This window comes from Cupressus sempervirens, chromosome 1 (genome assembly GCF_028749045.1).
Source record: "Cupressus sempervirens isolate cs-2001-9-10 chromosome 1, ASM2874904v1, whole genome shotgun sequence".
NCBI lineage: Eukaryota > Viridiplantae > Streptophyta > Pinopsida > Cupressales > Cupressaceae > Cupressus > Cupressus sempervirens.
In genome coordinates, this window is record NC_143118.1 from 822,897,723 (window position 1) to 823,041,901 (window position 144,179).

Below are 144,179 nucleotides of genomic sequence, written 5' to 3' on the forward strand. Positions count from 1 at the left end.
TGTGTTTGCAATATGTAAGTACTAAGGAGTATACACAAAGGGGGAGTAATATTGTATTGTAAGGGGGAGAGTACTTATGTATAAATGTCAAGGAGTGATAAGGGATGTAATGATCCATCAAAACATGAATAAAATTGTTATCTTTTGAAGGCAATTGTATATAGTTACTTTTATTTGTTTTTGTATTGTATGACATCATTTTGGGACTTAGCTAATTTTTTCAAATGTTCCCATCAATTCCAAAGGGGGTGATTGTTAGCAATTTGGTCAGATATATGTCTTGATGATTGTCATTTATGGACACATACATTCAAGATTTCATTTATGCATTTAGAATTATAAAATTTCCTAAGTATTAGACAATTTATAATAGCATAGAGAACAAATTTTAAGTGTACAAATGACTCATTGAGAGTTAGCTCATACACAATTAAGGGATGCTTCATGATAGTGTCATGATGAAATGTGTTAATGTGAAGATGTGTATGGATAGTACAACATGAATTATGATCAAAATACTAGTGCAAGTATTTAACAATACAGAGAAAAGCATAGCAAAGAATTGGATTGTATGGTTTAAGAAAGCATTTTGGTTAAAAAATAATTACTAAGTTATGATGAGACAGTTATGTGGATATTACTCCAAAAGTTATTTTTTGTTATGTGAAGTGTGTGAACACATGACGACTAACTGAGTAGAGTTTTGTAAATGTGCAAGATATAAGTAGAAATCTTATATTGTGCACCAATTGGAGATGTGACATGATATGCAAACTATTGTGTGAATGATCTAAAAAATATGTGATGTAATTTCTAATATATGATTAGAACAAGTGTGAAGTACAATAGACAATTGTATATGAGTAATGTTAGTATGCTAATAGAAACCAAATTTAAATAAAGCTTCTACAAACTAAAAAAAATTCATAAACTTCAAGATAGACTAAGATGAGCTCTAAATTGAGAATATGAGCCATTAATGGACTCTCTCAATAAGAAGCTCTCTTGTTGAGTGGCTTTGTCTAAATAGATAGGATGTATGCTCAAGCTTATGCTTCAAAAAGGGCTTCAAATGGAGTTGGAATTTGGGTGTGAGTGTATGGTTTTGATGTAAAATGGCTTCTTAAAATGGCATTATGACTTTACTTCATGGATTGTGTTATTTTGCAAAGGGGAAGGATCCAATTTATAGGCAAGAGGCTTGAGGGATTGAGGGCTAAGATGCAAGGATGGGAAAAAGCTCATGGAGGGCTCAGATTGCATGAGAAGAGAGCACATGGATTGTGCTTCCTTACAACCAATCAGGGAGTGACACATGTCACAGGGTGAGAGGATGGAGGAAAGTGGAAGGATGAGTCAACAAAGGAGGCTCAAGGGATAAAATCTTCATAAAGACCCTCATAATGTCTTGTAAGAGGAATAAAAGGGCTTGGAAGAGTCATTTATGGCCTAGTGGGCTTCATAAAGTTTTATGGTTGGGGATATTTTGAGGGAGATGAGAGCAATTTCGACTTGGGCTTGATTAGGAGGGTTTTAAACTTGCTTAGGATTGTGCAAATGATTAGAGGATGGATTAGGATGGTTTAGGATTAGCTTAGGGATAGGCAAGTGGATGGCATTTAATGAGGGTGGGTGAAGGAGGAGATATTTGTTAACTTTGGCTTGGGTTAGTAAGTTTTAACCCATGTTTAGGGAATGTGACAAGGTTAGGAGGGGATTAGGATTAGGTTTAAAGACATCTTCTAGAAGAGTCTAGACTTTGGATGAGGATAAAGACTTTCTAGAATAGTCTAGAACTTCTTAGGATGAGGATGAAGACTTTCTAGAAGAGTCTAGAACTTCTTAGGATGAGGATAAATTAGATTTTTAGGAAATAAATAAAGTTTTATTTATTTCAAGGGTTTGGGTTGAGGAGATATTTATTAAAAAAAATTTAATAAACATGAGGATTAATATTTAATCTTAATTAAATATTTTGAGTTGGGATTAGGGTTAGGAAATGATGGGATTAGCCTTTAATCAAAATTAAAGAAGGATTAGAAAATTTTGGAAGAGGTTATTGATCTTAAAGAAATTGGCCAAGTTTTGGGCAAAAAATAAATTTTTTATTTATTTTAGGATTTTTGGTCAATTTATTAATTAAATAATTAATAAATAAGGAAGTAATGTTTAAATAAGATTTAAACATTTTTGGGAGGGATTCCTTAATTAAATATTTTTAATTAAGATAAAGGGATTTAATGGCATAAAAATTAATTAATTAATTAATTAATTAATGATGATGTCATCAGGGATTTTTTCAAAAAATAAAAAGGCTCTATTTTCTAAAAGATTTTTGGGTGTCTACATTTCGCCCCTCTTTGATGTGATGCCGCGAGTGGCATGGCATCAAAGATAAGAAAATAAGATGCCCAAGGCTAGAGCAGAAGAGGAGAGAATGGACTGTGAGATGCCCCCTCAAGAAGGCAACGGGGAGAGAAAGCGAGGCTCGATGGCTTCTTGAAAAATACAAGAATCTGGAATGAGCAAGGAGACTCAGATTGGTTTAAGAGAAGAGGTTTAGTTAGCTCAAACTCTCACTATGGGAGAATGATAAAGGGAGAATCAAAGGCACAAGAGGAAGCGAGCTTAAGATCTCAGGGATTGCAGAGGATGAAGGGGCGGAACACTATAAAAGGAATCCAGGATGGGGAGATGGATGAGGGGATTAAAAAGCTAATGCAACAGGATTTCAAAGAGTCAAATTGGCAAAAGATGGGTTTCAGAGATCCCTAGGACTAGGATTGTGGATCTCAAAAGATGAGGCTTGGTGGATTGATTTGGATTGGTGGATCCCTAAGACTAGGATTGTGGATCCCTAAAGCTAAAGGTGAGGAGTGATTCAAAGAGATACTGATGCATAAGCTAGGGTAGGAGAGACGGATGCTGGATATGGATGGGGGATAATGTAGATGAAGGAAAACCATTGAAGCTTTTTGAGTGGGGGATACTTCAAAGAGAAGTACCACCATGCAGTTGAGCACTAAATTTGCTATAGGACTATTGGTTAATTGCCAAGGTTACCAAGAACATCAAGGCCTTTTCACCAACTGTCCAGAGGACTGACGGACTGACTCAAAACAAACATGCAAGGATTGCCCCAACATCACACATGAGTCCAAGAGGAAGCAGTGTGGAACCAACACTGGGTAACCCACAAGTAGAAAAGAAAAACAAACAAAAGACTTGATCAAGACCTTATGCTCAGATTGCCCCATTCACAGTATACCATGATATGGAAGATTGTGGCAACCTTGAGGAGGGAAAAAAAGGATTGCTTGGAAGAGATACTTCAAGACCCAAAGGGAAGATTCCAAATCAAAAGAAAGTGAAAATCCAAAAGAGAACTATTTGCCAATGATATGGGTAGGACAAGGTACTAATGGACCAAGATCAAACATGAGGAAAGCTATATCCTACAAGGATCTATCGGAGAGCACCTAAGATGATGGATCTAGATGAGTGATGTGTCTAGCAAGCTAAACTAAGAAGGATAACACTTTGGTGATAGGAGATCTAGCTAAAGGATGCATTGGAATAGATAACCAAGGGTTGTGTGATGTGTGCAAGATGCTAATCAAGGAGGAACGAACACGAAAGTTGGATAGATACAACAGTACTAAGCTAAAGAGGATGTACAAGCTGATAGACCAAGATATTTACAAGTGGGCTAATCAAGATATGGTACAAGCTAATAGACCAATGATATGTATGATATAGATGGATAAAAGCTCAGGATGAGAGGATAGTGGGATAGCTCAATTTTGTGTAAGATGCAAAAGCTAAGGATGAGGTGATAGCGTAAGATATGGATTTGGAAGGATGCATCCAATGATGATGATAGATGTGCGACCAAGGATGGGGATAATGCTAAGGTTGGTGGTAACTGAGCTGATAGACAGTGCTAGAGTGAATGGCTAATGAGAGGATGACATTGGATTTGCATGAGAATAGCCTAGAGCCAGGTACCAATGACAAGGGAGGATGGACAAGACAAGATCTCTAAGGGATATAGTGCCCCCAGTTAGAAGATGACATGAAAAGGAGGTCTTACGATGGATGTGATAGGATTGAAGCTAGGATGGAAAAGCTGAAGGTGCTAGGGAGATGGATGATAGCTAGGATGATGGGGTGAGGTTGTAGAAGATAAGTGGATAGTGATAGATAAAAGCTAGAGGATGAAAGATAGGTGGATAGATTGGAAGATTGAGCTGGATGGCAAGATGTGACCAAAAGCATGAGGAGGATAGGCTAAGCTGGGGATGGCTAGATTAGACATGACGCTGGTTTGCCAAGTTTTCATCATGGTACTTGTCCAAGGCACTTGAATTGCCAAGTTTTCACCAGTGGACGCTTTATTTTTCTTTATTTTTTTTGACTTTTTGACTTTGGACTTAGCTGGAATGATTTTGGCTTTCTTCAGCTATTTTGGTATTTTTGGGATTTTTCACTAGCTGTTGGAATGTTCAATTTTGTTGCTAGTTGTTGGTACACCAGATGTGTGATTTATGCAATAGATTGGATTAGATGGGATTGATGGTAGGAGATGGAGGGATGAAAAGGTCGGAAAGGAGCATGATATGGGGATGCTTGCAAGAGCAACATTGGCACATGTTGGGATAGGTGTGAAAAGAACATATGGGGGATAGATTCTAGATGCGGGCATGATGGAGGATTTGTGGAAGCGTGCTTGGGGATATAGCCACCCAAGATGGAGTTAAGAGATGGGGGACATGAGTCACTAGATGGGGGATTAGCAGTGGTGGATGCCATTATGCATTGGGTTTCAAATTTTTTCTTGGGGATCCACATGGTTTTGGATTTTCTTTTCATAGGCTTTTGCATTGTTTTGCATTCTTTGATTGGATTTTGCCTTTTTGGAGTATGTCTTTTAGAATAGACATATGATTGCCTAGGATGTGGATTTTTAGCTTTATGCATTTTGAAGTTGGCATGCACATTGCTGTGGTAAGCTTTGGGAAGATGGTTAGGAGAAGCTTTGTGAGATGGAGAGGACATGAAAGAGCATGTAGGGGGATAATGATGGATGATGTGCCCTGATATGTGCCTTTGTTGATCTTGCATAGGAATGGATGGAATAGGATTTTTATGATGGCTGATAGGAGGATGGAGGATGGTAGATTTTGGGACATAGGGACCCAAAATGGATTTAGCGGATGAAGGGGGGATATGGTAGGTTGTTTTGGGTTGCAAAGATGGTGGAGGGGGGATGACATAAGATTTCTTGAAGGAATGATGGGAGGCTGGCATGGTGGGCTTGGAGATAGGATTGGTTTGGGGGTGTGGTGTACCAACACCTTTAGATGGTGAGCCTTTGGATACATATCCAAGACCATGAAATCCTATATTTTTTTGTGCAATAATAGGATTTCCGATTCCTTGCTCTTGTGGTCCTAAACCTTGACCTTGATAATGCCATCGATTGAGAATTTGAACAAGCTGAGGAAAATTTTTGCTTGCAAAAAATGGTAGAAGTGATTTATTAGGTGTATTGCAATGGGGAGATATTGTTCTTAATTCTTCTACTGAGAGAGGGCCACCGTGGATGAATGTAAGTGAACCAAGAGGGTAGATTATAGATGGTGGAATAGCTTGGATAGGTGGTAAGATGGAACCATGGAGTGGGGGAGATGGAAGGATAGGATCTTGATGTAGCTGGTGGGATGACAAGATATCTCGTAGTGGAGGAGATATGGCTTGAGGTTTTGGAGATGGAGGAGATGGTGACTACACTATGGATGGAAGACATGGTACGATGATATCTTCATTTATGCTTTGGGGGATGTCAACATGCTTTTGGGCAGGATCTTGATAGGATTGGTTTGGAGTGGATGGTGCGATAGGAGGTGAAGGGATGGATTCTTCAAGGGTAGCGGATGGATAGATGGGAGATTCAGTAGTGGAGATGGGTGAGTAGAAGATGGATGCATAAGGGTCATTATGAGATATTTGGGAAATGCTTGGAGGCGATGTGGATAGGATTTGGAGGGATTTGATAGGTGGTGGGATTTTGATGCTTGCAGGAAGTGGAAGGATTTTAAGCAATTTGATGGATGGTATGGGGATGATAGCTATGGGAGATGGAGGTGATATTATAGATGGGGAAGCTTCATCACTGACTACTTCACATGGTTGGATTAGATGACATGGCTTATCGACTGTTGGAGGCAACTTTTCTTGTATTTCCTCTAGGAGATTCCTTGGAGACTCGTGTATCGAAGGTGGAGGTGGATTGATAGGAATAGCTAGTGTGATGGGGGTTGAAGATTGGAAGCTTGGTTGATGGGGTGATGGAGGGGAAGCTAGAATATCAGATGGAATGACTAGATAGTTTGGAATAACTCTTGAATTTTGGGGGATGCTTGGGGGAATGTTTCTAAGGCTTTCAATATACCCGTCATAGTCAACAAGATTTTCATCATCATTGGAATAGGAGGTGGCGGGAGCAAGGACAATGCGACCAAAAACATCATGATAGGATTGGTACTTCATGCTTTGATGATGAGTTTGATGGGGATGGGGTCTTGCGTATGGATGAACACGGAAGCTCATGGTTGGATTTGGATTAAGCAAAAATTCTGGATTGGCTGATGAAAGATTTCCTAGGGAGAGTCAAAGATGCATGACAGACCTAAGGAGGATTGGTTGGAGATTTTTGGCTTTCCTGTAGATGGAAGACTTCAAGGGCATGTTGTCAAAAGGTGAGAGTTTTTCTTTCTTATGCACTGGATATGGTGGTGGTTGTGTCAACTTGAGGATAGACTAATGATCCTATGGGCATGACACGAGATTGACCACTTGTGGATCCCAACCTTTAGCTCAAGGTGATGAGGGATGCAAGTGACAAAGCTAGATTACCCTAGACAATGCTCTGTCAGAGGGATAATTTTGGCAAAGTGACAACAACTCTTTAAAGGCTTGGGTGATTTTGAATTGGGTTGCTAGCTAGCTGGGGGGATGATTTGGATGGACTTTGGATTTGGGATTGTTCTAAAGCAAGGAACTAGATAGATTCGGTTGCAGCAGGGGAGCTTGGATGATTTTTTGATGAGGCAGTGACTACGCTAAGTATGCCATGAGCTGGGAGATTTCTGCTTTTTTGGGATTTTGACCAAAGTTGGCAAGCATTCATTCAAAAGCTATGAACAATCAAGCAGACAAAAGTTTGGAGCAAGCACGTCAAACACACCAACATCCTAAGAAGCTTTCTACAAGGATGAAATTTGGTTTAGCTAGGGATTCCTCGATATACGCAAGGTATGTGAGGCCCAAATCCATAGATGAAACCAAAAAGATGTCACACAGCCAAGAGGAGCGGTAACCCACTTCTCCTCTTTCACTTCTCAAGGGTATAAAGTTCCTTGAGGTTTAGCCTGAGTGACAAAATATTGATTCCAAGAGAGGTGTCTTTGGATTCACCTCCAAATTTTTATACTCCGTCAGAATGTTGGAGTTGAGGTCGTCTCAAGGGGTGATGAAATCCCCAAGCAAGCCTCCCAAAAAGTGTAAAACAAGACCACATACATGATCTTAGGCTTTAAAAGACACACGTTTATTCCAATTGATGATTTAGATTTTGTAAGCTATGATTGAAGACACTTGTGATTATGGCATACAATGTTCATTCCAATTTGACAGCATCATCAGCATAATGAAAGTCGAGAGATCGTCAACATAAGAAATGTGAGCGTCATTGAAACTACGTCCAAACCATGCAATGTTCATTGATTGTTAGGCATTCAAGATTGAGTGTGAGTTTGTTTTAAGCCCAAAACAAAGATGTGTGAAACTCAATTTTGAAGCACGCACCCGGAGGCCCTCCACGTCAAGATTTGTCCAACTTTTATGCCCAAATGAACTATGAGCGAGATTAATGCGCATTCAAAGAATTCTCTAACTTAGAAAAAGCACTAAAGACCCATGTGAGTGGAGTTTGACCTTTGTGGAGCACTTAACACCCTCTTAGGTAGACCCATCACCATATATGGTGCTGAGATTGCAACCAATGGTTAAATTGATGGGTGATTAAAGAGGGTGAGTCCAACTACAAACTTACTCAAAGCATCTTTATTTGTTTTTATAACTTAGAAGATTTCAAAAATGTGGATTCTTTTTATGCTCCAAAAGATGATTATTTGATCTATGGCATTCAAGATTGGATTTGTTTTTTTAATCATGCATTCATAAAAAAAAAAACTTGATTTTAATCCATGGCACTCAAGAGTGATTTTAGTAACATGCATTCAAAGACAAGTGATTAAACATTCAAGTTTTTTTCATTCAGCATTCAAGATTGAGATTTTGTGTGTTGTTTTAAGAACTTTGAAGTGCTTTGTTTTAACCTTAGATCATTCAAGATTGTTTTGGACTCAAAAGTGAAAATGACTCTTTGGACTTTGGTTTTCATTCAAGATTTTGTGTTATAGTTTGCATATTTTAAGCCCAAAATTGATATTCCTAGGTTGTTTTGATGCATGAAAAACCTAAGCAACATTCAATATTTTGCAACAAGACATTTGTTTGGAACAAATAACAAAGCTTTTAGGACAATTTTTGGCAACCATTTAGGACTCTTAGTTTTCATGAGATTTTTAAAAGAACTTTAAAATATGTGCAAATGAGGTTCATTTTATCCTTGATTGATGCTTTGAGTTTGATTTAGATTTTAGTGTGCACTTAGTGTTGATTTTGAACCTTTTGAAATGGAAACTTGAAGTTCTTTTTAAATTCCCAAAAATGAACTGTTCCTAACTTTGCATGAATGCATCTAAAACCTTGATGTTGCAAGGATGCAAATGATTGGATTGGTTTAGTTTCACTTGTTAAAAGATTTTTTCTTTTTTGCAAATTTTTAATTTTTTAATGGATTTAAGTATGATTTGGGGGTTCATTTTAAGCACTAAAAAGAAGTGTGTATGATTTTTCTTCCTTAAAAAAAAAATGGCCAAGATCTCCCACAAGAAGAAGAAGAAGAAGTAGATAGAATAAGAAGAATATAGACAGGAAGAGGAAGAAGAATTCCAAGTTCTTTTGTCCACCTATAACCTTGAAAAATCTGCAAACACTATGAGATAGACTATGAGTTCCTTTGTCTTCTTCATGCTCATGTGGACCTACAAAACCAATTTATACAATCCTACCAATCACAAAAATAAGCAAAATTAGCCAAAATTAGCAAATGACATACAAAACTTGACTAAAAAAGCTAATGAAGATGACCCATGCGGGGTCCCACCGGACGGGCCAAAATGTATATGAGCAATGTTAGTATGCTAATAGAAACCAAATTTAAATAAAGCTTCTACAAACTAAAAAAAAATCATAAACTTCAAGATAGACTAAGATGAGCTCTCAATTGAGAATATGAGCCATTAATGGGCTCTCTCAATGAGAAGCTCTCTTGTTGAGTGGCTTTGTCTAAATAGATAGGATGTATGCTCAAGCTTATGCTTCAAAAAGGGCTTCAAATGGAGTTGGAATTTGGGTGTGAGTGTATGGTTTTGATGTAAAATGGCTTCTTAAAATGGCATTATGACTTTACTTCATGGATTGTGTTATTTTTCAAAGGGGAAGGATCCAATTTATAGGCAAGAGGCTTGAGGGATTGAGGGCTAAGATGCAAGGATGGGAAAAAGCTCATGGAGGGCTCAGATTGCATGAGAAGAGAGCACATGGATTGTGCTTCCTTACAACCAATCAGGGAGTGACACATGTCACAGGGTGAGAGGATGGAGGAAAGGGGAAGGATGAGTCAACAAAGGAGGCTCAAGGGATAAAATCTTCATAAAGACCCTCATAATGTCTTGTAAGAGCAATAAAAGGGCTTGGAAGAGTCATTTATGGCCTAGTGGGCTTCATAAATTTTTATGGTTGGGGATATTTTGAGGGAGATGAGAGCAATTTCGACTTGAGCTTGATTAGGCGGGTTATAAACTATCTTAGGATTGTGCAAATGATTAGAGGATAGATTAGGATGGTTTAGGATTAGCTTAGGGATAGGCAAGTGGATGGCATTTAATGAGGGTGGGTGAAGGAGGAGATATTTGTTAATTTTGGCTTGGGTTAGTAAGTTTTAACCCATGTTTAGGGAATTTGACAAGATTAGGAGGGGATTAGGATTAGGTTTAAAGACATCTTCTAGAAGAGTCTAGACTTTGGATGAGGATAAAGACTTTCTAGAATACTCTAGAACTTCCTAGGATGAGGATGAAGACTTTCTAGAAGAGTCTAGAACTTCTTAGGATGAGGATAAATTAGATTTTTAGGAAATAAATAAAGTTTTATTTATTTCAAGGGTTTGGGTTGAGGAGATATTTATTAAAACTTTTTTAATAAACTTGAGGATTAATATTTAATCTTAATTAAATATTTTGAGTTGGGATTAGGGTTAGGAAATGATGGGATTAGCCTTTAATCAAAATTAAAGAAAGATTAGAAAATTTTGGAAGAGGTTATTGGTCTTAAGGAAATTGGCCAAGTTTTGGGCAAAAAAAATTTTTTTAATTTATTTTAGGATTTTTGGTCAATTTATTAATTAAATAATTAATAAATAAGGAAATAATGTTTAAATAAGATTTAAACATTTTTGGGAGGGATTCTTTAATTAAATATTTTTAATTAAGATAAAGGGATTCAATGGCATAAAAATTAATTGATTAATTAATTAAATAATTAATTAATAAATGATGATGTCATCAAGGATTTTTTCAAAAAATAAAAATACTTTATTTTCTAAAGGATTTTTAGGTGTCTACAACAATAAGTATTGTATGTATATCTATTCTTGTGAAGAACTGAATTGTATAATTGCATGTTAGGGAAGTGGGCTCTTCTTTCATATAATTTATTTGTTCTACCAACTCCTAATAAGGTTGAAGCAAGTCCTAAAAGGGTGGAGACTTCTAACAAGGCCTAATCTCCTAATAGGGTCAATATCCTTAATAGGGTCCTATTGTTTAGTCAATCATCTAGTGGATAGCATCCCCATTGGGGTTTTCCCTTGGCTAGGGTTTCCCCAGTTAACAAATAATAGTCTTATGAGTTCTCTTTCTACATGGTTATATTTATTGTTCAACATTGTTGGTTTACTTTCATATCTAAGTTATAAAGTAACTAACAATATTTAGTTGTGGGGAAAAGTTTGTAGAATACTGATTCACTCCCCTTCTTTTAGTATTATATATTTCTAACACATCCATCATCTACAGAAAAAGCCACTGATAGCCCTTTATTTTAGTGTGCCAAAATTTTGAAAATTTATTTTGAAAATACCTTAAATCGTGTTGTATTATTAGGGTTTTCTCTATGTTATTGTTAATTTTCTCAGTAAAATACTTAGTAAAATTTCTCCCTAGGACAATTTGAAATCTTTCTATCGAAGGATATTTTGATGTCCTTAGGATTATGTGTTTACCCTTTCATGGAGAATTTTCTTAAATCTATGATCAATTTTAACCCTTACCCTAGGTTTTATGTTCAAGCAGGAGATCATATGTTATTTTCATATTTTCCATCTTGTGTTATGATTTTATTGTTAGAAGCATGAATGTTGATGATATTCCTATGGGGGAGTATTGTAGAATCATGATTAGATAATTGTCATGATGATATATTACATTCATGACTATGTTTGTCATTGATTTCAACATAGTAGTTTTCCATGGCATCTAACAAGTAAACAATGGAAAGATCAAGGTTGCACAGATAGATCATTGAGTACATTCAGTAGTGAGGTTAAAGGGAGATTATACTAAGTGTCTAGTATATGTAGCTAACCTTGAAAGAACAATATATTAAGTCTGCAAGAAGTTATCGCAGTTTTGGTGAAGATTGTTCTGGGCTAGAGTTTTTAGAGGCATGTTCTAGTAAATTTGTTCTATCTATTAGCAGAGTTGTTATCCAAAGTTAAAGATGTAAATAAACATGTTGGTGATGACATGGCTAAGCTCACTCATCATAATGTTATGTGTATCAAAATATATTCAAGTTGCAAGATAGAAGATTAATGTTATCACTAAGTGTCACGTGTTCTTAATGTGGTCCTATAATAATTAATCAAGAAAGTCTAATAGCTGACTAAGGGAATTATTTTATGGATTTGATTTAAAGGAAGAATATTTTACTTTATCATGAAGAACATATGTATGAGGAATATTTTAGATGCAAAAATGATTATAAGCAACATAAAGAGTGGAATGTGAAGTTAAGTAGAGTAGAGAAAAGGTGATGGAAACTTTGTTACTGAGGTTTTATTGTGTGATCTGAAGTTGGATGCTTGGATCCAAGGTTTGTGACCTAGTCTATAAGGTTTGACAGTGGTTGTTCTAGTTGATAGGATAGAGGAAAGAAGATCTTAATAGTAAATTACTTTTTTGAGTAGTGAGCTCTTCTTTTAATTTAAATTGCATGTTTGGGTAGTGATCTCTTCTTGCATACATTGTATTATAACTCCTAACATGGTTAAAATCTCCTAATAGGAAAAGATGAAGACACATATATTGTATATGGGTCTAGGATATTGCATTTTGACAAAATTAGAAAAGATAGTCATTGTTGAATGTGATTTGGAAACTTGTACTAAGGAAGAAAGAGATCTTTTCAGGTGTGACATGAGAGCTAGAGAAGCACTATTGTCTATACTTCCTCAAATTGAATACAATCAGGTAAAGTTACTTGTTACTTCTCATTTGATTTGGAAAGCTTTGGAAAATATTTTTGAAGGTGATGAAAATTCTAGGAAATTGAGGTAACAAAGTTGGATTTATGCATTTCTAAAATGATGGAAGATGAATCTATAAGGACATACGTAGGTAGAATATCAAAAATTACTACAGGTATTAGATCTCAAGGAGAAACTAAAGAAGATGATGAGGTTATATGGAAGATATTGAAGAGCTTAAGACCACCATTTAACTCAGCAATTTAAATGATATAGCTATTGATCTCTTGTACCAAATATTTCACAAAGGATACATTGCTTGGAAGACTTGAAGAAGTTGAGAATGAGCTTAGATTGTCTAGAGAATTGACTAGAATAGAAATAGTTTTTAGTTCCTTGAATATTCAACCTTATTTATCAAGGAGCACAAGTGCTAGAGGAGACTTTGCTAGCAGTAGTAGAACTGATGAGGAAAAAAAAATTGAAGAAGGAGTAGTCCTTCTGGTAAGAAGAGAAAAATATGGTAAGAAAATCTTTAAATGTTGGACTTGTAATCAATTTGGTCATTATGCATCTAAGTTTGCTAAAAGAGAGAAAAAGTATAGAGGAAATTTTTAACCTAGAAGAGATAGGGAGTGTCTATGTGCAAATGAAGAAGATGATTATGATGAACAAGTAGTATGTGCTAGTGATGATGAAATAGGATTTATAGCAATTAAAGAAGAAAGTCTAAAGAAAATAGATTTGATATCAAAGGTTGAAAAAAAATCTCATTAGATAAATGACAGTACTATTTCACATCATATGACTGGTGATATGAACAAGTTTTTTCACCTCAAAAGTCAAGATTGAGGCATTGTCAGAGTTGGAAACAATGTAGCATGTCAAGTTAAAGCTATTCGATATAAAACTCTTGATGGTAAGACTAACACCAAGGATGTATATTTTGTTAATGGTTTGAAGTAGAATATTTTAAGTGTTGGACAACCATTGGATAAAGGTTACCAGTTGTAGTTTATAGGGAAGACATGCATGATCAAAGACAAGGAAGGAAATGTAATTGAAATAGGAACTAGATCTAGAGGTAATGTATTTTAGTTGAATGCTAGTGAAATGACATGTTTGGTTGCAAGGTAGATGACAGTTGGTTATGGCATAAGAGTTTTTTTCATATAAACTTTGACAATATTGTGAAGACTAGTAGTATGTTTGTAGTTAGATATTTTCCTAAGGTTGTAAAGCCCACTAACACAATTTTAAAAAAAATGTTTTTTGGTGAAGAATAACAAAATTTCTTTTCCCAGCAAGAATTTTGTTAATATAGAAAAATTTGAGATTTTAAATATAGATCTCAGTGGTGCTATGAAGGCTAAAGGATTCAATGGGGAAATTTATTTCATGATTTTAGTTGATGACTTTTCTAGAATGATGGGGCTTGCATTTCTTAAAGAAAAATCTTAGGCATTTGATAAGTTCAAGATATTCAAGAATAGAGTTGAGAATGAAGTAGGTATGAAGATTAAATGCTTAGGATTAGATAGGGGATGATAATTTAATTCAAATGAGTTTAACATCTTTTTTGAAGCTAATGGAATCAAAAGATAGTTATCAGCTCTAAGAACCCCTAAATATAATTGTATACCAGAAAGAAGAAACATGTTAGTAATAGAAGCAAGAAGAGCTATGTTAGCTAAAAATGATGTATCCAAGATATTTTGGATAGAAGCTATGAATACAATAGTCTACAATATGAAAAAATTATAGGTCAAGAAAGATACAAACAAGACCACTTATGAACTATGGTTTGGTCACTCACCTACAATTAAGTATTTTAGAATTTTTAGTAGTAAGTTTGATTCTAGAAGTGATAAAGGTATGTTTCTTGGTTATTCATTGAAAATAAATTTCTATATATGTTATAATCTAAGAACTAAGACCATTATGGAAAGTGCAAATGTAAGAGTTGATGAGAAATTTAGGATATAAGAAAGAATAGTTGATTACAATTGAAATGATGATGTTGTTACTAAACCAAGGAATGATGAAGTATTCCTTAAGACTAATAATGATTTTCATAATGAAGGAGAGCTAAGGTAGGATTAAAGGTTAGAACCATCCACAGAGCCAAGAGTTGAGATAGCAACTCTTACTTTGGGTAAGAGTATGACAAAGAATCATCCATCTGAGTAGATCATCAGAAGTAGAGATAAAGGTCTGATGATATTAAGTAGAATCAATGAAGAACTATGTTTTATATCTTAAGTTGAGCCTAAGAATGTAGATGAAGCATGTAAAGATGACCATTGAAAGTGGAATTGGATTAGCTAGTAAAGAATGAGACATTGGAATTGGTCCCCAAACCAGTTGACAAGAATGTGAGAGGAACTAAATGGGTATTCAAGAACAAGATAAATGAATAAGGTGAAGTTGTAAGGAACAAAGAAATATTGGTATGTGAAGGTTAATCATAGAAAGAAGAAATAGTGGCTAAAATAGAAGTAGCAAGTTTATTCTTAACATATGCAGCATATAAGAAATTCAAAGTGTATTAGATGGATGTCAAATCGGCATTTATGAATGGAGAACATTAAGAAGAGGTATACATAAAGTAGCTTGAAGGTAGTCCTTTATAATATGACAAGAACATAGTATGCATACTAAAGAAAGCATTGTATGGCTTAAAGCAAGCACCCAAAACCTGGTATGCAAGGTTGGACAAGCATTTGACAAAGCTTGGATATAGCAAAGGTATGGAAAATAGTAGACTCTATTGGAAAGAAATTGATGATAGATTTAGAATCACTTGATGATAGTAGAATCACTTATTGAAAGAGATGATGATATTGGTAAGTTTGATGCTAGAACTGATAAGAAGATAGTATGACAAGAACATAGTATGAAAGGTATGGGAAATAGTAGACTCTATTGGAAAGAAATTGATGATAGATTTAGAAATTGATAATGATAGTAGACTCACTTATTGAAAGAGATGATGATATTGGTAAGTTTGATGCTAGAAGAGGTATACATAAAGTAGCTTGAAGGTTGTCCTTTATAATATGACAAGAACATAGTATGCATACTAAAGAAAGCATTGTATGGCTTAAAGCAAGCACCCAAAACCTTGTATGCAAGGTTGGACAAGCATTTGACAAAGCTTGGATATAGCAAAGGTATGGAAAATAGTAGACTCTATTGGAAAGAAATTGATGATAGATTTAGAATCACTTGATGATAGTAGACTCACTTATTGAAAGAGATGATGATATTGGTAAGTTTGATGCTAGAACTGATAAGAACATAGTATGACAAGAACATAGTATGAAAGGTATGGGAAATAGTAGACTCTATTGGAAAGAAATTGATGATAGATTTAGAAATTGATAATGATAGTAGACTCACTTATTGAAAGAGATGATGATATTGGTAAGTTTGATGCTAGAAGAGGTATACATAAAGTAGCTTGAAGGTTGTCCTTTATAATATGACAAGAACATAGTATGCATACTAAAGAAAGCATTGTATGGCTTAAAGCAAGCACCCAAAACCTTGTATGCAAGGTTGGACAAGCATTTGACAAAGCTTGGATATAGCAAAGGTATGGAAAATAGTAGACTCTATTGGAAAGAAATTGATGATAGATTTAGAATCACTTGATGATAGTAGACTCACTTATTGAAAGAGATGATGATATTGGTAAGTTTGATGCTAGAACTGATAAGAACATAGTATGATAAGAACATAGTATGACAAGAACATAGTATGAAAGGTATGGGAAATAGTAGACTCTATTGGAAAGAAATTGATGATAGATTTAGAAATTGGTGATGATAGTAGACTCACTTATTGAAAGAGATGATGATATTGGTAAGTTTGATGCTAGAAGAGGTATACATAAAGTAGCTTGAAGGTTGTCCTTTATAATATGACAAGAACATAGTATGCATACTAAAGAAAGCATTGTATGGCTTAAAACAAGCACCCAAAACCTGGTATGCAAGGTTGGACAAGCATTTGACAAAGCTTGGATATAGCAAAGGTATGGAAAATAGTAGACTCTATTGGAAAGAAATTGATGATAGATTGATGACTTTGGTAATATTTGTTGATGATATCATATTTGGATGAAATGATGATGAAACTCAAAATTTTGTAGAAGAAATGAAGAAGGAATTTGAAATGAGCATGATAGGAGAGATGAAATATTTTCTAGGATTACAAATTGTGTAGGACAAAGAAGGAATATTTATTTCACAGACTAAGTATTTGAAAGATTTATTAAAAATATTTTATTTGGAAACATGAAAACCTATTGAAACACCTATGGTAATTAGACACAAGTTATCTACAAAGGATGAGACACCTATTGTTGAGTAGAAGAAGTAAAAAACTACAATAAGAGGATTGTAATATTTGACTCACACAAGGCTAGATGTAGTAAATGTTGTTGGAATTTTTTAAAGATTCCAAGATGATCCCAGAGAAGCACATTATGCAATAGTTAAAAGGATATTTAGATACCTAAAATGAACACCAAAGTATTTGTAAGGTATGTTAGGGGTTATGCCCCTTCCTATATTAGAGTAAATGACACAAGAGTGCATCAGTCTAGTGTAACAAAAAACTATTTTTTTTTTGGACTAAATGTTGACACTTCCTAAATGAGGGAGTATTTGTGATGGAAAACACCATCTAGGACTCTTGTTGGATGTTGTTTTTAAACAGTGTCTTTGGACACTTGAGTTAGTCAAAGACAGTTGTTGCAAAGATTGTTGGTTGCTGAAACCTTTAACATTGATGTCAATGGGGGAGAAGTTTAGCATGAAAAATAGGTAGAAGAAGTACAACATGGAAAATTGGTTTGATGTAAAGAAAATTGAGGTATATAAATGGGAGAGAATGATTGATGAGGAGGATTTGAAAAGAAATATTAATAGTCTTTTGTAGTTGTTATTTTTAAAACTAGATGTTTTCCATCTATGTTGCCATCAATGCCAAAGTGAGGATTGATGGAAGCATGAATGCTGATGATATTCATTTGTGGGAGTATTATAGAAACATGACTAGATAATTATCATGATGAAATGTTATATTCATGACTGTGTTTTTCATTGATGTCAACATAGCAATTTTCTATAATATCTAATAGAAGAATAGTAGAAAGATCAAGTTGCCATAGATAGATCATTGAGTACATTAAGTAGTGAGGTTAAAGGGAGATTATAATAAGTGTCTAGTATATGTAGCTAACCTTGGAAGCACAATATATTAAGTCTAGAAGAATTTATTCTATTTTTGGTGAACATTGTTCTAAGATATAGTTTACAGAGGCATGTTCTAGTAAACTTGTTATATCTCTTAACAGATTTGTTATTCTAAGAAGTTGAAGTTAAAGATGTGAAGAAGACATGTTGGTGATGATGTGGCTAATCTCATTCATCATAATGTTACGTATATAGTAAAATATTAAAGTTGCAAGGCAAAAGGTTAATGTTATCACTAAGTGTAATGTGTTCTTAATGTGGTTCTATAATAATTAATTGAAAAGGTGTAATAATCAACTGAGACAATTGTTTTATGGATTTAATATAAAGGAAGGAAATTTTCCTTTATCATGAAGAATGAATTTATGAGGAACATGTGATATGTATGAATGATTATAAACAACACAAAGAGAAGAATATAAAGCTGAGAATAGTGGAGCAAAGGTGAATGGAACTTCATTGTTGAGGTTTTATTGTGTGATCCAAAGTTTGATACTTGGATCCAATATTCCTAACTTGGTCTACAAGGTCTAATAGTGGTTGGTCCATCTGATAGGATAGAGGAAATAAGATCTTAACAATAAATTACTTTTTTGAGTAGTGAACTCTTCTTGTAATTGAAATTGCATGTTTGGGCAGTGAGTTCTTCTTGCATGTACATTGTACTAAAACTCCTAACAGGGATTCAAAGTCTCCTAAAAGGGACTCATATGTACTAAAAGTTGTAATAGAATCATAATTGTTGGTCTTAGATTGGTTTTGATATTTGAGTGAGAACACACTTAAAAAAACCCTCAAATTAGTATCAAGTATAATATTGAGTATAATATAGAAGCCGAGCTACAATATATGCTAAGCCAAAAAATTCAATAGGTGCTGAGTGAACTTCAAGTGCTAAGCAATCTTTAGGTGTCGAGTAAAGTTCAAGTGCCAAGAAAAGTATAGGTGTCGAGTCACTATAGATCTTGAGCGAAAAATAATTGCTATAGGAGCTGAGTGGGTCAATTTTTCTATATGTGTCGAGCATTAGCAACTAGTATGTGCTGAGTAACATAGAAATCAACATATGAGTTTGTGCCTCCACATAATCATATGTAAACCATTTTTGGAGCCAACATAGGATGAATCTCGAAGGATCTTGAAAATAAGATTGAATCTTTCACATTACCTATGCAATCAACATGTAGCCAATAAGAAAAATGTAAAAGGCATGCAACCAATAGAAAAATTGCAAGGAATGAGTGGAAAATGAAGATTTAATATTGATCATAGATTCATACCTAATCCTAAGTATTCAAAATATTTAAAAGGAGGATGAAACCCCATTGAATGTGTGGAAGAGAGAAGTATATGGGTGAACTATAGTGAAATTCAGAAGGGTAAGAGACTTAATGAAAAATAGAGCAACATTGTAGAGTCTAGTTGATGAAGAACAAATTATCAAAATTATGTAGAGTAACATATCAAATCAAGCAAGGATCATATTAGCAAGAGCAGAACAAGGATCTAGAATTAGCAATTGAAGATGGCAAAGCAATCAAGTCAAAGATTTTCTAATACTCTCTAGCAATTGTATTAGATATGGAAATCTTATGGACTTAAGATGGCCTAGTAGCCATTTATAAATCTTTTAATAGGGTGGAATTCCAAGTGAATGTATAGAAGTCCTTTAACCAGGCCTACTTTTAGCGAGGTAGTGAAATCCTTTAACCAGGTCACTTTTAACAAAGTGTAAAGTCTTTAATAGGACAAGGCTTTCACAGGGAAGACCATTGGAAGTGGTCAAACATTGTAACCTTGAGTAGTTACACATTACTATAGTGATATTTTGTAGGTGTCATCTCCACCCTAGTTTTACCTTCTCATTTTGGAGGGTTTTTGGGTTACCAAATTTGTGTGTTGACTATTTTCATGCATATTTTTACTTTCAATTTCATTAGATAGATTGGATGCATGTGAATGGTTTTAGTTAAAATAATTTAAAAAGGATAAAGTTAGTTACTTCTGATTCACCCACCCCCCTTCTCTCAGAAGTAAATCTTCCCAATTGTTATTTCCAACAATTGGTATCAGAGCTAATTTCTCCCAAGAAGGAGCCTTACAGCTTGGAGAAAAAAATAAGAGAGTCTACATTGACTCATGTAATGCAAAACCTTACTAAAGGTTGAGAAAATTTTCACCCAAATACAAAGCCTTCTGTATTTTGCAAAATTAAATTGAAAATGTTGTCTAGAAATCTAGATAGATGTGGAAATTTATATATGGTTTGACAATAATAAAGGAAGGATAGGAAGACCTGTTTGAGGGCAGAAATGATGAAGAGGAAGAATAGAATTAGAAAGAGGGAGAAAGAGAGAAAGAAAAGGATGAAGGAGAAAAAGGAACAAAAAAAGAGACAGTGGAAGAGACACATGGTGAAAGGGTAACATGTGAAGAGCAATAGGTAGAACAGAGTGTCCAAGACACCCAACTACCACCACCAAGTCCTCCACACATAATACCTGCAAATACAGTAACTATATAGGATGTTCCTAACACTTCAACTTAGAACATCAATCCTTTAACTATAGAGGATCTCAAGAAGATCCTTCACCAATCAACATTACAAGCACAACTTTGCACAAATCTAGTATTGCTGAGTGTTGATGAACTGTAGAAAGTTGTAGCAAAAATAACCAAGAAGAAGTAAAGTACACAAGAACAATCCTTACAACCTCCCATAGCTATAGAAGATCAACCCAAAGTGAAAGAAGAACAAGAAAAAATTGCTAAGGTTGATTTTACAATAAAGGAAACAACTACAGCCAAGGAGCAAACAAAGGAAGAAATAGGACAAAATGTTCCTGCAGCACAAACCCAAGGTGCACCTTCACAAATTGTCATCATTGATCAAGGCAATAGAGGAGAGGAGAAAGAAGTAGAGAAAATACCTAAGGAGCAAGAGACAACATAAACATCAATAAACTTGCCTACCTTAGGGACTCATCATAAGAAGTTGAGCACTAATGCAGTACCATTGCAAATTTTAGCACTAGGCTTGAGCACTACCAAGGTTGCAAGGGTACTTCAATATGGAGACCCTACACTTGATGAAGAAATAGTCATACCAAGCTATGACTCAATAACCATGAACTTATAGTAGATAAATGAAGTGCAAGAGGCACTAGAAAGGAGAAAGAGACAAGAGATACTAAAAAATGAGTATAGATAGAAGCAAGAACTAGTGGAGATAAATAAAATAAAATTTCTTGATGCATTTAGCTTGCAAGTACTTGATGAAACTCAGCCCATCATGGAGAAACTATCTAATATTGTGGACCAAGCATAGAATGAGGACCTTGAAACTAATGTCAAATTATTGGAATGGTCAAAAAAGAAATTTTAGATGAAAGTAAATGAGAAGATATCAAGTGAAATAGAACTTTCACAGATTGAATTGGCAAAGAAGATTGAAAAAGTGAAAAAGGTACTTGAGAATGTATTCTCATTGTACACCATGTTGTGTGATTCATCTTATTCCACATAAGAAACCAGCCAAAGAATAATGAGCTTGGAGCAAAATCTAAATATTTTCAGCACTCAACTACCAAAAGATCTAGCTCAGAGTGAGAAGAATTTTTTAGCTACGCTTCACACACAAAAAGAATTAGTTGTGTTGACAATAGAGGAGGCCAATATTAATAAAAAATTGATGTAGATTCAATCCTCCATAACTCCACATCTAGAAGTACTTCATAAGGAGCAGACCTATGTAAAAAATGTACTAAAGAAAGATCCTAATCTTTCAACTTTAGAAGGCCTTGTTCATCTTGCAGTAGAGATAGCCATCCAGCACGAGTAATTGGAGATAGCTTTAGACAACTAGGATGCTTCTCTCAAGATGATTATGGAAGTAAATAATTTTTTTTTAGAAAAGTATTCTATTCATCCTTAGGACCCTTTGACATAAATGTGAAAGAAGGGGGAGAGATAATAAGGGGGAGAATGAGAATATTCATTCATTATTTATTGCATCTAATAAAAGGGGGAGATTAATGTTTTGAATAAGAATGGCTACATAATACATTCTTTGACAAAAGAAATAAAGACTATCAAAAGGGGGAGATGTTCCAAAAAGATGTAAAATTGCAAGAAGATGTGACAAGGTACAGATACAAAGTACAGGATTCAAAAATAGGGTACACAAATATAGTAAAGGTAGATAACACAAAGAGTATTAGATATATCTGCATGAGATACATTTAACACAAAAATTTTGTTATAGGAATGGAAATGGCACATCAACTTAGGGGAGGTTACAAGATTTTGAGGTATAGAAAATTTTGAATAAGTTCTTGAAGTCTTGTACATATGCCGAATAGAATATGTAGTATACTCATAGAAATCAGATTCATAATGTTTAGTTAAGTGTTTTTGCCACTCATGTCAAAGGGGGAGATTATTGGTCTGAGATTGGTTTTGACATTTGAGTGACAATACACTTAACCAAATTCTCAAGTTAATGCCCAAGTATAATATAGAAGTTGAGCTACAGTTTATGTCAAGCTAGAAAATTCAATAGGTTCCAAATGAATTTCAGGTGCTGAGAAATCTTCATGTGCCAAGTAAGGTTCAAGTGCCAAGCAAAGTATAGGTATTAAGTCACTATAGATGTCGAGTGAAGCCAAATTTCTATAGGAGCTGAGTGAGTTAGTTTTTCTACATGTGTCAAGCATCAACAACTAGTATGTGTCGAGTAACACATAAATTAGCATATGAGTTTGTGAAATCACAAACTCAAATGTAAAGCATTTTTGGAGCCAACATAGGATGAATCTTGAAGGATCTTGAAGATAAGATCGAATCTTTCACATTACCTATGCAATCATTATGCAGCCAATAAGAAAACTGTAGAAGGCATGCAAACAATAGGAAAATTGCAATGAATGAGTGGGAAATGAAGATTTACTATTTATTGTAGATTCATACCTAATCCTAAGTCTTTGAAATCTTTAAAAGGAGGAAAAAAAAGCATAGAATATGTGGAAGAGAGAAGTGTATGGGTGAAATATAGAAAAATTTAGAAGGGTAAGAGACTTAGGGAAGAACAAAGTAGCATTGTAGAATCCAATTAATGAAGAAAAAAATATTAGAATTATGCAAAGTGACATAATAGATCAAGCAAGGATCACATTAACAAGAGCAAAACAAGGATATGGAATCAAAAGTTGCAGATTGCAAAGCTATTAGGTTAAAGATTTTGTAATACTCTCTAGAAATTGTATTAGATATGGAAATCCTATGGACCTACATTGGCCCAGTAGCCATTTGTAAATCCTTTAACAGGGTGGCATTCCAAGTGAATGTACATAATTCCTTTAACGAGGCCTACTTTTAGTAGGGTAGTGAAATCCTTTAACTAGGTCACTTTTAACAGAGTGCAAAGTCTTTAATAGGATAGGCCTTTCATAGGGCAAACCATTGGAAGTGGTCAAACATTGTAACCTTGAACAATTACACATTGTTGTAATGATATTTTGTGGGTGTCATCCCCACCCCAGTTTTACTTTCTCATCTTGGGGGGTTTCTAGGTTACCAAATTTGTGTGTTGTCTATTTTCATTAATGTCTTTACTTTCAAGTTCATTGGATAGATTGGATGCATGTGAATGGTTTTAGTTAAAAGAAATTGAAAAGCTTAAAGTTAGTTACTTCTAATTCACTACCCCCCCCACCCCCAAGAAGTAAATCTTCCCAATTGTTAATTTCAACCAAATGTGTGTGTTGTCTATTTTCATGCATGTCTTTACTTTCAAGTTCATTAGATAGATTGGATGCATGTGAATGGTTTTAGTTAAAATAATTTGAATAGGTTAAAGTTAGTTACTTCTTATTCACACACCCCCCCCCCCAAAAAAAAAAAAAAGTAAATCTTCCCAATTGTTAATTCCAACAATAATAGGGTCCATCCTTTAACAAGGAATATTTATATTAGTACATCATCTTGTGGGCATCATTGCCATTGGGATTTTCCCTCTGAGAAAGGGTTTCCCTAGTTAACATATCTGGTTTAATTGTCTATGTCCATCTTGTTATGGTTGTTGTTTACTTTGTTTGAATGTATACAATTGTTTAGGGTTGATAAATGTTTTAAGTGTTGGATAACTAATTTACCCCCCTAGTTATCTTGGTGGACTATTATTTTTATTACTTACGATTAGGTTTTTTACATCTAGTTGTAAGCCTAAATTTTCCTTCTTCTGATATTATGAAGTAAAGATAGCAAAGGATTGTAAAGGTAAAGTGATGGGTCTCTCGATGTTATGACATCTTTTGTAATTGTAGCATCACAAGTGTATGTTTTAAAATGTTCAATCTTATGATATTCCTATTAGCATGAATGCTAATGATATTACATTAGGGGAGTATCCCAAGCATTGGAGTATTTTTTGGTCTGATTTTTCACCTTCTTTGCCTAATATATTCACTAGTGAAAAATCCCTAATTTTGTGCTTTAAAATTTTGAAAATTAGGTCAAACCCTAGGTTAGACCCATGAAGAAGCCCTAGTGCCTTATACATCTTCACCCTAGCTTTCGAAAACCTTTAAAAACCCTTTTTCTAAAAAGAATTAAGGCATACCATTTACCCTAAGGGTCAGTTGACGTAATAAACACTTTATTAAAATCTAGTTTAAGCCTTTGTTAATAATGTTTTTCCCACATTTTGGCATAATTACTTTTTTGAAATATACTATGAAAAAACAAATTTGCGTGACCATTGATCTTGTTCAAATTAATGGGCATCACATTCTCACAAAATTGAGATACAAGGCTTTTACTTAGTGTAGGTAAGCAAGAAGAGGACACGTAGTAGGGTGGGACCAAGACTGCAGGTTGTATACTATGATGTGCTATGCTGTAAAGAAAAGATGATGTATCTACCACTTGTACACATGTGATTTTTGTTTGATGGATGAAATTGAGGCATTTTCAGCCGTAGATCTTCCCATGATCAAGGGCTACTGCAAACCCACATTAAAGAACTGATCATGGATTAGGAAATGTGGGAAAGTGGAATTAAGACACATGTCATAGTGGGGCTAGAATCCTTAGAAGATGATAAGTCATGCCACGTTGTATGCAAAACATGCTTAGATGGAAGTACTTATGCTAAAAGCATAGAAACTCTAGTAGTTAATGTAGTGATCAGACGTGGTAGAGTATACGAGGTAAGAGGAGATTTCTCATTGGTCCATGTGCATGACATGATGATAAAAAGATAAAGTCACTCAGACTATTAATCTTGATCAAATCAATGAAGGGCACTTGCCTGCATTATGAAGTTGTAAGAAGTTTAAGTAAAGTGGGGATGCGCAAGCTTGACACGTGGAAAAGGTGACATTAATCACCGACTTTCCTAGAGAATGATATGGGGCCCACTTACGTGGAGGTTTGATAGAAAGTATTCACATGGCAAGATTTTATTGGTCAAAAAAACTAAATCAACTAAATCAAAGAATAATGTTTCATGTTCATTGATTCAATTCAAATCTAGGGTTAGAGCATACCTACAATTCAAAGATGCAAGAAGTTTAAGAAATGCAGGAATGCAATTGTGTGACATGTCCAATATGGGTCTAGTTGTTAGTAAGGCATGACAAGATGGAGTATTAAATAAGGTAGCTATTTTTCACTTTTCATTTGCTACCATAAAAGGGTGAAATTTCACATGATTGTTGATCTAGAGAAAGATCAACGACTAGTGCATCCTTGCAATATTGAGATGTATGAAATATAAGTAAGGTGAGCATGCACCTAATTGATGCGTTGTAGAGCTTTAAGGTAGTAAATCAAATCTTCTTTTTTGAATAAGGACTATCTAATTTGAGGAAACCAATGGATGATATTCAAATTTATATCCAATATGCAAATAACAGCCAGGGGAATTAATTCTATGCAGGGATTATTCATGTGGCCTTAGTACATGAAATAAAACTCACAATTTTTTCATTATTGAATTACCAAAGCATAGAAAGAGTATCAGGGCAAAAATAATTCTCAGAACCACAGCACAAAAGTTTTATTTAGTGATTTAGTGAATTGCTGAGAGAATTCTATAGAGAAGAAGTGTGGATTTCAGTGGGTAAGTACTCAGTGAACTCTCAAAATCAAGTGTCTAATGTTATACAATTTCTAGGGTTTATTTTAAAATGCCTCCCCGAAAAGAATTCATGAGACAAACGGATTACTTGAATCGTTCTGTTCATGATGATTTTCTAGAGAAATTCCCTTTGTCTATGCATGAAATAACTAAAATGAGGGAGCCCATTCCAAAAAACCCTAGGGAAATTGTAGCAGAGTGTTTCTATGACAAAGTTAATTGGGTAAGGGGTGCCCAAGTATCTGTTAGAGGCCTAGAATTATTGAAAAAATGGTTCTCAGAAAGAAATTTACGTACCCCTATGAGTAATTTCTAGGAATTTGACATTGGAAAATTAATTGTTCCTACAATTTTCTTTGATAGTGATCTATTGATTGACCTAGCTAAAATGTATGATCCTATCACAAACTGGGTTAAGAACAATTTTGGGTAAATCTTTTTAAAGTTTGCCTCAAATTAATCAAAGAGGTTTTCAATTTAAACCCTAACCATGTTATACATGAGAAAATTGACATAGGTGACCTCTAGGCAAAATATGATGCTCAAATGACATATTTAAGAATAAGGCCCTTGCAAGAGCATGCCACTAAGGTTGGAACACTATCTGTATTTACTGCCAACACTCCTAAGCCATTATTGAGAAAACATTTTAACACTAGGGCTCAAGCATTATATTTTTCTCTCTGCAAGGTCTATAGAATGGACGAGGTTGAGCAAATCCAAGGTTTTATTGTTTTCATTATAGCTCAAACTCTTTAATATGGAATCAGCACAATCCTTGATTTTTGTACTTCCTAGCACAAGAAATTCACAATGGTTTAGTAGGGGTAGACTGGGGGAAAGTAGATAAACCATTCTATTGGTATTCATTACTCATGTATATATGCTTGTATAAGGGATATACTTTCTTCTCCAAATGCATGGAATTGGAAATAACTAGGGAGGGAGAAAGGAATCCAATTCAATTATGGAGTGTGGATATGACCTCAAACACCAAAGATGCCAGTTATGTGAGTTTTAATAGATATTTTGCATCAAAACTCAGAATACTCTAGAGAGGAGACAACCCCAAGATTTCACAAGCATTGTTAGAAATGGTCAGATATAAGGACCATGCAACAGGCCTATTGGTTAGTCATAATTGGGGGGATATAATCCCTTATAATGTCTCAATAGTAATCAAAGTCTATGGTTTTTTGGGAAAGCCACATGTGTTTCCATTTCATGTGCACTTGAAGATAGGAATAGTTGAATTTTTATGGAAAATAGGCGCTATAGATGAGAGGGTGTTCCCTAAGAAGTGTACCTTTTTTCCAATTGTTATTGTGGAGCATGATTTTATCTTTGTAAGGAAGGGATCAAAGCACCTAAATTTGTTCCTAAATGGATATAACATGGCAGAATTTCATACTAGATTTATCGATCCTAAAGGATTCTATGACCTCTTAAGAAAGAGCATGAAAGCTTCTTGCATGGTGCAACAAGTTTACTATCTGAAGGATGTGATAATTTTTTTTTTTACTTTGCAAGAGCAAGAATTGAGAAAGGAGAAGTGGATAGTATTCAACAAGACCCTAGAATTCATTAACACTTTTCAACCCCATTATGACACATTGAAAGATTAAAAAAAAATATTGGAAAGCCAAGATACAAGCATTAATGAATAATTTTGTTGTGATTATCCAAACTATGAATGAGAAGAAGGCCATATATGTCGAGACATATCTAGACAGGGCTGAAGAGGTGCAAAGGAGAATTGACAGTAGAAATGTAGTGGCCCCTAGTCAATATACCTTGCAGAAAAGGGTAGGATATATAATGATTCAAAATGTGCAATAGGCTCCTCTTTAGTAGAGACCAAGCCTAGGAAGTCCATCTACAACCAGTGCTCCAAAAAGAAAAAACTAAAAACAAGGGTCTTCTTCCCAAGTGGAGCAATATTCCCCAAGCCAATCCCCAATTAGAATTGATGATGAAACATCTCTCAGGGAGCAACTTAGACAAATTTGTGGAGAGGGAGATGTGCTTGTTACTTCCACAAATTTGGAGATTGGAGAGCCTCAAGAACCACTTGCACCTTCCCTGGATCTTAGTGTGGTTGATTATCAAGGTAAGGAGATTTATCCCATAGTTGCCCAAGCCTTAGAGAAATTCATTAATGATGATAATTTTGTAAAATCTAGATCTTTCACACAATTTCTATGGAGGTTAAACATAGGAAATTTTCAGAAAACTTGTGAAAAAATAAAGGCAGAATAGCTAGACAAACCTGATACTATCATTAAGGAAGAGGTAAAATCTAAAATTTTAAATTAGTTTTCCCAATGTACACCTGAGGGTGGAAGGTAGATAGTGAAGCAATGAAGAGTCCTACTCTTGCCAGAATGGGATATAGTGAATTCCATGGTTTTTGACTTAGTGAGGAAACAAAAAGATGTTCATTTTAAAACTGAGGAAGAAGTGTTATAGGCTCATAAAGGAGTCAAATTTAGTGATGATCACAAGCCCTAGTTATGTGGTCTATTGAGAAAAGGGATAAGACTAGAATACAAGAAATTTCTATTGCAAAATACACTAGTGCATTGACTGTGTACAAGGTTGGGGAGATTGGTAGCAAGAAAGTAATTGGAATGGTTGCAAAAATGTTAAAGTTTTGTAATATGTTGTTTGGTCAAGAAGAAGATAAATTTGCATAGCTCAATGCCAGATTTGAGGAAGTTCTAAAAGCATATAAGGATAAAGGCATGTAAATACAATCACTAGAAAATCTAATAACCCAAATGGAAAAGGTGCTGGGGAAAAGGAAAGTTGGGAGATCTAGCAGATCCAAAATTGCATACCCCCCAAGGCCACCTATTGAACCTTTCAAGTCGACCCCAATCATTGAAATACTAGATACCCCAAAGAGGCCTCAATTTTACACTATAGAGGACTTTGAAGAAGAGAAGAGTAAACTATATGCACTACATATTGAACTAAATAATCAATATGAAGAAAATTTGAGGCAAGGTATCATGTATCTAGTGGACAAAATTGATTGGCCTTTAATTTTTTATTTGTTGGAAAAGATTGTAGCTATTAGGGATGAGCTGAAGGAAAATGAAGTTATATTCAAACCCCTTATGCATAAGTGGACAAAAAGAAATAAAGATATCACTAATATGTGTATATCTGTCATTCAGCTATCTTGTCATCAAATATAAAATCTTTGATTTGTTAAATAAATTGAAAGGTTTTGATGATCAGCAAGATTCCTTTCAAAAAAGGGGTAGCCATTTATTTTTCAAAGTATTTTGTAGGGAAATTTGATTTATTTCCTTGTGCTTTAATAAGTGTTGATAGGGTGAAGAATAAGGAAGAGTGGAAGAGGGAGTTGGATGATATTTTCTATGAAAAGCTAAATAAAGTTGTTAATGAAATTGGTTAAAAGGTTAACCTCATTGAACCCTAGGCTAAGGATAGCTGATGGATTGTATGATAAGGGTAATTGGGTTCAAGATACTCAGACTTCTCAAATTGGTTTGAGTCTGTTCAAAAAATGGTTCGCAGAAAGTAAATTATATGCCCCTCATGCTAATATATGGAATTTTGATCTTGGAAAGCTTTTTGTTTCCACTGTGTTTATGGATTATGACCTACTTGAAACTATAGCAAAAAGCTATGATCCAGCCACTAAGCTAGTAAGAAGAATGGATGGTGAGGTTTTAATCACCATCAGTCTAGAAGAAATTAGGAAGGTTTTCAGTCTGGGACCTCTCACCATGTATCATGTGCCCATTAATTTGATAGAGTTAGAAAAAGAATATATGTCCAAAAGGGATGTAGTTAGACAAGGTGCACTGAAAGCCCACATAGGCAGAATTTGAAACCTACCAGCAATAACATCATCTTCTAAAGAACCTTTCAAGAAATCATGCTTTAATGCCAGAGCAGTAGAGATATACAGGACCCTGTGTAGAGTCTTCGAAGAGGGTGAAGAAGACTTTATTCCAGTGAGCTTCATGTATATGATAACCCAAATCTCTTCTTTTGGTGTAGAAATAATTTTTGATTTTGCATCTTACCTGGCTAATGAGATTCATAATGGATTGGTGGGGATTGCAAAGGGCAAGGTGGAAAACGTTTGGGGTCAGTACTCCCTATTGATGCATATGTTTCTTTTTAAAGGGGTTACATATTTTGGTAAAGAAATGGTTTTAAATAGGGAACAAGAGGGGGAGGCACTACCAGTTCAATTATGGAGTGCAGACATGACTGGGGAAGCAAAAAATGCTATTTTTGTTAGATTTGATAGGCATTTTGCTTCTAAACTAAGATGCCTCATGTTGAGTGACAATCTCAAAATTCCTAAGGCACTAATGCATCTTGTTAGGCCTATGGATAGACCCCATAGTTTAAAAGTTTCACATAATTGGGGAGATATCATCCCATATCCAATCTCAACTGTCATTAGGGTCTATGGTTTCAAAGGGACAGCCCATGTATTACCCTATCAGGTACCTTTAAAGGTAGGGGTAGCTGAATTTTTATGGTAGTTGGGAGGAGTAGAGGAGACCTTTTTGCACAAAAGGGGAATAGGATCAATTTTTCCTACTTGCACTGTAGCTCACCAGTTTGTAATAACTAAAGAAGGGTGGATCTTCCTCTACAAATTTTTGGATCGGTATAAGATGGCAGTATCTCATGCTCGTTTTTGTGACACAGAAGATTTCTTTAATTCTGCTCTTAGACATAGGATCAAGCTTCGTCCAAGTCAGCATGAATTCTATTTCCCTGAGGATATAATAAGGAATGAATATTCTCTCCAAGAACAAGAAATAAAGAAAGAAAAATGGAGAGTCTATTCAAAAGTTTTGGAATTTATTAATTGTTTTGACAAAGGTTACAATCCTCTTAGTAATGCTGCAACTAATGCAGATAGGATAAATAAGCTCATGAGCACATTCTTAGAAATAATGGAGGTAATGAATGAAAAGAAACAACATTTTATTAATTCTTTTCCAGATAAAGCCAGAGAAGTTATGAGAAAATTGGGTTTTACCCCTAACATAGGAGTAGGTCCACTGGTTGTGCAAAAGAGGACAGGATATATTGTTATTCGAGATCAGATGCCCGTTGTAAACAAAGAAAAATAGGTAATTGAATCTACTAATATTGTCCTTGAAGAAAGACCCCCTGAACCTTCTCCCAAAAGAAGAAAAATAATAAGGGAAGAGGAATCCCATGATGAAGGTTACTCACCTTCCCAAACTCCAATGAGAATTGAGGAAGAGTAGCTCACCGATGAGAAAATTGAACAAATGGTGTCGCAAGGAGGAGTCTTTGTTACTCAAGCAGAAATTGATGAAGGGAACCCCCAGGAGCCTCCTGTGCCAAGTTTTGAATTAACTATAGCAGATTTCAGAGGAAGGGAATCAGACCCTATTTTGGAACAAGCCAGTCAACAATTTTTGTCTAATAACAGTTTTGTAAAATCTAGGGCTTTCCATCAGTTTGCATGGAGGGAAAACATGCACATTTTTGAACAAAGGTGTAGGAATATGAAAGCAGAGCATCCAGAAATGGATGAAGCCTCCATTCAGAACCAAATAAAGGAACAAATGATACAAGAATTCTAGAATATAACCCCTGACAAGGGTAGATAGATGTTGAAGAATGCAAATATTTTATTATTGCCCAATTGGGATATTGCTGATGCCTTGATTTTTAATTCTGTGTCAAATAATTTCGGATTACATGATCCAGATAAAAAGGAATTCTTGGGAACAACAGTTAGTAATGATCAAGCTGCCCTTGTTATGTGGTCACTAAGAAGAGAATCCAAGACTACTCCTTTACAGCCTGATGATTCAGGACTAACAGGGAGTATCATTGTGAGGAGGGTCGTTGATACTTCAAATGTACAGGTAGCCTACATGAATCTGGATTATTCTGGATTTTCCTTGGCCACTGCAGAAAGAGAAGAAAAGGAAATGATTGATTTGTAGGGTAAGTATGAAATAGTGGTGGATGCATACAATCAAGAAGTAAAAAAGAGAGTGGAGCTGGAAAATAGGGTATCTCAATTGGAGAAGATACTTGGGAAAAGAAAGGTGGAAGAATCCAATACACTTAGAATTGCGTACCCTTCACAGTCATTTGTTGGATCAACCCCTATCATTGAAATACCTGACACCCCAGAAAGGCCACAATTCTATTTTGCAGAGGAATTTGAAGAAGAAAGAATAAAATTGCATGAGTTGCAGATAAAATTGAGAAATCAATATGAAGAAAAGTTAAAATAGGGTGTAATATAGTTAAGGGATAAAATACAATGGTCAACTTTTTATGATCAGTTGACAAGAATTATAACCCATATGGATGAGTTGAATAAAGAAAAGGATAGATTGACTTCTCTTGCGCAGAAATGGAGGGAGAGAAATAATGATATTACAATCATATGTATATCTACAGTCCAAATGCCTTATCATCAAGTTGAGAAGATTTTTGATTTGTTAAATAAGCTAGAGAATTTTGGTGATGAAAGAGATTCTTTACAGAGAAGATCAACACTCTGTTTTTCCAAATATATTGCTGAAAAATTCACCCTATTTTCTTGTGCTTTAGAATTTGTTGATACATTAAAGGAAAAGGAAAAATGGAAAAGGGAGATGGACAAGCTATTCAATGAAAGAATAATAAACATCATGAGTGAGGCTGGCCACTGGTTCTGGGCAAATACAAATGAAGAGCTAGTAAAAATACAGTTGTTTTATACTGCTATGAAGAAAGAATTTGATGATCTAGAAGAAAGTGCAAATTCTTTAATAAAGATACAAAGAGAAGCTCTAAGTTTAGATTGGCCAGATGATGATGTTTTTAATAAATGGAAAAATCAGTTTATGGAACAGATGTCAGGAGACAGTGAGGAGGAAGATGCGAAAGTAACAGTTACCTTTGTAATTAATAATGAAGACATGGAAGATCCCCAGATTAAAGTGAGTTTGCAGGTAACTAAAGATGATACATCACTTTCAGACCTCATGGCTATGTACTCCGAAGATGAAGAATGATTGTAAGATCAGATCATATTTTCTTGTCTGAAAAAATGAGAAGCACAACAGAAAGGGACCCACCAAGAAATGTTTGTTGTAATTAGCCTTTCTGTTATTTTGTTCTTGTCTTTAGAAGGACACCTGTCATTTTTTTTAGCCTAAAGCTTGTTGCATCTCACATTATTTAAGTGAGATCTCAAGGCTAAAGAGGGGGTCCAAATTCTTTTTCTTCTAAGTATTGTGCTTAGTCTAGTTTTTGGTCCCAATTTTGAAGGCAAGTTTGTAATGTATTTTTCTGTCAAATTTTCTGAAAATACATTGAAGATAGAATCATTTGTGTTTCTTTCTGAAGGCTTTTCTGAGTTTATTGTAAAAGATATACAATTTTCAAAGGAAATGAATACAAACTATGAACTGTCCCCATATTAGTTCTTTCTAAATTTTGTCTCCTTCTCCAATACTTAGCTACCTTGATGTTGTATGAGTAAAGGCTTGTACTATTGAATGCAATCTAGTTAGGTTGTATATCCATCTATCATTGTTGTTAATTCAATGGATTAAATAAAAGCTTTGATGAATGTGATAAGATTCCTTAAGTATTGAAAAGGATTTTGAATGATAAATTCTGACAAGAATTGCTGATAAAATTTGTTGTAAGGCAACAAATCAGATCTTAGATTTTGCTATAGACTCTGAACCCCAATGGATTAGGCACTGATCAAGTTATTTCAGCTGAAGGAGAAATATATTACAAATAGTTTTTCAAATGCATCATCAAATTGAATTCTACTTTTATTCCCTGTAGATCTTCAAAGTTGGCCAGCACTTGTCTGCATAGAATGTTTTAGCTTCAGTTAGTCATTGTTGTTAAAAACATCTGCGGATCTATAGAAGATTTCTTGGCCATATCTGTTTATGGGATGTATTTATCAAGTTAATAAAAATTATTTATACGTTCAATGATCTTGAAATAAGAATCAGAATAAAACTAAGAATAATCTTCATACATTTGTTTCAGTTTTGAACCATCCCTGGTTATACCCACCCTGGTTTTGCAGAGCCAAAAGAGTAGAAAACCATCTGTGGTTTTGTTGAAGTTGGATCCTAGTAATTTACATAGACAATTGTTAATGAGAATTGGCTAATCTTTAGGTTGTGTATGTACTATTATCCAGGTATTAAGCCTTTTGTCGCTTAGTAGTTTTAGTACCTTTTAAAAATCCAACAAAATGGCGACTCTACTAGGGAGCTGTCTAACACATCTGTGAAAAGTACTGCAGTTTTCTTTGGTCCTACTATGAACGTGTGTGTCATGTGATAGATATTTTTCCCATGGTTATAAGGGAATCTTTCAGTGTCAATCCTTGAGAATTTAAAGAAGATAGAGCCCAAGTACCATTGCTACACACTGACTTATCCAGCCTATCCAAGTGTCTTATCTAACAAGCAAGAGTTGCAGTCTTACGATGTCAGTGGTTGGTCTTTCTGTGCCATTTTATTTTTTTTCCTACTTGTGTATTATTTTCTTTCAGTCAGTAAAGTGTTATTATACATTTTCCCGAAATAGGGTGGCGACTCAGTCAAGGTTTTGAAGCTAGTGCTTATTGTAACAAAAGGTGAACATGGCTGACAAGAGAAAAAACACAAGAGCTTACATGAGAGCCAATCCCGATGTATCAATGTACACTGATTTACCCCAAGGTGGTAGGAAGAACCAAAATAAGAAAAAGACAGATCCAAATCCCACTTGGAAACCCAGAGGTAATGCATCCATCAATTCCCATTATCAACCAGTAATAGGAAGAGAATCTTCTTCGCTTAGCTCTGAATCTGAAACTACAAGACTCTTAGGAGGCATCTTCAGTACCCCATTACCAGATGAGAGAATTTTTCAAGAAAAGGATGTGTCTACTATGGGAATTGCTTCATTAAGACCAGATCCTATAGCCGATGTAAATTGTAGGCTAGGATTTAGGAGTTCATCTGACAATCCTTTTAATCCTAGAGCAGCCCCATATGTAGAACCAAACCTAATAGATCTGGATGACCCTGTTGATTCCCACACAACTTCTGCAGATCCTAAAGAAGTGCACTCTGAGATAGAATTTTTGAAAAAAAGGATTGCTGAGGAAGAAGCTAAACACATTCATTTTGAAAAGGAAAAGGAGCAGGCCACCTTAGATGCCATAATAGAAAGAGATACTCTGTTAAGAAGGATGGCTGCTTTGAAAGAGCAAAATAAAAAATTAGAAGAGAATACCACAACTCTCCATAAGGATGTTTTTGGAGATGTTGATAATCTGAGAGCTAGAGTGCAAGAACAGGAGAAACACCTAAATCGAAGGCAAGAACCAGTTATTGCTCAAGTTCAAGCCTATAAACCTGTTCAAGTTCATCTTGTAGAGCCCACTAAAAAAGCTCCAGATAAAGGGAAAGACAAGTCTATAGGAATCCAAATAAATGAGCCTCAAGCTATACCAAGCAAACCTATACAACCCTCCATGTCGAAGTTAGATCTAGATCTTGAGAAGGCACAAAAAGAGAGGGAAGATCTTGCTAAAGAGCTTGAGAAGGTTGAGAATGAAGCTCAAGCTGCAGAAACTAGAAGAAAAATCCAATTCATAAAGTCTAATTCTGCATTGGCTTCATGGCCCAATTTGTCTATCCCACCTATAAATATTGTACTAGTTAGTGCTCCCACAATTTCAACTCAGGGAATACCCCAATCTGCCCCTACTTCATCCTCAAATATTGGCACCCAAGTCCCATTTGTCCCACCACAACAGTCCCAAGCCGCTCCACTGAGTCAAGCTAATATAGCTAGTACCTCAAATGTTCCTGGTTTCTAGAAGAAACCTATATACCTAGAAAAATATAGACAGATATTATTTGCTGGTATTCCCGGTGCCCCCCATCCCATATCTTTTGATTTAAGGGATAAAGTGGTTAAGTTTTCTGGAAATAATGCTGTTACTGGTGAAGAGCATTTGAGGATTTTCATTGACATGTTGAATGATTATGAAGTTGAACACGAAGACATGGTAATGAAATTGTTTGTGCATTCACTAACAGAGGATGCAAGGGATTGGTTTAGGAGGTTGCCTAATGATAGTATTACCTCATGGAGTGATCTGGAGAAGTTGTTCAAAGAGCAGTATGGGGACAATACCAATGCAGGATTCATGTTGAACGAGTTTAACAATATCAAGAAGAATCCAAATGAGTCCACATTTGATTTCAATGTGAGATTCCAAAAGGGTATGTAAAAAATTTTTCAATTCATGAGGTTAAATGAAGACGTCTATCTCACAACCTATTTCAATGCTTTTGATAGCAAAATGGCTTATCGATTGAGGGATAAAGATCCTAAAACTTTGAGAGATGCCTATAGAGTTGCAGTAAATATAGAGAATAATAGAAATGAATCTAGAAAACTAGGTAGGAGGGATGATCCTAAGCTTTTTAATGCGAAAAAAAATAATAAAAGGGAGGGTGACAAAACTCCTATAGGAAAAAATCCTGAAGAACCTACTATAGGCCAGGTTTTAGAAATACTCAAGAAGATGAATCCCACTAGTTTCAATAAGCCAAATGTTGCTGAAAGACCCCCTGTGAATAACAACAACTTCAATAGATAGCCTAGGATGCAGAATTACCCTTATACCACTCAGTAGAAAGATGGTAAACCAATTCCCAACCAGACCCAAAATGTGAAGGATAAGGGTAATCTAGACCCCCTGCAAAGGAACACTGTAAATATGAATGATGATGTACCATGGTGCATTACATGCCAATCACCTCATTCTACTGATTATTGTGTTGTTGCTCAGTCATTTGTCCAAGCCCAAGGAGTGCAAGCTGAAGAAGAAACTGAAGAGAAAAGCCATGATGATGTAAGCTGCAATATGGTGAGCATGTGTGATGATTTGATAGATTCTAATTTAGAAGAGCCTGAAAATGATGTTACTAGCAAAAGAATTGCTTACCAGCTATATCATCAGCAAGTACTCTCGGATGATGAAGGGTATGATGCAGATAAGGTATGCAGTACATTTTCTGATATAGGTCTCACAAGTCTAAGAATGCCCTCCAAGGAGGAAATTGACAGAATTACATCCGAAATGATTTTACAAGTCCATAGCAATTATAATTTGAGAAATAGAGAAATGAAAAATGATGCAGGAAATCCAGCTAGTGTCTTCATCAAGGACATCACTCATAAGATAAATGATCAAGACAAGAAAGTCCATGAAAATGTGCCTAAAATCAAGGAGAACAAGGGTAAGAAATGGGAACCAAAGAAGAAGGTTCAATTTCAGATAAGTGAAGCAACAAAACCAGTTGTGCAACCAAAGAAGTTAGAACCGGATGTTGTCAAGAAAAATGTGGTGCCTACTGCTCAAAAAACTCTGACTCCAGGTACTATTGTAAAACCTACTATGGTTGAACCTGTTGATATGATATCCATGTTATCTCAAATTACTGTAAAAGTGCCCCTGTCTGAACTTTTTAGAATTGAAGAACATAAGAATAAGGGTTTGTCATGGTTGGGTGGAATAGCAAATAATATTATTATTGACCAAACTATGCCCCAACAGACCCCATTAGTAATAGAGGACAGTGGTATCATATCCCAGATTCCTCAAATGTTTCTAGATGATTCCTCAATGGCATTCATAGAAGATATTGATCCTTTTTTCGTCAGTCTAATCATAAAAGGGAAGACTTTAAAAAATTGCATGATAGACTCAGGAGCTTCCAACACTATAATGCCTTTCAAGGTAATGGAAGCCTTAGGATTGAAGGTGGATACCAAGCAAGGCAGATACAGAGGGATGGATGCTAGAGAAGTCCCAGTCATAGGTACTATAAATGCCCTACCATTCAAATTGGTTGCATATCTTGAAGTAGAATTGACCATGTCTGTCCTTGTGGTAGATATACCTCCACACTACGGGATGTTACTCTCCAAAAAATGGAGTGCTGCCATGGGGGGAAGCCTACAATGTGATCTTACTTATGCCACTTTTCATATAGGGGACAAGGCTGTCAGGGCAAATAGGGAACCAAGGGTTAACCACATCTTAGGCGAAGAAATTGACAAAGATACCACTTGTTTCCTAGATACTAGGATTAATGCTTTCAGGGCTGAATTAATTATTCAGGAAGTTGAAAATTTACCTGCTATCATCAAAAATGAAGTTGAATGTTGCATGAATTTACCAAAATTATGGACAATGTTCTTTGATGGAGCCAGTTCTAAAGAGGGTCCAGGGGCAGGTGTAGTCTTTGTATCCCCTGAGAATAACACTTTTAGGTATTCATTCACCTTGAAGTTTGCCTGCACTAATAATATTGTAGAGTATGAAGCATTGCTGCTAGGACTCAAAGTTGCCATACATCATAAAATCAAGAAATTATGTGTCATAGGGGATTCTGAACTAATTATCTCTCAGATCAAAGGAACCTATTCATCAAAAAATAGGAGATTGAAACAATATAGAAATGCAGTCTGGGATCAGATAGAATTCTTTGATGCATTTGGGATCACATGGAGAGATAAGACACAAAATAAGATGGCTGGTCTGTTAGCTAATGTAGCCATCAAGCCAAAAGAAATATCATTTGCAGGAATCTCCCAGATTGAGGTGCAAAATAGGCCTTCCATACCTGACAACATTGAAAATTGGCAGGTTTTTGAAGATGATAAGGATATTACAAATTTTTTGTTAAATGAAGACAAGTATCACAGTCAAGAGATGGATTGTAGTGGACTGATTGAAACCATAAATGGGAAGGAAACCATTTTGGTCAAGAAATAATGCAATTGAAAACAAATAAGATGTAAAAGGGGTTAGTAGTCTTGGAAAATATTTTTGATAATCAAGACAGAGTAAAATCTAGAGTAAATGACCCCAAACCCCAGGAGATAGAAGAAATAAACTTGGGTACTGATGAAGTTCCTAAAAGGGTTTATATTGGCCAACATTTGCTTGTTGAAATTAGGAAAACATTGATTGACCTACTTAGAAAATACAAACATGTTTTTGCTTGGTCATATGATGACCTTAAGGCTTACAGGGAGGATCTTTTCCAGCATGTCATACCATTGAAGGAAAATGTAAGACCTTTTAGGCAAAAAAAGAGACCAATCAATCCTACCCTTGCCCCAAAAATGCAAGAAGAACTGACAAAACTGAGAGATGGTGGAATAATCAAACCAATCAGGCATTCCACCTAAGTTTCAAACTTGGTTCCTGTTAGGAAGAAGAATGGAGATATTAGGCTTTGTGTTGATTTTAGGAATTTAAACATTGCATCTCTAAAAGACAATTATGGCTTACCTAATATGGAAGCCATGTTACAACAAGTGACTGGCTCTGAATTGATGTCAATGATGGATGGCTTTTCTGGATATAATCAAGTTCTAGTAAAAGAAAGTGAACAGTTCAAGACAGTCTTCACAACCCCTTGGGGAACATATGTGTATGTGAGGATGCCTTTTGGCTTGATTAATGCAGGAGCTACCTTCCGAAGAGCCATGGATGTAGCATTTCATGAGTATATTGACAAATATATGGTTGTGTACCAAGATGATCTTATAGTGTATTCTAACAAGGCTGAAGATCACTGCAAAGACTTGGAAAAAATCTTTATAAAAGCCCTGGAATATGGGGTATCTTTAAACCCAAAGAAATGCACATTCGGGCTCACAGAAGGAAAGTTATTAGGACACATAGTGTCTAAGGATGGGGTAAAAATAGATCCTGAAAGGGTAATAGCTATTGATAAAGTCCCCAAACCAAAAAATGTGAAAGGAATTCAATCCTTTTTTGGCCAGGTCAACTTTCTGAGGAGATTTGTTACTAATTTTTCTGAAATCAGTAGACCCATCTCAAAGATGCTCAAGAAAGGAGTCGTTATAGATTGGACTGGTGAACCCTCACAAGCATTCCAAGATCTAAAAACTACAATAAAGAATGCTCCAGTATTAAGGACCCTAGATTATGCAAAACCCATGCATATTTTCTCTTTTGCATTATTCCATACTGTAGCTGCAGTCTTATTACAGAAAAATCAAGAAGGATATGAACAGCCTATTGCCTTTTTCAGCAAGTCACTATAGCATGCTGAGTTGAAGTATGAAATAAATGAAAAGCAAGCATATGCTTTGGTAAAGGCTGTAAAAGCTTTCAGAAGTTACTTGGTAGGTGCTACTATTATCGCTTTTGTACTTAGTGCTGCAATCAAGGATATATTCTCTCAACAGGAATTGTCAGGCAGGAGGTGTAGATGGATCAATAGAATCCAAGAATTTAACATTGACATACAAATAAAAATGTTAGTAAGAGGTCAAGGTTTGGCCAAACTCATGGCCGAAACTAATCTAGAAGCTAATCAGATAAATCCGATAAATGATGATCTCAGAGCTGACTTATGTGACATGGACCAATGTGACTGGTACACCAATGTCATATATTACTTGTGACATATGGAAGTTCCTCCCCATCTTCCTGACAATGAAAAGAGGAATACTAAATTACAAGCCATCAGGTATATAATTGTCCAAAATAATTTATGGTGGAGAGACTTTGAGGGAGTTATGTTGAAGTGTGTTGATAAAGAAAGGGAAAAAGTGGTTTTGAAAGAAATGCATGCTGGAGTATGTGGAGGACATTACATGGCCAAAACTACTGCACATAAGATAATGAGGGCTAGATTCTAGTGGCCTTCTCTATTCAAAGATGCTCAAGTTATGGTTAGAAAATGTGATCCTTGTTAGAGGTTTGCTGGAAAGCTGAAATTCTCAAGAAATACTCCATTGAAGCTAGTTGAGACTCAAGCACCTTTTCAACAATGGGGTCTGGACTTAATAGGAGAAATTTTCTCCAAGTCTAGCACTGGCTATTCTTGGATTTTGGTTGCTACTGACTACTTTACAAAGTGGGTAGAGGCTATCCCTACAAGAAATGTGACAAGTAAGGTGGTAAATAATTTTTTGTTGAATAATATTATTTCTAGATTTGGATGTCCACATAGAATTGTCACAGATAATGCTATGTGTTTTAGATCTGAGGAGTTCATCAAATTTTGTGATAAATATGGAATGACAAGATCATCATCTACTCCATATCATCCACAAGGGAATGGACAAGCTGAGTCCACAAATAAGAGCCTATTGAAGGTCATTAAGAGAATGTTGGATGATAATAAAAAGGCATGAGATTCCAAGTTACAGTTGGCAATATGGGCTAATAGATTAATTGTAAAGAAAGCAATTGGTGTAGCTCAATTTGATTTAGTGTATAGAATTCAAGCCAGAATGGCTCAGAACAACTTGATGGGACTATACAATTACATCCAGTTATATGATGAAGATACTACAGGAAATGCAAGAAAGAATGGATGAATTGGTAGGATTGACTGAAACCAAAAGAGAAGCATCTTTGAGGAACCAAAAGTTGCAATTGCAAGTCAAAACACTCTATGATAAAAGAATTATAAGTAGAAAATTTGAAAATGGAGACCTAGTCTTTATGTGGAATGCCAAAATTGAAGATAAAGAAAAACATGGCAAATTTGATCCTATTTGGTTAGGCCCATATCTCATTGAGAATACTTGGGGTGAAGATTCTTATATAATCAAAGATATATCTGACAATATTCTTGAATTGCTAGTTCATGGACAGTTCTTGAAGAGGTATTTTTCTTGAAAAATACTTATTTTCTTCCATGAATAGTAGTTTTAGGGTTTCCTGTCATTTTGTTTTTCTATAAATCCTTGTAAATATCCTTGTGCGGTCTGGTTCTTTGTTTTTGTGTGTTGCTTTGTGCTCTCTGAAGAAGTTGTCATCTTACCAAATGTGTGGTCTGCTCTCCCATAGATTCTAAATTCTTACATAGACTCAAGTAGTCTATCATCCCCAGACAGAGCCACTGTTGGTCTGACTTTTTGTGTAATAGAAGTTTTTTGTTCAATTGTAGAAAAGTCAAATTTTCAATTCCTAAATGAAGCATAGGGTTATGGATAATCCATCCATTGAAAAACTCATGAAAACCCTATTTTCTCTATATTCATAAATTGTTGGGTGCAAAATTTTGAACTTTTCAAATGAGATGAATATTCTGTCACTTTTTATTTTCTTTTTTCCCGAGTTACCTTTATTCTTATTGTCCCAGCCGTCAGATCCGAGTAGATCTACCATTGTCGTTACCTCGCTATGCAAAATTGCATGCTTTTTAAGTATGGCAAGGTAGCAAATGCTGAGTATTTTACGAGGTGGGACTGTAAAGTGAAGATACGGTGGTCGGAGCTTTGTTTAATGAATGATTTATTGTGCAAGTACACATTGCAAATTACCATCCAAACAGGAAAGAGACCCAGTAGAATATCTGACATCAGAGCCAGAATGATGGCTTTTTTGATGCTTTGCCACCTTTCTATCAAAAAAATCAGACACTTCACTGTTAGCGAAGTAGCGAGGCCACGAAAAATTTGAAGGGGCGGTGACGTTGCATTTTGTCGGTACTATGATTACACCAGGTGGTGTGACCAGTCATAAATGTCATTGTCAGAAGCAGTTTTAATAACAAAAATAATTATCTACTACCCCTTTCATTTTTTGGTATGGAATTCATTAAAGTTCTGGAGCTCGCTACCTCACTATCAGAAAAATCAGATACTTCACCGTTAGCGAAGTAGCAAGGCCCCGTAAAATTTCAAGATCAGTAGGACCTTTGGTGACGTAGAATGATAAGTAGGACTACAGTAATTTTTGACAGGCACCAACTATGCAAAGATCCATTTTTCATTAATGCCTTTCTGATCGAATGCACAAAGAGATCCTGAATGTTAGCTTGGAACGGAATCAACGGTCCTCACTACCTCGCTATGCAAAATTGCATGCTCTTTAAGCCATGCGACATAGTGAATATGAAATCAGAAAACCCTGTGCATTTTTCTCACCCTTGATTGAGTATGTGATCAACGGCTATCATCTTCTCGCTATGAAGAGTTGCGAGGGAGATAATTATAGTGACATAGCAAATAGGGCCCACCGCCTTCTTTCTAAGCAAACCTAGTAACATATCATTTGATTGATTCTGGATCAGATCGACGATTTTCGCTGCTTTGCTATGGCAAGATGCTCGTTCTTTATGCATAACGAAGTAGCGACATGCTAACACGTGTCCTCAGATTTCAATGGGTCTAGATACAAGTGCCATCAAGGAAAGAATTATATACGTGGTAAGTTCTCATTGGGTAAATTGACTAACATGTCAAATGCAACTCCTAGTTGTTCTCTCCATATCACATGATCGTAGGATCTTTGAAAATCAACTGCGCAGTTTTAAATGTAAAATGTAGTGCCACTCTCTGTATTAATTAGACATGAAAGCATCACTCATGAGAAAAAAAGAGTATAATACAGAGAGATTTCATTAGTTTCATCTTACGTGAGCAAAGATTTGGAGCCATTCTTGTGCAGAAGCAATTACTGAAGGAAATTGTCCTGAAGCCTAGTAGAAATTGTGAAGTTGTCTGTTTGCATAAAGTTGGTAGAAATACAGAGAAAGACTAAGACATAATTCAAGTAAGTAGTACTACCATAATCCTCATAAGGTTTGTTCAGTTTTGTAAAAAAAAATATAAGTCCAAGATGCCTTCGAAGAAGGGATTTTCAAGTGCAGTAAATTATTTGGATAGGAATGTGCATGATGATTTGCTTGAGTTGCTTCCTGAGTCTACTGTAGAGATAGTACAAGTTAAAAGGTTAACCTCATTGAACCCTAGTCTAAGGATAGCTAATGGATTGTATGATAAGTGTAATTGGGTTCAAGATGCTCAGACTTCTCAAACTGGTTTGAGTCTATTCAAAAAATGGTTTGCAGAAAGGAAATTATATGCCCCTCATGCTAATATATGAAATTTTGATCTTGGAAAGCTTGTTGTTCCCAGTGTGTTTATGGATTATGACCTGCTTGAAATTGTAGCGGAAAGCTATGATCTAGCCACTAAGGTAGTAAGAAGAATGGATGGTGAGGTTTTAATCACCATCAATCTAGAAGAAATTAGGAAGGTTTTCTGTCTGGGACCTCTCACCATGTATCATGCGCCCATTAATTTGATAGAGTTAGAAAAAGAATATATGTCCAAAATGGATGTAGTAAGACAAGGTGCACTGAAAGCCTGCATAGGCAGAATTGGAAACCTACCAGCAATAACATCATCTTCTAAAGAACCTTTCAAGAAATCATGCTTTAATGCCAGAGCAGTAGAGATATATAGGACCCTGTGTAGAGTCTTCGGAGAGGGTAAGAAGACTTTATTCCGGTGAGCTTCATGTATATGATGACCCAAATCTCTTCTTTCAGTGTAGAAATAATTTTTGATTTTGCATCTTACCTGGCTAATGAGATTCACAATGGATTGGTGGGGATTGCAAAGGGCAAGGTGGAAAATGTTTGGGGTCAGTAATCCCTATTGATGCATATGTTTCTTTTTAAAGGGGTTACATATTTTGGTAAAGAAATGGTTTTAAATAGGGAACAAGAGGGGGAGGCACTACCAGTTCAATTATGGAGTGCAGACATGACTGAGGAAGCAGAAAATGCTAGTTTTTTTAGATTTGATAGGCATTTTGCTTCTAAACTAAGATGCCTCATGTTGAGTGACAATCCAAAAATTCTTAAGGCACTAATGCATCTTGTTAGGCCTATGGACAGACCCCATAGTTTACAAGTTTCACATAATTGGGGAGATATCATCCCACATCCAGTCTCAACTGTCATTAGGGTCTATGGTTTCAAAGGGACAGCCCATGTATTACCCTATTAGGTACCTTTAAAGGTAGGGGTAGCTGAATTTTTATGGAAGTTGGGAGGAGTAGAGGAGACCTTTTTGCACAAAAGGGGAACAAGATCAATTTTTCCTACTTGCACTGTAGCTCACCAATTTGTAATAACTAAAGAAGGGTGGATCTTCCTCTCCAAATTTTTGGATCGGTATAAGATGGTAGTATCTCATGTTCATTTTTGTGACACAAAAGATTTCTTTAATTCTGCTCTTAGACATAGGATCAAGCTTCATCCAAGTCAGCATGAATTCTATTTCCCTGAAGATATAATAAGGAATGAATATTCTCTCCAAGAACAAGAAACAAAGAAAGAAAAATGGAGAGTCTATTCAAAAGTTTTGGAATTTATTAATTGTTTTTACAAAGGTTACAATCCTCTTAGTAATGCTGCAACTAATGCAGATAGGATAAATAAGCTCATGAGCACATTCTGAGAAATAATGGAGGTAATGAATGAAAAGAAACAACATTTTATTGATTCTTTTCCAGATAAAGCCAGAGAAGTTATGAGAAAATTGGGTTTCACCCCTAACATAGGATTAGGTCCACTGGTTGTGCGAAAGAGTATAGGATATATTGTTATTCGGGATCGGATGCCCATTGTAAACAAAGAAAAATAGGTAATTGAATCTACTAGTACTGTCCTTGAAGAAAGACCCCCTAAACTTTCTCCCAAAAGAAGAAAAATAATATGGGACGAGGAATCCCATGATGAAGGTTACTCACCTTCCCAAACTCCAATGAGAATTGAGGAAGAGCAACTCACCAATGAGGAAATTGAACAAGTGGGGTCGCAAGGAGGAGTTTTTGTTACTCAAGCAGAAACTGATGAAGGGAACCCCCAGGAGCCTCCTGTGCCAAGTTTTGAATTAACTATAGTAGATTTTAGAGGAAGGGAATTAGACCCTATTTTGGAACAAGCCAGTCAACAATTTTTGTCTGATAACAATTTTGTAAAATCTAAGGCTTTCCATCAATTTTCATGGAGGGCAAACATGCACATTTCTGAACAAAGGTGTAGGAATATGAAAGCAGAGCATCCAGAAATGGATGAAGCCTCCATTTAGAACCAAATAAAGGAACAAATGATACAAAAAGTCCAGAATATAACCCCTGACAAGGGTAGATAGATGGTGAAGAATGCAAATATTTTATTATTCCCCAATTGGGATATTGCTGATGCCTTGATTTTTAATTCTGTGTCAAATAATTTAGGATTATAGATCCAGATAAAAAGGAATTCTTGGGAACAAAATTTAGTAATGATCAAGCTTTCCTTGTTATGTGGTCACTAAGAAGAGAATCCAGGACTACTCCTTTATAGCCTGATGATTCAGGACTAACAGGGAGTATCATTGTGAGGAGGATCGCTGATACTTCAAATGTACAGGAAGCCTACATGAATGTGGATTATTCTAGATTTTCCTTGGCCACTATAGAAAGAGAAGAAAAGGAAATGATTGATTTGTAGGATAAGTATGAAATAGTGGTGGATGCCTACAATCAAGAAGTAAAAAAGAGAGTGGAGCTGGAAAATAGTGTATCTCAATTGGAGAAGATACTTGGGAAAAGAAAGGTGGGAGAATCGAGTACACTTAGAATTGTGTACCCTTCACAGTCATTTGTTGGATCAACCCCTATCATTGAAATACCTAACACCCCTGAAAGGCCACAATTCTATACTGCAGAGGAATTTGAAGAAGAAAGAATAAAATTGCATGAGTTGCAGATAAAATTGAGAAATCAATATGAAGAAAAGTTAAAACAGTGTGTAATATATTTGGGGGATAAAATACAATGGTCAACTTCTTATGATTAGTTGATAAGAATTATAACCCATATGGATGAGTTGAATAAAGAAAAGGATAGAGTGACTTCTCTTGCGCAGAAATGGAGGGAGAGAAATAATGATATTACAATCATATGTATATCTTCAGTCCAAATGCCTTATCATCAAGTTGAGAAGATTTTTGATTTGTTAAATAAGCTAGAGAATTTTGGTGATGAGAGAGATTCTTTACAAAGAAGATCAACACTCTGTTTTTCCAAATATATTGCTGAAAAATTCACCCTATTTTCTTGTGCTTTAGAATTTGTTGATACATTAAAGGAAAAGGAAAAATGGAAAAGGGAGATGGATGAGCTATTCAATGAAAGAATAATAAACATCATGAGTGAGGCTGGCCATTGGTTCTGAGCAAATACAAATGAAGAGCTAGTAAAAATATAGTTGTTTTATACTACTATGAAGAAAGAATTTGATGATCTAGAAGAAAATGAAAATTATTTAATAAAGATACAAAGAGAAGCTCTAAGTTTTGATTGGCCAGATGATGATGTTTTTAATAAATGGAAAAATCAATTTATGGAACAGATGTTAGGAGACAGTGAGGAGGAAGATGCGAAAGTAACTGTTACCTTTGTAATTAATAATGAAGACATAGAAGATCCCCAGATTAAAGTGAGTTTGTAGGTAACTGAAGATGATACATCACTTTCCAACCTCATGGGTATGTACTCCGAAGATGAAGAATGATTGTAAGATCATATCATATTTTCTTGTCTGAATAAATGAGAAGCACAACAGAAAGTGACCCACCAAGAAATGATTGTTGTAATTAGCCTTTATTTTATTTTGTTCTTGTCTTTAGAAGGACACCTTTAATTTTGTTAGCCTGAAGCTTGTTGCATCTCACATTATTTAAGTGAGATCTCAAGGCTGAAGAGGGGGTCCAAATTCTTTTTCTTCTAAGTATTGTGCTTAGTCTAGTTTTTGGTCCAAATTTTGAAGGCAAGTTTGTAATGTATTTTTCTGTCAAATTTTCTGAGAATACATTGAAGATAGAATGATTTGTGTTTCTTTCTGAAGGCTTTTCTGAGTTTATTGTAAAAGATATGCAATTTTCAAAGGAAATGAATACAAACTATGAACTGTCCCCATATTAGTTCTTTCTGAATTTTGTCTCCTTCTCCAATACTTAGCTACCTTGATGTTGTATGAGTAAAGGCTTGTACTATTGAATGCAATCTAGTTAGGTTGTATATCCATCTATCATTTCTGTTAATTCAATGGATTAAATAAAAGCTTTGATGAATGTGATAAGATTCCTTACGTATTGAAAAGGATTTTGAATGATAAATTTTGACAAGAATTGCTGATAAATTTTTTTGTAAGGCAACAAATCAGATTTTAGATTTTGCTATAGACTCTGAAACCCAATGGATTAGGCATTGATCAAGTTATTTCAGCTAAAGGAGAAATGTATTACAAATAGTTTTTCAAATGCATCATCAAATTGAATTCTACTTTTATTCCCTGTAGATCTTCAAAGTTGGCCAACACTTGTCTGCATAGAATGTTTTAGCTTCAGTTAGCCATTGTTGTTAAAAACATTTGCGGATCTATAGAATATTTCTTGGCCATATCTGTTTATGGGATGTATTTATCAAGTTAATAAAAATTATGTATATCTGCAATGATCTTGAAATAAGAATCAGAATAAAACTGAGAATAATCTTCATACATTTGTTTCAGTTTTGAACCATCCCTGGGAATACCCACCCTGGTTTTGCAGAGCCAAAAGAGTAGAAAACCATCTGTGGTTTTGTTGAAGTTGGATCCTAGTAATTTACATAGACAATTGTTAATGAGAATTGGCTAATATTTAGGTTGTATATGTACTGTTATCCAGGTATTAAGCCTTTTTTCACTTAGTAGTTCTAGTACCTTTTAAAACTCTAACATTTCTATCTCCATTTCATGAGTTTATTTGTTTTGAGATCACTTGAATAAGGTTTAAGTGGTTGAATATAGTTCTGATGGGTTGTGTATTGATTTTATTGTTGCTCTTAATTCAATGAATTATATAAATGCTTCAATGAGTCAGTAGAATTCATGAATTTATGAAAAGGATAGTTTATAAGAATGGAAATGGGTGATTATTGTTAATGGATTCATTCACAAGTTGTTTGAATTAGATCTCCTACTAGTAGTTGAAGTTTTTCCCAATGGATAAAGCACTGTCATATGAATCAGAAATGGTTGAGAATAAATCTTAGTTCTACATGCCAAATAAATTTTAAATTCAAAATCCTTTTTCAGTAAAGGTTATATTGCTGGTTAGCACTCATCTATACAATATTTGTTAGTCATAGGTAGCTACTATTAGTGAGAATATTAGTAGACTCAAGGAGAATTGTGACCATAATCTGCTTAAGAGAGATATTTGCGAATTAGAGAATACCAAAAAATGGATTAATTGCACATGAGATAGAGATAGAGGATGAGAATCATAATGAAACTAAATTAAGTTTCATATAGCAATATCCTAGTGAATTATCCCTTAGGTATACTTACCTTGGTTTAGAAGAGCCTAACGAGTAGAAAACCACCCTTGGTTTTGTTGATTTTGGGTCAAAGTGGTATGTTCATATAATTTTTACTAAGAATTAACTAATCCTTAGATTGTGTTAGCAATTTCACTATGATATTGGGCATTTTCTTTTCTAGTAGTTTCAAGTACCAATAGTATTGATATGTTGTATTCATGACTACATTTGTCATTGATGTCAACATAGCAATAATTCTGTTAAGACTGGAAGAATATTAGTCACTAATCTTAGTATGCATAAAGATGAGAAATTTTTAGATGATTCATAGTGGAGGACATGTTTCTAAGGTTGTCTTGATGATGTGGTTTAAAGGACTCAGTCTAATTCGATGTTGCATGAAAGTTACACTTGTTTTACTAGAAGTAGTGCAAAAATAGATCATTGGATAACAAATTTTTGATTATCTATCACTATCTTTCATCTAAAATGTAATGAAGGTAATTTGCAAATAATACTGATAGAAGATGATCATGTGGTGACATTAGTATATGTGCAATACATGGTTTCACATGTGTAAAGTTTTGTAGGGACTTTGAGCTAACAGGGTTGTTGTAATTGTAAATTAATTATCTTATTTTAATTAATTGGGAAAGCATTAAGGCTGACTCAAGGAATTATTTTGAGGATATGGGATAAAGGAAAGTTTTCTTTCTGGAAGAAGAAGATCTAGTGGATGCATAGTACAAGAAGGAACAAAATGCTTACTAAACATGTGTAAGTGATCCAACTGATCATTAGATGCATAGTATGAGATCTAGTTACAAGATCTGAAGGAGCAGAATTCTGGTTGACAAGATAGAGATAGAGGAAGAAGTACATTTCAATTATATTATTCTACAAGGAATAATACAGAGATCATTTGGAAAATGGGTTCTTTGATCTAAACCTTGAAGTTGTTTGGGCAGTGGGTCCAACTATCTTCCACAACTCCTAACAAGGTTGGATTCTCCTAATAGAGATTCAAAGTCTCCTAACAGGGACTCATATGTACTAAATGTTGAGGATAGATTCCTAATAGGGTCTATCCTCTAACAAGGAATATTTATATTAGTACATCATCTTGTGGGTACCATCCCTACCAGGTTTTTCCCTCTAATCAAGTGTTTCCCTAGTTAACATATCTAGTGTTAGTTGTGTATGAGTATCTTATTGTGGTTTTAGTTTATATTGATCACCTGGTTAATTTTTCTTAAAGTTAATATTTATGATAATAGTTGTATAATTGATTCAAACCCCCCACCCAATTATATCAATGGATTATATAGTCTAACAATTGGTAGCAGAGTATTAGGTCCTTGAAGATAAGGCTTAACAACTTTGGGAGATCAATGGTGAATATGCTCAAGAAAGATAGTATGAGATTTGGTAAGGAAAACAATGATAGTTGGAAGGAAAAGATACAGACTCATCTGTTGTACATGGGTCTAGGTTATTGGATTTTGACAAAGAGTGAGAAGATAATGGTGGAAGAAAGAAATATTGAAGAATTTAGTGAAACACAAAGAGATCTATTCATGTGTAACATGAGAGTTGGAGAAGCCCTACTATCAGCTCTTCTAGAGAATGAATACATTTAGGTAAATACATTCAAAACTTATCATGAAATTTAGAAAGCATTGCAAGTTACTTTTGAAGGTGATGAAAATGCAAAAAGGATGAAAATACAAAGGTGGATTTGTGCATTTCAAGATGCTAAGATGATAGAAGATGAATACATCAAAAATTAGGTAGGAAGAATTTTAGAAATTGTTGTAGATATTCGATCTCTTGGTGGAAATAAACAATATGATGAGGTCATATGGAAGATCTTAAAAATTTTATCACCACCATTTAAGAAAATAGCTCAGATGATTCAACTAGTAATGCCCTACACCAAAGATTTCACAAAAGAATGTTTGGTTGGAAGATTGGAATATGTAGAAATAGAAATGAGATAGTCTACAAAATTTACTAGAGTTGAGACATACTTCAGTGGTATGGGCATTCGACCTAATTTATCAAGAAGTAAAAGCACAAGAGGATATTTTTCTAGTAGTAGTAGATATAAAGAAGGTAAGAAGATTGAAGAAGGAATAGCCCTTCTAGTAAGAAGGGAGAAAGATGGTAAGAAAATATTTAAATGTCGGACTTGTGATGAATATGGTCATCATGCATCTAAATGTCCTAAAAGAGAGAAAATATTTTGAGGAAAATTTAAGCCTAGAAGAAATAAGGATAGAAACTATTTATATGCTAATGAGGATGAAGAATCTGATGAAAATAATCAGATTGAAAGTGATGATTAATTAGGATTTTTGGCCATTAAGGAAGATAGCCTTGATAGATAAATTAGAGAAGAGAGAGCTCTAGTTACCCAAGTTGAGAAGAAATCAGATTGGATAATTGATAGTGGATGTTCACATCACATGATTGGTGATATAAACTAATTTTTTAAGCTCAAAAACCATGATGGTGGTATTGTTAGAGTTCATAACAATGCAACCTATCATATTACAAGGATTGGATCTATTATTCTTGATGGTAAAACTAACACTAATGATGTTTACTTTATTGATGGATTGAAAAATTATTTGTTAAGTGTTTGAAAGTTGGTAGGCAAAGGCTATCTATTGTAATTCATAGAGAAGAGTTGCATTATTAAAGACAAAGATGGTAAGTTGATTGGTACTAGAACTAGATCCAGAGATAATGTGTTTCAGTTGAATCCCACTAAAATAACATGTTTGGTTGCAAAGGTTAACAAAATTTAGTTATGGAATATAAGGTTTTATCATATAAACTTTGGTAATATTGTGAAAGTTAGTAGTACATTTGCAGTAAGAGATAATTCACCTAAGATTATTAAGCTTGCTAATATTGTCTACAAGGAATGTATTTTGGCTAAGTAGAGGAAAGTGTCTTTTCCTAGAAAGAAGTTCTCTACTATAGAGAAACTAGAAATTGTTCACATAGATCTAAGTGGTCTTGCAAGAACCAGAGGATTCTATGGTGAAAGGTACTTTACTATTTTTTTTTTATGATTTCACAAGGATGATGTGGGTAGCATTTCTTAAAGAGAATTTTGAAGCTTTTGAGAAATTTAAGATATTCAAGAATAGAGTTGGAAATAATTTGGTGTTAAGATTGAGTGTTTAAGATTAGATAGAGGAGGAGAGTTCACCTCTAGAGAATTCAACATGTTTTATGAAGGGAATGGAATCAAAAGATGGTTATGTTCACCTAGAAAACTTGAACATAATGGGATTGTTGAAAGAAGGAACAAGTTATTAGTAGAAGAAACAAGAGAAATTTTATTTGAAAGTGATGTCTCAAAGACATTTTGGAGAGAAGCAATTAACACTATTGTACATACTCTAAATAGAGTACAAATTAGAAAAGGTATGAGCAAGACACCTTATGAGTTATGGTTTGGTCATTCACCATCAGCCAAGTATTTCAAAATATTTGGAAGTAACTATTACATAAAGAGAGACAATGATATAGGTAAGTTTAATCCTAGAAGTGATGAATAATAAAGTATATGTTGAGCATAGAGAAGAACAAATATCTGAACCTAGGGAAGAGATTAGAGTTGAGATGTCAACTCCCACTTCCAGTAGAAACATGACAAAGAATCACCCTCCAAAATATATAATTGGAAGAAAGGATAAAGGTGTGATGAGAAGGAATAGAGTAAATGAGGAATTATGTATAATTTCTCAAGTGCACCCTAAGAGAACATATAAGGTATGTAAGGATGATCATTGGATGCAAGCTATGAAAGAAGAACTAGATTAGATTGTGAAGAATGAGACATGGGAATAGTTCCTAGACCTAAAGACAAGAATCTGAAAGGAACCAAATGAGTATTTAGAAATAAGATGAATGAGCAAGAAGAAGTCATGAGAAACAAGGCCAAGCTTGGGTACTCATAGCAAGAAGGAATAGATTATGAAGAAACCTATGCACCCATGGCAAGAATGGAAGCAATAAGGATGCTCTTGGCTTATGCAACAAGAAATATTTTTAAGGTTTATCAAATGGATGTCAAGATTTTTAAGATTTTTAAGGTTTATCAAATGGATTTCAAGTTTATCAAATGGAGAACTTGAAGAAGAAGTCTACATTAAGAAACTTGATGGATTCCCTCTAATAGAAGATAAAGATTTTGTATGTAGATTAAAGAAAGAACTCTATGGTATAAAGTGAGCAACTAAAACCTTGTATACAAGGTTGGATAGGTATTTATCAAAGCCTAAATTTATCAAAGGTACATTAGAAGTTAGCTTGTATTTGAGAAAAATTGATGATGGTCTATTTATCATTGTAATATTTGTGGATGATATGATATTTGGATCAAATGATGAAGAAAGTGACAAGTTTGTTGAAGATATGGAAAATGAATTTAAAATGAGCATGATAGGAGAAATGAAGTTTTTCCTAGGATTACAGATTGAGCAAAACAAAGATGGGATATTTATTTCACAAACTAAATATCTAAAAGATTTGTTGAAAATATTTGGTTTGGAAAATTGAAAACCTATTGGTACACCCATGATAATTGGTCACAAGTTATCTAGTAAAGATGAAACACCTACAATTGAGTAGAAGAAGTACAAATCTATGATTGGAGGATTGTAATATCTAACTTGTACTAGACTAGATATATCAAATGTAGTTGAGATTGTAACATAATTTCAAGCTGATCCTAAAGTGTATCATTATTTAGCATTAAAAAGGATATTCAGATATTTGAAGGGTACATATTGTATATGAGCAATGTTAGTATGCTAATAGAAACCAAATTTAAATAAAGCTTCTACAAACTAAACAAAATTCATAAACTTCAAGATAAACTAAGATGAGCTCTCAATTGAGAATATGAGCCATTAATGGGTTCTCTCAATAAGAAGCTCTCTTGTTGAGTAGCTTTGTCTAAATAGATAGGATGTATGCTCAAGCTTATGCTTCAAAAAGGGCTTCAAATGGAGTTGGAATTTGGGTCTGAGTGTATGGTTTTAATGTAAAATGGCATTATGACTTTACTTCATGGATTGTGTTATTTTTCAAAGGGGAAGGATCCAATTTATAGGCAAGAGGCTTGAGGGATTGAGAGCTAAGATGCAAGGATGGGAAAAAGCTCATGGAGGGCTCAGATTGCATGAGAAGAGAGCACATGGATTGTGCTTCCTTACAGCCAATCAAGGAGTGACACATGTCACATGGTGAGAGGATGGAGGAAAGGGGATGGATGAGTCAACAAAGGAGGCTCAAGGGATAAAATCTTCATAAAGACCCTCATAATGACTTGTAAGAGAAATAAAAGGGCTTGGAAGAGTCATTTATGGTCTAGTGGGCTTCATAAAGTTTTATGGTTGAGATATTTTGAGGGAGATGAGAGCAATTTTGACTTGGACTTGATTAGGAGGGTTTTAAGCTTGCTTAGGCTTGTGCAAATTATTAGAGGATGGATTAGGATGGTTTAGGATTAGCTTAGGGATAGGCAAGTGGATGGAATTTAATGAGGGTGGGTGAAGGAGGAGATATTTGTTAACTTTGGCTTGGGTTAGTAATTCTTAACCCATGTTTAGGGAATGTGACAAGGTTAGGAGGGGATTAGGATTAGGTTTAAAGACATATTCTAGAAGATTCTAGACTTTGGATGAGGATAAAGACTTTCTAGAATAGTCTAGAATATCCTAGGATGAGGATGAAGACTTTCTAGAAGAGTCTAGAACTTCTTAGGATGAGGATAAATTAGATTTTTAGGAAATAAATAAAGTTTTATTTATTTCAAGGGTTTGGGTTGAGGAAATATTTATTAAAACTTTTTTAATAAACATGAGGATTAATATTTAATCTTAATTAAATATTTTGAGTTGGGATTAGGGGTAGGAAATGATGGGATTAGCCTTTAATCAAAATTAAAGAAGGATTAGAAGATTTTGGAAGAGGTTAGTGGTCTTAAGGAAATTGGCTAAGTTTTGGGCAAAAAATAAATTTTTTAATTTATTTTGGATTTTTTGGTCAATTTATTAATTAAATAATTAATAAATAAGGAAATAATGTTTAAATAAGATTTGAACATTTTTGGGAGGGATTCTTTAATTAAATATTTTTAATTAAGATAAAGGGATTTAATGGCATAAAAATAAATAAATTAATTAAATAATTAATTAATTAATAAATGATGATGTCATCAGGACTTTTTTAGAAAATAAAAATACTTTATTTTCTAAAGATTTTTAGGTGTCTACATTTTGCCCCTCTTTGATGTGATGCCGCAAGTGGCATGGCATCAAAGATAAGAAAATAAGATGCCCAAGGCTAGAGCAGAAGAGGAAAGAATGGGCTGTGAGATGCCCCCTCAAGAAGGCAGTGGGGAGAGAAAGCGAAGCTCGATGGCTTCTTGAAAAGTACAAGAATCTGAGATGAGAAAGAAGACTCAGATTGGCTTAAGAGAAGAGGTTTAGTTAGGTCAAACTCTCACTATGGGAGAATGATAAAGGAGAATCAGATGCACAAGAGGAAGCAAGCTTAAGACTTTAGGGAAGGAGAAGGATGAAGGAGCAGAGTGCTATAAAAAGGAATCTAGGATAAGGAGATGGATGAGGGGATTATAAAGCTGATGCAATAGGATTTCAAAGAATCAGATTGGGGGAAGATGGGTTTTGGAGATCCCTAGGACTAGGATTGTGGATCTCGAAAGATGAGGCTTGGTGGATTGATTTGGATTGGTGGAGATTGTGTCAACTTAAGGATAGACTAATGATCCTGTGGGCATGACACAAGATTGACCACTTATGGATCCCAACCTTTAGCTCAAGGTGATGAGGGATGACAAGTGACAAAGCTAGATTACCCTAGACAAAGCTCTGTCAAAGGGATAACCTTGGTGAGGCTGGTGGATTGGTCGGATTGATTGGATAGCAAACTCTGGCAGAGTAACAACAATTCCTTAAAGGCTTGGGTGATTTTGGATTGGGTTGCTAGCTAGCTGGGGGGATAATTTGGATGGACTTTGGATTTGGGATTGTTCTAAAGCAAGGAACTAGATAGATTGAGTTGCAGCGGGGGAGCTTGGATGATTTTCTGATGAGGCAGTGACTACGCTAAGTATGCCTTGAGTTGGGAGATTTTTGCTTTTTTGGGATTTTGACCAAAGTTGGCAAACATTCATTCAAAAGCTATGAACAAACAAGCAGACAAAATTTTGACACCAACATCCTAGGAAGCTTTCTACAAGGATGAAATTTTTTATAGCTAGGGATTCCTCGATATACGCAAGGTATGTGAGGCCCAAATCCATAGATGAAACCAAAAAGATGTCACACAGCCAAGAGGAACGGTAACCCACTTCTCCTCTTTCACTTCTCAAGGGTATAAAGTTCCTTGAGGCTTAGCCTGAGTAACAAAATCTTGATTCCAAGAGAGGTGTCTTTGGATTCACCTCCCAATTTTTATACTCCGCCGAAACGTTGGAGTTGAGGTCATCCCAAGGGGTGATGAAATCCCCAAGCAGGCCTCCTAAAAAGTGTAAAACAAGACCACATACATGATCTTGGGCTTTAAAAGACACACATTTATTCCAATTGATGATTTAGAATTTGTAAGCTATGATTGAAGACACTTGTGATTATGGCATACAATGTTCATTCCAATTTGATAGCATCGTCAGCATAATGAAAGTCGAGAGATCATCAACATAAGAAATGTGAGTGTCATTGAAAATGCGTCCAAACCATGCAATGTTCATTTATTGTTAGGCATTCAAGATTGAGTGTGAGTTTTTTTTAAGCCCAAAATAAAGATGTGTGAAACTCGATTGCCAAGCACGCACTCGGAGACCCTCGACATCAAGATTTGTCCAATTTTTATGCCCAAATGAAGTGTGAGTGAGATTAATGTGCATTCAAGGAATTTTCTAACTTAGAAAAACCACTAAAGACCCAAGTGAGTGGATTTTGATCTTTGTGGAGCACTTAACACCCTCTTAGGTAGACCCATCCCCATAGATGGCACTGAGATTGCAACCAATGGTTAAATTGATGGGTGATTAAAGAGGGTGAGTCCAACTACAAACTTACTCAAAGCGTCTTTATTAGTTTTTATAACTTAGAAGATTTCAAAAATGTGGATTCTTTTTATGCCCCAAAACATTATTATTTGATCTATGGAATTCAAGATTGGATTTGTCATTTTAATCATGCATTCATTAAAAAGAACAAACTTGATTTTAATCCATGGCACTCAAGAGTGATTTAGCAACATGCATTCAAAGACAAGTGATTAAACATTCAAGTTTTTTCCTTTGAGCATTCAAGATTGAGATTTTGTGTGTTGTTTTAAGAACTTTGAAGTGCTTTGTTTTAACCTTAGATCATTCAAGATTGTTTTGGACTCAAAAATGAAAATGACTCTTTGGACTTTGGTTCTCATTCAAGATTTTGTGTTCTAGTTTGCATATTTTAAGCCCAAAAATGATATTCCTAGGTTGTTTTGATGCATGAAAAACCTAAGCAACATTCAAGATTTTGCAACAAGACATTTGTTTGGAACAAATAACAAAGCTTTTTAGGATAATTTTGGCAACAATTTAGGACTCTTAGTTTTCATGAGATTCTTAAAAGAACTTTAAAATATTTGCAAATGAGGTTCATTTTATCCTTGATTGATGCTTTGAGTTTGATTTAGATTTTAGTGTGCACTTAGTGTTGATTTTGAACCTTTTGAAATGGAAACTTGAAGTTCTTTTTAAATTCACAAAAATGAAGTGTTCCTAACTTTGCATGAATGCATATAAAACCTTGATGTTGCAAGGATGAAAATGATTGGATTGGTTTAGTTTCACTTGTTAAAAGATTTTTTCTTTTTTGCAAATTTTTAATTTTTTAATGGATTTAAGTATGATTTGGGGGTTCATTTTAAGCACTAAAAAGAAGTGTGTATGATTTTGCTTCCTTAAAAAAAAATGGCCAAGATCTCCCACAAGAAGAAGAAGAAGAAGAAGATGGAATAAGAAGAATATAGACAAGAAGAGGAAGAAGAATTCCAAGTGTTTTGTCCACCTATAAGCTTGAAAAATTTGCAAACACTATGAGATTGACTATGAGTTCCTTTGTCTTCTTCATGCTCATGTGGACCTACAAAACCAATTTATACAATCCTACCAATCACACAAACAAACAAAAATTAGCCAAAATTAGCAAATGACATACAAAAATTGACTAAAAAAGCTAATGAAGATGACCCATGCGGGGTCCCACCAGGCGTGCCAAAATGTATATGAGCAATGTTAGTATGCTAATAGAAACCAAATTTAAATAAAGCTTCTACAAACTAAAAAAATTTCATAAACTTCAAGATAGACTAAGATGAGCTCTCAATTGAGAATATGAGCCATTAATGGGCTCTCTCAATAAGAAGCTCTCTTGTTGAGTCGCTTTGTCTAAATAGATAAGATGTATTCTCAAGCTTATGCTTCAAAAAGGGCTTCAAATGGAGTTGAAATTTGGGTGTGAGTGTATGGTTTTGATGTAAAATGGCATTATGACTTTACTTCATAGATTTTGTTATTTTGCAAAGGGGAAGGATCCAATTTATAGGCAAGAGGCTTGAGGAATTGAGGGCTAAGATGCAAGGATGGGAAAAAGCTCATGGAGGGCTCATATTGCATGAGAAGAGAGCACATGGATTGTGCTTCCTTACAGCCAATCAAGGAGTGACACATGTCACATGGTGAGAGGATGGAGGAAAGGGGATGGATGAGTCAAAAAAGGAGGCTCAAGGGATAAACTATTCATAAAGACCCTCATAATGACTTGTAAGAGCAATAAAAGGGCTTGGAAGAGTCATTTATGGCCTAGTGGGCTTCATAAAATTTTATGGTTGAGATATTTTGAGGGAGATGAGAGAAATTTCAACTTGGGCTTGATTAGGAGGGTTTTAAGCTTGCTTAGGCTTGTGCAAATGATTAGAGGATGGATTAGGATGGTTTAGGATTAGCTTAGGGATAGGCAAGTGGATGGCATTTAATGAGGGTGGGTGAAGGAGGAGATATTTGTTAACTTTGGCTTGGGTTAGTAATTTTTAACCCATGTTTAGGGAATGTGACAAGGTTAGGAGGGGATTAGGATTAGGTTTAAAGACATCTTCTAGAAGAGTCTAGACTTTGGATGAGGATAAAGACTTTCTAGAATAGTCTAGAATATCCTAGGATGAGGATGAAGACTTTCTAGAAGAGTCTAGAACTTCTTAGGATGAGGATAAATTAGATTTTTAAGAAATAAATAAATTTTTATTTATTTCAAGCGTTTGGGTTGAGGAGATATTTATTAAAACTTTTTTAATAAACATGAGGATTAATATTTAATCTTAATTAAATATTTTGAGTTGGGATTAGGGGTAGGAAATGATGGGATTAGCCTTTAATCAAAATTAAAGAAGGATTAGAAGATTTTGGAAGAGGTTAGTGGTCTTAAGGAAATTGGCTAAGTTTTGGGCAAAAAATAATTTTATTTATTTATTTTGGGTTTTTTTGTCAATTTATTAATTAAATAATTAATAAATAAGGAAATAATGTTTAAATAAGATTTAAACATTTTTGGGAGGGATTCCTTAATTAAATATTTTTAATTAAGATAAAGGGATTTAATGGCATAAAAATAAATAAATAAATTAATTAATTAATTAATTAATAAATGATGATGTCATCAGGACTTTTTTAGAAAATAAAAATACTTTATTTTCTAAAGATTTTTAGGTGTCTACACATATAATTAAGGAATATGGTGTGATAGATGAAGTGATTTCACGTTGTTGGCATATACTAATGTAGATTGGGAAAAAAGTATAGATGATAGAAATAACACTAGTGGTGGAGCATTATTTCTCGGAGGAAGATAAGTTTCTTTGTTGAGAAAAAAATAGGACTATATATCTCAAAGTACAGGTTAGGCAAAATATGTTGTAGTAGTAAATAACTATAATCAAGTTATATGGATGACATAAATAATGAAGGATATTGGAATTGAGTTTACAGAACCTGTTATCATTTGCTATGATAATACAAGTACAAAAAGTATGTCTACAAATCCAATATTGCATTATAAAACAAAGCAGATATCCATAAAGTATCATTTTTTGAGAGAGAAGGCAATAGAGAGAGATAAGGTTGGAGTATATAAGTACTAAAGATTAGATTGTAGATATCTTTACAAAGCCTAAGAGGTATGTTAGGGGATATGCCCCTACCTACTTACGAGTAGTTGATGCAAGGAGTGCATCAATCTAGTAGTATAGAGCACCATGGTTAGACTAGACCAAATGTTGATGCTTCCTTTATGGGGGAGTATCTAATATATATTGTCATGGAGGACTCTAGGTATTTAGTATTGAATAGTATCTTTGGACACTCAAGTTGTTTAATGATTTGAGCAATTGATTATCAATTGGTATGTAACAACTAGTATTGAGATTGACACCTTTGACATTGGTGTCAATGGGGGAGAGAATCCACATGGAAAAATTATTGAGTGAATGTAGATAAGAAACAGGAAGAGAAGAACCTATTGAAATGGTAATGGGTTTGAGTTATCTCTTTGGGGAGATTTAGAAAGATTCATGTAAGTGCATAGAAGAATAGGTAAGTGCATAGAAGGAAGTGTAAGTGCACAAATTCAACAAAAAATTATTGTAAGCTATTTACTATGAACAAATATTGTCAATCCTAAAAGAAGATAAAAAATTGTACAACATTCCAAAAGGTTTTAGTTTGATGGAGAGGATTTGAGAAGATGACAACAACAGAGTACAGTTTGGTATTCTTGGAACTTAGATATTTTTCATCTATGTTTCCATAAATTCCAAAGGGGGAGATTGTTACCATAATTTTTGATGATACTACATTGGGGGAGTATCCTAAGCATTAGAGAGTATTGATATGTTGCATTCATGACTGCATTTGTCATTGATGATAACAATAATTCTATTAAGATTGGAAGAATAGTGGTCAGTAATCTTAGTATGCATAGTATTTGAGGAAGTTTTAGATGATGCAATGTGTAGGATATGTTCCTGAGATTTTCTTGATGATGTGGTTTAAAGGACTAAGTCCTTTTAGATGTTGTATAAAAGTTATACTTCTTTTACTAGAAGCAATGCAAAAATAAAGCATTAGAAAGAAGAGTTCTGATGATCTATAGCTAACTTTCATCTAAGATGTAATGAAGGTGGTGACCATATAAAAATTATAGAGGATGATTATGTGGTGACACCAACATGTGTACAAGATGTGGTTTCACACGTGTAAATTTTTGTATAGACTATGAGGCGATAATGTTGTTGTAATTATAAATTAATTAATTATCTTATTTTAATTAATTAGGAAAGCCTCAAGACTAATTCAAGGAATTATTATGAAGAAGTTGTATAAAGAAAAAAAAACTCTTTATTTGTAATGAGAGATCTACAAGAAGAAGATCTAGTGGATGCATAGTGCAAGGATGAGCAGAACATTGACTAAATGCGTGTAAATGATCCAAGGGATCATTGGATGTGTAGTATGAGATCTAGTTACAAGATATGAAGGGGTAGAAGTCTAGTTGATAAGATAGAGACAAAGAAAGAAGTACATTTCAGTTCTGTTATTCTACAATGAATAATATAGAGATCATTTGGACAATGGGTTCTTTGATCTTAATATTGAAGTTGTTTGGGCAATGGGTCCACCCATCTACCACAACTCCTAATAGGTTTGGAATCTCCTGACATGGATTCAAAGTCTCCTAATAGGGACTCATATGTACTAAATTTTGTAACAGACTCCTAACAGGATCTATCCTCTAACAAAGAATATTTATATTAGTACACCATCTTGTGGCTACCATCCCCACTAGGGTTTTCCCTCTAATCAACGATTTTCATAGCTAACATATCTGGTGTTAATTATGTATGATTATCTTATTGTGATTCTAGTTTATATTGATCACATGGTTAAGTTTGTTTAAAGTTAATATTTTTTATAATAGTTATATAACTAATTTACCCCACCCTTCTCAGTTATCTTAGTGGACTATATATTATAACAATCCCATGTTGTGTCATCATAGATGTCTCATGGTAAATGGCAAGTGATACAATGTTATGACAAGTTGGAAGGCATATGAGCATAAGGTCTATAAAAGGGAACTCTCGACCATATGAAGGAAAGAGGATCATGAGATCATAAGAACATAATATGTTGATGTTTTGAAGGGTTATGATCTTAAAATAAATAGAAGATCGTGCAAGCGTAAGTGTTCCTAGGGAAACTTTTGAAGCTTTGAAAGTGAAGTAGATCATAAGATCATGAGGGAAAATCATGAGCCTTTTGAAGCTACAAAGAAATGCTAGGTGTAAGATCATAAAGTTAAAAGTTAAACCTTCAAAAGCTATGACAAAGAAAGGTTGTAACTAGCATATGATCAAGAGGTAAAAGCAATAGTTAAGAGATAATTTTTAAAGTTACAAAGAGGCTCAGTTAACTGTGATTAAGAAATTGTAAGGAAAGAGAAGGTGAGATCTAATGTTACATAAGGCTATGATCATAAGATCTTATAGACTAAAATACATTAGTGCAGGAGCACCCACATCAAATGAAGAATCGCATAAGTCATAAGAACCCATAAGATAGGTTAGTTTTAGCATCTAAACATTTGGACATAATTATAAGGCCTAGTTCCAATATTGGCATAATTATAAGCCCTTGGTCAGCTATGACCAGCTATGGTTAAATGGATTAAAATCTTATGATATTTCATGTTTTTCACATGTTTTGATCCCAGTTGGATCATTTAGTTAAGGTTTGAACATATTTTGTTCACAAATTGCAAAAGTTGCAGAAAATGCAAAGATTGCTCAAAAGTTACCAATCAAGTTTTAAGAAAATAATTGCAAAATCATCTAAATTGATTCCCAATGGCTAGAACTGGTTTGAAGTTATATTATGACCATTGGGGAGACCTATATAAGCCCTTTCAAATGGGTGGTAGGTACAATCGTGTACTTTTGCATTCAAATTGATAAAAATATTTTAGATTTCTTGCCAAATTGATGTTGTAACAATGTGTATGGAATTGTAAGGATTCCCCAGGATTTCTAACCTAAATTTTTAGAAAGGTAGATGAATCTTTTTTGTAATGAATTTTTATTGAGGGTTTTATCACTCTGCTAACCCAAGATATCTACTATAGACACCTAAATTCGATTACATCACTTTGGTAATCCTATTTAGCTATCTCTAAAGGCATCATCAATTAAATTCCTATTTAATTAATCCTTTGCCATCCCCTAGCTGATTAATTTAATTAATCATCTATTGTCTTAATTGATAAATCAAATAACCCATTATTTATCAATTAATCCTATTCTCCTATCTGATTCCAAATCCCAAATTTATTAAAATCACTTTAATAAATAAAACCCTCAAATCTAATAGCCCCTAAACTATCCTAAATCCTCCATTTAGCCTAATCCACCCCATCCACGCATACTAACCTAGCTTAGCCACTAACTCACCCACCCTAATGAATCCCATCCACTTGCACATCTCTAACATCCTTAATCTAATCCTAACCCAAGCCTAATCCTCCCCTAACCTTGTCACGATTTCTAAGTAAGCTTAAGACTTTCCTAAGCGAAACCAAAGTCTCCTCCCTCAAAATATCCCAACCATAAAACTTTATCCCAACCACAAAGCCTTCAATGCTCTTACATGCTCTTAAAAGCTCTTACAAGCCATAATGAGGGCCATTTAAGGCCTTGAGCCTCCTTTGTTGACTCGTCCTTGCCCTTTCCTCCATCCAATGACCCTGTGACATGTGTCACCCCCTGATTGGTGCTAAACAAGAACAATCCATGTTCTCCCCTTTGAATACATCCTACCCCTCCCTAAAGCTTTCATCTCTCCTTGCATCTTAACCCTCCATCCCTCAAGCCCTTGAACTATAAATTGGATCCCCTCCCAAGCCATTTTATCACAATCCTTAAGCTAAACTTACCATGTCAGTTTAAGAAGCCAAGTTCATACCATTTTCACATATCCACACCAAAAATCCTAAATCCATCTCCATTGAATCATTTTGAAGCTTGAGCATACATCCCACATTCACATAATAGACATATCTCCAAATCAAGTGATCATCCTCATTGAGAGAGCCCATCCATGGCTCATATTCTCATTTGAGGACTTCACTTTGTCTCTCTTATATGTTATGGTAGTTTAATGTGTAAATGCTTTTGTTTTCATTAAATTAGTATTTCTAGCATATTATATTAGTGTATACAGTTTGGCACACCTGGTGGGACCCCGAAAGGGTCATTTTAATCTCCATTTTGTTAGTTTCACATATTTTTTTCATGTTTTTACTAACCATGGGAAACTAACATTTTGTGTAGTACAAGCTCTTAATCAGAAAAAGGAGTTCTACTCACAATAGGACTTTTTTGATGATCAAATTTAGAATTAATACTAACATGTCCTCCATCTTTATTATTACAGTGCTCAACTAAACTATGCAATTGATCAGGATTAGACTTCAAGTAATCTAGTGGAGATATGTAAATTCTCACCTTGTCACAATATTGTATTATATAAAAGGGATTATGTGACTTACCTTTGAGCTCTTTTTGCAAAATGGGAAGTACCATGCCATTGTGTTTAGCATCATTTTTTAATGATGCATGATTTTACCTAGCACTAAATTTGAGGATTGATTCCTATTCTTCTAAGCTCTAGTCATGACAATCAACTAGGGTCCATCTAGAGTTTCAAAATAGTCACCTCTTGTCTCTGAATCTAATTCATACTTCAAAAAAAATAGAGTTTCCACAAGGAGCATGATAATCTTCACTTTTAGGGTATTCCACTATCTCTTCTTTGTTGTCCACCATCTACTTATATCTATTAGAATATATAATCCACTAATATAACTAAGAGGGGCACAAAATTACTTATCTAACTAATATCACAAATAATAACTTTGAACAATTTTTAACCATATGAGTTATATAAACTAAAACCACAGAAAGATACTCATGCATAATGACACCAGATATGTTAATTAGGGAAACCCTTGATCAGAGGGAAAACCCTGATGGGGATGGTACCAAAAAGATTATGTACTAATATAAATGGTCCTTGTTAGAGGATAGACCCTATTAAGAGTCTTATACAACATTCAATACATATGAATCCCTATTAGGAGTTATGAAAGACAGTTAGACCTACTACCCAAACAACTTCAAGGTTAAGACCAATAAACCCACTATCCAAATGATCTTTGTATTATTCTTTCTAGAATATTAAAACTAATATGAAGGATTTGACCAATACAAATCCATAAAGCCTGAAGAATACTTACATGTAAAAACTTGTCATAGAGAAGAAAAAGACAAGAGGAGGCAAGGGCTTTTCTCTGAAAATATCAAAATTGTATTCCTAGAAATTAAAAAGATGTAAGATAATTACAAATGATCTATCCTTACAGAAGCCAATCAAAACCAAAAAAGGGTAACCTAAAAGGTAAAAGGGTAAACTGAAAGATAAAAAATACTTAATAATTACTAATTAATTATTAAATGAGAATTGAAAAGGTGCATAAAGTTAAATCTGAAGAAGGGAGTAAAGTGCATTTAATAAATGAAATTAAATTAAAACTTTACTATAACACCCCCTAAAGATGAGCAACAATGCAGCTACAAACAATGTAGAAAGAGCAAGAAAACTATAAAGAAATGTTAAAAGAAAACTTGGGTCCCAAAAATAAGGCCTGATGAGATACCCAATCACAACCAAATCTCTATGAAATTGAGAAAATGAGGAAACCCAGTGGAAAAAACTCTGCTCCAAAAAGAGATAGCATGAAAAAGAAGGATGGACTCATCACTGAGACCCCCCAAGGACAACTTCCTTCACCCCAAGCATAGAACACAATTCAAGATATTGTGGGAATATTGCAACTACTAAGTAGTAGGAATATACTCCAAGCTCAAACTATCATCCTAAATTAGGTGCCTAATGAAGTGCATGTGAACCTTGATGTGCTTGGTCTACTAATTCTCAACTAGGTTGAGTGAAATGTGTATAGTAGTCTAATTCTCACACCAAAGAAAGGTGGGATTGTCATGAGAAAATCCAAGCTCTGTAATCAACTGCCAAAGCCACAAAACCTTTTGACTAGGCAATAAAATTGCCCTGTATTTTTCCTTTGTAGATGATAATGCTCAAGCATGCTTCTTGCATGACCATGTGATAGGACCAAAACCAAGAGAGAAGACAAAACTAGAAGTAGACTTTTGATCATCACTATTACTAGCCCAATCTAACTTTGTGAAACCACCAATGTGAGGATCCTCTAATGTGTATTGAATTCCATAACATGTTGTACCTCTAATATACCTTACAATATGTTTTTAAACTTTCCAATGACTCTCATAAGGATCATGTGAGAATCGAGAGACAAATCCAACCAAAATGGAAAATATCAAGATGTGTGTTTATGTGAGGTACAACAAACTACCCACAAGTTGTCTATATAAAGTGGAGTCCACTATAAGAGTAGAGGAAGTGGTAGATAAAACAACAGTTAACTAAAAAATTTTGTGAGCAAGCTTACAATAAAGCATGTTGAATCTCTAAAGCATATCTAGGGAATACTTCTATTGGAGTATGGCTATCCATCCAAAGATTGAATAACTTGTAGGCCCAAAAAATAGTGTAGAAATCCAAGATCTATCATCTAAAACTTTATCTCAATGCTTGCTAAACATTTTTTATCATGGAAACCAAGATTCTTGTGATGATGAAGTCATCAATGTAAAGAACAACTATGAATAATTCAGCCCCATAATGATGAATGTAAACTGGAGGATCGAAATGACACTAAGTGAAATATGAAGCAAGCCAGAAGGAATCTATCTTCTCATACCAAGACCTCTATAGATAGCATAATAATGAAGAGTCTTGCACAAAGACATGAGGGTGATCCATGTAGATCTCCTCATGAAAGTCTCCATGTAAAAAGGCACTCTTCACATCCATCTGAAAAAATATCCATCCCTATGAAGCTGTAAGAGAGAGTACAAAGTGAATATAATTAATCTTGGTAATAGGGGAAAAGATATCAAAGTAATCAATACCCTCAACCTATGAAAAAACCCTTTGCAACAAGATGTTCCTTGTACCTATCAATAGAACCATTTTCATCATACTTGGTATAGTACACCCATCGATACCAAACCAACTTTCTTTATTTCAAAAGAGGAAAAAGATGTCATGTGTAGTTCTTCATCAAAGAAGATTACTCCTCATCCATAGCCCTATCCTACTTTGAGTGTCCTATCGCCCATGAAAAAATTTGACGATCATCTAAAATGGCATGAATCAAAAGACCGCTACCTACATTTTGAGCACAAGTGCAATGACTATATATAGGATCACCTTCCAAAGGTCTAGCTACATCAATAGTATAATGCGCACACTTGGGCACTCATAGAAAATTTGGTGGAGCTAGTGAAGGGGAATCCTATCTATATCTTTCTTAGAGGATGTGAAATCCTATAGAGTAGAGGAAGTACTAGGTAGTGAGGAAGAAGCTAGAGATGGAGGATCCATCAGAGGATAATGGTCATCAAACTTAACATCTCATTGAATCAAGACATCTCTAGAATCAGGATCAAACAACCTATATGCCTTCACATCCTCATAGTATCCAACAAAAATGAGTGGTCAGCTCTTCTTCTCCATGGTTTTCCCTTATGCATCTAGAATAAATGTCCAAGCCTCACTATGAAAAATGTAGAAAGTAGAAACATTGGGCTTGACATGAGTCCAAGCCTCCTCAGAAGTCATGTGTTGCAATATCTTATGACACATCTAATTCTAAATATAGTTCGCACAATTAACAGGTTCAGCCCGAAATGAAGAACTCATATATCTATACTTAATCATATAATTGACCATCTCCTATAATGTCCTATTATTTCTCTTTGCAATTGCATTATACTGAGGTGTATAGGGAATAGAGAACTAATTTTGTAAACGATGCTCAATGCAAAAATCTTTGAAAGATTGATTCACATATTCCACCCCCCCAACCCATTGTTAGTGTGTATATACCTAACAAAAAGACCAGACTACTTCTCAAAAATGTCTTAAAGATTCAAAAGGAATCAAAGACATCAAAAATGTAATTTAGAAAGTACACCCATATACATCTAAAGAAGTCATCTATAAAGGTGACAAAATATTGAGCACCTAAGAAAGATAGAGTGAGAAATGACATAAAATCATTGTTTATCAACTCTAATGGTGCCTTAGCACATGTGGATCTACATATTGGAAAAGGATCTTTGTGATGTTTGCCAAGTGTACGATTTGACACACATTGTCAGTACAAGAGATCTGAGGCAAACTAGTCACTGGCTCTTATGTACTCATCTATTTTAGATATCTATACTTGACATGGACAAAACACTCATGCTAAAGCTTGTTCATTATGTATGCATGAGAAATGAGAGAAACACCTTTAGAATCACAACTCTCAAAGCCATCAAACTAATATAAGTGAGATTGAAGATCAACATGTTGGTGTTTTGAAATGCTATAGGTTTCAAATTTCCCTAATGATAATAAGGTACATCTAGGGGTAGCTAACTCCCATCTTCAACATACCATTTTAGACGGTGGGCCAACTATAAGGCTAGACCCTTCTTCTACTTTAGGCTCTACAAAACTTAGGTAGGTGGACCTCAGATTCAATTATATGGTACTCGTGCTAGAACATATTCTTGAATCTAAGAAAGAAGATAAAAACCTTAATATCTTATACTTATGTAATAACAAAGATATGCAGTAGCAAGTTGCAACTCTATGGAATTCACAACCTAAGTGAGGGCATCCTTTTTAGCTATTCAACATGAAAGGGAAAGGCATTTGATTAATGATGTTGATAACAACAAGACCTAAGATATGAGCAGCAAAATTGAATGATCTTGTAGCTGATCAGTGCCTTATTTATTAGGCAATTACATGAATTAAAACCATACATCTTTTGGAAATCTTTAACATAACTCCTACATCAAGATCCATGATCTATCTTTCACCTTTGTGGATAGACATCTACATCAAAATGAATCTCATACTCAAACTATTCGACCATGAAGTCTGCAAACCCTATGATAAGTATCAAGCAATTACATGGCTCTTTGCTCCATAAGCAAGATACTTCAATCACATGCATTTTTAAACAAAATGCAGTCTAATTTATGCCCTTTGATCACAAATTAGAAGAAATTACAAACCCATGAATAGAAGACAAGATTCAAAATGAATATAAACCCTTTGTTGTCTTTTATTCATTTTCCTTCAAAATGAATACACAAAAGATGTATAGAAATGACTCATAAATCTCCTAAAAAATGAGAACTATCTATATAAAACTTAGTGTTACTCAATGCAAGAGAAACTATTGAAGGAAATGGTATTGTAGTTAAGAAGAGATATCAAAACCTAGAAACCCAAATGGTGCCACAGTAGTCAATATTTTTCTCTTCAAAATTGGAACCAACTAGTTCCATAGTGAAAAATTGGAACCTATACCAAGAATAAGAAAGAGGATGATATAGAGGAGAGTGAATTCTTGGATTTTTTCTGCATCTAACATCTTTCCACTTGGAAATCATCTCTTAGAAGTGAAAAGCATCTCTCTAATCTCTCTCTGCAACTGGTAAATCAAACCTTCAATCAGTTTGGCTTCTTAACTAAAAATTGGAACCAAATTATATTAGAATGGCATAATATCTTCAAAATTAATCCAATAGACCTTTTACTATGTGTTTTCACCAAGCTTGTAACTGCATTTTCAATTTTTTCCCATTTCACTGAGAAGGCCAAAAATTTACATTATTGCCTATAACTTGAACTAGTGACTTCCTATTCAAAAAAAAACTCCATAATCAAAGAGTTCATCTTCTCTTAGTTCTGGCGATATATAATATGCCTATATCCACTTATTAGGAACTCCCAAAATCTTGATTTGAAAAAATTGGCTCCTACTAGGCTTTATACAATAGATTTGCAAAAAATTGATCTTTTATAAAGTTTGAACTATATAATAATTCAAACCTTATTTAAAATCTAACCCACGTACTTTTTTGAGGAGAAAATAATAAAATATTAATATTTATGCCCTTTTGAAATTTCTCTCATTTCTTCAATTTGGGTCAAATTTGTTTTAACTACCTTGCCACATGTCAAGATTGGATTGGCTCTTTTCCCACATAGCTATCTAACATTTGGTCAGCATTGGATTGGCTCTTTTTCATTAGTCACTATATCACTATCCTATTTAACATTATACCATGCCATCAACAACATAGCGACATTGCGACATATGTCATTATCTACAACGTCAACACCTTGGGAAGTTTGTCACATTTGAAGCCTCTACCACATGTCACTTTTGGATACATCCATCTCACCACCAATTGGCATCCAGTCACCATCCACCTTAGTCTAACAGGTCACCGCCACCATGCACACCATAACTTCCAAAAGCTAGATGTCTTTAAGACATTTGACACATTGTGTGGGATTGTATTTAAACATTAAAAGTTCCCCTATCTGCCCAATGTGGGATAAATTCCCTTTGGTGATTTTTCATCTGCTCATCCTTTTCAACACATTAGCTATGGATGCCCTTCAAGTCTGCTACCTTTCTTCCTTTCATGTGGCAATTCTCCTACAATTTGTGCATTTATCCTACTCTTTATGTGAAGGAATTGATTAAGGGTTTGCATTTCACAATATGAAGGAGTCAAATAAACCATGCAAAGTAAAGCATCAAGTTAGTGCAAACATATTGTGTCAAATGATTTTAGCAAGATTTATGTTTTCCTTGCTACATGAATATAATAATAATCTAACCCAAATACTCTGTCAAATGTGAAAATATGAGTGGATTTCTTTCACCTAATGGTCCAATGGAGTCAAAGTCTCTACTTCTAGATTCTAAAAGAATCCAAAAAAATCACAATGTTCTATGGTTTATATTCATAGTTGAGCTTCAACTTGAGCTCTCATGGATTTGTTTCAACTCAAAGACATAGAAGAATTGTCCATGCCAGAAGGAAGCTGGTGAATTAGAGTAGCATGGATTATCCTACCACTCATACCATGGCTTGGCCCCTTTCATTCTCTTTAATGCCTTCTGATTGAATTGCCTATGAATTCCTCCTTGCTCAAAATGTGGGTGTTTCATTCTTCTTTACATGTGAGTGTTCCCCTACTATTTGTGTAGAGAATTTCATTGCTTTTGACCTCCTCTTCTTTATTTAATTTGGGCTCTTTTTTTTTTTTAAGGATCATCTCAATCTCAAGTACACACCATTTACACATTCTTTGTACACTCCACATAGTGCCTCCACAAATTATAGTGACCTAATATTTCTTGTCAACTTGTAAGAGATTTTGTCAAATGGCACAATGTCTTCCAATTCACTTTTCAATTGTGTAGCTTCCATTTTTTTTAAAAATAGCTATGCCATCAAATGTTGGCTCCTCTCTTTGCTCCTACAACTTCCCTTGGTTTAACATGTATGGCTTCTCCTTATTTCATAACGTGAGGCTATATGGAATGTAACCCCTACAATTAGCATGTGGAAGACATAAATGTCAATGTCTTACAAGATTATCATTTAATTTTTGCATTAGGAGGAATCATATTTCTTGCATTCCTTGTGTGGGCAACATTTCCTCCTACATGCACTAGTTTTGGTCCTTTGTCTTTGGCTTGGGGTCTTGTGGTGGTCTCACCTACTACAAATGTGTTGATCTTCATCTCAAGCACATGGACTACTTTATGGATGTGGATGATCACTCCACCTTTGACTACAAGTTCCTCTATTACTATTGTGGTGTGCTTCCTTTTCAATGTGGAGACCCCGCTCAATTGCCATTGCTGATTGTTTGCAGTGGTTTGATCTTCTCAGTTTTCAACATGATTATAAAATTAGGAAGCATCTCCTCCTTCATGTTATTTCTATGGAAGATCCACATTCTATTCTAGCACCTTTCTTCTTCAAAATAATAGGGATCCCTTCTCACCAAGGGTGTTCTTTACATTCTTTTCCCTACTTCCTCATAAGCTTTGGCTTCTAATCATTATTACCCACTCTTGATCATTTCAATAATAGATCTAAAGGTTGAGATGATGCAACATCTAAAACTCTTCAAGGCCCGTGCCCAACTAAATCTTGAAATTTTCCACTAACACCTTGTGGTTTTGGAATCCCTTTAGGGGAAACCACATCTTACCATTCTCGAATGGAAAGCCATTTTCAATGATCTTGGAACTTTATAAATATCATGATTTATAACTGGCTTAGTCAATTAAAAAATGTGGGAGCTATCTTGTAGTGCCTCTCCCATTTGACTTCTGTAAGTCATCCTAATGGATGTAACCTTGTTGATCTTTTGACATGATGGATCATGATTATGACTAGGAGTGGTCTACACTGTTGAGGTGTTTGGATCTATGTTTCTGTATCAATTGCTTTGATTATGCTTATGGCTGATTTATGAGATTATGATGTGATTTTTGGTTCACTGAGATTTTTGCTAGTGGCTACTAGGATCGATGTGGTAACATGAGGTTGTTCCATTATTACCTTGAGATGTTTGCAGAGATTGCATTATGTACGATTACTATGCTACACTAGACTAGGTTCCTGTAGCAGTGGGTAGTCATGTTTATGACTATGTTTTCTTATATCTTTTAAGTGCATTTAAGTGTTGTTTAAATAATCATTATTAAATTCTTAAGTAATTATAAATGGATTGTTCATGTTGGATTATTCAGTTATGTGCTGTGGAAATTTACCTTGTTATATTTTGATTTGAGAGATATCTATTACTTATGTGATGTTTTATATTTGAGAGGACCCGAGGGTTAGATGTTATACTTTGATTTCAGTATCATAGATTTTTGACTACTATGTTGTTTAGTTAATCATATTACATGACGATGCCATTTTGAGATGACAATGTGTTTTATGATGATGTCTAGTATCTGGTATTTGGACATACCTTTGATTTTGTTAGGTGATGGATTTAATGCTATGGTTATTTGCTTCATTCCTATGTTTTTTATGCTTTATGTGAACATTAGTGATGTAAATAGATTATTTTAATATAATTAAATAAATGGTTAAATTAGGTGATTTAATGCATTTATTTCTTTGGCTATATTATTATATGCAATTGCACTTGATTGTGTTGTTTAGTGTGCAAGATTTATATCCCTGGCAGTGGCACATGGAGTTAGTGATTCAACCATTCATATTTCACCAATTTCATCCTTGTATGGTCGACATATCCTTAATTGAATGTTTAAATTAAACCTTACGATGATTATTAAATCCGAACTCATTTGCATTATGTGATTAGACTAGTGAGCGTGTCTATGCATTTAGAGGTTTGCATTGCTGTGAAAGTTGTTAAGGAAATTTTTGTTTTTTTGGGTTTTTAGAATTTTAATTGATTTATTTTAATTTTTGCAAGCTTTTTCATAGATGAATTCCTATTTCTAGGAATAGCCTGTTTTCATTTGGGTCGATTTGGGGTTTAACTAGGTTGGCTAGTTATTTTCCCTAATCGATTATTCACTTGAAAAGTGAATAAGTATCCAAAAAGGAATTTAATTCCTCACTTCTCACTTTTGAATTAGAAAGTTGGAGAGTAAAACCCAAAATCCTCTTCATGAGGATTTACTATATTGTTCATTGTGGGAGCTACAAGCATGGGACCATCATGAGGTTGAGCTCATTGGATCTAGCTCAGGGAAACTTTGAATTGCTGTGATTTTCAGCCACTTCTGTGGGTGTTTTATTTTCTAGTTCAGATTCCTATTTTACCCTTTTGGCTATGAGGTAGGGCTTTCTTGTTTTATTGTTTCTGCTTCTATTTTTGGTAGTTGTTTGTTTGGAGGTCGAGAACTAGTGTTCCCCTCTGTTTCTGTATGCTAGTTCTACTCGGTTGGGCAAGTATGAACATTTTCCTATTTTTTGGAATGAGGATTTGGGGATTTATGCCATAATGCTAGCTATTTTTTGCATACGGTGTTCAAAGTTTTTGATTTTTTGATTTTTGGGATTTTAGTACCCAAAGGTCAAATGGGTTTTAATTTCAAATTTTTCCAAAATTTGAGGTTTTTACCTTGCTTTTCATGTTGCCCTATTTTCTCGAGTTTTCTTGGCACAATGTAGGTCGTGGACCTGGATGTTCTATTTGGATATCAGTCAAATGACTATTGCACTTTTATGTTGCATTTGGATGCATGTCACACCCTACTCCCAACTTTGTGTTCGGTTGAGTATTTTTTATACCTATTGTTATGGTTTCTTTTGGACCTTTGCTCTTGTTTTGTGGACACTAGGATTCATGTAGAATCCATACTCTTGGATTGAGGCCAGTGAAGTGAGTTCATGATTTTATCTCTTGTTACATCTTTGGGATTCATGTAGAATCCATACTCTTGGATTCAGGCCAGTTAAGTGATTTCATGATGTATGATTTTATTGGCTTTAGGATTCGTGTAGAATCTATCCTTCCCATGTTGCTTTCAGTTAGGTGTTTTCTTTTGCATTATGTTCTCATCCTATCCTTGTGTTGTGATCTTTGTGATGGTGGTACGCCACACACGAGTATATACGCATACATTTGTTAGGTGACTTGTGAGGCCCGATCTTTCGTGGTACTTCCAAAAGTTATGATCATTAGGGTTGAGATGGGAGTATGCATGCCCACAGGCACTTGTCATAGGATGAGCATGGGTAGGGTAGGGTAGCATATGGAGGGGGCTTCTATCTCATAGCCTAGCGATCATGGCACCATGGGTTGGCAGAGGGAGCTTTATGTAAGTGATAACTAAATAAAATGTGTGATTGGTAATAAAAACTTAAGATAATAAAAATGTGGGATGCTAGAGCCTTTCTGTTGAGGGATGTTGAATCTTCACAAGTATGAGCTTGGGATTTTCAATGCCAAGAAGCTCTCCATGATGTCAATTCCTACTTTGTAGCTTATTGAGTGTCTGACCAGGACCTATACTCATTGCATTGTCTTAGGTTCTTGGTTTTAGCATGATACTATCTAGCATGAGTGTTAGCCATGGATGTTTTTTTGTGTACTTTGTGGTTGGATCTTTATCTCCATCAGCACAGTAGGTGTGGACCTATGAGTGCTACATGGTTGGGAGGTGTATCTACCTATACTGCTAGTAGGGACCAGTGTATATAGATGGTCTTGTCCTAGTGTGACTGTTGCTAGACATTTTCACTTGATGCTTTAAGTTCTGCAGTATGCTTTCTTGTGATTTATGCTTTCATTGGAATGCTTGGATATCATTTTTAGATGATGTTAGTTTATTTGATGCATTCCCATATTATGATGTTTAGCATATGACTAGATGATGTGAATTATTGTATTGGATTATCTATTGCTTATTGGTTAGCATGTTAAATTTTCTTATTATGTTGATTAGCATGTGATAGATGATGTTATCTACTTGTAGATTTATATTTTGTTGTACTACTAGCATGTTAGATTTTCATATGCTTTTTGTTATTAGCATGTTTAGTAGTGATGTCCGTATTACAACAGTATTGATGATTTGATTGGTGGCTTGGGATCTTATGTGCGGGGGATGGATAGGACCCACGATGGTCTTATGATGCTATTGACGATTGAGAAGAATTGCATACTTAGTTTAATTATTTTTTTATTATGATGCTATTTCTATTCTCTATGATGTTGCATTCAGTATGTTCATTACTATTATAGTTTAGGTGGATAGATATTCCTCTTCCCTTGTTGTTTTTGCATTAGAGTGTTCATTCCTCAATTTACATGGATCCAGTACTCATCGGTGTGGAGCTTTCCATGTTTTTATTCTTTTTATTTGCATTTTGTTGTCATGTTTATTTGTTTTCTCATGTGGAAAGGCAGTTCTTCACATGAAACCATGCAAGTCCTCACGCAAAGAGTGCAAGTCCTCGCACGGTGCATAGTGAGTCCTTGTGTGAAACCATGCACTTTCTCGTGTAGAGTGGTGCACTTTCTTGTGTTAAAATTGAGACCAATGTACTTTCTTGTATGAGAAATAGGGGCTATCTAGGCTTGTTGGATGATAGTTTGAAAGTTGGTTTTGGACACCCTTTTGGGTTTTACACCTTCCTAGTTCAAAACAAATTTCCTAGGGGTTTAAAATATATCATTTAAGTATAAGGTTTCTTATACTTAAGATATATTTTAATATATGCAACAAATCTTTTGAGATAGGTTTCAGAGCTCTCCAAGATAAGATAAAGATTCTAAGAAATTTTAGGGCTTTAGAAGTCCAAACTTAGCAAATTTTCAGGGCTTCAAGATTTTAGACTTAGCCAAATTTTAAGATTTTGCATTTTACCCTAGCTTGGTGTTCTATTGATGAGTGGTCATTTCTTTGAGGCCTCATCATGTCTATGGTCATTGTTTGCTTTTGTTTGTGTGTGTCAATTTAGTAGTGGCATTTGGAGATTCATTGATTGTCGAGGTTGTGGTGAAGTCTTTTGTTGTGATCTTTGTGATCGTTGTATGATGTTGTCATGTGCATTCATACTTGTAAAAAAAAAATTCTAGCTTGTATTTTATCCTTCTTTCCAAGGATCTCTGGGTGGGGCATTACATATATAGCCATCCATATACCTATTTTACCCCTTTTATAAACTTCATTCTTCTTGTACTCAGTTCCCCATTTTTACATCATCATGACATTTTCAGGATTCTGCAAAACTCAGACTCATCTAATGGAATTAGTCATGCCCAAAGTGGGTTTGGTTAAAAAAAAAATCATTTTCAAATGACTGAAGTCTCAAGCTGATTCAATGATTGCCTAACATGGATTCAAAAAAAATTCAACTGCTGCTCTATCATTAAAAACTCATTTTATCACTTTATTGCAACTTGTCAACTTAGTGTCAGGAGGTCCTTTGACTAATTTTTAAAACTAACATAAACACTTGACTGGCCTCTAAGATCAAACCTACTAATTCTTTGTTCTACATTTTCTTACTTTTTCAAATCTCATCTCATGATGAATTCTCAGTCAAAAGATATTGACTGTCAAAGTTGTCTTCCTAGAACTGTCTGCAAGAAAACATTTTTGAAAATAAAAAATTGTGTTTGGATTTGGCTTTGAAAATTAGGAAAACTAACACTTGGGGAAATGAAAATTGTGGCATTGGTTCATTTTCATGAGGAAAACATGGATCTACAATTAAGGCTCATGAAAAATAATAGGAGGCATTTGGAAAATGATCAAAGTGGGCTATTCAAAATCTGCAGATTGGAAGTAATGGCAAAAAATATTTTTTTGCAAATGGAATGGGCCTAGGAAAATGTGCAAATAGATTCATCAAGACTTAAAAATTTCCACACTTGAATTATTTTTAGAGGAGAATATAGTGGTATAATCCATTTGATCTCATCTATCATATATTTTGAGATATGAAATCATGAACAAGGGTTCTGACAAATCTACACTTCTTGACAACAGTAAAAAGTTACAAGTGGCATTTCAAATCATGTTTGAGAACTAATCAAATGGATTCATGATAAGCTCAAAACTAAAACATAGAAAATATTTGACCTCTAAAATGAAAAAAAAAAGGAATTTTGTCAATTTGGTCAATTGAGTCTATTGGGGGCTTGCTTGACATCAGACCAATGGTAGAAATCTATTGCGTGATATCCTCTCTTGAAAAGCTAATCCATTTTTTAGGATCAACTCCAAGGTTTTGTATTTGTCTTGTGATGCACCAGAATCTACTCAACTGAAGATAAATGTAGTTGTTTACAAGGAGGCCTTTTTTGGTACTAAAAACACTTTTGTCTCAGAAGTGAAGTAAACCTGTTTGCTATGTCAGAATCACACACCAAAGTGATATTTTTTTTGTATTTTTAGTTTTTCAAATGAACAAAAACTACATATGTAGCTAGAATGCATTCCTATTCTAACAAGGAAGTTAGTAAATAAAATAACTTGAAGTTGAAATAACATGAAATTGAAAATCCTAATTGGACATAAGCTATTGGAAACAACATGCTGCGAGTTAAACCTTCAATGAAATTGGTAAGTAACCAACGAAAATAGGAGTAGCACTTCCTAGAATCCACTGATGCAATCGTTGGTTAGAAGTTCAATGAACATATGATGTTCCACCTTCCATTGAATCACAAGGCCACAAAAGGTGCACTCATGTGAGATGAAAAGGTATGCAGACACAAATTTTTTGATCTCTTCTCTAGCTCGTTACATCAGTGGAATTTGCATACCTGTAACAAACACTGGAACTATAGAATTGCACAACTAGAAATCATGCAACAAACTTTTGGCTTAATCACAATCTTGTGAATAAAATCCAAAAAATTATGACACATTCAGGCAAGAATTACTACACGCCAAAAGCAAGCACCAAAAGCATAATTTATTGCATAATAATGGCAGCCCTTGTTACATTTTACAATAGGGCATTTATAAGAAATTGTCTCCTCAATTTGTGTTGAGAGTGAGAGATATCTTACATGCAAAAAAATTCTTTTAACAAATAAAAAAAATTAAATATATACAAACTAGCAACTAAACTGGTGCTTAGAGGGACTCCATCCATATCTTACTTTTTATTTGGATGCATGAGCCCTTTACATATCAAAAACAAAGAAAGCATGAGAGATAAAGTAGAAGGAAGCCATCAGTCAAAGTAGAAGTGCATGGAGGCAACAAAAATAGAAGCTAGCCCTTCACTAGGCATGTGTTGGAGTTAACTAGCCATCAGAATGTGCTCTCGATGAATGAAAAGTGCTATTTTTGGAACTAGCAGTTAACTATCAGTACACCTTTGAATTGCATAGTTGCAAACCTAGAGAGATCAACTAGGAAAAAAACTCAAAATTTTACTAAGTGTCACAATTGAAATTCTGGCATCTAGGTTTTGTCCAACTTCATCCCAAAGCTATGTTTAGATATTTGCCTTTGAATTTCTCTATCATCTCAGTGATCTTAGCTGCATCTGGGAGGTCCAAAGCTTGATACTTGTCCTTTACCTTCTGCCTCTAATTATCCACCTTGACCTGAGTTTTTACAAAGTCTCCTAGCTTAGAATCCAACTCTATCAATACTTCTTCTATTCTAAAAGCTTGTCTTATGTCTTCATCACTGGATGCTTCCTCCAAAGTCTTCTTTAAATTCCCCACTACTGCCTCAACTGGCAATAGCTTCTCTCATTCTTCATCTTCAAAAATGTCCAAGCATGCATCATTGTACAACTTTTCTACTTCTAGAACTTGCTCTCAGGCTTGGTCCTTAAGCCTATGGATTTCCTCATTTAATGTTTCCATCACTTTATTTCCACCTGCTATCTTATCTATCTAAACATCTATCATGTCTAATTCTTCTCTAGTATATACATCAATCAAGATGTTGTACCTTTGACCCTTGATGGCTTGTAGAGTTTGTAAATCTTTGCCCCATTCCCGTACCTCATCCATGATACTGAAGTCCTACCTCAAAATTGCCACAACCTTGTTGACATCCTCCTGCGTAGCATGTAGCAACTTCAAGCTCCCTATGATTATAGTGACATCTTTATCCTCAAGGCTATCTTGCCACTCTTGACAAGCTTTCAAAAATGGATTGAGTTGTGCACCTTCCCCTTCTTTAAGAATGGCATTCAGAGTCTCCTTAGGGTGTTCAAAATCAAGAGGACCAACAACTTCAGCTAGATATCCCTTTAGGATCTCTACTTGTCTTCAAAGTGTTCAAATTTCAATTTCATCCTATTCCATGTGTTTAAGAACCTCCTTGACTCCCACAGTCATCATCTTTTGGGTTGTATCCTGTGTAGGATTTCCCAACATAATATCATTTACTTCATAGACCTCAAGGCTAACAACTTCTACATTTGTACCTTCTAGAGGGTGGGCCACTTGTGCAAAAAAATCCTGGTTACGTATTGAAGTGACAAATGTAAATGATATTGCATTACGTAATGGAGACTTAGGCTTGTTAAGGATCTCTACAATATCACAAATATCATCCTTTGAAGCATGGAACTAGTGCTCGGCACTTCTCATTATCTCTTTTTGAAACCACCTTGGGGTGTGGCTTTTTGCAACCTTAGCTCTGGGTGATGAAGGGGTGTGCTCAACTACCTTCTTTCCCTTGGTACTCTTACTCGGAGTCTCTTGTTGTGAGGATTCTTCTTCTATAATCTCAATCTTTTTAGATCCTATAGTTTGATCCTCAACATCCTAAGAAGGTTATTGCATATACTCTACTATCTATCCTTCTTTTGATACCTCTTTAGTAGCCCTTGGCTCAAGTTGCTCTTGTGATGACGGCTCCTTTTGAACATGTTCCTCTTCTGAACTTGGAGGTGGGGGAGTAACTAAACTTTTATCTATCACTGTAATCTATGGTGGAGATGGAGGAGTGATGTTAGGACCTTGTGTCTCAGGGGGTCTCTACATCCAATCTTCCTATTGGGGCTCTCTTGTAGTGGTGTCTCTGATCTTATCCCCAACCAACTCCATACCCATTGGCATGAAATCTTTTATGGAGAAGACATCCTCACCTTGCTCCCTTTTCTCACTCACCCATTATTGCACTTCATCTTTTGAGGAAGAGAGTTCTATAGGCTATAATTGGGTGGGTGGTGGAGTATTCATGGCATTCTTCCTTCTTTCCATCTCTATGGCCTAGGCTTGCCGAGTTCTTCTCTATAGAAGTAGTTCCTCTTCCCCCTCCATTCAATCTCATCCACATCAATCTCTTCCTCTAGAATGGTTTTAGGAATAGATGGATTAGGCACTAATCTTTTGTGGACTCTTTGTCCCTTGTTCATTCTAACCTTAATTCTCTTTTGTCTATGTGGAACAATGAGAGAAGTGGGCTCTTTGTGTGCAAGAGGAATGGAAGTCTTTGGAATCTCTCCCTCTTCTAGTTGACTTGGCATAATGGGAGGCAACTAAACATCAACCTGTATTTGGGTAGCACCATCATCATGAGGTCCCTATGGACTCGGCTCCCATTACTGGGAAGAGACATGCTCTGTCTAGATTCTCTGAGGAGAAGCTCTTTTCCTCTTTCCCTTCTTCACCAGAGGGTGGTAGTATCCCACTAGGCGGTCAAGCTGATAGAATATTTTTGGCCGGATAGGAGACTTGAGCGCAAAGGTTGGAATAGTGACTTTCCTCCCTTTACCCTTCTCTGGGTGAGCATGTGCATGGAAGATCATTGCATCCAAAATTGGATCAAGTGGAAATGGCTTCTTGATCCAACTCTTCATCATTCGAATGACATATCTCACATGATGATTAATATCATCTCCTTCCTCTCTATCAATTTTTGTATTGAGAATGGATCTCTCACCAACTTTATCTATGTTGAATAAGGGATCCAATAGCTTCTATGAGTCCTATAGCCAAATCTCATTAGGGATAGTCAAGTGAAGAGCCTTCTCTACCAAGTACAAGATCATCCTACAATAGTCTCTGATGTGAACATCATAATCATTTGTGGCATTCATCCAATGATCTTCAATGGCATCCTCATGATAGAAGTCTTTCCCTACTAGGCTTATCTCTTTACCAACATTGTCAAAATATGGTTGAGGAGAATTATATTCTTCCAAGGTATAGTTCTCCCATTCCAACTCAAAAGTTGGAATATCCTGCTTCCTCTTCACCTGATGCACTCCCATAGTCAATGGCCAATCCCAACTACCTCCTTGCCCTTGTCACTCTTACTTAGAGTCTCCTGCTATGAGGATTCTTCTTCTATAGTCTTGATCTCTATAAATCCTGTAATTTGATCCTAAGCATCTTGAGAAGGTTGTCACATATACTCTACTATTTGTGCTTCTTCTAGTGCCAGTTCTGTTGGGGGCTTGTTTGACACGAGGCCAACAACATGAATCCATTGCATGATATCCTCTCTTGAAAAGCTAATCCCTTTTTGAGGATCAACTCCAAGGTTTTGTATTTGTCTTGCGACACACCAAAATCTGCTCAGTTGAAGATAAATGTAGTTGTTCACAAGGAGGCCTTTACTGGTACTAAAAACACTTTTGTCTTAGAAGTGAAGTAAACCTATTTTTTGTCTTGGAATCACACACCAAAGCGATTTTTTTTTTGTATTTTGTATTTTTTTTTAATTTTATAATTTTTTAAATTTGTTTTTGCAAAAAGTTTTCAAAAAAAAAAAAAAAACTACGTGTACCTAGTGCATAAGGGTACAACCTAAGCATGGCATAGCTATCATAGCTAGCACACAGTGCTAGTCATGCCACCCATGCTAGGTAAGGCCATTGCAGCTAGTGCGTGGCACTAATCATGCTGCCTACACTAGGTACAACCAACATAGCTAGCACACAGCACTAGTCACGCATAAGGGGATGGAAGATGGCTCACCTCTCCTCTCTTGCCCTCAATGACCCCCTCCAAAAAAAGGAAAAAGAAAAAAAGGGGGAGGGATGGTTTTATAACCCTCTCTCCCTCTTTCACATGAAGCGCACTGTGCCTCGATCCATGTGCACACATGAAGGGAGGAGAGCTTTTTTTTTTTTGGATTTTTCATTTTTCATTTTTTTTGCATTTTTGCATTTTTATTTTATTTGGATTTTTCAAATTTTTATTTTTTTTGGATTTTTCAATTTTTTATTTTATTTGGATTTTTCAATTTTTGGACGCAACTTTTAAACAAATTCTTTCTTCTCTCGACTCTCAAATTGTGAATTTGGGAGTCAAAAAAGTAGGGGGTCCCCATTCCTAGTGAGGAATGGGGCGTGCATTGTGAATACCACAACAAATCGTCTCAAAAAAAGGAAAAAATGACAAAGACATTTCTTCATCAGCAAACATATTTTTGACATGTGTCGAACAACAACCAAGCTTTGAATATCCCAAGTGTGTTTCAAATGATTCCTCAATAAAAATCATAGAACTCGAAACCTTCCAGCATAGTGTGTGCATTTGTGTATTCATTCCTTTTGATATGTTTGGGTGCAATCAATCAGAGATTTTTGACAACTCAAAACAATCTTCCACTCTTCCTAGCTCATTCATTCAGGAACTCCATGATAGGTTTGGTCAATCAATTGCTTGACTAGATGAGAGAATAAATTTGAGGTCTCTTGGTAGGATGCCACATTCTTTTAATTTTTGACTTTTGAGTAACTACTTTATATCATTTAAAACATTACTTTTAATGAAGCAATAGTTTGAATTGAAGATACTTTGTTTTGGGAACATATGTTTTGCCATTTTAGATCTTAGAATCCTTTAGTCTTAACAACATCTCCTCTTCTTCTTCTTTTTCTCTTTATTTTGTATCCTGACTATGCTTAGACTATGTAGCTAGAACATTAGTGTCATTTCTTGGATTCGATCTCTTATTAACATCCCTTGCATTTCTCTTTTAGAACTTTTCAGAAACTCTCATGCCAAACAATGATCTCAGCAATCCTTCAAAGAGATCCCTCCCATTTGAACTAGTTAGAACTTGGATTGAGTCTCATTATCTTTGACTTCCAATTTGGGCAACACCCAAAACAATCAAATCTTTAAATTTGTAGAGTGTTGAGAACTTGGTGGTTTAGGCCTTTGAATTTCCAATTGAGAGTCCCCTATTTCCATAGGAAATATTTGCTGCTTGGTTGGTATAAGACATGCAATTGTCCAAATTTTTTGACAAAGAAATATCTCTTCCTAAAATTGGAACCAAGAAGTGATTAGTAAAATCTTAAGAGAAAATTTCAGGTACACCTTTCCCCCTAGGACTGACACAACTTTGAAAGGAAACACATGACTGAAAGAAAAGACTCTTGCAGAAAGAAACACACTTATAGGAATGTAAATCTAAGCTAAGTGTAGAAATGAAATCCAACTAATTTTTTTTTTTGTTTTTCGATTCAAGCCTCAAAATAATTCTTTAGAAATTACCCATTTATAGGCAAAGGAATAAATTCCCCCTATAAGGAACTTAGCCTAAAAGTGTTCTCTTCAAGAATCTTCACAATTTGATAAGGGCCTATCCACGAGCATTGAAACTTGGTATGACTCCCTAGCTTTTCTTTCACCTTATCCCAAAGTAGGACATCAGAGATCTTGAATGATTTTATCATGGCTCTCTTTTCAAACCACCTTTTAACAATAGCTTAATTTTTGGCCATGTGCTCTAATGTAGATACTCATTTCTCATCCATTTCAAGTAGATTCATCAATCAGATTTGTGCTCTGTTACCATCTTTAGCATACCCGCTCATGAATTTCAAGATAGAAATTCTGAAATTTAATGGGAACACTAGTTCTTACCTGTAGACAAGCAAATATGGAGAAGTCCCGAAGGAATTTTTAACTCTGATTCGATCTGTCCACAAGGCATATTTTAGTAGTGCATGCCAATCCTTAGGATTCTCCTTCAATAATCATTTTATAACTATGATCAGGTTCTTATTCATTGATTCCACTACCCCATTTCCTTGCGGGTAGTAATTCAAGGAGAACTTGATAAAGATTTTATTTTCAAAGGCCCACTGGGTCAAAAATGTAGATATGAAAGCAAGCCCATTATCACACACAAGAGTGAAAGGCATCCCAAACCTAGTGATAATGTGTTCTTCTAGAAAATCAATCACCACTTTAGTAGTGCAATTTCTAAATATCTCAGCTTCTATCCATAGTGTGCAATAATTCGTAGCTATAAGAATATATGTATGTCCAGTTGATGATGGAAGGTTAATAGGACTAATAAAATCAAGTCCCCACTTAGCAAAGGGATGTACCTCATACACTGGTTGTAATGGCATTGTTGGATGCCTCTCTCTATTGGCACTAGTTTGGCACACATGACAAGAAAAAACATGCTCAAATGTATCTTTAAATATAGAAGGCCAAAAATATCCAAATCTCAAAATCATGTGAGCAGTTACTTCAGCTAATCCATGTATTATCGCATACTTGTCATGGAAATGCTCCAAGACTTCTTTTGCTTTGTCTTGTCCCAAGCATTTTAGATAAATCCCTTCATAGTTTCTCTTGTATAACTTGTTGTCAAGTAGCTTGTAAGATTCACATTTCATCTTAAGTCCTCTATAATGTGAACCATTCATCCAATTGGGACATCAATGCTGTAAGAGGTAATAGATAATGTCTTGATACCAGACATCTGTTATCACTCCCTGATTTATGTCAACTTGTGATACAACCATCTTTTTCTAATCATCTTCATTTGTTTCATAATCAAACATGAAGTCCTTCTCATTTCCATCCTAATTTTCAGCTATTATCTTTGATAAACCTTAGCCTCTAACCAATTTCATAGGTTGAATCTCAAGGTCAAATTCTTGGAGTATAGCCATCCACTTGCCTCATCTTTTACCCAGCTCATTCTGCATCAGGAGTGTTTTCACCACTGGATCAGGTACAATAGCATACACCTTACTTCTAAGGATGTAATGACAAAATTTATTCACTACTTTAATCAATGCAAAGGATTGTTTATCTAGGGTAGAATATTTCAACTTAGCATTCTTTAAAGGGAAGCTCATGAATGAGATTGGCCTTTCATCCTTGCCTACCTTTTTCTGGGTTAGAATTCTAGTGCAAGAATGTTCTATAGTGAAAGAATATATCTTGGAGGGTAGTTGATAATCAGAACTTACCAACACTGGGGCAGTGGAAATAGCAACCTTTATATTTTTAAAGGATTTCTTAATTTTTGGGGACCATTCTACTTTAGCTCCTTTCTTCAGCAATTTATTGAGGGGATGAACGATTTCCACAAATCCACTTATAAATTTGCACACAAAGTTGATCTTCCTGAAGAAAGACTTCAATTCTTTTTGACTATGTGGAGGTGCTAGCTTCAAAATAGATTCGACTCTATTCAAATCAATGGAGATTCTTGCTTTAGAGATAACATGCCCCAGCAAATTTCCTTTGGTGACACCAAATGTGCACTTCTTAGGATTGAGAGAGATGTCATATTTATGACACCTATTGAACACTTGTCTTAGATTAGCAATATGAGTACTTTGATCCTTAGAAAAGACCATCAGATCATCCATATAGATGACTATACATCTATTTATCAATCCTTTAATAGCTTTGTCCATTGTTTGCTGAAAGGTAGCTCTAGCATTAATCAATCCAAAAGGCATTCTTCTATAAGAAAAAGTTCCCCACTTTGTGTTAATACTCTAGTGATAGCTTCTTGACATGATGTACACTCGAATTCAGAATGACTTTTTTTATGCAACCGGAAAAATCTAGGAAGAAGGAGAATATTGAGATCAATTTCTTCCCCAAGACATTGCAAGTTAGCCGTCATATGATCTATGAACTATTCCATGACATCTCCTTTTGGGGCTAAAATCACTAGGTTGGTATCATAATCATCTAGTTGTGTGGTTGAGGTTGTGTCGAGAGCCATTACCTTGTAGGAGCCTAGCTCTATCTGTAGGAAGGCCACTTCATTAGGAGTATTGTACTTAGTAAACATTTTCTTCAACTTTGGCTCTGCATCAATCTTAATTTGATTGTTGAGACCCTTCCATGGTAACTAGAGCTAAGTAAAGTCTGTTGAAAACCATCCTCTAAGACACTTAGTCCATTCCCTACTAAGAAGCAATCCGTATGTTTTAGGGATATCAACTACATGAATGTCGATAATGTCTTGAATCCATGGATTGACTATGAGTAATATCCATACATTTTTCAAGACACCTATGGATTTCACTTCAATTTTATCCAGTTGTATTACCACTCAATTTGAGGGCTGAGGAGTGACTCCTAGCTTTTGTGCTATGGAGAAAGGCATAACATTGCATGAAGACCCTAAATTGATTAGGAAGTTATGAAGATTTTTCTTGTATATTCTAATGCTGAGCAAGAATGGGGGTACCTCTATTTTATCCTTAAAAATGGTGGGCATTGCCTCTGCAACATTAACTTGTTGTGGGGCTGCCTTTTGTGAGGTAGTATTAACGCTGTGAGAAGTCTTCATATGGTCCAATGTCTTCATAAGTGCTTCCCTTTGTTGCGGGCAATTTTGTAACATATTGAACATAGACTTGTTGGCCTTAGTTCATTTCAAATCTTCAAAAATTTTGTATCTCTCTGTAGACCAAACAAGATTTTTTATTATTGTAGGTACATTTCCTTGATTCTAATTTGGTTTCCCTATAGGGTGTGGCCTAAGCGGTGGTAGATTATTGTTTGCTCATGGATCAGGTAGAGTTGGTTGCAATCCTGGAGGAATTCCATCTATCAAGGGGTCTTTTTTGTTTCTAAGATTGTAGGGATTTTGATTGTCATTGCAAAAAGTGAACATCTCTTTGTGTTGTATATTAGGTTCTTGATTGAATTGAAACAAAAATTCATGACTTGTTGGTTGTTCTTCTTACAAGTTATATGTCGAGTCATATCATTCCAAAAGCATGGCATTAAACTACATGGGATGAGGATTGTCATTCACCTATGAACTCTGGTTCATTTCTTGATCCCCATTATGGTATGAAGCATTATTGTTGGGTGTAGTTTGGCTATCCTCATGCTGATTGAGATCAACATACTGGACATTGTTATTGTTATTATTAGGAAGAATGCTCCCATTATTTGGATGGGTGTTCCACTATCTGTTTCATCTTGGGAAACCATTGTTGTGATTAAGATGGTCAAAATTGGCTCCTCCACTATTATTTCCTATGTTATTGTTGTTGAAGTTCCTATTGTGACCTTGACCAAAGTTGTTATTGTAGGGAGGAACATTGTTCCTTTGAAAATTGTTGTTTTGTCCTTGTGACATCCTTAGTCATGTTAGCTCACTACTCATCTGTAACATTGTCCTCTTCATCTGGTCAAGCTCTAAAATGAAACTATTATCTAGCTCTGTAGGAACTGCTACCTTCTTTTCAAAGAAAGCAATCTTTGATGGGTCATACCATGGATATGTCAGTGTAGGGTTCTATGGAATGGGTGCCTGCTATAATGGAACTAGGTTCATTGGTACAAACTAGCTAGGCACTGGAGGTGCTCCAATGGGGTATGTTGGTATTGTAGCAATTTATTGAGTGGGAGGCATCATTCCTCCTTCGTTAGGATTAGCCTACTTTATGAATGTAATTGCCTTTGTGAAAACCTTTTCTAGTGTGTCAATATCTGTTGTTGGAAGCCTTCTGAGAAAGATGGAAATGAGGGGGTCTGTGGCATTCAAATAAATTTGAATAGTTGCTTCCACTAATATCGTATATGGTGATTCTAGTCTGCAATATGCCATATGGAAGTGATGATTCAAACACCAAATAGTCTCTGTTGGATCCCTCTTTATCGATATGAATTGTTGATGAATTATAGCTGGGTTGATAAAAGTCTTGAACTACTCCAAAAATAATTTCTCAAAAGTTTCTCAATCTCCAATGCATCTAGGTAGAAGATTAATGTACCAGTTGTAGGAAACTTATCCCAAGGAGTAAGGAAATAGGTAGAGAACTAGATCTTCATTAGCAATTTGTTTGTGATTACAAATTTCTTTGAACACTTTGACATGGTCTTCCATAGTTTGTGTTTCCCCAAAAATGAATCTTGGGAAAAATTTATCGAGGTTCTTAGGGAGGTCATGGAGTGGACCTCTCAAATTAACGGGTGAGTTGACTACATTTGCGAAGAAGGCCATCAGAGGGTTTTGTGGACCTAAAGGCAATTGTGCTAGTGGTGGCACTATTGGATTTTGTGGAGGTCCACTAGGTGGTTGAATTAGTGGTGGAGTAGAAGAAGATGACAAGATGTTGAATGGAAGTGGTTGGACTCAAGGTATTCCCCTGTCACTGTATGGCTTATGAAAATGAGTGAGTTCCAAAAACTCATGTCCACTTGGTGAAGGCCTTAGTGCTTGCTAGAATGGTGATCTTAGATTAATATCCTCTAGCTTATGTCAATTTTGGAGGAAGCACACCTCTATAGAAGTACACTTTCTCATCTTTCCTGAACTTTGCACACCACAGAGTTTTGCAGACCTGTGTATCTGCAAACCTATGGATCTGCGAACCTGTGAGCCTATGGATCTGTAGATCTGTGAACCTATAGAGTTGGGCACTTGAGTTTCTAAGAAAAAATTTTGAACTTTGTAAAAAGTGCAGATTATTTGCGAGTGCAAAATTCTAAAACTTGGTCAAATTTTCTTCTTTTCCAGAGTGTGTTTAATGGTAGGCCCTCCTTCTAGCACTACTTCTATTGGGGGCTTGTTTGACATGAGGCTAATAGTAGGAATCTGTTGCATGATATCATCTCTTGAAAAGCTAATCCCTTTTTGAGGATCGACTCCAAGGTTCCATATTTGTCTTGTGACGCACCAGAATCTGCTCAGTTGAAGATAAATGTAGTTGTTCACAAGGAGGCCTTTGCTAGTACTAAAAACACTTTTATCTCAATAGTGAAGTAAACCTATTTGTTGTCTCGGAATCAAACATCAAAGTGATATTTTTTTTTTAAATTATATATATATATATATATATATATATATGTATATATATATATATGTATATATATATATATGTATATATATATATATATATTGCAAAAAGTTTCAAAAAAAAAAAAAAAAAAAACAAAAATGAAAAAACTACATACACCTAGAATGCAAGGGCACCGCTCGTGCATGGCACGGACGATGCACCCAATGTGCAGTGCTGGGCATGACCATCGCAGTCAGTGCGCGATGTTGGTCGCACTACTTGCATTGGGTGCAGCCAACATGGCCAGTGCTCAACCTTGGTCGTGCATGAGGAGATGGGAGAGGGATCATCTCTCCTCTCTTGCCCTCAATGCTTCCCTCCAAAAAAAGTAAAAAGAAAAAAAGGGGGAGGGAGGGTTTTATAACCCTCTCTCCCTCTTTTGCATGAAGCACACCATGCCTCAATGTGTGTGCACAGAGATGAAGGGAGGAAAGTATTTTTTTTTGGATTTTTAAGTTTTTTAATTTTTTTTTAGATTTTTCAATTTTTTTATTTTTTTGGATTTTTCAATTGTTTTTATTTTTTGGATTTTTCAATTTTAGATGCAACTTTAAAACAAATTCTTTCTTCTCCCAACTCTCAAATTATGAGTCTAGGAGTCAAAAAAGTAGGGGATCCCCATTCCTAGAGAGGAATGGGGCATGTGTTGTGAATACCACAATAGGGTCAAAATTATAACAAGTCAAACAAGGCTTCCCAGAATTTAGAACAAATTGCATCAGCATGACAACACTAAATAACCAACTTTGAGGGATTCAAGACCTAGTCAAATGGATTCAATATGATTCAAAATATGAAACATAGGCTCTCCGATATGGACACTCAACACTCCCAAGGAAATGATTCATGAAACATTCATGGGTTAGAGATATTCAATTACAAACATAGCTTCTTGTCATTATTTGACACTTAGGCAAAAAATGTAGAATTGGGCATTGCTCAAAATGGGACTTCACAGAATGGCTCATAATGGCAATTTATCTTCATGAAACACATAGATGTATTGAATGCATGGTGTTAGAAACATTAAACACCTCATGGGCCTCAAATGAACAATCGGGTACATATACATCAAAAAGTGTTTATAAGGCTTAATTTTCTCAATGGTACTCAAAATTAGGGCTTCAATTTTGAGTCCCACAACAACACTCCTTGTAGAAATAACCAAGTCAAGATCATGGAGGTCTTGAATAACCACATCATGTGGGGAGAACTCAACTATCTTTTTAGAGCCTAAATGACAAATCTGAAAGGTACACAAGAGGTTTGTAGAAATGGGCAGAACTAAGAGAATATCATGTAGTAAACAACCTTCTAAAGAGATAGTTCCTAAACCTAGGACTGAAAGTTGAGAAGAATCACCAAGTAACACTCTAAGAAAGTGAGGTAACCAAATGAAGTGAGTGTCTCATATGATGGGAAGATTTGGAATCAATAATCAAATAAATTATGGAAGACAATACTCATGCAGAAAGAGCATGTCCTTTCCTTGTAGGAGGAGGTGAAGGCTTTAGAGAAGCAATACTAGAATGTTGCATGGCCTCCTCTAATGCCTCGAGATATTTCCAACACATAGAAACTGGATGTCCTTCCTTGCCACAAAAACTACAATGTTCACCTATGTAGTTCTTAGTCTTGGAGAAAGACTCACCAGACTTAGAAAAATTACCTCATGAGAGGGCTTTTAAGCATATGATTTGGGAGTAGGCTTGGAGGAACACTCACTACCCTTTGAATCTGACTTATGCTTCAGTTTCTAGTTTGGCTTTCCTATACATGTTCGACCTACCAATGTCTTTGTTTTAGAACTAGTCATAGTATCCAACTATATAAGCTTTGACTACTCTTTAGTCAAGTGATCACAAAATACCTCAAAGTAGGCATAAAAAAATCTATCCCCAAAGCATCTTTGGTGGAATAGAAGGTGGAAGAAAAAATATAAAAATTCCCTCTAAGCTTAGAGAGAATTAGATAGATGCACTTAGAATCAATCTTCATCTTTCCACAACCCTGCAACACGGATCTCTATTGATTAAACTTCATGAAGAAGGCATCAATAGTCAAAAAGGAATCTGGTACAAGAGAGGTAAGTTTTGCCTCTATCTAAAGTTCCCTAAACTAATTCACAATACCAAATTAGTCATGAAGCTTGGTCCATATAGATAGAGTATTACACATGTCCAAATGAAATTGCAGACTATTTGATACCTATAATACAATCAATCTAATTGCCTCACCCATATTGTTTTAGTGTTGCATGATCTCATATGGCCTTTGAAAAATAGGCTGCACAACATCTAAATGTGACCACAACATTTTTGACTAGAGAAGTTGAGTCATTAAGGTCTTCCAAATGTGGTAGTTATGAGGGGTCAAAAGTTCTACACAAGAATAGGTCTCGACCATTGTTTTAGAAGGGGGTTTTGATTTTTCCTGATATCTTTGTATAATAACATAAAGTAAGATTAAAATAACCCCCCACAAAGCAAATAATTGAATCCCAACTTACAAAAAGAATGCATAAATAAGTGAAGAGAAAAGAGATTCAGAAATGAATCACAAATACCAAGTGAAAAATTCTAGTGAAATGATAGAGAATCTAGAAATTTTTTAAGAATATGTTTCCAGTACTTTTTTTGGATTGAAAAATGAAGCTATAACAAAGAAGTTATGCCCACTAAAAGATAGGATTCATCAACAAACTTCAAGTGTAATAACTTGTACTGAACTAGAAAAATTACCAAAAATACCTAATACATTGTCTTCATCTCAAATCCATATTTTCGGTGCTTCTTTTAGATCAAAAAAGGACCTTTGTATGTTCAAGATATCGCAAAAAAATGAACAGGGTACCCAGAAGAACAATGAAATATATATATATGTGTGTGTGTGTGTGTGTGTGTGTGTGTGTGTGTGTGTGTGTGTGTGTATGTATGTATGTATGTATGTATGTATGTATGTATGTATGTATGTATATATATATATATATATATATATATATATATATATATATATATATATATGTATGTATGTATGTATGTATGTATGTATGTATGTATGTATGTATGTATGTATGTATGTATGTATGTATGTATGTATGTATGTATGTATGTATGTATGTATGTATGTATGTATGTATGTATGTATGTATGTATGTATGTATGTATGTATATATATATGTATGTATATATATATATGTATATATATACACACATATATATGTATATATATGTGTGTGTATATGTGTGTATATATATACATATATATATACATATATATACATATATGTATATATGTGTGTATATATATACATATATATGTGTATGTATATACATACATACATAGATACATACATACATATATATATAAACACCACTAGAGGAGTAGCAGAAAAGCAATGGCCAAGTGGGGAATGTTGGATACAATAATCCAATTGTGTGTTGTATTTAATGTTACACAAATATCATACCATTTATCTATTTAGACCTTACCAAGATCAGTTGGTTTGCAAGTAGATTTACTATGTCTACCAAGCATTTATAGACTTTACCTTATGCAAACAGTGCCTATCGAGCTCAATTGGTCATCAAAGGAAAATATAGTAGAAGATAGTTGTTACTAAGTTAGCAAGCTTAGTGAAGGAAATTCAATTCTTACCTAGTTCACTTAGCAACCAAAGGATTTTGTAGAATTTTTAGTGTTAACCAAGTTCAGATGGTTAACTCAGGAAATTGTTTCTAAAGTAGTGTTTACCGAGTAGGATCAACCAATGAAGGAATTTGTTAATTTATGGTTTAATTCTTAATTGTTTTAAGTATTATTTCTAGCCTATTATGGTAATGATTATAAGTGATTGTAACTTGTAATTGAGCCAATTTGATAATTTGAATGGTATATATGAAAGGTCAATTTGCGAGTTTTATATGATGAGATGGATTTGATGTGATATGAATGTGAAGGTGGACTGATTATTATGAAAGTGAATTTTGAAGGATGAGTAGAGACCATTGAGGAGCAAAAAAGCTATATCTAATCAAGTAGGATCTAATAGTACAAAATAGAGATATGTAATTAGTAAAGTTAGTTGCCTTTTATTCAGGTCATTTCATCGTTACTTTCTAACCATTATAGCAGTGATTTCAAAATCTCCTAATAGGGTTGGTTTAATAGCCATTTTATAAATCCTCTAACAAGGTGACCATTCAATTCAATTGTTCTAAAAACCTCTAACAAAGCCACTCCTAATAGGGAACACCTAATAGTGTGTTTATAAACCTTTAACAGGGTTGGCTCTAACATGGCTCACTTCAGAAGAGTGAAAATTAGTAGCTAGTTACATTGGTGGTTTTTCCCATATTGGGTTTTCACATTAAATCTAGTGTCTCTTGTGTTCATGCTTTTACTTTTATAATTGCAAATTATTTCATGCATGCTAAGATCTGATTATAAGCTAAACATTCATTGCATTAACCATGTTACACCATTATATGAATATTTACCAAGGAACAATAGTAAGGAATCAGTTTGACATCTAAGGTATCTATGGATTTTTTCTATGGTAACTGATTCACCCCACCCTCCCCCCCCCCTCTTCTCAGTTACTCCATCTACATTTCCAACAATTGGTATCAGAGCTTTTGGTGCTTGTGGAAAAAGATTTCAAAGATCTAAGCTAAAGATCAAGATGTCTTACAAGAGGGAAATTCCAAGACTTAATAGGGATAACTTATCAGCATGGCAAGGACTAATGAGACTCCATATGGCTTCCATTAGTGATACAAGACTAAAGTACCTTGATGTAGAATATGTAGAACCTACTGGCACATTATCTATCAATGATGTTTTTTAAAAGAAGACTCAAAATAGCATGATGATAGATATTGCATCTACCCTAAGCTATGAAGAATTTGATGAAATTAAGGACTACAAATCTGAAAATGCAATGTGGAAAAAGCTAAAGGAAATCTATGGAGGTGATGACAATGTTAGGGGAGCTAAAGCTGAAAGCCTAAGAGGACAATTTGATCAAATAAGAATGACAAAGGATGAGAACATTGCCAAGTATGTTGAAAGGATCAAAGCAAGCATCGATGCAATCAAAGCTTCTGGAGGAGAAATCAAAGAAGAGATAGTTATAAGTAAAGTTTTCAGAACATTACTTCTTGTTTATGGAATAAGAGTGTCTGCTATTCAAGAAAGGAGATGTGAAAAAAATCATAACATAAATCTGGATGCCATTGTGGGAAGACTAACAACATTTGAACTAGATAATTTTGATAATTATGTTCCAAACTCAAAGAACATCAAATTAGCATTTGAAAGCAAGATTTCACTTAAGGAGAAAGGGAAAAGGATCAAGAACATTCAATCAGATAGTGAAGAAGAATTAGAAAAAAGTTCTAATAGTGATCTTGAAGTGGTTGAAGCATTGCTTGCAAAGAAATATTCTAGAAGTAGAGGTAAATACAAAGGTAAAGTTCCTTTAATTTTTTTCTCATGTGAGGAAATAGGTTATATTGCAGCTAGGTGTCCTAACAAGTAGAACAAGGATGAGAAGAAAGGCCACAAATGAAATGATAGGAAGAACTTCAAAAGTCACAAATCCTTCATGGACAAAGGTAAGAAGACATGCTTTATGGCTAAAGATTCTAAAGATTCAGATACCAGTGAAGATGAAATTGCTTATATTGTTGTTAAGGATGAATTTGATAATGATAATGAAGAAGATGATGAGATGGTACTTATCTCTCATGTGAGCAAAAATGATACTTGGATCATAGATAGTGGTTTTTCACATCATATGATTGGTGATAAAGAAAATTTTGAAAACTTTGAAAAATATGATGGTGGTAGTGTAAGGTTTGGTAATAATAAACCATGTTGTATAAAAGGAAGAGGAAGAATTACTTTAACCAAAGAGCTTGTATGTGATAATGCATATTGGGTTGAAGGACTAAAACAAAATTTGTTAAGTGTTGCACAACTGATGAATATTGGTTTCAAGGTGGAATTCATGCATGCAAAGAAAGATTGTTGGATGACAAAGGAAACTTGATTGGATTAGGAAAACAAATAAAAGGTAACTTGTTTTATCTTGAACTTGGTGAATGCTCATGCTTTATTGCTCAAGTTGAAGAAATTTGGTTATGGCATAAAGGGTCATGTCATGTAAACTTTGACAATATGATAAAGATTAAAAAATTCAAAAAAGTAAGAGGCATTCCAAATTTAAAGAAACCTGATATTGGTCTATACAAAAATTGTTAGATTGGTAAGATGGGAAAGACTAGTTTCAAAAGTAAAAACTATCAATCTGAAGTTATATTGGAAATTGTGCATACTAATTTGTGTGGACCCATTGGAGTAGAAAGTTATACTAGTGAGAAATTATTTATACTCTTTGTTAATGACTACTCTAGAATGATGGCTATCATGTACTTAAGAATGAAATTAGAAGCATTTGAAAAATTCAAATGGTATCTAGCAAGAGAGGAAAAAGAAACAAGTAAAAGATTGAAGTGCTTGAGATCAGATAGAGGTGGTGAATTCATCTCAAATGAATTCAACAACTTTTTCATTGAAAGAGGAATCCAACAGCAAGTATCAACCCCTAAAACTCCCAAGAAAAATGGAATAGCTGAAAGGAGGAATAGATCCATCATGGATTGTGTGAGAACTTTGATGATTGAAAAGAAAATTTCTATCAAATATTGGAAGGAAGCAATCAGCACTGCAGTTCATACCTTGAACTGAGTACAATTGAAAAAGGACTCATTCAAAACTCCTTATGAGTTGTGGTATGGCTACAAATCAAATGTAAGTTACTTTAAAGTATTTGAAAATAAATGTTACATTTTGAAAAAATCTAGAAAAGGAAAATTTGATGCTAAAGTTGATGAAGGAATATTCTTAGGATATTCATCCAAAAGCAAGGCATATAGATGTCTGAATTTGTCTACTCAAAAGGTTATAAAAAGTGCACATGTGAAAGTTGATGAGTTTGCAAAAAAGACTACAGAAGAAAGTAGGAAAGAAGCTGAAGATTACATAAAATTCATTTTTATTGACACAATACTAGATACATCTATCAACAAAAGGACAGTACCTACCAAGCTTAGAGTAGCTATCGAGTTGGAAATAGTTCAAACTAAGTTACAAGGACCTGAGTTACAGACTAAAGCTACTGAGTCAATAGCTACCATGTCAGCAGCTACTGAGCCTGAGCAACTAGAAGCAAAAGTTGAACTACAAGGAGATATCTATACAAGTCATTCAAAAGGAAAGGAACCTATGTTAGCTAAATATGTCAGGATGCACCACACACCAGATCAAATCATTGGAGACAAATCTGAAGCTACCATGACAAGAAGTAAACTTAAAGGTACATGTTTACTTGCTGATTTTTAACCTAGAAATGTCAAAATGCTTTGGAAAATCAAATTTTGATTGAAGCTATGAATGAAGAAATAGAGAAAATAGAGAAGAAAAAAACCTAGACTCTTGTACCTAGGCCCAAGGAAAAGAATGTCATTGGAACTAAATAGGTATTCAGAAACAAGTTGAATGAAGATGGACAAGTATCAAGAAACAAAGCTAGATTGGTAAGTAAAGGATATTCTCAAGAAGAAGATGTAGATTATGGAGAGACTTTTTCTCTAGTTGTAAGGTTGGAGTGAGTTAAAACATTACTTGCATATGTAGCACATAAAGGATTTAAAGTCTATCAAATGGATGTCAAGTTTGCATTTCTCAATGGTATTCTTGATGAAGAAGTCTACATTGAGCAGCCTGAAGGCTTCATTGATTTAGACAAGAAGGACATGGTTTGTAAATTACATAAAGAATCATATGGTCTAAAACAAGCCCCCATAGCATGGTATGGGGTTACATAGCTATCTTATTTATATTGGTTTTCAAAGGACTAATGATATAGTAATTTGTATATCAAGCAAGGACATGTTTAACAAGATTGTTTTGGAAGGAATCTTTCTGGATGATACTTTGTTTATAGGGAATGATGATCAATGCAAAGAATTCTCAGAGAAAATGAGAAAAGAATTTGAAATGTCTATGTTTGGAGAGATAAAATTCTTTGGTGGAATTCAAATTCAATAGAGCAAGAATAGAATATACATTACTCAATCAAAGTATATCAAGGAGATACTTAAGAAGTTTGGTATGGAAGCTAAACTAGTTGGAACTCCTATGTGTACTGGACTAAAGCTTACAAAGGATGATGATTCAAAAGAGGTAGATTAGACCTTATATAGGTCAATGATTGGAAAATTAAAATATGTTGTTCATACATGGCCTGATATTGCCTTAGTAGTTGGTATAGTAGCAAGATTCTTAGCTAAACCAAAAGAAAATCATATGATGGGAGTAAAAAGGATCTCGAGATACTTGAAAGGAATTGAAGATTATGGATTATGGTATAAACTTGAAGGAAATATGGATTTGAAAGTGTTTATTGATGTAGATTGGGCAGGAAACATTAATGATTGAAAAAGTACAAGTGGAGGTACATTCTTTCCTGGTAAAAGACTAGTATCCTAGACAAGTAAAAAGAAAAATTGTACATCCCAATCAACAGCAAAGGTAGAATATGTTGTAGCAGCAATGAACTGTTCTAACATTGTTTGGTTCAAACAATTGTTGGAAGGCATGAAGGTAGAAATCAAAGAACACATTGTCATGTTTTGTGATAACACAAGTACAATTAACATTTCAAAGAATCTAGTGATGCATTCCAAAACCAAGAATGTTTCTATAAAATATCACTTTGTTAGAGAATTGGTGCAGGACAAAGAAATTATATTGGAATATGTCCATACAAAGGAATAGATTGCTAACATATTCACAAAGCCACTACCTAAGGATGCATTCTTGTATCTAAGAGGTAAATTAGGGGTCATTACCCTATCTGAAGCTCACTAAGATAAAGCCTTAGTGAGGCATCAACATGAACCTAGTTGAAAATCTATCAGTTGATGCATCAAAGTAATGGAGGCATTGCATATGAATTAGTACTTGAGGTACATTAAGAATTAGTTGAGTTGTGTTATCTTTGGCATGTGTTGTCAAAAAGGGAGAGTTTACTCTCATATCTTTCTAAAATTTGTAAAGAAGGAAAGTTTATTGTTTAGAGGGAGAATTTGCATAGAGGGAGACTCCTACAAATAATTGAAGATGTTTTATTGTGCAAAATCTAAGAGGGAGAAAAATTTCTATCAGAGAAAGTCTTGTTCTCAAATTTTATTATTCTATGACATGTTGTGTTGCCATCAATACCAAAGAGGGAGATTATTGGATACAGTTATCCAATTGTGTGTTGTCTTTGATGTTACACAAATGTCATACTGGTTATCTGTTTAGACCTTAGCAAGCTCAGTTGGTTTGCAAGTAGATTTTCTATGTCTACTGAGTGTTTACAGACTTTACCTTATGTAGATAGTGTTTACTGAGCTCACTCAGTCATTGAAGGAAAATATAGTAGAAGATAGTTGTTACCGAGCTAGCAAGGTTAGCGAAGGAAATTTAGTTCTTACCAAGTTCACTCAGCAACCAAAGGATTTCATAGAATTTGCAGTGTTAACTGAGTTCAGATGGTTAACTTAGGAAATTGTTTGTGAAGTAGTGTTTACCGAGCAGGGTCAGCAAGTGAAGGAATTTGTTAATTTATGGTTTAATGCTTAATTATTTCCATCCAACTATGGTAATGATTATAAGTGATTGTAACTTGTACTTGAGCTGACTTGATCATTTAAATAGTATTTATGAAAGGTCAAGTTTTAAATTTTGTATGATGAGATGGATTTGATGTGATATGAATGTGAAGGTGGACTAATTATTGTGAAAGAAAATTTTAAAGGATAAGAAAAGATCATTGAGGAGAAACAAAGCTATATCTAATCAAGGAGGATCTAATGGTGCAAAATAGTGATCTATAATCAGCAAAGTCAGTTGCATCTTATTCAATTCATTTCATTCTTACTTTCTAACCATTGTAGTAGTGATTTCAAAATCTTCTAATAGAGTTGGTTTAATATCCATTTTGTAAATCCTCTAACAAGGTGATAGTTTAATTGAATTGTTTGACAGACCTCTAACAAGGTGATAGTTTAGTTGAATTGTTTGACAAACCTCTAACAAGGCCACTCCTAATAGAGTGAATAAATCCTCCAATAGGGTTACACCTAACAATGTGTTTTTAACCTTTAATAAGGTTGGCTCCTAACAAGGCTCACTTTAGAAGAGTAAAAATTAGTAGCTAGTTACATTGGTGGTTTTTCCCATATTGGGTTTTCATGTTAAATCTGGTGTCTCTTGTGTTCATGCTTTTACTTTTATAATTGAAAACTATTTCATGCATGCTAAGATCTAATTACAAGTTAAACATTCACTCAATTAACCAAGTTACAGCATTATATGAATGTTTACCGAGTAACAATAGTAAGGAATCAGTTTGACATCTAAGGGATCTATGGATTTGTTTTTTTGGTAACTGATTCATCCCCCCTCTCGATTACTCCATCTACATTTCCAATAGGGAAAAGTGGTGGTGCCACTTGCGATGGGGCAATGCTAGTGGGTGTGGTGCAAGTAAAGATTGTAGTGGTGTGGTAGGGGTAGTCAAGGTGGTGCAACCATAGCCCAAAAAAAGACTTCGGTGACTAGGAAAAGAGGGCAGCGGACAAAAAAGCTTTGCCCATTTCATTTTTTTTAAAAAGAAACACCATCAATTTGTGCAAACACTACACAATTTGTGCAAAATCATTGTGGTTTTCATAATGCTTGTGCAAAAACTAATGTTTTAAATTTTTTTTTTGAAAAATCATCTCAATTTGTGTGCAAACATTGTATGGCCCTGCTAGGAAAAAAAAATTCCTCCCTAATCAACATTATCGAAAATCAAAAAACTTTATACAAAAATGGGGGCTTTTATGCCTTATGAATCCAATAGTGAGGTTTTTTTGACCTCAAATTACTTTAAAAATAAGTGACCCCCTATTTTTACAAATAATACTCAAAAAATACTAGATCTAATCTATCAAATCCTCATTCTTTTTTTTCTTCAAATACCAAACAAGGTACAATAGATCTAGCTTTGATACCATGAAGGATTTGAGCAATACAAATATACAAAGTCTAAAGAATACCTACATGTAAAAAAATGTCATAGAGAAGAAAAAGACAAGAGGAGGAAAGGGTTTTGCTCTAAACAAATGCAAATTATATTGTCAAAAATGAAAAAAATGTAAGATAATTACAAACTATCTATCCTTATAGAACAAGATTGAAACCTGAAAAGGGTAACCTAAAAGGTAAATGCTATTTAATAATTACTAATTAATTATTAAATGAAAATGCAAAAGGTGAATAAAGTGAAATCTTAAGAAAGGAGTAAAGAATATTTAATAAATTGAATTAAATTAATGCTTTACTCTAACATGAAATGTACTTCCTTTCTTTGTCTTTGTCCTATCAACCAAACTTTTTCTCCTTTAGATCTTGTAACCATATCTCATATCTTGCATCTGATAATTTGTTGGATTGCTTATATGCATTCAATAAGCACTTTGCTCCTTTCTACACTTCACACTTCTTTAATGATCTTGATACTTGAACACACACTTCATGTTGACATATCAGTCAAGTTTATTATTAGTGACAACACACTTAGTCAAATTTTATATAGCTACCAAGCTCATTAAGTAGTTTACAGTGCTTGCCATCTAATCTTGTAACCACCAAGCTCTACAGTATCTATCGAGTCTTTTGGACTAATCCCAGTGGTTACTAAGCATTATAGTACCTACCAAGTTCACAGTTTTGGTAATGCAAAGCTAGAACTAACTAAGGTAATGGTGATAGTGTTTATCGAGTTCAATCATGGTAAACAAGTGACTCAATTTATGCCGAGTTGCACAGTATCTACCGAGTCACCAGTGTAGATTGAGTTCAAGACTACTTTTAAGTGATTAGTATAGACCAAGCCTCTATGTCTACCAAGTGCATGGTGATGCCAAGTAATGATAGTGGATGTCGAGTATCAGAACTTCATCGAGTTAGTCTTTAGAACCTAAGTGTCTTCATATGGGCTGACTTTCTAATATTAGTGTTAACTTGTATGATGGTCAACTTTCTAATTATGCAATTTGAATTATATGTAATATTTTGTATCATTCCAAAAATAATTTAAAAATGGAATAGGAGTGAAAATGTGATTGTGCAAATAATATAGCAAAAGAAGATCAAATTGTAAAGGCCATATCAACATAAGGTGCAACAAAGACTTATCCATCATAGAAAGGTGATTAGTTCTCAAAGGAATCTCACTCAGCAAATTTAGTTCTAGATCAAAGATCTACTTCTTCATCCTAATAGATGAACCAGTCAAAATCGTTTAGCAAGGTAGACTTAATAGTCTTTTATAAATCTCTTTACCAAGTGTATACTTTCTTGTATGTTTTTAAAACCTCTAACAAGGCGGAACCAGTAGTCCTAATTGCTCCTAATAGGGTAAATCATCATAAGTGATCAATGTAAGACTTAATTGGCCAACTTTATGCTGTAGTATTAAAGTTTGTGGGTATGATCCCCACCCCAATTTTACTTTCTATTTGTAAGGTTTCTGGGTCACCAAATTTGTGTGTTCAAGTGTTATGAATGCCTTTATGTTTTCAGTTTCTCATGCATGCAATTAGATCATTTGTGATGAATTAAGTGCAAATTACTTTATTGGATTTGGTAAAGTTTTAGAAGTTATTGATTCACCACTTCCCTCTCAGTAACTTAGCATAGTCTTTAATATCTCCAACAATTGATATTGGAGCTATTTGGCTCTTAGGAGAAAGTTTGATAGCTTGAACAAAGATCAAGGATTATGGAGATATTCAAACTTGATAAAGCCATTTGCAATGAAAATTTAGATCTAGAAATGGCCATTACCCAACTCAAGAAATAAAAGGAGAAACTTTCCCAATCCTTGAAAAGGGGGGAGGAACTTGCAAATCAGATGAATAATCATCTCTACATTGAAGAAAGAATTGAAGACTTTTTCCCTTCAAGCAGCCTAGATGAAGCAAATAATGCAATAGAAGAACTCCTACAAAAGAATGCTTCACTACAAGAAGAAGCAAGGAAACCTTAGAAGAGAGCAAGAAATCCATTCGGTAAGGTTATGTTAAATCACAAAAGAGAGAAACAAAACAAAAGTAGAAATGGAAGGTAAAAACAATAAGATTCAACATTAATCTCTTTAGCAAGCAAACCTTTTTTATTAGCTCTCCAATGCAGATGAGGAAATCATGAGCCCAAGACCTAAAAATGAAAGATTAAGGATTGATCTAAATTTTGAAAGTCAAATCAATGAAAGATTGAGAAATGATCTAAGCTCTAAAAAGTAACTCAATCAAAGGATAATGAAATCCCAAGTAGACATGAATCAATTGAATGAACAAAACCTCTATAGACAAAAGGGAAAAGAAAGAATTGGGTACAAAGAGGAAGGTGAATCCTCCAAACAAGGTGCTCAAAAGAATCAAAGACCTACTTAAAATAAATGTGGTAAGATAGGTCATATATCAAACAAATGTTGGAGTAATGGAAAAGAAAAATTCAATGGAAAGTGCTACAATTGCAGTCAACATGGTCATAGGGCTAATGAATGCAAAGAGAAACCAAAATTTGAGGGTAAGTGTCATCCATGTAAGAAACAAGAACACGAGGCATCAAAATGCAAAACCAAGACATTTAATCTAGTAGAACAAATTGTAAAAGCAATATTTGGTTGGGACTACAATACCTAGTGTAGATGTCATTATTGTGGAGAATTTGGACACATTGGCATGAATTGTGTTAAACATCATATGAGGAGAAGAGATACCACCAAAATATGTTTCACTTGTACAAAACTTGGTCATCTTGCCAAGAATTGCATGAATATAAGTAGAATTAAAGATGAGAAGAAATAAAAAGCTGACAACATCCAAAAAAAAATGAGACAACAATAGATTCCTAAGTCTACCAAGGATAGTAGTTCAAGCAATGATAGTCAAATCACTCAAGAATTGGGTGAGTCTTCCCCTTCTAATTAAGTTCTCAAAAGAGAACTAGAACTAGGCTATCAAGATCACATGCAAATTAGTTCCAGTTTAAAAAGGGGAGATCCAAATCTATATTTAAGATATAAAGGGATCACTAAAGGAAGATTAGTTTCAGTTATCATTGAGTTACCTTTTGTACTAAGTAAGGTTGGGTCATAGACTCTACCAAGAAAGGTCAGGAGTAACAAAGACACTTGTTACCAAGTCATGAAGACATCGCCGAATGATCAAAGCAAAATAGTGGATGACAGTCTATCAAGCATGATGTTAACTCATCTAGCTTCGCACTAAGAATTAATAACAAAATTTTAACCAAAGGGATGAATTTGAACTCATTTCTCATCATGAATTTTTAGAGCTATTGTGAAGAAGTGATTTCCAGTGTGATCAACTGACTTCTACAAATTTTGTGCAATTTTTTTTTGAAGTTTTCTCAAGCTACTGAGTGAAAATGGCATCAAGCGACAATAAGGTGAAGAAAGGGTCTAACATGTTAGTTCGAGGAGTTGAATGGAAAGAATTGAATTTCAAACTCATGCCCACAATTGTAGAAACCCTAGAAACCCTAGACCCAATTGGTGTTGAATCCCAAGTCAATCCAAAGGTACTTCTTGTTAATGATATTCATACTCATTTTAAGTGTGCTATTCAAGAAATTGGTACTCTGGAGATGGATGATGCCCTAGGTCAATTATGTTTTGATGGAACCCTAAAACTTGAGCATCAAAATTTGGAAGCAAAAGGATTAACACACATTCCTCATATGCCCCAAGGATTTCAAATTAAATGGATTAGGTTTATCCTTACTCAGGTACATAATGGGAAGCTATGGTTAGAATAGCCAATTCTATTAACCAAGAAGATGATTCATCAAATCATTGGTCTTCCCATGTTTACCAAAGACAAAGCAATGAAAAACCTAGGTTAGGTAGAGTTGGAAAAGAAAACCCTAGCCAAATGGGATGGCAAAGGTATAAAGATAAGAAATGTTACAAATGTAGAATTGAAATTTGGAATTCATGTCATTGCTCATAAGATATATAGTTCAAGCTATCTTAACAGTGTGTCATGTGAAGCTATGGATTTGGCATATAAAGTGGTAAAAAACAATTTATCTTATGACCTTGTCAACTTGTTGTTGAAGCAATTCAACAAAAACATGGAAAGTATTAGAACTTCAAAGAACAACCCATGAAAATTTGGTTCACTGTTAACCCATCTATTCTTCTATGTTCAAAAGTTCTTCCCCTCTAAAAGCACAATAGTCTAGAGAAAAGATGTACCTATATTGTAACAAATAAATGAATATATTATAGAAATGGGTGAAAATTATAACAACATCATGGACAACTAGTTTTATGTGTTCAAAGAGAAAATTAACAATAGGTTCAGAATTATAAAGAAGTTAGTTGAAGACTACAAAGATGATGTATGCTTCATGGTGGATAGTGACAAGGTGTATATCCAAGTAGTTAGACCTAGAGTTGTGTGGGTCAAACCTCTTGGCTATGAGGTGAATATTGATGAGTCAAAGGATATCATTGAAGCCCTTGTCAATGAACTTGTTGATCCCAATGCTCCTTATTTTGGAACTTATGATGAGGCTAAGGCTAGAATAGAGCTAGAAATAAATCTCCCTTGGGTGGTTAACAAAGGGAAGAGAAGGATAGCCAAACTAAAATCAAGTGCACCTCTCTTGTTAATCAAGGACAAAGGTGAGGATGTGGAAGAAGCAAAGGATGAGGAAGAGTCTAAGAAAAAAGAAGAACCTTTGAAGAAGAAAGGCAAGGTGATCATTACCAAGCTACCCAAGCCTTCCTCTATAGTCTTCAAAAGAAGGTCAAGGAAGAAGGCTGAAAAAGAAGGTGGTGATATTATATTCAACCAACCTCCATTCACCTTCTAGGATAGACTCAAGGAATTAAGAGATGGAACTAGTATAACCAACTTCAAAGCTTTAAAATATGAGACCAAAACTGAGGATAAGTAGAAATAGATTAAAGATTTGGTCATGGAAAAAATGGGTCGGTGGAAGTATTTTCCTAACTAGCTAGCCTCACAAATCCCTAGCATATTACTAGAGAAAATTAGGCCAAGATAGGAATTCACCAAGCAAACTGTCAAAAACATAAATGCTCAAACTTTGAAGAAGCTACTACTAAGCATATTAGATGCTAAGGTGAATAAGTCATTAAAGGAAAATGAAAATAAAATGACTCTAAAATTAAATACTTGTTTGATTTTTTATGAAAGATATTGAATATGTTGTGAAGAATGCCACAAATATTTGGAAAAATGTCTATCATCTTCACAAGCCAAGTGAACATCTAGTTGAAATAAAAGATGATGATGATGATGATGATGAATCAACTCATTTTGTCATAGTTGACTATGAGGAATTCAATGAGCATGAAGCTATCAAGTAAGATAAGAAAGATGATGAGGAGATTGATCATGTCAAGATAGTTGTGGCAGTCATTGCCTCACTTCCTCACTCTCCAAGAAAACTAGTGACTACATCAAGTATGGGGACAGCTTCAGCAAGTTTGGTTATGACTACTACTGATACATCAAATGTCCAATTACTCTTTGGCCCAACTTAGCTCAGTATATTATTGACAGAAGTGACTTCCATTTCATCCACTAAGCTGTAGACTCCTTCTTCAACTACCAAGTTGACTTCCTTAGTCTTCACTTCTACAATTTTGGCTTCTTCAGTTATGAGTACATCTATGGTAAGCTCTCTAATCTTGTCTACTTCAATTCTAGATAGTTCAATTTTGACTTCATCAATTTTGGATTCCTCAAGCATTTTTGTAAGTATTCCATCAGTCAGTACTATATCAATTTTTACTACAGGTTCAAGTATATCTACTATTGTTTCCATTCTATACACAAAGGAATTAAGTACAAGGATAGTTGAACCTAAGGCTCAACTAAGTACATTTTTTTTGGGGAAAGGTAAGGAAATAGAGGATGATATTGATCTAGATGAAGAGATAGTAATACCCAATTAGAATATCTACAAGCTTACCCCAAACCAAATATAGTCATTTGGTGAACTCCTCTAGAAAAAGGTAAAACAACAAAGATTAAGAGAGGAAAGAGATAAAGAATATAAAATAATAGATGATGTCATAAACATTTTGACAGAGTTAATAGGAATTGAGGTTGATTTGTCTCAACCTATTTTGAACCAGCTTGAAGAAGCAATCCAGAAATTCAATGAGGAAATAGATAGACAAGATAAGTTGGTTGAAAAAGGCTGAAAATAAATGTAACGATAAAGTGTTGGAGCACATTGCTTAGAAAAATGTCATTTATCAAGTTGAGCTTTCAACAATTTTTGTCAATCTTGAGACATCTTATTCAAATGTGTCGTCACTTTTTTGGGAAATGATGTGATGTCACTAAGTTCACAAAGGAAGTAAAGGAAAAATTGTCCAAAATTGATATAGATTTAAAGCAAGTGCTCAACAGTTGCAACTTGACCCTAGTTCAAGCTCTGCACATTTCAAGAAGATCAATTTTTTTTTAGATATGTAGGCTGAATTGCTAATAGAAGAAGCAAGGATCAAATCAACATTAATTGATATATAGAATATGATCCTTCCAATCATGGATGCTATGGAAAAACATATTGTACATTCAAAAAATCTGATCCATGGTAATAACTTCTCTATTGTGGACCACATGATTAAACTATTAGTAGAAATCAAAATTGTAGTACAAGCATGCAAGGTCTTGCAAGAAAATTGGAATAAAACCCTACCAATCACCCTCACGATACATTCTAAATTTTTATCTCATTTTGTTGTCTATATGTAAATATGTTTTGAATAAATGTTTGGCATTACTATCGAAAAGGGGAAGAGACACTTAAGTGTGCTATATATGGACAGACATTTAGTATACTATATATTGTTTTGAGAGAGACATAGAGTATGGGGGAGAAACATGATATTGGGGAGAATGTATATAGTAGAGGAGAATTTGCAGATATGATGTATAGCATATTGTATACACTTACAAAGATAAATTTTGAAAAATTCCAAAAAGTATACCCTACCATGCTAATATCACATGTTGATGAATATAAGTTTTGGTTGATAAGTGTTTTTGTCACTAATACCAAAGGGGGATATTTTTGACATATCATTCAAGTTTGTTATTAGTGACAACACACTTAGTCAAATTTTGTATAGCTACCAAGCTCATTAAATAGTTTATAGTGCTTGCCATGTAATCCTATAGCCATCGAGCTCTACAGTATCTACCAAGTCTTTTGGACTAGTCCCAATGCTTATCAAGCATTAAATTACCTAACAAGTTCATAGTTCTAGTAATGCAAAGCTAGTGTTAATCAAGCTTATAGTGATAGTGTTTGTTGAGTTCAGTCATGGTAAACAAGTGACTTAGTTTATGTCAATTTGTATAGTATCTACCAAGTCACCAATGCAGATTGAGTTCAAGACTACTTTGAAGTGATTAGTATGGACCAAGCCTCTATGTCTATTGAGTGCATGATGATGCCAAGTAATGATAGTGGATTTCAAGTATCAGAACTTCACCAAGTTAGTCTTCAAGACCCGAGTGTCTTCATATTGGCTGAATTTGTAATATTGGTGTTAATTTGTATGATGGTTGACTTTGTAATTATGTACTTTGAATTATATGTAATGTGTTGTATCATTTCAAAGCATAATTAAAAAATGGAATAGGAGTAAAAATGTGATTGTGCAAATAATATAGTAGAAGAAGAGTGAATTGTAAAAGCCATATTAGTATAAGGTGTTGTAGGGACTTATCCATCACAAAAAGGTGATCAATACTTAAAGGAATATCAATCAAAAAATTTAGTTGTAGATTAGAGATCTATTGCTTCATCCTAACAGATGAACCAACCAAAATCCTTTAATAAGGTAGACTTAATAGTCTTTCATAAATCTCTTTACTGAGTGCATACTTCATTGTATGTTTGTAAAACCTCTAACAAGGTGGACCTAGCAGTCCTAATTACTCCCAACAAGAAATATCATCAGAAGTGATCAATGTAAGTCTTAACTAGCCAACTTTATGTTGCAGTATTGAAGTTTGTGGATATGATCCCCACCCCAATTATAATTTCTATTTGGAAGGTCTCTGGGTCACCAAATCTATGTGTTTAAGTGTTACGAATGCCTTTATGTTTTCAATTTCTCATGCATGTAATTAGATTAATTGTGATGAATTAAGTGCTAATTGATTTATTGGATTTGGTAAAGTTTTAGAAGTTACTGATTCACCCCTCCCCTCTCAATAACTTAGCATAGTCTTGAATATTTCCAACACTTCATTACTCATATAATCAAGGAAAACATCTTTCCTTTATATTGTATCTTCATAATAAGTCCACGAGTCAGCCTTGAGGCTTTCCTAATTAATTTAAATAAGATAATTAATTAATTACTAGTAAAATAGAATTAATGGCTCATAGTCCATACAAAACTTCACACATGCGATACTAAGGCTTACACACTCTTTGATGTCATCTTCTAACTTTCCTATGTCACTACGTAACTACACAACTCTTCATTACATCTCAGATGAAAGATAGACAACACGCATTAGGAACTACTTCCCAATACTCTATCTCAAAAATACTCTCTTTAAATTAGGTACAACTTATGTCTTTGACTTAGACTATGCACTTAACCACATCATCAGGACACTATACTAAACATGTCTATAACTGTGCATGACCAGACAATCAAACCATTGTCTGTACCATGAAGATCTATATATGTTGCTCTATGAGTCTTTACAAAAAAAATGCTATATTGACATTTGATGTAGGAGCATTGTGGGTGTAACAGAAATATTGCATCACCCAAAAAAAAATTATATTTAGTCTTTTCTATTATAATTTGGACTAGTAGATAGGGTGGTTACTATTTATGGGAACTTTTTATTTTTAGAAATTTTTTCATACAAGCTTAGAATTTTCTAATTTTCTACATGAAGATTCATTTTACACTTATTAGCCTACCATTAAAATATCATTGCTTTAGCTTAAGTATCAAAGAAGTTATTACAAATTTTTGATAGAAAAAATTGCAGAAAAATCTTCTGGCTCATTGTTGGGGCCTTAGAGTGCCTAGATGAGGTCCAGAAACTTGATGGAAAGATGGTTGGGTAGTCCCAAGCCTATATATTATGAGTTGGAATTTCTAAAAAGTGGTTACAATAGCCAATCGGAGCAATGATTCATGAGTTCTAGACTTTTAGAGTTCGACTACCTGAGATATCTAAAATAATTGTTAAAGATGCATTTGGCCAACTCTATATGTATTGTTAAAGCCTCTCAACCCTAAGTATTGAGTTTCAATGTCTAGAACCTTCCCAAGTGGCATAAAATTGCCTATTTAAGAAAGGCCCAAAAATTGTTTAGAACAACTCTGGGTGGTAGTTCGGAGCTTAGTCTTGTAGATTACTGTAATGAAGGAACCCATGTGGGTTGGCATATTCTACTTGTGAATTCTATAATTTTGCATTTGTGGTGAAAATAAGAAGTTCATACTTTGTTTATGCATTTGTTGTTGTTTCTTCATTTTTTTTTTGTGTTTATGGTATTAAGGGGACACCCTTCATCAAGTGATATTAGAACTAGTGTTCTTGAGTGTGTGGACAGACCACTAACTGTGAGGTAGTTCACACCAGGACCATGGTTTAGGCTAAGCATGTATATAGATCCTTGATTGTGAGGCATTTTGTACTAAGGTTTCAACAAAAGCATGAAAATGCCTCCACTAAGAAAGCATGGTCAAAGAGCTATAGGTATTACACCTGAGGGTTTTTAATCCCTTTAAAGATAAATGCAAGCATTAGAAGAACAAATGCAAAGAGAAATAAATCTTCCTATAAGAGATGAAAGCAAGGATGAGGATGAAGTAAAAGAAATTGCCAAAGAAAAGGCACTTCTAAACCCAAAGGAAGAGAGACTTTTTAGGACCATCTCTAAGATTAGAAAAAGACCTAAGTTTGAGGTTCCCATATTTTGTAGAAATCTTAACCCATAGGAGCTAATAAATTGGATCAATGAATTAGAGGATTAATTTGAGTATGAAGACATTGATGATCCTAATACAGTCAAGTTTGCAAAGGAAAAACTAAAGGGACATGCAAAGAGCTGGTGGTTGGAGGTTTAGTTGGAGTGAAATAGAAAGGAAAAGGACAAAATCAACAGATGAAAAAAAATGATAGCTAAACTAAAGAGACAATTCATTCCCATGGATTATGAGTTTGATCTATTGAAGAAGATGCAAGGGTTAAAGTGAGTAGGAAAATCTATTCAAAGGTAAACCAAAGAGTTCTACCGAGTTCTATTAGAACCAGCCATGTAGAATTTGGTAAGAAGAAAGTAGTTCATTATCTTAATGGGTTAAGGCCAAGTATTTAGGATGAGTTGAGTTTGGTTCAAATGAATAGTATTGAGGAGGCATACCAGTTTTCCCTAAGAGTTGAGGAGAAAATAAGCAACAAGTTTGACAACAAGAATAGTAGAAGAGGTTGTGGTACAAGATCTAGTGGATGATCTTATAGAGGCCATAATGATGATCAAAAGAACAAGGACGAGGCTAGAAATAGAAATAAAAACTAGAGTGGAAACAATTTCAATCACTTCCATGATTATAAAAATAAAGATCAGAGAAAAAGAGGTAGAGAACAAGGATCTAGAAGAGGAGGCTTTTGTATGAAATGTTTTCACTATGGAGAAGAAGGGCATCAAGCATTTGAATGTCCCAATGCTAAGGAAGAATAGATAAAAGAATGGAAGGCTAGGCTAGAGTTGTACATTTTGATGAAGATGCTATATCCTCACATTCTAAAGATGTTGAAAAAGGAGAAGTCCAAGTTAACAGAAGAGTCCTCCTGAGTGGTGAGAATGAACCTAGTCAAAGAAGGAGCTTGTTTCACACAAGGTGCAGATGTGAAGATAATTATTGTGATGTAACCATTAATGGTAGAAGTACTAACAATTTGGTGTTAGAAATGATGGTCACCGAGTTGAAGCTGAAGAGACGAAAACACCCACATCCATACCATATTTCTTGGGAGCAAGCATAAGGTCATGGTCAATGAGTAGTGCTCAGTGACGTTCAAGATTGGAAGCTACTAGGATGAGGTACTATGTAAAACCATACCTATGGAATATCTCATATGTTTTTGGGTACACCATGGCAATTTGATAGGCATGTTGTACATGATGGGTGAGAAAATCCCTACACTCTGCCTAAGGATGGAATGAAACATTAGTTGCAACCATTGAAGGAGAAAGAAGAAAATGTGTGTAGTGCTGCCAGAATATGTTTTGTTGATGGAAAAGAGTTTATCAAAGGTATGAAGCATGAGCATATGTGTCTTGCTATAATTCAAAAGATGGTAAAGAAGAAGTGGATGAGGTACCTATAGAAGTTATAGATATATTGGGAGAGTTTTTTGATATTGTATTAGATAATGTACCTGATGGATTGCCACCAATGAGGAAGATTAATGACCAGATGGATTTGGTTCTAGAAGCAAATTTCCCAAACAAGGCAGTGCACATAATGACACCAATAGAAAGTGAAGAGTTAAATATGCAATTTCATAAGGTATTGTACAAGGGTTGATTTGAGAGAGTTTGAGTCCATGTGTTTTACTAGTAGTATTAGCAGCAAAGAAGAATGAAGAATGGAGTATGTGGACAAATTTTCACACTATCAACAAGATCACAATCAAGTATAGATTTCCATTCCCAAGGATGGATGATATTATGTATTATTTGAGTAGAGCTAAGTATTTCACAAAGATAGATCTAAAGAGTGGGTATCGTTAGATTTTTATTAGAGAAGGTGATGAGTGGAAGACTTCGTTCAAGACCAAAGAAAGATTGTACAAGTGGTTACTCATGCCTTTTGGGCTATCCAATGCACCAAGAACTTTCATGAGGCTCATGAATGAGGTATTGAAGGGGTTTATATGTAATTTTGTCATTATTTAACTAGATGATATATTTATCTTTAGTAAGACATTGGAGGATGATTTGATTCATATTTGTAAGGTGTTTGATAAGTTGAGGGAAGAAAATTTGTTGATAAACTTGTAGAAGTATAGTTATGTTAAGAAGGAGTTGGTGTACCTAGGATTTGTAGTTTTAGTAGAATGTCTAAAAATAGATTAGAGATACTAAAGTCTATCCTTGAATGGCCTACTCCAATAGTGTGACAAAGGTAAGATCTTTTCATGGACTAGCTAGTTTTTATAGAAAGTTCATAAGAGGTTTTAGTAATATTTGTGGACCCTTTACTAAAACAATGAGAGGGGATAGGAAAGAATTTAAGTGGACTATCAAAGCAAATAAGCTTTTCAATCTATTGAAACAAAAAAGTTACAAAGCAGCTTGTTTTAGCACATCTAGATTTCAACAAGGTGCCTCAAGTATATTGTGGTGCTAGTGGTACTATAATAAGAGTTGTTATGAGCCAAGAAGGTAGACCAGTTGCTTATTTTAGTGAGAAATTGAATGATGCCAAAAGAAAATATTTTGTTTATGATAAGAAATTTTACACTATAGTTCAAGGATTGAAGAAGTGAAGACACTATCTTCTTCCTAAGGAGTTTGTTTTGTATATTGATCATCAAGCTTTACAATATTTGAATAGTCAAGGAAAATTAAACCAAAGGCATTTGAAGTGGGTTGATTTTTTGTAGAGTTATACATTTTTTTGGAAACACAAAAGTGGTAAGTCTAACAAAGTTATAAATGCTCTTAGTAGAAGATAACTCGTGCTGAAAAAAATGCAAATAGAGGTGGTTGGGCTCAAGGAACTCAATATTTTATATCAAGATGATCCTAATTTTTGTAAAGCATGGAAAGCTTGTTCAAAACCTATTACACTTGATAGGAAAAATTGGTTGGATATCATGATCTAGATCAGTATGTTATTCAAAGGATGTTATTTTTGCATTCCTAGGAGTTCAATGAGAGAGAATCTCATCAAGGAGAAGCATAAGGAGGGTTGGATGGACATTATGGAAGAAGTTGAAGAAAAAGTTGAAGTCCAGTTCATCACATCATCCATAAACTAATTGATAGACAGAAGTTGTGAATCACAATCTTGAAAACTTACTGAGATATTTGGTTGGAGACAAGACAAAAGGATGGGACATGATTTTACCACAAGAAGAATTTCCATATAATAATTTAGTCAACAGGAGTACTGTTAAATCACCATTCCAAATTGTATATGGGAGTAGTCCCAGAAATGCTTTTGAATTGAGGCAATTGGATAAAGGAGAGATAAGTATTGCTGAAGCAGAAGAATTTTTTAAACATTTGAACAACATCCATGGGGAGGTAAGGAAGAAAACCATAAATATGAATACATAGTATAAGGATAAGGTAGATGTGAAAAGGAGGTATAAATAATTTTAAATTGGAGATGAAGTCATGGTTAATTTAAGAAAAGAGTGTTTTCTAGTGCTACATATAATAAGCTAAAGATGAAGAAATTTGGACCATGAAAGATAGTGAAAAGGCATGATTCTAGAAATTCTTGTGAAGTAGAGTTTCCTACTAAGTTGAATATGTCACCAATATTTAATATTTAAAATTTGATAGAGTATTATGAAGGAGGTGATGGGGATGAAGTCATAGAAGAGGAGTGGAGTATTCTAGTAGCTAGTTCAAATATAAAGGAGATTGAGGAGATATTGGATAGTCATGTTGGAAAAAGTACAAGGAATAGAACTTATGAGAAATACCTAGTCAAATGGAAAGGGAGGCCAGTAGAGGATTCATCATGGCTAGAAAGGGAGGAGGATCATCATCTTGGTTTTTCTCTAAACACCTGAGATGTGATGAAGTCACTTTTCAAATTACCGTGTGTGTCTGATGCAAAAGCATCCTAGGTGTAAGAGCAATCTTGCATCACCCAAAAAAATATTTTATTTTCACTCTTTTCTATTTTAATAAGGACTAGTACATAGGGTGGTTACTATTTATAGAAACTTGTTATTTTTAGTAAGTTTGTTGTACAAGCTTGAAATGCTCTTATTTCCTACATGAAGGTTCATTTTAGACTTATAAGCCTACCATAAAAATCTCATTGCTATTGGAGGAGTTATTACAGAGTTTTGGTGGAAAATTTTGTAGAAAAATCTTCAGGCTTACCATTGGAGACCTCCGAGTACCTGAATGAGGTCCAAAACTTGATGAAAGAGTGCTTGCACCATTCCTGGTGTGTAGATTAGGAGTTGGAATTTTCAAAAAGTGGTTATAATAGCTAATTGGAGTAATGGATTTTGAGTTATGGCCTTTCAAAGTTGGGCTACATGAAATATCTAAAATAATTGTCAAAGATGTGTTTAGCCAACTCTATATGTATTGTTTTGGCCTATCAGCCCTAGGTATTAAGTTTCAATGTCTAGAACCTTCCTAAGTGGCATAAAATTTTCTATTTAAGAAAGGCCCAAACATTGTCTAGAACAACTCTGGGTGTTAGTTTGCAACTTAGTCTTGTAGATTACTATAACAAAGTTTCCCATTGGGTTAGCATATTGTACTTGTGAATTCTATAATTCTACAACTATGGCGCAAATAAGAATTCCATACTTTGTTCTCACATTTTTTGTTATTTCTTTTATGTGTTTATGATATTAATGGGAGAACCCTTCATCAACATCAATGGAAAATACAATCATGAATGAAACATATCAATATTCTCTAATGCTTAGGATACTCCCTCAATTTAGTATCATCAGCATTCATACTAATAATCTCCCCCTTTGGCATTGATGGAAACATAGATGAATAACATCTAAGTTATAAGAATACCACGTAGTACTCTTCTACTAATTATGTCCTTATCTCATGCATACTCTCCTCCATGCTTTAGAAAATGTTTCTCATGCATATTCTTCCCCATTAACATCAATTTCAAAGGTGTCAATCTCAATACCAACTATTAACCAGTTGATCCAAATCATCAACTAGCTTAAGTGTCTAAAGACATTGTTCAATACCAAATACAAAGATTCCTTAATGACTTAGTACTAACAAGATATTCCCCCATATGGGAAGCATCATTATTTAAAACTATCAAATAATAGTGTTTTGTATCACTAGACCAATGCACTCTCTACACCATCTACTCAAAAGTAGGTAGGGGCATAACCCCACGCATACCTCTCAAGTACTCAAATGTATCTTTAGGCAAAGGCTTCATAAAGATAGTTGCAATCTGATCCTTAGTACTTACATACTCCAATCTGGTCTCCTTTTTTTGCTAGTTTTTCTCTTAGCACATGATACTTAATAGATACATGCTTAGTCTTAGAATACAATACATGATTCTTAGACATACTCACCATACTTGTGTTATTGTAGTATATGATAATATGTTCTTCAATCTCAATTCTGATATGCTTCAATATTTGGTTCATCCACATAACTTGATTACAATTATTTGCTGTTGCAACATACTCTACTTTAGTAGTACACTTTGAAATATAACCTTGCTTCTTTCTTAGCTAATAAACAATTTTGCCCCCAAGAAAGAATGCTCCATTGCCAGTGCTCTTTTTCTCATCACAATCGCTTACCTAATCAACATCAGTAAATGCATAGAATGAAATCACTTGATATATCATACCAAATTCCATAATTAGATGTCCCTTTTAGATATCTAAATATTCTCTTTACTACTACAAAATGATATTCATTAGGATCAGCTTGAATCTAGCTAATATTCCAACTCCATTTTCTATATCTGGTTTGTTGTGAGTTAGATATTGCAAACCTCTGATCATGGATCTATACTTCTTCTCTACTACATGTGTCTCATCTTCACTAGATAACTTATGAAAAGTTATCATGGGTGTGCCACTAGGTTTACAACTTTCCAAACCAAAAAATTTCAACAAATCTTTTAGGTACTTATCTTGTGAAATGAATATACCATCATTATTTTGTACAATCTGCAATCCTAGGAAAAAATCTATTTATCCTATCATGCTCATTTCAAATTCATTCTTCATCTCTTCAAAAAATTTATCACTAGCCTCATCATTACCTCCAAAAATGATTTCATCAACAAATATTACAATGATCAAAAAATCATCTTTAATTTCTTTTTATACAAGTTATTATCTGCCATACCTTTAGTGAATCCAAGCTTTTCCAAGTAATTTTCTAACCTCACATACTAGATTCTACATGCTTGCTTCAAAACATAAAGAGTTTTCTTTAATTTGGATACCATGTCTTCATCTTCTGATAAAGGAAGTCCTTTAGGCTTCTCAATATAAATTTCTTCTTCTAGTTCTCCATTCAAAAAGGTTGATTTGACATCCATTTGATAAACCTTTAACTTCTTGTCCACTGCATGAGCCAAGAACATCCTTACTACTTTGATTCTTGCTACTAATACATATGTTTATTCATAATAAATGCCTCCATGCTATGAATAACCTTTACAAACAAGTCTAGCCTTTTTTCTCACAACTTCTCCTTTCTCATTCATCTTATTAATGAAAACCCATTTTGTTCCTATTAGATTCTTGTCTTTTGGTCTAGGAACTAACTCCCATGTGCCATTGTTTACTATCTAATCCAATTATTCCTTCATTTCTTGGATCCAATTATTAACTTTGACAATTCATCTACACACTTAGGTTCAACTTGAAATATCAAGCATATCTCCTCATTTACTCTATTCCTTGTCATTATGCCTTTATCTTTACTTCCAATTATTTTCCAAGGAGGGTGATTCTTTGTCAAATTTATTTTGGAGGTAGGAGTTGTCATCTCAACTCTTATCTCTTCTCTAGGTTCAATTTTTTTTTCTCTTTTATGCTCAAAAGTTAGCACATCATTCTACAAGTCATTATTAGTCTTAAACAAAACTCTGGCATTATGTCTAACAATTGTAGACTTGTAATCTTCTTCATCTAAACTATAATATATCATCTTTTCTTTGGTTCCAAACTTCTCATCAATCCTTACAATTATGCATTCAACTATTGTCTTACTTCTATAGTTGAAACATGTATAAGCCTTACTTCTTAATGAAAAGCCAAGAAACATACCTTCATTGCTTCTTGGATCAAACTTACCAATGTCATCATCTCTCTTAATATAACATTTTCTCCCAAATATCCTAGAATATTTGGCTAGTAGTGAATGTCCAAACCATAGTTCATAAGGTGTCTTGTTTATACATTTTTTGATCTTTACTTTCTTTAGAGTATATACTATTGTATTAACCACTTCTCTCCAGAATTTCTTGGAAACATCATTCTCAAATAACATCGCTCTAGCTACTTCTGATATAGACTTATTTCTTCTCTTGGTAATCCCATTTTTCTTAGGTGTCCTAGGTACAGATAGTTGTCTTTTGATTCCATTTTCTTCATAAAATATTTTAAATTCTTTAGAGCTGTATTCTCCTCCTCTATTAGATCTCAAACACTTAATCTTAATACTAGATTCATTCTTGACTCTATTCTTAAATATCTTAAACCTCTCAAAAGCTTTAGATTTCTCTTTAATAAATGCTACCCACATTATTCTAGTGAAATCATCAACAAAAATTATAAAATACTTTTCACTGTAGAATCCTATTGTTCTAGAAGGACTACCTAGATTTATTTGAACAATCTCCCTCTTCTCTATGGTAGTGAACCTCTCACTAGAAAATGATACGTTCTTATGCTTAGCCAAAATACATTCCTTACACAATACATTAGTAGGCTTAATAATCTTAGTCAAGTCTCTAACTGCAAAAGTGCTACTAACCTTCATAATATTATCAAATTTTATGTGACAGAATCTTCTATGCCACAACCAATTGTTATCCACTTAAGAGACCAAACATGTCATCTCAGTAGGATTCAACTAAAACACATTACCTCTAGATCTAGCAGTAGTTCCAATCATCTTACCATCTCTTTCTTTGATCCATAAATGAAATAGAAATCATCGATGTCAGTTTTACCATCAAGAGTAATATATCCAATTCCTATTATATGATAGGTTGAATTGTTACCAACTCTAGCAATTCCTCCATCATGATTCTTGAACTTAACAAACTTATTCATATCACTAGTCATGTGATGTGAACAACCAATATCAATTATCTAATTAGACTTCTTTTCAACTTGGGTAGCTAGATCTCTTTCTTCTCTAATTTTTCTATCAAGATCATCCTCCTTGATAGCCATAAATTCTAATTCATCATCATTTTCACTTTGACCTTTCTCATTAGATTATTCATCTTCATTTGCATACAAATAATTTCTATCTCTGTCTCTTATAGGGATAAACCTCCCGTTATACTTCTTCTCTCTTTTAGGACATTTAGATGAATAATGACCAAATTCATTACAAGTCCAACATTTAAAGATTTTCTTACCATCTTTTTCTCTTCTCACTAGAAAGGATATTCCTTCCTCAATCTTCTTGTCTTCATTAGCTCTACTACTACCAACAAAATCTCCAAAAGTGCTTGCACTCCTTGTCAAATTAGGTTGAATATTTAGGGAACTAAAATTTTTCTTGATTCTTGTATGTTCTCTAGACTATCTCAGATCTACTTCTGTTGATTCTAGTCTATGAATAAATATTTCCTTTGTGAAACTCTTAATGTAGGGCATCACTACCTGAATCATCTAAGCTATTGGCTTGAATAGTGGTGTCAAAATTTTCAAGATCTTCCATATGAATTCATCATCTTCCTTCGTTCCATCATGAGATAAAATTCCCGCAACCATTTTTGGTATTTTTCCAATATAAATTCTTAGAGATTCATCTCCCATCATTTTAGCATCTTGAAATGCACATATCCAATTATGTAATCTCATTCTCTTTGTGTGATCATCACCTTCAAAGGTAGATTATAATACTTTCCAAATTTCATTAGACATTTCAAGTGACGTTACCTAAATATATTCATTATTTGGAAGAGTTTATAGTAGAGCTTCTCTATATTTCATGTTACACATGAACATATCTCTCTCTTCTTCACTACATCCTTCAATCTTTTCTTCTTCAATGACTATCTTCTAACTTTTTGTCAAGATTCAATATCCTGGACCCATGCACAATGTTTGATTCTTCATCTTCTTCTAAAAACTATCATAGTTTACCCTATCAATTCTAAGACTATCCTTTTTGAAAATATTTACTATCGATCTCCCAAAGTTGTTAAGCTTATCCTTCAAGGACCTAAATCTCTAATACCAATTGTTAGAATATATAGTCCATTGATATAACTAAGGGGGTGGGGGATGAATCAATTATCTAACTAATATCACAAATAACAACTTTAAGCAAGATACTCATACACAATGACACCATATATGTTAAATAGGGAAACCCTGGTGGGGATGGTACCCACAAGGTAATGTACTAATACAAATATTCCTTGTTAGAGGATAGATCCTATTAGGATTTTGTTACAATATTCAATACATATGAGTCCCTATTAGGAGTCTTTGAAACCTTGTTAGAAAATTCCAACCCTATTAGGAATTGTGCCAACCTTGTTAGGAGTTGTGGAAGATAGCTAAACCCACTACCCAAACAACTTCAAGGTTAAGACCAATAAACCCACTGTCCAAATGATATTTGTATTATTCCTTGTAGAATAATCGAACTAAAACATACTTCCTTCCTCCATCTCTATCCTATCAACTAAAATTTTTCTCCTTCATATCTTTTAACCAAATCTAAAATCTCATGTCTAATAATCCCTTGGATCACTTACATGCATTCAATAAGCACTTTGCTCCATTTTGTACTTCACACTTCTTTAATCATCTCAATACTTGAACACACACTTCATCGCTCATACAATCAAGAAAAATATATTTCCTTTATAATGTATCTTCATAATAGTTCCTTGAGTCAATCTTGAGGCTTTCCCAATTAATTTAAATAAGATAATTAATTAATTAAAATTACAATAGCACTATCGGCTCACAGTCTATACAAAAATTCACATGTGTGAAACCAAGGCTTTTGTACTCTTTGATGTCATCATCTGACTGTCCTCTATCACTACTTGATTATGTATCTCTTCATTACATCTTAGATGAAAGATAGCAAACAAACATCAGAAACTACTTTCCCAATACTCTGTCTTTGAATTACTCTCTGTAAATTAGGTACAACTTCCATATGTCTTTGAATTAGACTTTGTGCAATTAACCATGTCATTAGGACACTATATTGAACATTTCTTTAACTATCATGACCAAAAAATCAAATAATTTTCCTTACCATCAAGATCTCTATCTTATTCTCTATCAATCTTTATAGAAACAATGTTATATTGACATCAATGAAAAATACAATCATGAACGAAACATATCAATACTCTCCAAAGATCAAGATACTCCCTCAATTAGTATCATCAACATTCATGCTAGCAATATTTGATCATGTTAGCACATGTATGTCCATCATGATCTGCCCTTAGGTGGAAAGCACACATATTTTGTATCTTTGGAGTAGCCTCAACTACTAATCTCTGTTGAGAAGGTGGTATTTCTAAAGTCTTACCTCCATTTTGATGCCTAGAACCTTCTTGTTAGGGTTGATGGAAAGAATGAGCAAGCTTATTTATTTGTATCTTTAATGCAATAACCTCATCAGACAACTTTTGGAGCATGGTCTCTATGTTCTTTAAAGTCCTAGATGCATTACTTATGGTTCTAGAATGAAGTTCTCTTGTCCATATACCAAAGGCTATCATGTCATCCTCCATCTCCACAACTAGCATTTTGGTAGCTTGTAAATTTTCTATAATTTATCTCCTTATTTGGCACCTGAGATCATGGGACATAGAATTGATGTAGAAATTCTTCTTATTATCTTCTATTGGTGCACTTGCAATAGGTATCCTCCTAATGATTTTTTTAAAGTTTGCATTGAAATTCCTCATAGAGATGGATGGTTCTTTTTCTTATTTGTTCCAATTGTAGCAAAAACACTTGTGCATCTTCTATACTTTTGTAGCATTCCTCAAACTATTGCTTCATGTCATTCCAACCTATGATACATCCAACAAGTAAATCTTGGAACCAATCAGTGACATTATCTACAAGAGTATCCACAAACATACTAGCTACCACATTTTAATGTTGAGGATTCACCACACCCCATGCCTTATGGAAAGCACTTAGGTGTTATTCTACAAAAATCATGCCATCACCATTGAATCTTGGGAAATTATTCCTTGATGCCCTTGGAAAGTCATGATTATCTCCAAGGTTTAGAGGACTAATTACATTTCCCCAAGGAATTGCCATAGTTACTGGTACAATAATATGATTTTCTTGAAAGGTGACTAACACAAGGAGAGCTACACCATACAAAAAAAAGAATTACATATACGAGAAATAGAAGCTCTAGAAATAGGAGAGGAAGAAGATTGGCTTCTACTTATTCTTTTGGACACAACTGCATGTAAGAGATATTCTTGGAATTTCTTAGCCACAAATTGTGTTCTATGTTTTCTTCTCTTTATGAAAATATCTTCTAGAATAGTAAAGTGGGCTTTTTTGAGTTCCTCGTATATTGGGTCAATCCTTCCTCTTCCCTTGGCACTCTTGGTGTACTTGCAATCTAGGATGAATCAATTACTTAGAAAAATGATGTTTTGAGTTTACCTTAACCCTAGTGATCAAGGAAAGTTTACTAGTCTTCAACTTTAAATTAGCTTCTCCTTTCTTGTAGGTTGAGGTTGTAAAATTGGTAATTATGTTCTTATGGAGAGCACCTCACTTCAACAAGACCTATCTTGCAACTCAAAATACATAAGGAATTAGAGTGCACACTAATTATGAAGAGGAATTTTTCTAGAACTCTTTCACTCTAAATTCTCCCCAGTGAAGTCACCAAAATCTATTGGTTACCATTTTGTTCTCCTATTGTGGTTTACAACTTGACTCTTATGATACCCAAGGTTTGAAGAAACAAAAGGATGTCACCAAAAAGTGGTTCAATGTATGTATTCTATCACTACCCTCTAAATTACAATGTACAACTCCCTTAGGACTTGCAATGATATGGAATGAATATGTCTTTCTTAGATTAAAAGTTTATGACCGAATAAGATTTTAACCCGAGAGAAGTAAAGGCTAAATAAATTTCTTATACACACAAACAACTCAAGAAAAATGGATTTAAATAATTCAAAATTCCCAATGGAATTTTTTTCATGAATTATCTTGCAACACTTTTATCTTGCTTCTAACTACAATATATCTCTACTTATGCAATTGTGATTGTTAACCCTAATAAAGAAAAAAATGAGTGGGAGAGTAGAAATAGAATCATATATGGATAGTAAATGGAATTACTTATACTTCTAGCACCATGATGTAATGAAATTAAAAAGGAGATAGTAGAGCCACCCACAATTATTTTTCAACTCTTCATGTAGAAACTACTTTAAAACTAAGTGGAATAACAAAACCTTAACAAAAAATGCATGTACATGGAACTGCAAGACCAATTCATCATCACATTTTATGACCCTAACATTACCAAAAGAAATTAAATTTATACTCTTGGTGTTTAAACCCATTTTCAATAGTCACATAATGGAAATCAAATATGGTTAAAATGTGAAAAGATTTAATCTGCAACATGATATTGACCTGTGGCATCTTCTGAGAACACCTGACACATAGTGAGCGTTGATCTTCAAGAAGCTTTAGAAACCCTATGAAAATATTAGTTCCCTTTGTATTCTATTGTTGGCACCAAATCCATGTAATTTGTATCTAAATAGTCACAACAAGTTTGAATTCTAACCGTCAATCTTGAATCAATGATCATTATTAAAGCCTAGAAATCCTCCTTAATTTTCCCTTCATAGGTCCATCGATGCACACATGTTATCATCTTATGTTTCTACAACATCTTGAGGATTCCTTCACTTCTAACACGTGATAACATGTGGCATATATTTGGGAAATCTTCATGGATGAATTTGTACTTGTAAGAAAACTCTTCAAAATGAAAATGCACTATTGATCTGATTCTTGATCAATGATCATGATTATGTGGGCCCCAATTCTAGATGGCACATTTGAATTTTCAATTGACCAATCATGTTATTTCTTTTTCTTCTTGACTTTTCTTCTAGGGATGCAAAGATTTGGATGTATTCTGCATCATTGATCTGATTTCCATGCTCTCTCTTACTACCTTTGACTAGATTTTTCACCATTAAAATGTAGACCAATGTGAATATTTATCTCCAACATGCCTTAGAATATAGATCAATGGATCAACAAAAATTATAGACCTCTTCTCATCAAGAAAATCTTGACTCCACCCAATCCTTAATCACCTAGCCACACTAATAATTGCATGCTTACATGATTTCCTACTTGGTTTTCCTAATGGGTAGATGAGAAGAAGATCTTCCTATAGGTAACCTAGACTTATACTCAAGATAAGACATTATCTTGACTGCAACTTAGAGAAAAAGGGAATGGAACAGAAACAATCCAATTCTTTGATATGCTCTATTCTTCTCTTTTAAATACCTAAATTGGTATTTTGACTATAACTTACATCATACTATTTGTACACATATGTGCACTAAATTACATGATTACAACACTATCAGAAAGATATCCTCAATTGTGCATAATGTAACTCAAAGTTTGTCATCTGTGCACATTATATCTATCTCTGTACTATTGTAAATTGTTTAACACTTAGAGAATTTTCTAACTCTAAATGCATAAATGAAATGTTGAATACATTTTTCCATAAATGAAAACTCTCTAGACATCTAATTGACCATATTGCCAATAATCTCCCCCTTTGGCATTAATGAAAATATTTGGGAAGATTGTTTAAGTCCCAAAATGATGTCATACAAATAAAAGTAAGTACACAAAATTGCCTTCAAAATATAAAATTTATATTCATGTTTTGATCGATCATTACATTCCTTATCACTCCTTACATTTATACATAAGTGTACTCCCCCTTACATGTACATATAATTTCCTTCACATATAATATTTATTCCCCTTTTCATTTGCATATACTTCATCTTAGTACATACAATTTTCTTTACATATATTACTCCCCCTTTGACATCAAAGGAAAAGGTGTCAAAAATTGTTTTAAAAAAAGCTTTACTTATTGCTAATCAACTTGATATCCTAGAAAAACAATATGCATACACAAATGTCATTCTTTCAACTTCTTTTTTCTAGTTCTCCTTAACTATATTAGAGATACTAATCAGTGCATAAACTTCATAGGATGCCACTTCAACCAAGCTTTAGTTAGTATATGAAAACTTATCATAGGAGGCTTTAGCTACAAGACACTCCTCCAATTGCCCTTGCAAAATGTTGATTTTAGTTGACAAAATCTCCTTAAGAGTAGAGAACCTTTGTATTATCTCTTATTTGTCATCATCTATGCCTTTGATTGCATTGTGGATCTTCTCAACTTCAGATGCAAAATTTTTAATACTTGCCTCAAGTAATTATAACTTTGTAGTGAGCACATATTAAGTTCACTCATCTGACCCTTTAACTAATTCTCAAACTCTATTGGGTCTTTGTATGATAGTGTGCATTATCCATATGACTTCTTACCTTCATCAATATGCTTTCTTAACTCCTTGATGCATACATCAATTTCCTTCAAGTCATTCCTTACATTCATGCACACTATATCAAAAAGTGATGCATCATGTTTTGCATGTTGTTGTGTTGAAGCAACTTTAGATGAGGTTATGAATTCTTTATCAAAAGACTTCACCAATTCTTTAGCCTTTGACTACAAGTCTGGATTAGTTACAATTATAGTAACTATCTTCTCCATTCTCTCCAAGACTTCTAATAATATCTTCTTTGAAGACTTAATAGATTTATTCTTTTCAAGTAACTTTCTCAATGAGCTCATTAACCCTTTCTTGTCATCATCAATTGCTAGTCCTACTACTACTGATGCTACTGGAGTTGTGGGAATGAATGCAACTATTTTTAGTTATGTACTCTTCTTCTCTTACTTAGTTTTCTTCCTCTCTTCTTCTAGTCTTTCTTTCAAAACTTCTTTTTGTTTCTCGTCTTCTTCTTTCTTTGAGTATTCTTCTTCTCTCTTTTTCTTTTCTTCTTCTTTTCTCTTTTTCTCTTTCATCCACTTCTCTTCTTCTACTTGTTTCTTCTTTTTCTATTCTTTCTTCTTCTCTTATTTTTTCTTTTCCTCTTCTTCTTATTTCTTCTTATTTCTTCTTCTCTTCTTTTCTATTTTCCTTTTCATTCCTCTTTCTTTCTTCTTCATCTTCTACATCATAGCTAGTATATGTAGTGATATTGCTGACATAATGTTTGATCCATATTGAGAAAATAGATTTTCTTTGCTATCCACTTTTATGTGAGTACTATCCACTTGCATGGATTCAGTACCCACAATAATATGAGGAGGTGATGGGTCTTTTTGTGTCTCCTCAACATCTTCCTCATCATTGGATGGTGTTCTTGCTTGTACATATATTGGGCTTACTAGTTTTGACTGCACACTTGCCTTTGGTGTAGAAGTCATATGTTTTATTATGGCTTCTTCTATCTCCTTACTAAACCTCTCATCAGAAGAATTTCTCTTCTTTTGTTCCTCAACAAGGGCTCAATACCCTTCAAAAATCTATTAATGTCTTCCTTAGAGTTAACTTCGCATAGTTTGTTTATCATGTCTTCTCTTAACTTTATGTCATCTTCTATCACTCTTTTCTTCCTATTTAATAACCTATTATATAGGTTTTTTGTGATCTTGTTCTAAACATTGTCAAACCTTTTGTTCCTCAAGATCATGTTTCTTACTATGGTATTATCTAGTTGCCTTCTATCCATATTATTATATATAAGCTATAGTATTTATTCAACTATAAAAAATTATCATCATTTATAATTTACATGTGTGTGTTTCTACCTTTGGTTTTTGTGCCTTCTTTCCTATTAGTTTTCTTCCCTCTTTGATGCTTGCTCAATTAGTTTTTCCTCAATTTCATCCTATGATTCCTTTGAATCACTAAATTGTAAAGTCTTTCTCTTTTTTCCAGGTCCACTATAAGTTTGTTTGACCCTTTTTCTTATAGATGGTGTAAGTTCTTGCTTTACCTTTACCAATATTTAAGACTTCCTATATGCTACTAATGATTCAACTTCTGATTGCCTCCTAGGTTGATCATGTTGACTTCTAATTGGTTGCATTTGCACAACTACTACATAGGGTGCACTGGGTGTATGCACATTGGGTTGTGCAATTGGTAAACCCTCATAAGGTGCTGCAACAACAATTGGTGTTACTTCTATCACCTTAGAATGTCCATCTTTCTTCATTTATAATGCAATACCTTTGATTTTATTAAGCTCCTCTTAAGTCATACTAGATTCCTTATGAATGGAATCTATCTCTTTCTTGACTTTCTTCTTTCTATCCTTACTATGAAGTTCAGAATGAACTTCCCACACCTTTTCTTCATAAGTACCCCATGTAGGGTACTTAGTGTCCTTTTCTAACTAGAGTATGATCTATGCATACCCTTCAATGATTTTTACACTCATCTCATATCCAATGGGCTCAATGAATTTCACTTTGGGTTCTACTACTTCCATGAATGTATTGTTAGTTTCCACCATGAAGCATAGTTTATCTTTTTACTTCTCCACCATGGAGGGAAGAATTTTGTACCTCTGTTTCATATCAGTCTAAAAACTCTTCATCATCCTATATATGTCACTTTCTCTAACATTTTCCAACTTTTTCCTATGGTACTGTGTCACCAATTCATTGTGCACTCACTAATTTCCCAATTTGTCATTCTTGGGAACTTCTTGGTTGCATAGAAGAACAAATGTGTTAATAGAGACTCAAATCTAAAGACTACATTCTTAGTCTTCTTCATTTTTGCAACATTGTCCAATAATTGAGTTTTGACTATCACACATAGGTTCACTTTTCTTCTCTAAACTCCCATTACATAGGTTGTATGTAAGAAACCAACTGGTACTGAGTTAACCCATGAACCATGGTTAAACTTGTACCCTAAAATTTTACTTCACACTTTGAATACTTTGTCTTGAATTATGTCCACCTTCATATTTCTTCTGTTCAATCTAGTATAAAGATTTGTTTCTACTAACTTTTACATTTTTTGTCATTCACTAGGTTGCACCCTTCATATCTTAGACATATGACCTTGTGAATTAGGTCATTATCAATTTCTACATGTGCATCACCTATCCAAAAAATATCATCATAAACTCTACTTAGAATAATTATGTCAATTCATGATTGTCAAACTCTGTGTAAAACATATACTTTACTAGATGTGCATACATAGGTTTTAAGGTTAGGTCATTATTACACATGACTCCTAAGTCCTTGTGTATATCTTCATTTCCAATACTTTTAATTTTATAATGGATATAACTCCTAACATCCTCTATGTGAAGCATATTCAGTTGGATTTGTAAAAATGTGGCTAACGAGTCATCCACAAGAGAAACAAATGGATGTTTCTTGAACTTATATCTTGGTCTTTCACTGAAGTCATATATTGTCTAACTAGCTATTGATTCATTAATTGTATACACTAAAAAATTAATTCAACTACCATAGAATACCTTAAAATGTCATGTTAAGGGATTCTATAACTTTGCATTACAAATGCCTTTCTTCATACTTGAAATCACTATCAAATCACTCTTTAATCTCTCTAAACTCTTCACATGAACAAATAGTAAGCTCAGTCTTGTTTACAATCTTTAAATCACTTTGACACTTACTTTGTATTAAATACATATCTACCAAAAATTTAAAAATTGTCACTAATTACATGTAAACTTGTTTTCTATCTTTTAGCTTGCTACGATCATATCTAAGCTTGCACACTCGACCTAGGTTTTCTCTCTATGTCTTCTACCTTTTGTTAATTGTGCAACTTTTAATTCAATCTCTAACATTAGTTTTGATTAACTGATGCTCTACCAACTCTAAAACTTCTTAATTCACCTAGGATGAGTCACAAACAACTTCTAACGCCAATCTCTCATGAAGTGCCTCAAAATATTGTTCCTCCAAAATTGTATAAGAAATTTCTAGATCCATAGCTTTCACAAAATTTTCTTTGAATTCATTAACATATTCCTTGATTTATTCCTTCTAACTATTATAAATCATTTCTATTATTATTCCTTCTATCATGTCTATTATTGTTTCTTCTGTGAATAGGATTCTAGTTTAAGTTTCTTTTGCCTATTGTACAATATCTTGTTCTGTGTCCAAAGTTATTACATAATTGACATATAGGTGCATTTCTCCTTTGATTGGTTTCATTTTGATTATCAGGTTCTCTGCAATTCCTTGCAATATATCCAAGATTGTTACACTTGTAACATACAAACTATTTCCTTTCTCCATTGATTTTTTCTTCATCATTAGATCTTCTTAGTCATCTTCCTCTTTCATTACCTATAGGGTTAGTGTTCCTAAACATTCTACTATTTTCATTAGTACTATCAAACTTAGCTTTCTTATAATCTATTGTTGTATATCCATAACCATGACAACTATTACAATAGAAATTAGTAATAGGTTTGAAAGACTTATGTGTGCAACCTATTTTCATATGACCAATTTCATTATATATGAAACATCTACCTTTGAATTCATGTTTGACTTCCTTGTCTAGTTTATCTTTCTTAAGTTTATCAACTTTCTCTTTTTCCTTAGGCTCATCATACTTCCAAGACGAACCAACTAGTTCAATTTCTTTCGATACTTCAATATTAATGCTTGATTCAATCTTACTTAGGTCATATTCTTTAGGGGATTCAACAATTGGATCTAGTTCTTTTCTAATTTCAAATTTCTTGGCATATTTCCCTTCAATAAGGTAACTAAGGTTAGTAGTTTCATAAGAAGGTCTCTGGTGAAATATTTGTTCATCAATTTTCTCACTACTAGAATAAAGTTTCTATAACTGTTTCTTAGCTTGTGCTAATTCTCCTTTCACAATGGCATCATACTTTTCTAATGTTGCATGCTCAATCTTAATATAATCTAATTCGTATGTTACTTGACTTAACTAGGATCTAACGTCTACATTCTCAAACTTCAGATCAGGTTCAGTCTTACTACTATCTTTCTTAAGACTCAACTTAAGTTCCACAATTTGCAACTCATGTGTCAAGATCTCATTTTCTTTCTTGTGGTTTCCTACTTCATCATTGTTACTAGTTTTTACATTTGATTCCTTACCATATTTTGGATCATCGATCTTATCATTCAGTTTTCCAATGTAAACTTTTGCATCTTCTTCATACCTATCTTTTAGAATATATATTTCTTCTCTGATAAGGCCAATATTTTCAAGAGCTTCTTCAAGATTTCTCTTTAATTGTTCCATATCCATAGGGATATTGCTCAAGTTGTTAAGCATCTTTAGAGTAACTATGCTCTAATACCAATTTTTAGAAATAAAGAATATTGAGAGGGGGGAGGGTGAATTAGTATTCTACAAACTTTATCCCACAACTAAATATTGTTAATTACTTTATAACTTTCATATGAAAGTAAACCAACAATAATTATTAGTAAATATAACCATACACAAAGAGAACTCATAACACCATTATTTGTTGTAGTGCCTGCCCTCGTTCGCATCTTTCTGGACACATTGTTGCTACTATTATCAAACTATATTAGACTAGTTTTATGTTGATGGATTAGTGGTATTGTTTTGAGACTACCAAAAATTATGTTATAGATTCAATTGATATATGATGAGATTATTTAGACTTTACATTTCATGTATGCATGATGATCATTACATTGCTTTCAGTTAATTGATGATGATTAGTTAGATGGTTTAATATCTCATGTGTTTTATTATGGATACTTACCCCATACTTGCATGTGTATGGTGTGAGTGATTGTTCTTATTGTATGGCATTTCTGATATGGTTAAGGGAGTCATAGTCACCTACTAGTCAGGATCTACATGATGCACCACTTCCTATCATTGCCTGTTTAGTTTAGCATTATATATATTGTATGTACATGCATGGTTTTTATGTAGGTTGTAGGTACCGGGTATAAACTTCCTTGAATTTCCAGGATGAGCGTACCCTATTACACTATCTCAATGATAAGAGAAGGGAGATAAATTCTCAAGTCCAAATCCCAAACCCTTAAACCATTGTCCTAGAAATGATAGGACAAGTATCTAGATATTCTACCCATCGAATGTGTCAGATGACATAATTCATATTTTTAACCCTTTAGACTAATTTTGCATGGGTTGTTCTATGATGGGTTTTCATATTTTATCTTGGAGGTCTATGGTGAATTTTCTATTAATTAAGTCTTAAATAAATAGATTTAATTAATAAATTAATTATTGTAAAAAATTAATATAATATCATGATTTTGATATTTTAATTATAATTAATTAAATGAGAAATTAATTGAGAAAAGAATTAAATAAAAGTAATTAATTAACAATTAATAATAATAAAATAATAAATAAATAATAAAAATAAAAGTTATAATAAAATTAAATAAAAGTTATAAGTTGGCCTAGGCGTTAACACATCTTTTTATTTCTCTTATGTCAACAACATGGGGGTTAGCGCACAAATTAAGCACATGGTGTCTACAACCTTATGACTCATCTAGAAAGTTGGAAAAAGCTCATGCTTAGTTGTCTACACCTTCTAGTTGTTTCTAGAGGCATTCTAGGTGCTTCTTGAGAGTCCTTTATATTCGGGCACTCCTAGAGGCTTAGGGAGAGCTTTTGGAGAGCGTTTTTGGAGCATTGGAGGACTTGAGAACTTGGAGAAGGGAGGAGCTTGCTCTCCAAGTTTTCTAAAGAAAAGCGAATTAGCATCAGAATCTGGGTAGACTCTTGTGATCTTACTTATGCTATTTCTGCATCTTGCACTTCTTGTCTTCTTCATGCCTTCCATATGCTTTCTAAGGGATTCTCCTATTTTAGTTGTATGTATTCTTTATATGGGTAGTAAAATCTATTTGGGAAAATCTTATATGCATAGATATGAAGAGAGTACGGAGCTAGGGTTTAATTATAGATAAAACCATTAGAAAAGGAACTTATTGAGCAAATTTGGAGAACAAATATTTTATGGTTTCCTTAAAATTGAAAGCCTTTAAAAAATAAATTATGTTGATATGAACATGCTAATTCAGATCTGCATATATATATATGTATGTATGTATGTATGTATGTATGTATGTATGTATGTATGTATGTATGTATGTATGTATGTATGTATGTATGTATGTATGTATACATACATTTATAAGTTATATATATATATATATATATATATATACATAAATACATTTATATATATATATATATAGATATATATTTTATTGGTGGATCAGATGTTATATTGCATCACGATTTACATTTTTAATAAAACATTTATTAAAAAAAATTAGTAAAACTGAATCATATATATAATACGTTTGGTTGAGAAATGCATATTTAAGTGGGTGGGGAGGGACAAGCCCGTACCCCCACCCCACTCTCTTTTGGTGGCATTTTTATCATATGTATATGATATCAACTTTGATATCATGGTTAAAAGATATGACGCAATCTGTGATTCAATTTTTATATTTCAATTTTTTAGAAAATGTTATTATTGTTTATATATATATATATATATATATATATATATATATATATATATATATATATATATATATATATATATATATATATATATATATATATATATATATATATATATATATATATATATATATATATATATATATTTATATATATTTATATGTATATAGGTATATATGTATATATATTATTTATAAATAATTATTATATTTAAAAGATTGAATTAATGGATCATTCCTTTAAAATATAAATGAACTAAAATATTAATAATAGCTTGCCAACTATTATTAAAAGTGGAAAGATAGTAATAATTAACTTAATTAAACTTAGTTTAATTAGGGTTAATCATTAGAATGTGTTATAAATTGAAGTTTTGAATTATGCAATTATTGGTTTCATTAGAATTGTTAATTGATTATTGGAACTTGATAGGAGCCATTTTTTAACAACATTTATATAAACCATATAATGTTAGAACAATTAGAAAATTGAGTCTAATGGCTTTGGGGATAAACTTTTTTCTATCAAACAAATACATGGGTTAGGAAAAACATACAAAATGTTCCTCCATTCAATGTCTAAACTTGAAAACAAAAACTGAGACCTTCACTTTTAATTCAATGATGTAATTTTAGCAAAACCAAAACATGTGTTTGCATTGTGTTTTCTCTATGCTATTTGTTTTGGGTTTTGGGTTGACTAGTGTTGATCAGTTATAGGACATCTACCAAAGGCTCAAGAGTTATGATTCTGATGATATGATGATATTTTATTTCTGATCTTTATTAACCCAACCATGGTTATGTGATGAAATTCTCTATGTAATTTTTGTAATTACTGATTGTTATAGTTGAGATTCTTATGTATAAGACACTTGACCTAATCATTTTTTTGAGTCATCGATCAGTTATCCTTGGTTTATTTTTCTAGTCACCATGATGGGACTGATATGTTGATTTCTGATGTCATGTTGTGACATATTTTGACTCAACCATTTTAGAGTCTTTGATCAGTATGATTTTGAGTTATATTTGGTTATTGAGAACCAATGGATACTTTTGATTATCAGTGATACCTTTAGTTGCCAATAGAGAGCTGTTGTGGTCATGATTTTCTATGGATGCTTTTCAATTGCTCATGGAGATTTGATGCTTTTATTGTGGATATTTGATGCTTTTATTATGGATTATCTTTTGATATTTCTTTCCAGTTGCTTGTATAGGACTGGGGTGATTTATGATTCCATGAGCTTAGGGTAGGTTATCTGCTTGTAGTGTTGGGAAGTGGCTTGCAATGGGGGTTGGGGCCCTAAGAGGCTGCTAGGGTAACTCATTGTAAGTTGTTTTAATAAGTGAAAACATTCTCACCTAATACTGACTAAATGAACCTAAAAAGATAATTGTTTTGTTCTCGCCCATGTCTCGAGTGCTTGTACAAACTAGGATGGGAGTAGAGAGAACACTTGGTTGTGACCTTGCATTCCATAGTATGCCTTGTCAGTATGAGAGGATACTAGTGGCCGCATGAGGATCAGTAGGAACCCGTGGAGTATAGCTAACTGCCAGGGTAACTTCTACATGATATATGCGATGACACTTTCCCACTTGCATAGTAGGTTTCCTACATGTTTTTGTGTGCCTCTGGGATAAGATATCAATTTTGTGATTGGAACCTTTGAGTTAGTATACTTTTAGGATTCCTAGACTTAGAGAGTATTTTTATGCTATGAGATTTTGACAGCCTATTTGGGACTTGAGATTATCTCCTTAGCATGGTGGGAGTGGACCACTTAGGTACCACGCTATCGGGTGGTAGTGTTTTTCCACTCTTATCATTTGAGATCCAATTGAGACATCGTGGCTGATGCATCCTTCATGATGGTGGATATGTATCCTTTATTTGGTATTTAGCATAGGATAGGTGATGTTACCTTATGCTCATATTTGCATGTTAGATTTTTTTTGCATATGATGTAGTATGTATAGGTGTGACATTCCTATTATGCTAATACTGATGATCTCTTCAGTGATTTGGAATGTTATGCATGGAGGGATGGCTAGGATCCATGATGGTCTAATGATACTATTTATGGTTGGGAGGAACCGTGCAATTAGTTATTATATTGATCTTTTATGATGGATGTATATATCTTCTATGATGTTGTATCATGGATTAGAATAGGATGATGTACTTTGTTTCACATATGTATATTCTTTTAAGCCTTTCATACCCTGTGACATGTATAGTAGATGATTGAGCATTTAGAAATGAAATGTATAAATATTGGACTTATCATTATTATTTTATGTGGTTGTTGTATTAGATGGATTCATTAATGTTAGTTTATTTAGACGTGATTCATTGTTAAGGGATCTTTAAAGAATGTAACCTATTATGTTTACTTTTAGATGGTTATTGCTATTGCTTCCGTTATTCATGTATAAGTTGTAAATGATATTACTTTCATGTGTTTACTTTTAAAAAAGAAAAAAAGAAAAAAAAAATGCTACCAAACTTAGAAAAATTTTAGGTTAATTCTTTGGATCCCTTGGCGGGGCATTACATTTTTTAACTAGAGAAACTTTGAATAGGGGAAACCCTAGTGGGGATGATACCCACTAGGTGATTCACTAAACAAAAGAATCTTGTTAAGGATACTGACCCTATTAGGAGTCTATGATGTACGTATAGTGTCTTTAGTCCTTGTTAGAGGACTAGCCCCTATTAAAACCCTCAACCCTATTAGGAGTTTGTAGATGAAATACAATGTATGCAAGAATTTCCCACTTCCCTAACATGTAATAAGCAATAAATTTCTTTGCAAGTATAGGTAACATAAAATACTTTCTCATTGTTGAAACTCACACTTTCTCTGATCATACATCAAATTTTGCATCACATAAGACTCACATATTTTTAAAGCTATTCATACAATATTTCACATTTCATACATCTTGCAAATATTCTTTACACTATTTGTGGAGGATAAGATCTTTACTTATATCTTACAAAAATTAACAAATCTATGCTTAGTCAGCCTTCATGCCTTCACACACTTGACATAATATAAAATAACTTATTGATTAATATCCACAATATTGAACCATCATGATTAAGTAATTATTTTTTCACCAAAATAATTCCTTATGCCATACAATTCAATTCTCATATATGCTCTGTTCTTCTCTATTAAATACATGAACTAGTATTTTAACTGTAACATGCCATGCATCATATTGTCCATACACATCTGCACATTAACTTACATCATCATGACACTATCATAAATCTATCTTCAATTGTGCATAATCTAACTCAAAGTGTGTCATCTATGCACATCACATTTGTCTGTGCACTACTGTAAACTGTCTAAAACCTAAACAATTTTCTAACTCTAAATGCATAAATGAAATGTTGAATACATGTTTCCATAAATGAAAATTCTCTAGATATCTAACAAACCATATTTCCAACATGATTATATTTGAAGAATTTATTGACTAGAGGTGGCTATGCAATAATAAAAGAAATTATGAGATGGGATAACATTTAATGTTAACCCTGCCACATGGAAGAGCCTAACTAGTTTTGCCATTTTGCTATGAGCAAAAAAGAGATAACACGAATTTTTTTTCCAATTCCATGTGACATAAACCTATTTTTTTTCCATATTTCCTAATGCACAATGGAAGAAGCATCGTCAAATTTGTGATTTTGTGGGTCACCAAAAATGACCTTTGCGAAATTGTGAAAATGGGGATAATATGCAAGTTTTCCGACTCAAGCCCATTTTTAATAATGCAATATTTCTATTTCATCGAGGAAAGGAAAAAAGCTCTCTAAAATAGCAAAATTTATATTTTGGAAAGGAAAGAAAAGAAACCTTTTGAAATAGAAATTTTTCCTATTTCGAAAAGGGTATGATAATCACTTTCTGAAAAAGAAAAAATGGTTAAGACAAAATGTTACTCCTGACAATTCACGTGTTAACCCACAAAAAAGGATCCAACTCATTTGAGATTTCTTAGATTGTTTATCAGAGATGGGATGAATGGGGAAGAGGGGGATGGTGAACAATAAATTTTGGAGATCATTCTCATAACAAAGGCAATAACCATCCCATGGCTTTCAAATATAAAGGCTTGATAGATTCATTTTACAATTGAGAATTACTTATATGTTATCTTGAATTGGTGAATTATTTATATGCTATCTTTAATTAGTGAATTATTTATATTACCTAAACCTTGTATTATTAATAGTGAACCCTAAAACTTGTCATCAAGTGCATTTGAAAATAAAAAATAAGAATATATTAATATGGGAAATTTATTGATAAGTTTATGTTGACTACTCTCTCTCTCTCTCTCTCTCTCTCTCTCTCTCTCTCTCTCTCTCTCTCTCTCTCTCTCTCTCTCTCTCTCTCTCCCAACCTTAATCTCCATTTTTTATTTTATACCTTTACTAATTTTATCAAAAGTATTAGGCTAAGGAGAGATGTATAACATAGGGAGAAACATAGATATGGAAGGGGGGAAGAAGAGGATAGACAAACAAAGAAAGATAGATAGAGGATTCAAACCAAAGAAGGAAGAAAAATAATAAAATGATAAATATAAAATATAAAACAATGTTCTCTTTCCCATATCCATAACACTATCTCTCTTCCTCCTCTCTTACTCTCTCTCCCATATCCCTCACTTCATTTTTTATCCCAATCAATTATACAATAAAAAAGGGCATGAGAGATAGGTATGGAGAGAGCTCAAAGACAAGAAGAAAGATAGATATGGATGGAAGGGAGAAGATAAGAGATAAAGGACCAAATATTGATAGAAGAGTAAGAAGATAGTGAAGGAAAGTTGGGAGACCAAGGAAGAGACAATGAAGATAGTGTTTAGAGTTTAATGGAGGGGAAAATAGAGGGGAGAGACAAGGAAAAAAGGGAGCTCTATGGTTAAGATGCTAGCTTTCTAGAAGTTAGATTGTGAGATAAAATAATAGAAAGTGATATAATAATCAAGAAACTAAGAGCTTAATAAAGAGTGGTGGAGGTGGATATCTATAATAGTAAGGAGGGAGGGGAAGAAGATAAATAGATAATTTTCATATTATAACTTCCCTTTTTATTTAATAAATGTACACCCTAAAATAACTATATTTCTCACTTTAATAATTAAGAAAACATCCTCTTCACCAGCTTCATCAACTCTCAAACTCATCAACATACTTTCTCTAAAGCCTCTTCATCAATATAATTATATTGTACTCTACTAAAATATCATAGAGGCATCTTTGATAGCATAACAAATAATATGACTCATACACGAGATTCATAACATTATCAGTTAGTGCTAACAAGATCTGCCTTAATTCAGAGAACATATCACATTATCATCCTCATCATATGTGTACCAAAAATCATAAACCTTAAACCCTTATTCTAATTGTAAAACAAAAATCCTAACCTTAAGAAAAATACTAACCACGACTATAATATTTAACCCATCTCTCCTATTCTCCCCCTCTACGTACATGCCATATCTCCTACACTATTTTTTTTCCTAGGTCTCTTACTCCATATAGTTTTACCTCTTCTACTTTTCTTCTTACTCTTGTATCTACCTTTGTTCACTAAACACAATGAAAGAGAGAGAGTATGTATGGTAGATTTATTATATATAGAGAGGAGAGAGAGGGGGAGAGGAAAATATTTATACATGATAGTATATGTAGTGCATATATAAAATCTATTGTGTTCAATAATTATAAACTTCAAACTTATTAGAAAAAATGCCAATAAATAATATAACAATATATAACTTAGAATAAAATACAACACCATAACCCTATAACCATAATCTATAAACCTTAAATCCTTTCTCCATTTCCCTCTTTCCCACTCTTATCCTCTCTCCTTCATTTTTCTCCTATATTAAGTACATGGTATAGGATATTTCTGCCATAGGTGAGGATATTTGTTATTTCATTTCACTTTATGTGTGAGATCCACCTTTAGTGAAAATATCACATTATCATCCTCATCATATGACACATACTTCATTATATAATTAAGGATAATTGACAAGAGGTGGACATCATCATTCCAAATCATAAGAGAGGCATACATAGAGAAGGTAAAAGAGAGAAATGGTTTAAATTTTAGGGCCTTTGACTATATGGTCTAAGGTTTAGAGAGAGAGAAGGTATGAAAGAGAGTGAGGAAAGGAAGAAAGGGATAATGGATTTAGAATTTAGGGATTATGATTAAATAGGGGTTTGGAATTAGCTTTTATATTTGGAGATTACAATAATAAATTAAAAAATAGGTAGAAGGGACTAAGAGGGAGAGAGTGAAACAGGGGTAGAGGGAGAGGAAGAGGGAGAGAGTAAGGGAGGGTAAAATAGAGAGGCCCATTTGACTCTATGTTTCTTCCTTCCACCTTCAAGCCTCTCTTTATGACCCTTACTTAATTTTATCATCCATTGTAATGAATGAAATCCTTTTTATATGAAAGAAATTTCTAGCACATAAGTCATCATTTAAAAGAGAGATTTCAAGGTGCATTCAAGAAGTTAAAGAGAAAAAAGCAAGAATTCATTGAAGGCTCTCATTTTATATTGTCATTCATGCATTTTATACTAAACATATAGTTGTCATAACAACCAATATTCCCTATAGAATATCAAGAAATGATCTCATTAGTGTAGAAATAGTCATTAGTTTTTTGTAAGATATTAATATTAGCTTTATTGTCACTCTATTATTAACCATGTTGTGATGTAAAATTACAGATTGTATCTAGAGATAATCATGATGATTACATTTGGTATAAGCATGAAGCATGGAGAATCAACTCTAATATTGTTGATGGTTTGATACGGATGATGGATGAGAATAAGAATGAAACTAAGGATACTAATGAAGATCCATATTGCAAATGAACATAGAGGGAGCTAAATAGTAAAATTTAGAGAGAACACTTTTTGATTGCATTATAACTTAAGGTGTTACCATCATTTCCAAAGAGGAAGATTGTGGATATGCAACTCAACCATGTGGACATGTAATTCAACCTTATGCAAGTGATATCCTATCTGTTAGAATTATTTAGAATAACTAAGAGGAGGGGGGGGGGGGGGGGGCGGGGGGGGGTGAATCAGTTATCCAAGGTCCAAATGCCCTAATAAAACTTTTTTCTCAAATTATAGTGAGCCCATAAAATTTTCATCAATCAAGCTTAAAATAATCATCCTAGAAAATTACAATAAATCAATATGCAGCAATAAAACATGCAAGATCAACACATGACACAATGATTTATGTGGAAACCCAATTTGGGAAAAACCACCAATAATATGCTACTTGATTCTCACTCTACTAAAGTTATGCCCCGTTAATAGCCTTCCCTGTTGAAGGCTTACAACACACTATTAAATGTGACCTTGTTAGAGGATTTCACCAAACTGTTAGGAATGGACCTGATCAAAGGACTTTAGAACATTCACTTGGAATGTCACCCTATTAAAGGATTTACCTCATGGCTATTAAACTAACCTAAGTCCATAGGATTTAAACTTAATTGTTACAATTGCTAGAGAGTAACGATAATGGTTTTTTGATCTGATACAACTTACAACATACTTTGCAGATTTCAAATTTCACTTCAGTTCTATCCTTTTGCTTGGCTTTAATCACTTTAGCTCTAATAGCTTGTCTTCCTGTCAAGCTTTGTCTCCTTCAGTCTTCTTACTCATCATGCCAATGCAATCATATCTGAGGTCTTCTTATCAAAACAGAGTAACTGTGCTCTCTTTCTCCTTAGCACCTCCTTCAGCACTTTATGCTTTCATGCTTGACCACCTCTCTCTCTTTGTTTCATGACCTTATGACTACTTAAATAGAAATCTGGTTTGCCTTTTTTGCTCAATTCTCCCTCTCCAATTTTAGGGTTTCAAATGGATTAGGTAGGATATAATGTATCTACCCTATATCTTGCTCTTATCTAGAAATTTCATCTAGAGTCCACTTATAATCTTCAAAAATGTTCTACATGGTGTTCTGTGCCACCAGCTCATCATTCTTATCTTCCATTTAATTCACAGACTTCTAGATAACAACCTTGTTGGCTTAGATCTGGCAAATCTTTGATTTTTGAAATAATGCAGCAACTCGGCACTATTGGTTTACTGATGCTTGGCATCTCTGTGTTACTTGGCACTATTGGTTTACTAATGCTTGGCATCTTTGTGTTACTCAACACTTTTATCTACTTGGCACTTAGTTCTGCTCAGCACTTGGTTCTGCTCGGCACTTGGTTCTACTCGGCACTTGTATCTACTCGACACTTATATTTGCTCGACACTCATATCTGCTCAGCACTTGTAGTTTACTCGGCACTTACTGAAGTTGAATTTTCTTAGCTTCAACTAGGAATCTGTTTGGCACTAACTAGCTTGCTCAGCTCTCTCTCTCTAATGAATTTAGTTAGGCTTTACAAATGACTTATCTAAAACCTTACATCTTTGATGTGTTTCAGTGTGCCCATTCTTTGTGTCTTATAGTATGTCATCAATACACTTTTTCATCAATGGCTTAGCTGATCCTTGTACTTCATTACAACATTATAACTTCAACCTTTCTCTAGGTGTTCTAGTTACATCTTATTGATTGCCTCACTCTTGTTAATCAACTAATTAATAGTATTTGGATCACTAAAGAAATTATCATTCCTACAAGTAGAAAGTTTGACATCAATGACAAAACAATGATTGAGAACATTCTTTTACTAGTTCCATATACAATTTCCCTCGTGATCTTTTCAATCATTTCCAACAATCTCCCTCTTTGGCATTGATGGAAAACCAAACTGATCAATTGATCAACTTAGTTACCACCAAGATTGTATACGTTGACTACTACTTTTCTTGGCTACTACATCCTTACTACTAATCTCATATATATCTTTCAGTTTCTCCATTAATCTCCCTCTTTCATATACATCTCCATTTTTCTGAGTATTGATCAGTTTTATGCACATTTCTCCCTCTTTGACATAAATGCCAAAGATGTAGCATCTTTAACATGTGAAGTATAAGCTTTGCATCTCATGTTTTCTCCCTCTGTCACCATGCTTGTGACTGATTTGGAGTTTTTTCTCCTACTGTCATCCTCTACATCATTCTTCTGATATTTTAATGATTTGTTCTTGTTGATGCAGGGCAGCATCCTTGTTATTTTATACTGCTTGAGTTAGGGGTATTACCCCCAACTTGCCTCTAAGATATTCATAGTCATCCTTGGGCAATGGTTTGGTGAAGATATCTGCAGTTTGTTCCTTTGTGTGAATGTACTCTAATTTCACTTGTTTGTCTTCTACCAATTCTCTAACATAGTGATACTTGGTTGCAATGTGCTTGGTTTTTGCATGCATTACTGGATTCTTGGATATGTTTATAGCACTTGTATTATCACAATACAGTATCACAGGTTTAGTTACCTCTTCTTTCATTCCTTTCAATAGATGTATGAGCCACACAATGTTTGTGCAATTTACTATAGCTATTACATATTCTGATTCTGTAGTGGACTGGGATGTGCAGGTTTGTTTCTTGCTAGTCCAAGTAACTAGTCTTTTACCTAAAAATAATGCACCTCCACTTGTGCTTTTTCTATCATCAATGTTGCCTCCCCAATCTACATCTGTATATGGATTGAGCTCAAACTTCTCATTCTTTTTGTAGTATAGACCAAAGTTATCAATTCCTTTGAGATATCTCATTATTCTTTTTATTGCTATGAGATGTTTTTCTTTGGGATTAGCAAAAAATCTAGCCACTATTCCAATTGCCAATGCTATGTCTAATCTGCTATGTACAACATATTGTAGTTTTCCAATCATGGATCTGTACATTGTTTGATTGACTTCAGTTGATTCATCATTTTTGGATAGCTTATTTCCTATTGCCATTGGTGTGCTTACTGGTTTGGATTCCTCCAATCCAAATTTTTTAAGTATCTCCTTGATATACTTTGATTGTATTACAAATATACCATGTTTTAGTTGGTGTACTTGCAATCCAATAAAAAAATTGATCTCTCCAAACATAGACATCTCAAATTCATGTTTCATTTTTTCAACAAAGCCTTTGCAAAGCACTTCCTTTCCTCCAAACACTATGTCATCTACAAAGATTTCATATACAATAATATCCTTACCTTCTTCTGATTTGATGTACTTGTTGTTGTTATCATCAGTTCTTTCAAATCCTATTTGCACTAGATACTTGTGAAGTCTCTCATACCATGATCTGGGTGCTTGTTTCAGACCATAGAGCACTAGTACATTTTGGCAAATATGTGACTATGTGACTAAAACTTTTAGTCATGCCACTAAAATTTTTAGTCATGCGACTAAAACTAATCACATTCCACTATTTATTTACAATTTATAGGTAGAAGTGACTAAATAAGTGACTAATATGATCACGGGGTAAAATCACATGATCAACCAAATAGAAATGATTAAATAAACTACCAAATAAATGATTAAATAAGAGACTACACAATTGGTCACTAATAATTAGTCACATAAACACATGTGACTAAATAAGTTACTGAATAATAAATCACTGATAATTAGTCATTTATACTTTTTTTTGTTCATTTTCTCTGAGGTTTATTTATTGATAGATTAGGTTAATTTAATTTTTTGTAAGTCATTCAAGACCCTTGGACCTTCTCTTTCTCATACTAGTCATGGTTTTACATTGCATCTTCCTAGGTACAAGATGCTTTGTTAATTGGCTTGAGAGACTTTATTCACCCTTTTGGGACCTTTGATCAATATTATAAACCCATTTAGTTTTCCTTTAAGAGGTATATCAACAAATGAGCGGATTATCATTTTGTTCTTGGATTAACATTTTGTTCTTAATTTCACTCTCTACTATCTATATTACTCATTTGGGTTCTCAAGTATTTATTCCAATATTCATAATTAATAGAATTATTAGTTTATAATAATAGTTGACAATCTAGTAATTTTTTTTGACAATTAATTATTACTAATTAAAAATGTATTTAATAACATGTAAATACTATTATTTATAAAATATGAGAAGGTGCGTATGCATTTTCATAATTTGGAGGTGGAATTTTAGGCAATTGATTATTTGAAATTTTTCATTATTGAGAAGGGAAGAAGGGTGAATTAGGAGAGAGAAAAGAACGGCAAGGGATAGTGGATCCTAATGCATCACCTCATATTCTTTCTCATAATGTGCTACAAACACATTCCATATAATATAATCAT